The following is a 144,179-nucleotide window of genomic DNA, read 5'->3' on the forward strand; positions in this document are numbered from 1 at the left end:
GGTTTAAGTGAAGGCTCACTGCTTACTTGCTTTGCGTACAGACGTTTTCCAGCCAAGTAGTGTGTACAAAAATGCATATACTAGGGCAAAGTGTGCATAAAAATGCATATATTTGTGGAAATATATAGAAGTATATAGAAATGTGTTATATTAGGGAAAACGTAAATATTAGGGGAAACATGCTTTGCAAAAAATGTGTATATTAGGCAGAATTGCATAGAAAAATGTGTATATTCACACTAAAATGCTGGTGAATTTTCATGAGTTTTTTTAAAAAAATCTCAAACTGATGTGGGAATGTGGAGAACTGACTTTAAGACTGGAAAAATAAGAAAGTGAAATGGACACATTAGCCCATCCCTGGTGGCAGTGACTTCCCAATGTTTCAGGCAGGGAATCTTTCATGGCCCTACCTGGACATGTCAGAATTGAACTAGGGGCATTGAACTGGAGTGCACCAGATTGGGGAGGTTGGGTTAATTAATACCTAATTGTCAGAATCTCCCTTCTGGTGTGATGGCAAGGCTCTCGGCACATTTTGTGATGCCTAGCAACATACTATTAGTGTTGTGAGTTGGTCACCATATTGTTGTGAATAACTCGGGGAGCCGAAGAAACAGTGTTTTGAGCCAGAATTACTGGTTGATACTTCTTAATAGCTGAAGATCTCCCCTCAATAGCATTTAGTAGTGTGGTGTACAGCAATTGCCTGGAACGTCAGAGCTATTGTGGGAGAAGTGACCCCTGCACCGACTGAGGGGACAGGCTGATTGAACTGTCTCTCTATGTGAGGTAACAATAGAAAGGGGTGTGTGTGTGTTTGGACAGATAAAAAGAAACTGCGGTTTGAAACAGAAACACAAAGAGTTAGCTGTAGTCTCAAAGGTACGTTTGGGGGGTGCAGGCATCTTTCTCTGGGACTTCTATGTGACTTGCTTGAGGAAGGTCCACAGCTCAGTGGCAGAGCATCTTCTTTGCATGCAGAAGGTCCAAGGTTCAATCCATAGCATCTTCAGGTATGGTTGGAAGAAAACTCCTGCCTGAAACCCTGGCGAGCCGCTGCCAAACAGTATAGACAGTATTCAGCTAGATGGACCAATAGTCTGACCTGGTATAAGGCAGTTTCTTATGTTCCTATGAGTGCTTGAGTTGTTTGTCTCCACCCTATGCTTAACTTGTATACCTGTAAAATAAGCCAAACATAAAACACCATCATGTCTCTCCCAGTGAGCTCTCCTCCAAATGGACGCTAAACCCAGGTAACCTTAGCCCCTGGAATTTCAAAAACACTGTGATGTTTCAAAAGATCATAACACAAGAGAGGTTTTATATAACGCTGGATTTGTAATCTTTGCTGCCACTTTCCGAATCATAACGTTGTCAGGTTCCCCATCACTAGGGATAGACAGATCAGTCTATTTGTGGTCCGTGTCAGTTTTGCACATGTTTATTCATAAGCCCATTCCATTCTATTTTCTCACTAATCTGAGAATGTGATGGTTTTTTTAAAAAAAAAAGTCTGTATGAAAATTCATATTTAAACACACTTAAATACATATTTTATCTCAATGTCTGCATTTCTGAACATATTCTAAAATATGCCTTTTAATGCATATTGGTACTTTTTTGAAATGAAAACTATATTGCAAAATTGTGAGAGGTCCAAACCTCAAAGGACAATTACCTTCTGATCCATGTATTAGTCCAGGAGGTGTGATTTAGGTCAGCTCATTTAAGAATGTGGCCCAAACAAGATTCTCCTCCATCTCTACACATCACTAGAGAGAAATAATTTCTCCATCTCCCAGGAATGAATAAAATAGGAACTGAAGAACATTGTAACATTAAAAGTAACAATTGATTTTCAATCTATTTCTTCTGTCAGTAAAAAGATAAAAAATGAAATAAACTGTTGGAAACATCCAGCAGGAAAATAACTCTTCTACCTACCCTTTTAAAACTACTGTAATAGCAGTATTTTTCATCCAGTTTTTCATCAGGCACTTAGAAAATAGCTCAAACACACCTATAATGGAAGCCACAAAACACTTCTTTGCTATGCGCTACAGTTAGCAATGTCACAAAAACATGTAATTACAGGTTCAGTAGATGAATTTGTCCAGCTCACAATGTTTGGCTGTATTACAGATTGAGCACCAGTTCCCTGAAGTTCTTTCCCAGTTCACATTGGGTGGGGGGTGTCAAGCAATCGTCCCACACACACATTCAAAACATACACAAGGGGAGGAGGCTTCAGAGCTGTTTGGGCTAGTTCCACTCTTGCCATCTATATGCTTGGTGTATGTGAGAAGAGGCATGTGCATGTGTTTGTGTGTGTGCATGTATGTATGTGTGGGGGGCTTCTGAACCCCTGTACTGTTAAATGAGATTCTACACATGTACATTCAGCAGTCAGGTGCATTGGCACAGAAATTCTTTAATGTTAACTCCTTACTGTCAAGGGTTAAACTCTCACTACTTTCTGTGAATTGCGTTACCAGACCATTTGTCCAAGCAGCGTCTTTGTTTCTCTGTTTGGGACAATCCATTCTCTTGTTTCTTGCCAATATTTTCTATAATCATTGTCCCATATCCAGATCTATTCAAGTATTTATACCCTGCTTCTTGACTCCGAAGGGCCCCCAAGGAACCTGAAATTAGTATATCAACGTTCTAAATAGCAGAACAATAAAAAATAACCATCATTAAAACGATAAAAATTGATAGTCAGCAAACAACCAGCAACAGCCACATACACACACACACACACATGCACAAAAGAGGGAGAAAAATAAAACCAAGCCCAAAGTATGGTGAAACTGAAAGGCTTAATAATATGCTGAAACACTAGTAAAGAGGAAGCTAGCTAGACCACATGTGGCAGGAACTTGAAAATCACTGTGGAAGAATGTTAACTGTGTTTTTAGAATATTTTAATTGTTTTTAGAATGTTTTAACTGTGTGCTAGAATGTTTTGAACTGTAATTGTATTTGAAATGTTTTGTGATTTTAGGCTGCTTTCAGACATGGAGCTTATTGCATTAGTTTAATGGATTAAAACGGTAGCGCTTCTGTTCCAATTTCTGACATTCCATTCATACGACAGTACCTGATATGTTAAGGAACTGTGGCTTTTGGGGCTGATATACTGGCATTTCGCACAACTGTCTTTCACATTGCTGCAATGAACAGCACCTTGTTTTCGTCCCTCACATGTGCACTGTAGTTCCCCACTGTGTAGGAGGTCTAAGATGCAATCCCTCTCCCTTTAGGATCTGTCTTTTTTCTTTTTAGTTGTATAGACCCAGGGGAGTGTGCGGGAAATGCTGCTGGTACCCACACCTGTGCAGAAATACCGGTACAATTTTCATCAGGCAAAAAACCACAAAAAAACATGAGCCTAAAGGGTGGGAACACAGTGCATGCTGGAATGCCTGTCACGTAAGCAGCTGCAGGTAATGAAAAACTCCCACAATTTTCCAGGTTCCCAAGCTTGCAAACAGATTATTTCTGGTATTACTTATCATGAAAATTAGCACTGAACTTGCACCGTATTCCACTAGAATGCCAGACTAGCCTGTACGTTGTGTGAAAGATAAAATATAATGCGCAAATTACCAGGTAAGAAATCATCAGAATAACGGAATAAAGCACAGTGTGAGAACAGCCTTAGAATGCTTTAAAATGCTTTTTCTTGTTCATTTATTTGGTTTTTGCTTGCTGCCCTGGGTTCCTTCAGGAGGAAGGGCAGGATGTAAATTCAATGCATAAAATAATAAATACATAAAAACAACTTGAGTGCCACAATGGAAAAGGCATGGTCTCACATCCCCACCAGCTGAACCTCTGATGGAATGGGATGTGGAGCAAACCCACTGATAAATGCAGTGGGTGAACATGATCTCTTGAAAAGCATGCTACTTTAACTATCTGGCCACCCTCTCTTGTCCCTGGGTTGTTGTTTTTTGGGGGGGCTTTTGTTGTTGAGAGGGTGGGTGAATTTCCAGGCAGCTGTCCACAGTTGCTACTGTGGGATAGGTGCAGGACAGATAGTCTATTTATTTATATACTGTACTTTCCACAAATACATCTGTGCTCAAAGTGATTCACAGAAAAAACAATCTAAATACATAATGTACATAATGATACATAATGAGTATGATATCACTTCAACACTGAGCCCTTTGGGGAGGAAGAGCAGCATATTTAATGAATGAATGAATGAATGAACAACGTAAGACCAGAAAGTCCCCTCAGAGTTCTTCTGGAAGCAGCTCCATTATGAAGGTTCCTCGGGCTGGAGGGTGGGGCAAGGCAGATAGAAACAGCCATCTCTTGATGACAAACCCAGAATCTCTCTTCCCTCACAGGATGACACGGCTACAATTCCCAAGGGGCAGTATGATAATACACCTGTGCTTGGGATCATATGAGTGCATGTACCAGCATTATGAGTCAGAAGGGAACTATCAGAAATGGATGCTCATTTTCTGAATGGACACCAAGGAAGTTAATAAATGCTGACCTAATGCTGAACGGAGCAGAGGGAAACTCACTTATCACTACTCACAGTGCCAGGGGCCAAGATTGCCCCTAGGCATTTTACTGCTTGATACATAGTGCCCCAAGGCCAGCCAAGTTTTTCTTGCACTTGAAGCAGAAGATTATACAAGTGCCTTACCCTGGGAAGAAAAATAAAGCAACAATAAATTAATGAACCAATAATATGCCACTTTTTCATGACACTCAAAATCAGTGGCTTCAATTGGCCACTTCACTCTGGCTAGCGGTAGGATGGGCCCTGCCTAGGATACATCATGTTATTATAACTGGAGTTGCTCTTCGTGGCATTTCTATAGCGCTTTCAGATATTTTCATCAGTGAGCTCCTGCTTATTTATGCATGTATTTAATTAATTAGAACAAATAGCACAGGAATCCCCCCTATGCAGATTGCATCAGAATATAAGAAGCTGCCTTATATAGAGTCAGACCACTGACCCATCTAGTGCAGTATTGTTGACACTAGCTGTGAATGGCTCTCTGGGATTTAAGACAGGAGTCTCTCCCAGTCCTACCTGAAGATGCCAGGGCTCTGAACTTGGGACCTTTGGCATGTGAAGCTTGTGCTCTACCCCAACCCTTCCCCTTTTCTAAGTCTGTTCAGTTGAGTTTTACCATCTCTTTCACTGAGATCAGGAATTAGTTTCTTAGGCTTAGCTTCCTGTTCTGTTAAAGTCTTCTCACATCCACCCCTTGATTTTGCACTGCGTCATGGCAGTGAGATTTTAGCCTCCAAGAAATTTGACACATCCGGGTCCAGTAAAACTGTGGCTTTGTTTCCCGCAGCAGCTTATTTTCAGTGGTAATGGCAAATCTAAGCAGCAAAATGAATATACAGAGGAGACCTAATTATTCAGGGAAGGGGGAAAGCACATTGAAGTTACCTCCTCTAACTGTAATTATTTGATGACACGATCAGAACAAAGTTGTTAAGCACACTTCGCCTTCTGTGTTCATCTGCTGATGCTTGATGCACCAATATCGTTCATGTAAAGATCATTAGCTTCCTTTCCTCTGGCAACAATACTGAAGCACTTGAAGGTGACCTCTCCAAGATTCTGATCCGCTTTGGGGTCTCCCATATACACACAAACTGTGAAGTTTTGAAGTGTTTTTTGAATTAAGAATCTGAACTGTGCTTTCAAAAACTTGCTGTGCTAGAAATAGAACTATAAAACGAAAACGAGGTCAGAACGAGAAAGAGTAGGAATAAAAAAGTAAGACTGCTAACAACAGCTGAAGAAGGAGAAACAGGAACATTGAGTTGCTATGAGATCTCTTCACAGAGCCTTTCATGATAGTTGTTAAGGGCCAGCTGTATGACATTAAAGCACATTCAGGAAGACCTGCTGAAACAGGAAGGATTTGCAAGTCTTCTCAGATGCCTGGAGGATTGCTGAATATGGATGAATAAAGAACCTGTTATATAGCACAAAGCCATCAACAAAAAGCCCACTTCTGATAAGCTACACATCTCACATCTCTCAGAGATGGAATATAAAATAGGGCTTTGCTCACCAGTCTTCATGAACTCAAGGAAACGCACAGGATCATAGAATGGTAGAGTTGGAAGGGGCCTATATGGCCATCAAGTCCATCGCCCTGCTCAATGCAGCAATACAAATTAAAGCATGCCTGACAGCTGGCTGTTCAGCTGCTTCTTGAATGCCACCAGTGTTGGAGAGCCCACCACCTCCCTAGGTAATTGGTTCCATTGTCGTACTGCTCTAACAGTTAGGAAGTTTTTCCTGATGTTCAGTCAAAATCTGGCTTTCTGTAACTTGAACCCATTATTCTTTGTCCTGCACCCTGAGACAATCAAGAAGAGATCCTGGCCCTCCTCTGTGTGACAACCTTTAAAGTACTTGAATAGTGCTATCATATCACCTATCAGCTTTCTCTTCTCAACGCTAGACATGCCAATTTTTGCCACTTTCTCCTCATAGGGCTTTGTTTCCAGTCCCTTAATCATCCATGTTGTCCTCCTCAGAACCTGTTCCAGTTTGACTGCATCCTTCTTAAAGTATAGTGCCCAGAACTGGACATACTCAAGATGAGGCTTAATCAGTGCCAAATAGAGGGGATCTAGTACTTCGCAGATGCTCTTGGAGATCACTGATTCATAGGGTCTCCACAAGTCGTAATCGACTTGAAGGCACATAACAAGAAGAAGAAGTACTTCACAAGATTTGGAAACTATACTTCTGTTAATGCAGCCTGAAAGAGCGTTACCTCCCCCCCCCAGTTTGAGAAGGAACCATTAATAAGCATTCTTTGAGTACGATTCTGTAGCCAACTGTGAATCCACCTGATAGTTGTTCCATCTAGCCCATATTTAGCTAGCTTGCTGATCGGAATATCATGGGGCACTTTGTCAAAAGCTTTGCTGAAGTCAAGATATATTATGTCCACAGCATTTCCACAGTCCACCAGGAAGGTTACCCAATCAAACATGGGAAAATGTGTTTTCTGAACTGACCTAATGATTCCAATCTTAACATCTTAAATAATGCCTGGAAGCCAAGGCAATCCATGAAGTTGGCCCAAACACTGAATGTTTATACCTCATCACATCTGCATGAAAGCTCACCAGAGCATTCTTGATCAGCTGTAAGTTTCAAACAAGGCAGCTGGATACAAGGTGCATTGCAGAAAGTGATGCTTCAAGTTAAGGCATGAATTATGGGAGCCAGGAAGGGGTGAAGCCAATGCATCAGGTGAAACGGCAAAACATCCATTAGTACATCAGGACCTGAGGGCCTTGGGAGAGCCAGTATTGTATAGCACAGGGATAGGGAACCTGTGACCCTCCATAGGTTGTTGGACTCCAGCTCCCATCATTCTTGACCTTTGGCCATGGTGATTGGGGCTGATTGGAGTCCAACAACATCTAATTGGCCACAGGTTTCCCATCTCTGGTGTAATGGATAGAGTCTTGGATGAGGGAGGCCTGGTTTCAGATCCAACACTTGACCATAAAGGTCATAGGGTGACCATGGGTCAGTTAAAGCACCTCCAGACTGCCCCTCTTTTGCAGGAGGCATGCAAGTGCCCTAGTGCAACAAATCTACTTTTAAAAAAAACTTTCTGTAGTTTAGGAAAGTGGTAAGAAAATGCATTGAAAAGTATGGAATGAACAGATGGTTAACAGGAAGACATGTAAATACCCCACAAACAAGTCAGGATTAATGAAGGATGAATGCTCATTGTGGTATAACTTTCCCTCAAGAAAATCAGGATGAATGCTCAATAAAGAGGCTGTATAATCTAGTTTCTGTGTAAACTTTGTGCAAGGAAATCAGGATGAATGCTAAATAAATAGGTCATTTGGAAAAGCCTTTAGTATTTGTCAGCCTAGCCCACATTACAGTAGGGATGTGCTAGAATTCAACCCAATTTGGATTTGGTTCCAAATTTTTTATTAATTTGCTTATTTGCTATCATTTCAGATCAGATTTTTATGTAGTAATTTTCTGAAGCTATTTCTGGAAACAGATTTTTTTTAAAAAATCTAAAATATTAATATCTATATTTTATTAATATTTCCTTCATCAATATTTCCTTTAATTTATGAATATTTCAATTTAAAGTATTGATATTTCCCTTTAAAATATCAATAATATATTGATGAATGAATGAATAATATCAATATTTTTTCTGAGGGAGAAAAACAGATTGGTAAAAGCAACAGCTTGCAGACAAAGAATAAACTTGAATTGATACCAGCCTGTTATTTTGATAGATTATTTTCAAACCAGCACTGACCAATGGTTCCCATCGCTACATTACAGGTACGTACAAGGACAAGAGCCCATTTATGCTGCTGTGAGCTCTTTTGTGGGATGTGCCACACAATAAATAGGATTGGACTGCATATTGAGAATACTGAGCTAGTGTGGCACAATCCAAACCCAAGATCTGCCAGGATGAGAGAGTTTGAATTAGGCGGAGCTTTCATGGGGCTCCTCCAGTGTGAGACCCTGACCTTAACTCAGTGGGTTCAGCTGGGGCTCAGCTGGCACAACTTAAGCTGGCATAACTTACACCAGCCTTGGAACATAGAAAGCTGCCTTCTACTGAGTCAGACCATTGGTACATCTAGCTCAGTATTGTCTACACTGTCTAGCAATAGCTCTCCAGGATTTCAGGCCCGGGACTTTTCCAGCCCTACGTGGAGTTACCAGGGATTCAAACTGGGGCCTTTTGAATGCAAAGCAGATGTTCTACCAATGAGCTACATCTCTTCTCCTAAAATAAGTTCTCCAAAAGGGGCATTTTGAAGGCATATCAGAGACAATCTCGCTTCAGTTGTGCATGCTCTGGTAACCTCTAAATTAGATTACTATAATGCGCTCTACGTGGGGCTGCCTTTGAAGACGGTTCAGAAACTGCAGCTCGTGCAAAATGCAGCGGCCAGATTGTTAACAGGGACCAGGTGGTCCGAACATATAACACCGATTCTGGCCTGCTTGCACTGGCTGCCTGTATGTTTCCAGGCTCGATTCAAGGTGCTGGTTTTAATCTATAAAGCCTTACACGGCCTAGGACTGCAATACCTGATGGAACGCCTCTCCCGATACGAACCTACCCGTAGACTTCGTTCAACATCGAAGGTCCTCCTCCGGGTACCTACACAGAGGGAAGCTCGGAGGATGGTAATAAGAAAAAGGGCTTTCTCAGTGGTGGCCCCCGAATTATGGAACGATCTCTCTGCTGAGGCACGCCTGGCGCCAACATTATTATCTTTCCGGCGCCAGGTTAAAACATTCCTCTTCTCCCAGGCATTTTAAGCATTTTAAGCATTTTAAGCATTTTAACATTTAACATCCTATTACATTTTACTATTTAGTATGCTAGTATATTGGTGTTTTTAATGTGTTTCAATTGTTTAATATTGGTTTTAATTGTATTTTGATGTTTTGCTTGCTTGTTGTGAACTGCCCAGAGAGCTTCGGCTATGGGGCGGTATAGAAATTTAATAAATAAATAAATAAGGAGAGACTTACACCTAGCCCAAACCCCTTTTTGCTCAGTCATGTAGCCTAGCAACCCAGCAGAACTTATACTGGCAAAAGGGTGGTCAAATTCCTCCTGAGCATAGTGTGGAACAGGGAGAATTTACACCGGCATAAGTATGCCAACTTTCTATGGATAGGCATTTAGGATTGCTCTGTGAGTCTTGGAATACAACTGCAGAGACCTAAATCAATAACCTGATTTGACAGAGGAATTTAAACACCATCAATAATAAGAAAATTCATTGCTTCTGGATCCCTCATCAATCTAATCTCCAACTTGCTTGGATCCAATTTCAGTCTGTTTATCATCATCCAAAATGATCCCTGCTGTCATGCCCACCTCAGAGGACTCATCCGAGGAGGAAGAGGAATGGGAGACAACAGACCCAGGAGGGGGGCCAAGCAAGGAGACAGCTCAGGATCCTTCACCAGACCAGGGGCAAGCCCCTGAGGGAGCCCGCCTGCCAGAATCAGGAAGCAACCAGGAGGCTGCCCTTTCCCCAGCAGAGAGAAGATGCCAACAGGTGTTGCAGCAACAAAGGCAATCAGTGCGATTAAGGAGCAGGAGAGCTCGCAAGAACACAGGCTGATTGGAAGCACCTGGGCCAGCATGCAGAATAAAAAAGGCTGGAAGGAAAGGGAGACTCCTTGCTAGAGTCAATGTCAAGCCTTGCTGCAGACGTTGCTCCGGCTCCCCTGTTGACCCGTGCCTCGGAGCCTGCCCTGCCTGATCAGATCTCTTGGTTTCTGGACGTTTGGACTACTGTAAGGACTCAACTCTCCTGCATCCTCCTTTGGCGCTTCCCAAACGGTAAACACACTGGCTGGCCCCTGGTTCCTCCTGCCTAGCAGATTTATGGTCTGGCCAGCATCTGGTATCTGTTAATTAGGTCCTAGCGCACCATGTTTGACACCTGCCTTCATACACTGTGTCAGCAATGAGATTGTTGTTTCTGGAATAATAGGTAACAAAACATAGAGCGGTGTGCCAATAGAAAATCTGTAATACGCTTAGGACTCTCGAACCAGGTAGGGCCTATGGATCTTACTCCCTGTGACACTAGGGCAGCACTTATAGCAGAGAAAACTACTGGACTGGACCAGGTGATCTGGGGAGGCAACAGGAGCCAGGCTAGCCATATATAACCCGTGCTTCAAGCTTGGTTCCTTAGTCTGAGCTACTCATCAGGTAGCTGTAGACCTCCTGTGCCCCACCATCTGGCAGCCTCCAGATATTTTGGACTACAACTCCCATCATTTCTGACCACTGACCATGCTGGTAGGGACTGTGGTCCAGAACATCAGGAGGGCACCAGGTTGGGAAAGGTAGCTCTAGACTTTTCTTCCTTGCTTCCCTCACCCAGAGCAGGGATCAGTTCACATTTAAAGTCAAATTTATCCAATTTGCACTATGCAAAACAACATGGGAAGCAACATTTGGCTTTCTTTTGAAATTCACACTTATACAAATATTGTGATCCAGTTCTCCAACTAAGTAATGTTTACAGAAATGCATATATTAGGGGAAAGTGTGCATAAAAATGAATATATTAATGAAAATAACATACAAAATTCATTACACTAGGAGAAATTGCTTGCAAAAATGTGTGCATTACTCTAAACTGCATACAAAATGTTTTTAGTAGGAGAAAGGATTTTTTTAAAAAAATGGCAAATTGCTGCAGAAATGTGGAGAACTGAATTTAAAATTGGAAAAATGAGAAACTGAGAATTGAAATTGGCAGATCCTATCCTGGACTGCCACTTTTGGTAACCTGTCTCATTTGCCTGATGATGAACCCATCTCTGGCCTCTTTCGCTTAGTGCCCTGAACTTGATTTTTGCCTGACCAGGCCAGCATGAGTATATTGCCTCCTGACCCTTCCAAATGACAATTGTTAGGTTAGACTCTAAAATACAGATGTGGCTAAGCTGTGACCTTCTAGTTGTTGCTGTACTCCATCTCCCATTTTCCTTCAGCATTGGCCACATTGGCCAGCGCTGATGGGAGATGGATTCCAACCACATCTGGAGACTCACAGGTTAGCCACCGCTGCTGTAGGGCCCCAATAGTATCAATGACACTGGCTTTGAAAGATTTGGACAATCTCTACCTTATAGATATTTTAAAACATTTGTGAGAAAATGAATCTCTGCAATATCCTTGCTCTAGCTCAGTGGTAAAGCATCTGCCTTGCATGTAGAAGGTTCAAAGTTCAATCCCAGGCATCTCAAGGTAGTGCTGGGAGAGATTCCTCCCTGAAAGCCCTAGAGAGATTCTGACAGTCAGTGTAGACCTTACTAAGCTAGATGGACCAATGTTCTGACTCAGTATAAGGCAGCTTCCTATGTTCCATACGTTCATGCTGCTTTGCTGACAGAAATCCTGTTTACATCAATGGGGCTTAAGGAATGGAGTGACTGTTGTTTAGCTTAGTAAATACAGACTATGCTGCTCATCAGGGAATAGAAATGGAGTGGTTTCCATGACAATCCTGAGGGAAAGCCAAGTACATGGTTTGCCTGTAGAGTGTTGACTTTTTAAGTGAGGTTTGGTATGTAAATGTTAACTGCTGTTTGTTAAACTGTTGTGAAATGCTCCAGCGAAGGAAGTCTTAATTAGATTTATCAGTCCTTGCTGCAAAATGCCTGTATGAAAAACAGTTTTTGAAGCCTGATTCCCTATGCATGTTTACTAGAAATACATTTCAGAGTTTAGCTGGACTTATTTCCAAGTAAGCGTGTGCAGGATGCAGCCTCACTCAGTTTAAGGACATGAGGAGAGCTCTGCTGGGTCAGAGCAAGGGTTCATCAGGTCCAGCATCCTGTTTCCCACAGTGAGGAAGCCCACAAGCAGGGTGTGAAGGCAACCATCTCACCACCATTGCCTACTCCTACCCCACAACTAGGGAGGTCAGAGAATGCCAACAGAAATGAAAACAGGAGCTGACACTGCCAATGTTCACTTAATCTTCCAGTGTCCAGAAGGGACATCAATCCAGTGAATACTATTGGGATTCACTGTTGTTGTTGCTTTCAGTCCACAAATGATACGTAATTGACTGTGTCCCTTCCCCACCTTTTGCATTGTGTTTCCTTTGCATTGAAATGAATGGTGTGGAATAATGTAATAATAACGTAATTAATTACATAAAATTCTGCCATAACAGACGGAAAGGCGAATTACATAAAATTCTGCCATAGCAAACAGCAAGACTTGTTGGAAGTCAAACTACAGCAGAATGGAAACAGTGCTGCATATGATTAATACAGATTGGAATGGGAATCTATGCCTTCTTACAACCCTCCCCTGAAACTGGAGTGCCCGCCTTTATGTTGCTACAATGGCACAAAAGAGAAGTATCAGCAGGCTTGTAGGAACCTCAAGTCTTGCAGAAGTACAACAGTTTTAGAAAGAAAACCCTAACTAGGGATGGGGGGGGGAACAGCCCAATGAGGAATTAGCATGCTAATGGCCACAAAATGCTGGGTGTTTGTTGCAGGGGAAGATGGGAAAATGGAAACGGGAATATAATGGAATATCCAGGAAAATGGCATGACTGGCTAGCTAGAATCCTGAGTAGGAGCACTCCTTTTCTTGCAGGTCCCACTTAAGAACATAAGAACATAAGAAGAGCCTGCTGGATCAGGCCAGTGGCCCATCTAGTCCAGCATCCTGTTCTCACAGTGGCCAACCAGGTGCCTGGGGGAAGTGTGTGTGTGTGTGTTGTACATACTTTGCAAGGAAAAGGGTTAGATAGGGTGGAAAGACCCAACAGGCATCCATTTTTCCCCTCCACTGGTTCCCCTCAGAGAGCTACAGTCCCAGAGTTCCCTGGGAAGAGGGATTGATTGTTAAACCACTCTGGGAATCGCAGTTCTGTGAGGGGAGTAGGAGTGTCCAAACATAAGAACATAAGAACATAAGAAGAGCCTGCTGGATCAGGCCAGTGGCTCATCTAGTCCAGCATCCTGTTCTCACAGTGGCCAACCAGGGGCGTGGGGGAAGCCTGCAAGCAGGACCCGAGGATCCTTACAACAACCCTGTGAGGTAGGCTAGGCTGAGAGAGAGTGAATGGCCCAACTTCATGGTTGACTTAGGATTTGGACTCTGGTCTCCCAGCTCCCAGTCTGACACTAACCACTACACCAGACTGGCTCTCAATTGGCTGTCATGTAGGGCAAGGATGAGAAACCCATAGCTCTCCAGATGTTGTTCGACTACAGTTCCCATCAGCCTCAGCCACTATGGTCAATGGTCAGGATGATGGGAATGGTAGTTCAACAACTTGTGGTGGCTGACAGGTTTCCCATCCCTGATGTAGGGCTATAAAAAATGGAAACTGCTGAAATCTTCTCTAAAACAACATTACTGGGGCCTTGTTCTCCTTTGAACCTAGCCACCCTATGCAAGTATAACAAACATAAGGGAAATCCCAGTTTAATTAGAGCAGGAGAACTTCTGAAATTATTTTGGTTTTAACTGGTGCTTAAGGTCTTGGCTCATTCGATCTCCTGCTGTTTATTTGTAATTGTTTTATATTGGATTTTAGTTTATTAGAATTGTATGGCTTATTTGTATTATGTTTTTAGACATTATGTTGGAAACTGCCCTGTAGTTATTTTGTAATGCTGACGGGTGGTCTATGCATTTTGCTCTTAAATAAGTTCTTGAAAAGTAGGCCCATCAGATGAACAAGAAAACAAGACCAACACGCTAATAACCGGCCACAAAACTGGGAAGATTCAGATAGATACAATTTCTCAGTTTATGTGACACAATGACCCTGCCAAAATTTATCCTTTCTACAAAATTCTGAAAGTTGCTATCTTCTTTGGTGTCTAATCTTCTTCCAGAACAAGGAGCTGAAGAACTCAGAAGAGAAGCGCAGGCCAGAGAGCACATGTCATCAGCTTCTGCAGCAATCATCAGTGGGCCTGAGAGAGGTGTTGGTGACAGCCACTCCCCTACCTTTCCTGGGGCTTAAGAAAGACCTGTGTGCCCTGAGAGAGGGCAGAAGAGGACAGGCCCAGGTCAGGGAGCACATAACCATCAGCTCCCGATCCACGTGGCAGGTCAGCCTGTAAGAAGTCTGTTCTATAATATAGAACAGCCGGTCAACACTTACAGGACCCCCATTTTTGGGAGGCAGTGGCTGATCGTAGGCAGCTTGCTGTAAGCGGTGATCAGCCCTGACAGCAAGCCTCCCTTTTCAAGGATCAATGCCCCATATGCTGACCTTCATCTTCTGCAGTTTAAAAGTTAAAAAAATGCCTGGCTGAGTTTTAATTAATTTAATAAATGTTGGCTTGAACTCAATGATAAAGTCGGGCATGCTCAGTAAGAACCAACTGTCAGTGTTCTAAAAGCCAGACTCCCAGCTGCTGGGCTTGGCTAATCAGCAGACCACACCCACACCAGACTTTGATTTCAAGTGAGACAGTCATGGCTTCCCTCAGAGAATCATGGGAAGTGTAGTTTGTGAAGGGTGCTGAGAGGAGACTCCTATTCCCTGACAGAGCTCCAGCGGCCAGACTGGTTTAACAGTTAGCTGCTCTGACTGAAGGTCTGTGAGGGGAACAGGGTGTCTCCTAGCAACTCTCAGCACCCTTCACTAACTACACTTCCCAGGATTCTTTGAGAGAAGCCAAGGCTCTCCAAAGTGAAATAAGTCTGGTGTGGATGTGGCCAGGGACAGCTTTGGTTTAAATTTGGGTGGGAGGCTACATGTACGTGTTGTGCCTGGGGGAAGCCCACAAGCAGGACCTGAGTGCAAGAACACTCTCCCCTTCTGAGGCTTCCGGCCAGTGGCGTCACAAGGGTTGGTGTCACCTGGTGCGGTAACTCATGGTGTCACCCCCATGGACCTCCTCCCATACCAGACCATACAGAATCCTTAGTAATGTTTTTTGTACTAATGTTACTCGTAAATCATAATTCCCGTATATCACTGAATGTAATAGCAATAGTAGTGACATAAACAACTAGCAAAATTAAAATTACACCTTTAAATTACAATATCATATGCACAGCCCAAATTCTTGCTGTTATCACTAATGGGAGTTAATTATCTTGCATATGCCCATAGTAAATTTTCAGATACTTTCAGACCCTCAGCAATTTCAAGTGGTCTATGTAGAAGAAAGGTTTGGGAACCCCTGGAGTAAGACACCTGCTTAGTCCCTATGCTGCTCTCACCCCTCATTTAGGTGCCTGGGATGCATGCGTGTGGACACACCTCCTTACAATTATGGAAAGTGATTCTTAATAATAAGTCTCCAGACACAAAGTTACATAGGTATTTATCAGTTGTTTAGTAGAAAATTCAGAGCTGCAGGGTCCCTTCATGATAGTTACAGCCACGTACACCCTTTTTTGCTCCTGGATTAAGAATGAGATATTTGTTAATGCATTCTCTCACAACAACAAACATCTCTAGGAGCCAATCAGCATGAAAGTGGAGAGCGTTAGCAACTGAGAAGAGTCTTCTCAGTGGCTGATTCACCTCCTTTCACTCTGATTGGCTCCAATCAGCAGAAAAGGCAAGGAAGCCTATTAGAAGACTCTTCTCAGTGACTAACACACTCCCTTTTCATGCTGACTGTAGGATGCTTGGAGACATAGGGAACCTGCTCCCAAAAAAGCAGAGGGACTAAGATCCCCTGGGCGACTACCCAGAGCTTGGAAGTAACTAGTTACAGGTAACAAATTACTTGTAATTCATTACTTTTTTGAGTAACGAGTGGGTAATTCCTTTACATTTTGATTGTAATAGAACTAGGAGTAATTTTACTACTTTTATGGAGTAATTGTAACATTTCCAGAATTACTTTTGGGCATTACTTGGGGGGGGGAGCAAGGGAAGTCTTCTGCTCCTCTGATTTGTGGATGAAAATCATGTGCCTCAAACTGGGCTTCTGTGCAGTGTTGCTTTTTCCTCATGCTCTGTGGATGGGTAGGAGGCGACGAGGGAGGAGGCGGAGAGTGAGACAGGGTGGAGTAGAGAAAACAATTATTTAAAAAAACAGATAGTGGTGGTGAAGGGAAAAAGGATCCGGAGGTCAAGAACATGGATAAAGGACGAGAAGGAGGCAGCAGCAGAATGGAGATAAAGAACTGTGGAGGTGAAAGATGACAACATGTTTGTGTGTGAGACAGAGAGACAGAGAGAGAACACTGTGTTTCCACTTGGCACACAAAGTGGCCTCCACCACCCTCTCTGGCTACTGTGCTGCATTTGCAGTATTTTAACTTTTTTGCATCTCAGGGGAAAATGTTTGCTTGAGTGAGTATCCCTTAGTTGGTGGCAGGGCAGGGTCCGGGAGGTGGTTAAGTGAGAGAGATTATGCTTGCTGGCTGAGGGGTGTGTGTGCACTTGGTTTGACGGGCAAAGATCTGAGTAGTGGCCTCTGCCTCCCTCCCCACCACCCTTACCAGCGGAGAGACCACCATTGCTATCTTATGAATAAAAATAATTATTCTACTACCTCTGTATGTGTTTGTTTATTTTTTTAATGTTGTTTTAGGCTACTTAGATGTGCAGCATTCAAGGTCAGCACCCTGTAGGCTTTTTTTAAAAAGTAATTGAAATGTAATTGTAGTGATTACTTTGGAGGGAAAGTAAAGTAATCAGTTACTTTCAGAGCAATTGTAATTGTAACGGTAATTACTACTTTTTGGGGCCATGTAACTGTAACTGTAATTTATTACTTTTTAAAAGTAATCTTCCAAGCTCTGCGACTACCCTCCTGGTGCTTATGGACATGACCGTAATATATTTTGTGACGTGGAAGTTCGACATTATTTATTAAGTGTGTTTAGGATTACACTGATGGCATTCCCAAATATGTACTTTCACACAGACTTTGGTTTTCCATAACACGATGTTTGTCCAAGCCTCCACACTTGGGGGGGCACTGCTTGCACACCCCTTCCATAAGCACATCAAAGTTGGATACACACCTGAACCAAGACCCAGACAAAAGGGCACTCAAAACGAAAAGGTAATTACAGTGGCTGAATAGATCTTGTACAGTGGTTATACTGACTGGGCAGCCACTGTCCTTCACATTTTACAAAATACTTTTTCCTATACAAAGATTAAATTTCCGTTTATGAAAAAGTAATATATGAAGTGGTCTCAATAGTGAGAAAAGTAAACAAGTGAATGGTGATCCAAATGTTTTTCATTCTCACGTTATAAAGCTAGCTGCCAGATGATGTATCACCTTCGCTACGCATGCAGCGTAGACTGAAAAAACAGCACCCAAGCCACCATTCAATACGTGCATGTGTTTTTTCCAACATGAATCTATAGGTCTCAAAAAGTAATGTGTGACAAAGTCCTCAAACACTTATAACATGCCTCAAACATGGTCTCTTGTTCTACCAGCATGCCTTCACACCATCACTTTGCCAAACCTTAAGGATAGGTAAATTGCTTTTAGGGAGGTTCACAATTATGATTTCCTATTTATTTAATCTAACAATATTTAAAATATATAAAAACAGCCAGGGGAAGATATTGGAGAAATATAAAATAAATACAAATAAAAAAGGGGGTGGTGGTGAAAAGACCTTAAATGTGCTACTCACCATCTCTCAGCCTAGCCTCCCCTCAGGATGAAAACAACAGAGAACCATGACCACCCCCAGGAAGAAGGGCACACTTAAAATGTAGAGGAAAAAATCATCTACAACCACAGTGTGAAATCAAATACTTATTGGGACACAGTATGAAGAAATATTTATATAAACATGACTATCAAATATGTTTATGAATTACACAATCTTTAAATATATTTATAGTGCAATCCGATGTTTGTTTACACAGAAGCAAGTCCCAATGTATTCAACGGGGCTTACTCAAACTGGGAAGTGTGCAGAGAACTACAGCCTCAAGTGATAAGGAACTTGTTCTTTCAACTTGTTCTTTTAAGTTGAGACCTTATCCCAGTCTGAGTCTGTGTTGGAATTGCTTTTTAATATGTTTTTAAGCCTTTTCTTTTTTTAAAAAAATGTTTTTTTAAAGCTTTTAAAAATATTTTCTATATTTTAAAGTCCGTTTTTATGATGTTTTAAAGTGCTTTTAGTGCTTTTGTTTGCCGCCCTGGGCTCCTACTGGGAGGAAGGGCGGGATATAAATCAAATAATAAATAAATAAACTTCATTCACCTCTTTAGGCTGTTTTCCAACTGTTTATTCTTGCTTTATGGTTATTGGATTTTAAATGGCTTTATTTCTTGTTGTGAGCTGCCTTGGTTTCCAACCCTACCTCACAGGGTTGTTGGAAAGACTACACACACACACTGCAGATGTATAAATACATACAGCCCATATGATAGTTTATTGTCAAACCAGTTGGTCATTGCAGAAAAATCAATATTAGTTTTTAAAAAATCAGTATTCGTTTCCTACAGAATAAAAACTGTAATACCTAAGTAAGCCCTGCCTACTTGCTTTAAAATAGGACTGGAGGAGGGGGGGACAGAAAGAGAACACAAACACAATTCTTTTTTACATTCACTCCAAAGTCTCATTGATTTTCAACACATTCATAACCATGTCTACTCAAAAGTAAATCCTATTGAATTCAATGGGATTTACTCTGGAGATATGGGATTAGCAATGCTTTTACTCCCACAAAAGCAAGTATTGGGAAGGTTTTGAAAACACTGCCCAGGATCTGACTCCTGCACACAAGAGGGGAAAAAACTGAAATATATATACTTACCCAATTTATGAGATTTTCAGATAAATGGGGGGGGGGAAACCACTATTTTCTGGCCTTGCAATGAGGTTTACTAGACACTGCCACAGGTCAAACAAACACTTCACTGATTGGCTGCAATCCTGAACAGGTGGGGTTAAAGCTACGAAGTGCTATACAGTAGTTTAAAAAAAGATTTAACAGGGGTGGCTGACGTTTTTATGTATATCTCGAGAACCGGACCACCTAGAAACTTTTTTTTAAAATTAAAACTGAGAATCACCCCCCTCTGATGGCGTCACCTGGTGCGGTCCGGACCCCCTGTACCCCCCTAGTGATGCCACTGCTTCCAGCAACTGGTTTTCAGAAGCATGCTGCCTCTGACTAGGGTGGCACAGCACAGCCATCATGGCTAGTAGCCATTGATAGCCCTGTCCTCCATGAATTTGTCTAATCTTCTTTTAAAGCCATCCAAGCTGGTGGCCATTACTGCATCTTGTGGGAGCAAATTCCATAGTTTCACTATGCGCTGAGTAAAGAAGTACTTCCTTTTGTCTGTCCTGAATCTTCCAACATTCAGCTTCTTTGAATGTCCACGAGTTCTAGTATTATGAGAGAGGGAGAAGAAATTTTCTCTGTCCACTTTCTCAATGCCATGCATAATTTTATAAACTTCTATCATGTCTCCTCTGACCCGCCTTTTCTCTAAACTAAAAAGCCCCAAATGCTGCAACCTTTCCTCGTAAGGGAGTCGCTCCATCCCCTTGATCATTCTGGTTGCCCTCTTCTGAACCTTTTCCAACTCTATAATATCCTTTTTGAGATGAGGCGACCAGAACTGTACACAGTATTCCAAATGCGGCCACACCATAGATTTATACAACGGCATTATGATATCGGCTGTTTTATTTTCAATACCTTTCCTAATTATCGCTAGCATGGAATTTGCCTTTTTCACAGCTGCCGCACACTGGGTCAACATTTTCATCGTGCTGTCCACTACAACCCCGAGGTCTCTCTCCTGGTCAGTCACCGCCAGTTCAGACCCCATGAACGTATATGTGAAATTCAGTTTTTTTGCTCCAATATGCATAATTTTACATTTGTTTATATTGAATTGCATTTGCCATTTTTCTGCCCATTCACTCAGTTTGGAGAGGTCTTTTTGGAGCTCTTCGCAATCCCTTTTTGTTTTAACAACCCTGAACAATTTAGTGTCGTCAGCAAACTTGGCCACTTCACTGCTCACTCCTAATTCTAGGTCATTAATGAACAAGTTGAAAAGTACATGTCCCAATACCGATCCTTGAGGGACTCCACTTTCTACAGCCCTCTATTGGGAGAACTGTCCGTTTATTCCTACTCTCTGCTTTCTGCTTCTTAACCAATTCCTTATCCACAAGAGGACCTCTCCTCTTATTCCATGACTGCTAATCTTCCTCAGAAGTCTTTGGCGAGGTACCTTGTCAAACGCTTTTTGAAAGTCTAAGTACACTATGTCCACTGGATCACCTCTATCTATATGCTTGTTGACACTCTCAAAGAATTCTAATAGGTTACTGAGACAGGACTTTCCCTTGCAGAAGCCATGCTGGCTCTGCTTCAGCAAAGCTTGTTCTTCTATGTGCTTAGTTAATCTAGCTTTAATAATACTTTCTACTAGTTTTCCAGGGACAGAAGTTAAGCTAACTGGCCTGTAATTTCCGGGATCCCCTCTGGATCCCTTTTTGAATATTGGCGTTACATTTGCCACTTTCCAGTCCTCAGGCACGGAGGAGGACCTGAGGGACAAGTTACATATTTTAGTTAGCAGATCAGCAATTTCACATTTGAGTTCTTTATAATAATAATAAAATAAAATTTTATTTATCAGACGCCCATCTGTCCAACTGAACGGACACTCTGGGCGACGTACAATATAAAATACAATCTCAACATATACATAATCATCACAGTATTAATATCATAACATCTCGTCTAACAGAACCATCCTACACTAATATAGTATAAAACCTAACCCACCCCAGAGATCCCATAGGCCTGCCTGAAGAGCCAGGTCTTCAAGGCTCGGCGAAAAGTCAACAGGGAGGGGGCATGCCGAAGGTCAAAGGGAAGTAAGTTCCAGAGGGTGGGGGCCACGATCGAAAAAGCCCTCTCCCTGGTCCGCACCAGCCTAGCTGTCTTCGCCGGTGGGACCGAGAGAAGGTCCTGTGAGGCTGATCTTGTTTGGCGGCATATTTGGTGATACTGGAGGCGTTCCTTCAGATACACTGGGCCGGAACCGTATAGGGTTTTAAAGGTTAATACCAACACCTTGAATTGGGCCTGGTATACAACTGGCAACCAGTGTAATTCAATCACTCTCGGGTGGATGCCATCCGGGCCCAGTGATTTGTCAGTTTTTATATTGTCCATTAAGCCTAGAACTTCCTCTCTCGTTACCACTATTTGTCTCAGTTCCTCAGAATCCCTTAGTTCAGGTTCAGGGATCTGCCCTATATCTTCCACTGTGAAGACAGATGCAAAGAATTCATTTAGCTTCTCTGCAATCTCCTTATCGTTCTTTAGTACACCTTCGACTCCCTTATCATCCAAGGGTCCTATCGCCTCCCTAGATGGTCTCCTGCTTCGAATGTATTTATAGATTTTTTTGTTGTTGGTTTTTATGTTCTTAGCAATGTGCTCCTCAAATTCTTTTTTAGCATCCCTTATTGTCTTCTTGCATTTCTTTTGCCAGAGTTTGTGTTCTTTTTTATTTTCTTCATTCGGACAAGACTTCCATTTTCTGAAGGAAGACTTTTTGCCTCTAAGAGCTTTCTTGACTTTGCTCGTTAACCATGCTGGCATCTTCTTGGCCCTGGCGGTATCTTTTCTGATCTGCAGTATGCACTCCAGTTGTGCTTCTAATATAGTGTTTTTAAACAACTTCCAAGCATTTTCGAGTGATGTGGCCCTCTGGACTTTGTTTTTCAGCTTTCTTTTTACCAATCCCCTCATTTTTGTGAAGTTTCCTCTTTTGAAGTCAAATGTGACCGTGTTGGATTTTCTTGGCAATTGGCCATTTACATGTATGTTTAATTTAATAGCACTATGGTCACTGCTCCCAATCGGTTCGACAACACTATCATCTCGCACCAGGTCCCAGTCTCCACTGAGGATTAAGTCCAGGGTTGCCGTCCCTCTGGTCAGTTCCATGACCAACTGGTCTAGGGAATAATCATTTAGAATATCTAGAAATTCTAACCCTAAAGGAGAGAGAAACTCCAAAACTTCTCAGGGAGGACCAAGCATGTTCAGTTGGTGTATAATGCTGACCAACTGTTGGGAAATGTAAAACCAGAAAGGAGAAGGAAATGGAGTATCCTGAACAAGAGCACTCTACACTGCAACATTTTGTTGCAGATCCTACTTACCATACCTTATAGCAAGATTTCCAAATCTGGTGCCCTCCAGATGTTTTGGAATGATGGGAGTTGTAGTCTAAAACATCTGGAGGGCACCAGGTCTGCAAAGACTGCCTTATAGCCCTTTCATAGATTTTTTCTTTTTCTAAAATTTATTTTATATTAACAATAACAAAAATTTTAAAAAACCAAATACAGGAAAATAAAAAAAAGCAATCAATGAAATAAGCTACAAATATAATCCTTTAACATTTAGAATCACAGTGACATTTCATTAGCAGCAAAGAAGAAACTGAGCTGGTTCATACCGCAGATGTTCTATTACAAGATTTAAAGAAATATCTAAAGTAACACCACAATGAAAGAAAAAACCCTAGGATAGTCATATAGTTCTAGTAACAACTGGAAAGTAATTGTGGAGGCTGTGTACAGATGTATAGTCCATAAAGTTCCACCATATAGAAGTGAATTCAGGTTTTGCAATACCATGAAGAGGATGGATGTTATGCATGATTTTGTCCAGTATAGCCACATTTCAAGTATTTTTGTACCATGTCGAAATGTCCAGTTCCTCTAGTAGTTTCCAGTGTTGCAAGATTGTCTGATGAGCCGCCATCAACAGCTTTGAATTTTCAGTTGTAAATCCATATTATCATTGATAAATAAAGATAATAAAAATAACTCTGGGGTCTGACATATTTCTTTAGTGATATTCACAAGTTCCCTATGAACTGCCTTTCAAAAAGGTGTCAGTTTTGAACATGTCCACAATTAGTGGAGGGGTGTGCCTTGTTCTGGGCACTCTTGCCAACATTGAGGGCTAGAGGAGGAGGAGATATGTGACAGGCAGACTGGTGTAAGATGCCACCTATGTAATATTTTCAAGTTCATCTCTTTAACGTTTGCTGAGGTCATTTTGTTAAATTCAAAAGAAAGAAGCGTCAGCCAATCCTGTGTATCTAAATCCAAACTGAGGTCCTATTCCCATTGATTTTTAAGCCCTGTGAGTTGTTCCATCCATTTGTCCAATAGGTTTCGATAAAAAGCCGAAACAATGCCTTTATCTCCCTGACCCCTGTCTAAGAGGCTTTTTTCAAAACTGGTGAGTGGTCTGCAGGCATGGGATATGAACATCCTGTAGGATACATTTTAATTGATGAGTGTGGAGGCATCCCCTCTCTGAATTAGGTATAATGATTCTGAGTTGATCCATGGGGATCGGGCAACCTTGGTTATAAAAATTCCTCTTTCCAAAAAGGCCACGTTTTTTCCACCTAGCTATGGTTCGTTGTAGTGTTGCATCCTCTAGCTTGGAAAAGTTACTTTTTTGAACTACAACTCCCATCAGCCCAATCCAGTAGCTATGCTGGCTGGGGCTGATGGGAGTTGTAGTTCAAAAAAGTAACATTTCCAAGCTCTGCTCTATTCTAGGATACATTTGCAAGGGAATAAGTGGGGAGTATATTGGGGAGATTTTATCCTGCCATATTTTCCAAATTCTAAAGGTAGTCTTGGTAAATGGGTTTCCTGTGGATCCTCAAAAAGGTATTGTTATAGGTTTAAATGGAAGCATCCATAATGGACCATAGAGGATCCATTCCTTGAGTGCAATCCAACATTTATTTGTCTTCATAATCATAAAACTAAGTTGATGAAGTTGGAATACATCATAATATAATTGTAAATTATATAGTCCCCAGACCCCTCCAGCTGTATGAGTGTAATATGATTTGATGCTGAGACAAGGTTTTTTTATGTTGAAAGACAAATGAGTTTAAGAGAGCCTGCCATTTCTTTATGCTAAGTGGCTGGAGGGGGAGGGGGAGAACCTGAAAAAGATATAAAATCCTCAGGATTATCTTCATACAAATAGAAGCGATACACCCTAAGGTTGTAAGATTGAGTTTGGACCAGCGATTTATGTCTTTTCTGAGGGGGTTAATGAACGGAAGATAATTAACTCTGAACAAAGTGAAGATTGGGGGGGGATTTGAATTCCCAAATATCTAAATGAATTAGCACTGATAGTAACTCTCAATTGTTTACTCATCATTAATTGATGATTCGGGGGAATATGAAAGAACATTATGGTTGATTTACTAAAATTGACCTGCAGATCACCAACTTGGGCAAAGGTGTTCAACTCTTCCTTAAGTGGACCAGCTGCCATCAACATGAGAACCATATCACCAGCACACATATTCATTAAATGCTCTTTGCCCTCTCCCTAGGATCGTGATACAAGGGCATTCCCGCATAGCTTGGATGCTAACGGTTCTAGGGAAAGAGCGAAGAGCAGTGGGGACAGCTGGCATCCTTGCTTTGTTCCTTTTTCAGTAATAATCGGAAGAGAATCTAGATTATTTGATCTCACTAGAGCTTCAGTGCAGGTATATAAGCGGGAAACTATTGAAATAAAGTTATCACCTACGTTAAAACATAATTCAAATAATCCCAGTTCAAACAATCAAAAGCATTAAAAATATCTAATGAAAGAATACCTAGGGGTTGTTTGGTCATTTGAGCATGATGGATGATTTTCTATAACCATTGAACTGGATCAGAAATGTGTCTGCCTGGTGTGAATCCTGTTTGGTCCAAATGGAGAATATCAGGAATCATCTGATTGAAGTGGGCAGCAAGTATAGAGGTAAATATTTCTGATCCTGATTTAATAGATTTATGCGTCGATAGGAATCTGTCTTTTTTTTTTATCTTTAACTGGTGTAGGTAGTAGTATGATCCAGATGTTCCATGTATCAGGGATGGGACATTCTGTCCAAATATGATTAAAAAGGCAAACTAAATGAGTGAGTATATCTTTAACTTTTTTATAAAATTAACTGCCAAATCCATCTGGTCCTGGGGCTTTATTTTGTTTTAATCTCTGGATTGCTGCTATCACTTCTTCCATGGTAATGGGTAATTTGAGAGAATGTTTTTGAGTCTTGGATAATTTGGGGGGTTCAAAACTTCAGAGATAGTTAAGAATATTAGTCTTCTCTAGACTCCTGGAAGAATATAATTCCTGGTAGAATTTAGCAAAAATTGACTTAATTTCTTTTGGGTCATATGCTAGTTCTCCATCTTTTTTATAAAGAGACATTACTTGCATTGATTGGAATTGTGAGCAGAGGGCATGCGCTAATTTGAAGCATTTTTTACTAGATTCATAATATTGTTGTTTGACATACCACAAACATTTGGCTATTTTTGCTGAATCTAATTCTATTCAGTTCTTTAAAAGTTTGCTATACACCATTTTTGAACCCATGTTTTTATGCTGAGTTTTTAGTATGGAGTTGTCAGATAGCAAACGGGAGCGGACAGGATCTATCAGTTTCCTGTGCTTTATGGTTTCTGCTATACAGTGCCCCTTATGGTTGCTTTCATTGTGTTCCATATTGTAGGATGTGATGTTAAGTGTAAAATATTCTGAGTACAGTGGATAAGTTTTGAGTAGCCAATTGGTCGGTTAAGAGAACTGGGTCAATATGTCATATGGGGTCAAATAGGATATTGTCCAGCCCAAAGTCAGAGAAACCAGACTGAGGCGAGGTTTGTTTTAATTCTCGTTTTATTAGTGTGATGGTTACATCCAAAGCAGTGCACTTCATAAACCTGTCTACTCTGACTTACTACTTTCCCTAACTAGCTGACCTAAACAGTCTCTGCAGTGCGTGGGTAGAGTTAACTCAGCACTAGAGTCTGGGAGGGCACCTGCTTAAGTAGGGGAGGTATTTGCACGTAAACGTTCCATCCTCTGAAAGTCCCTCTTCTCTCACCTTCTCATGCATGGTGAGGGGGGGCAAGCCTGTGACTGCCCATCCGACAGTGGGACTTTGCTAGGTGACGGCGTGACCTCAGGAGGCGGGAAGCAGGTTGGTGGGTAAGCGTTTGAAGTGCCAGGTGGGGATTCCAGCGCGGGTGGGGTTGGCGCATGCAAAGGGTCACTTCCCAATGGCTCAGGTGGGGACCCCATGCCTCAATGGGGGTGCAGGTCAAAGAAGTCTGCGGGCTGACAGAGTCCCCCCTCCTCCAACACCCCCAAGGACATCATCCTCGTCTGACTCCTCTCCCTGATCTAGCTCCCCGTGCACCTGGGGCGCAACAGATATGTTGCAAAAATGTACTAGTAACTTCAGCTGCTGCATGACCTGAAAGTATTTTGGGAAGAATTGATGCTCTGATTATATCTGATACCATAGGGGCTGTGAGGTGAATATAATCTAAACAGGAAAAAGACTGGAAATGGAGAGAGTAGTAAGAAAATCCTTAACCCCTTGATTGGCCTGTCTCCATGCATCTACTAGTTGGTGGCACTCCAAAAGATCTGCAATATGTCTTCTTCCTTGGAAGTGATCTGAAGGGTGTGTGGTACATCTGTCCATAGATAAATCACAAACAAGTCAGTTGCAAGGATGACCTCCCCAGATGCAAAGTTGGAAAGTTTCTTCAATGTATTGGTGTATGCACCTTATGTTGGGTCAGCAGGACAGACTGGGGATTCTGTTGGTGTACCACCCACCCTGCTGCCCAACAGACTCCCTAGCTGAGCTGACGGAGGTGGTCTCGGGTGTACTGTTGAGATCCCCCAGACTGTTGGTTCTGGGGGATGTCAACATCCATGCCAAGGCCACCTTATCCGGGGCAGCTCAAGATTTCATGGTCTCCATGACAACTATGGGACTGTCCCAGTATGCCATTGGCCCAACACATGTAGCAGGGCATACTCTGGATTTGTTTTTTGCATCTGGACATGGAGTTGGTGATCTGAATGTTGGGGGCCTTACATCAGTCCCTCTGTCATGGACAGATCACTGCTTGCTGAAGTTTAGACTTACAGCGGCTTTTCCCCTCTGCAAGGGTGGGGGACCTATTAAGTTGGTCCACCCCCAGAGACTAATGGATCCGGATGGTTTCCAATGGGCTCTGGGGATTTTTCCGGCTGATAGGGCTGGCGCTCCTGTCGAAACCATGGTTGAACTGTGGAATACAGAAATGACCCGGGCAATTGACATGATTGCTCCTGAGCGCCCTCTCCTGTGTAGAGCTCGTACGGCTCCATGGTATACCCCAGAGCTGAGAGCGATGAAACAATATCGGAGATGGCTTGAGTGCAGATGGAGGCGAACTCCTAGTGGATGCAATTACACACTGGTAAGTGCCTATGGTAAGCTATATTTAGGGGCAGTGAGGGCAGCAAAAAAACAATATTTTGCTGCCACTATCGAATCATCACTCTGCTGCCCAGCGGAGCTCTTCAGAATTGTCCAGGGGCTATTACACTCTGGCCCCAGGGACATGGTAGAACCATCTGAGGCCCGTTGTAATGAATTTGCTAGGCACTTCCAGGATAAAATCTTTAGCATCCGCCAGGACTTAGACTCCAGTGTTATAGCAGGTGAATGAAGCGAGGTATCCAGAGCACAGCTTTGTCCCGATTTCTTGGATGAGTTTCAGTTGGTACAGTTTGAGGACGTTGACAAGGTGCTTGGACAGGTTCGTGCAACCACTTCTGTGCTGGATCCTTGCCCTTCTTGGCTAATAAAAGCTAGCAGGGATGGAACAGCCAGCTGGGCCACGGAGGTGATTAATGTCTCTCTGCGAGAGGGGGTGGTCCCTGGCTGCCTGAAAGAGGCAGTAGTGAGACCACTCCTGAAGAGGCCCTCCCTGGACCCAGAAAATCTTAATATCTATAGGCCAGTAGCAAATGTTCCATTCCTGGGCAAGGTCCTTGAACGAGTGGTGGCAGGCCAGCTCCAGACACTCTTGGATGAGACCGATTATCTGGATCCATTTCAGTTGGGTTTCAGGCCTGGTTTTGGCACAGAAACTGCCTTGGTCGCCCTGTATGATGACCTTTGTCGGGAGAGAGACAGGGGGAGTGTGACTCTGTTGATTTTCCTTGATCTCTCAGTGGCTTTCGATACCACCAACCATGGTATCCTTCTGGGGAGACTGGCTGAGTTGGGAGTGGGAGGTACTGCATTGCGGTGGTTCCACTCCTACTTGGCAGGTCACCTCCAGATGGTGGTGCTTGGGGAACATTGGTTGGCACCCTGGACTCTCCAGTATGGGGTTCCACAGGGGTCAGTTCTGTCCCCCATGCTGTTCAACATCTACATGAAACTGTTGGGTGCGGTCATCCGGAGCTTTGGAGTGCGTTGCCGTCAGTATACTGATGACACGCAGCTCTATTTCTCCTTTTCATCTTCTTCAGGTGAGACTGTCAATGTGCTGAACCAGTGCCTGGCTGCGACAATGGACTGGATGAGGGCTAATAAACTGAGGCTCAATCCAGACAAGACTGAGATGCTGCTAGTGGGTGGTTCTTCTGACCAGATGGTGGATGTCCAACCTGTTCTGGATGCGGTTGTACTCCCCCTGAAGGAGCAGGTTCGTAGCTTGGGGGTCCTCCTAGAACCATCTCTGTCACTTGAGGCTCAGGTAGCCTTGGTGGCACAGAGTGCCTTCCACCAACTTCGGTTGGTGGCCCAACTACGTCCCTTTCTGGACAGGGATAACCTGGCTTCAGTTGTCCATGCTCTGGTAACCTCCAAATTAGATTACTGCAATGCGCTCTACGTGGGGCTGCCTTTGAAGATGGTTCAGAAACTGCAGCTTGTGCAAAATGCAGCAGCCAGATTGGTAACAGGGACCAGACGGTCCGAACATATAAAACCGATTCTGGCCTGCTTGCATTGGCTGCCTGTATGTTTCTGAGCTCAATTCAGTGTGCTGGTTTTAACCTATAAAGCCTTACATGGCTTGGGACCACAATACCTGATGGAATGCCTCTCCCGATACGAACCCACCCGTACACTACAGTCAGGATCAAAGGCCCTCCTCCGGGTGCCTACTCCGAGGGAAGCTCGGACGGTGGCAACAAGGGAGAGGGCCTTCTCAGTGGTGGCCCCCAAATTATGGAATGATCTGCCTAATGAGGTGCACCTGGTGCCAACACTGTTATCTTTTCGGCACCAGGTCAAGACTTTCCTCTTTTCCCAGGCATTTTAGCATGTGTTTTATATTGTTTTTATATTGTTTTAGATTTTAATATTGTGTTTAAATTGTTTTAAAAATATGTGTTTTAAATTGTATATTTATTTTAATGTTTTTGATTGCTGCAAACTGCCCAGAGAGCTTCGGCTATGGGGTGGTATACAAGTGCAATAAATAAATAAATAAATAAATAAATAAATAAATAAATAAATAAATAAAAAGGTATATTGTTTTGAATTAAGCAAATAAATAGAGGCCAACATCACGTCATGATTATTCAATAAGCCATTGACAAAAATGAACCTTCCATTCTTATCTATTTTTTTCCTCTGAAAATCTAAAGATTGGGCAATCACCACTCTTACTCTCCTCAAATGCGTTGAGCCGGGGGTCAACAATTGAGAACCAAATCAAGATGAGTAAGTAGATATTTTGTGGTGTCTACTTTATAGCAGAGTGGTAAAGCGGCGGTAACGCAGCCGAAACTCTGCTCACGGCCGGAGTTCGATTCCAACGGAAGGAGGAAGTCAAATCTCCGGTAAAAGGGGTCGAGGTCCACTCAGCCTTCCATCCGTCCGTGGTCGGTAAAATGAGTACCCGGCATATGCTGGGGGGTAAAGAAAGGCCGGGGAAAGAACTGGCAATCCCACCCCATATATACGGTCTGCCTAGTAAACGTTGCAAGACGTCACCCTAAGAGTCGGAAACTACTCGCACTATAAGTGCGGGGACACCTTTACCTTTAACTTTATATATCTCTTGAAGAAAAACAATAGTCTCTGGGCCCGCAAAACGTTGGAGACCCTCTTTTTAATCACATCTCCTAATTGTTTGACACTAAAAGTTATAATTTTAAGCTCCGACATTTAGACGAGTATAAACACATAACAAACTGATATATATGATTTGAAAACAGAACCCAACTTGTACTTTGTGATTCCAATTACACCAACCTCTCACCCCTCCCCTTCAATCCACCCCCAACGAGCCCAACTATGTTAAGCCAGGAACCTTTCCCATCCTTGTGGTATAGGCTAATAGCCTCCCGTGACCAGAAGGGCCAATTTAGTAGGGGGTTCAACTTCACACCACTAATTTAAAAAGTTATCACATTGGTAGATCCCCGATTACTTCCTCTCCCCTCCCCCCTGCACACAAAAAATCACTGATAAAATATTATTAAATATTATAAAGAACAATTCTATATTGAGAAAAGGAAGAAATATAGGAGAGAAAAAGAAAAGGGACACTCCACCCATATAATTCAATTAAAGTGCTATTTTTAGAAGTACTACTCATTATAAGCTGTCTTGAGTAAAGCAAATCATTTTTTTTTTTGTAATGGTAGTTCTCCTCTGCAGAAGAGGCATCATGGAAACAGAGTCAGTTTGTGGACAGCTGTGACCTTTCGATGCCTGAGGGAATGACTTCCAATCTTCTCCTGCCCGTACCATGCTGATTCTAAGTCATCTTCTTCCCATGGCAACAATAAAGAAAACAAGGCCAGTAGTCTAGTCACTACTTTCTTATTAGTGGCTCTATGTTGTACCCCATCCATCTCAGCAATAAGGGCAAGTGGGAACCCCCACCTGTAGGGGACTTTAGGTTCTCTCATTAAGTCTGTTGCTGGTTTAAAGGCTTTACATCATCTTAGTATCTCAGCATTGAGATCTTGTAAAAATAAGACCAACAAATCCTCATATATTATTGGGCCCTTAGTACATAGAACTTTCGTGAATGCTTTTTTTTCTGTGCAAAATTATAAAAAGCCACTTCTATGTCCTGTGGAGGGGCATTGTTCTTGGGTTTGGGGCCGAAACTGTGGTGAACCCTCTCATTATCTACTCTTTCTAGTTCTACCTTGGAAACCAAGGTCTTTCACCACTCTAGCAGAAATTGAGTCAAGTCTACCTGTTCTGTCCATTCTTTTATTTCACGTATGTGAAGGTTCCATCTATGCGCTCTGTTCTCCTGGTTGTCCAGACATGTTTGTAAATCCCTTTGGCTTTGTATAATGTATTTAAGTGTATCCGTGTGTTGTAAACCAATATCTAGGGCTTTGCTCATAGTTTTGGCTGTGTCTTCCACCTGGTTCGTAAGCATTGTAATCCTTTCTTCTAGTGGTTTAAAACTGTTGTCCCACCTTTTTATAAGGGTTTCTTGTAGGGTGGCAAATTATATGGACACAGGATCATCAGTTGTGTCTGGTTGTGCAGTTGACCCATCTTTATTGGCTTTAGTAGTCCTTGCCATCATATTGGATGCCTCCAGCATTAGACCCCTTCCAAAAGAATGATCCGAGACGGGTTTAAAGGATGCAGTTATCATCTCTTCTTTGCCTCTGAAAGAGCCAGGGAGCATAGCACGGCAACCTTAAATGCTCAAAATGAAATAAAAAAAATAATTTAAAAGTGCAGAAAAAGGTTTTAATGGAAGGGAGAGAGCAGAGCCTCAGGATTACCTTGTTGCTCTTTCCCATGCGCACATGCACACCCATAGCCATTTCATAGATGATGTGAAGATGGCTTGGTGAAGATGGTTTCACACATGTGTTTGGGACTCTGTGTGATGCACAGAGGCACATTGTAAAGAGGGATACCACATCTGTTTTTAGTATATAAATCTGATAAATAAATAGTAACATATCTCTGTTCACAATGCCAGTGAGGCCACATTTTACTAGCATAAAAATGCAAAAGTGTATGCCCTGTATCACCATCTATTCTGCTTGACCTCCAGCCAGAGTGATGATGCGTCCATCAGGAGATTTAAAGTGAGCTCTATTTCTCTGTAACATCTGAATTGGGAGTGGGTGTGCAGGTCCTGGACTGGTGTCTGGATGCAATTGGGGTGGAATGAGCGCTCATAAACTGAGTCTAAATCCTTGCAAGATGAAGGCTCTCAGGATGAATTGTTTTCAGGTTCAGGAAGTCAGTCATCTGGCTGCCCTGGATGGGGACTCAGTTTACCTGAAGGAGCTGGGATGTAGTTTGGGAGTGCTCCTAGATCCAGCTCTGTCAGCAGAGATGCAGAGGTCCTCGGTGGCTAGGAGTGCCTCTTACCAGCTTGGCTGCTAAGGCAGAAACTACCATTCCTGAACTGAGATACCTTGACCACAGTCTTCTATGCTGTGGTAACATTAAGGTTGGATTACTGCAATGGTCTCTATGTGGGGCTTTGCTTGAGATTGGTCTGGAGGCTGCAGCAAGTGCAGAATGTGGCAGTAGATTGCTTGTGGGATTTGCACTGGCTGTCAACCTGTTTCCAGGCCAAGTTCAGTGTTTTAGTAATAACATATAAGGTCCTGTGCAGCTCAGGACCAGGTTACTTGAGATGCTTCCTTGTCCTTTATATATCAAGTAGTCCACTGTGCTCTGCAGAAGCCCACTCCACAGTAACTCAGAACAGGGCTTTCAGTGTGGCTGCCTCTGTTCTGTGGAACAGCATTTTTGTCAAGATATAAAAGGCACCCACTATCTGTACTCTCTGGAAACAGTTGAATACATTTTTGTTTCAATAAGCTTTACCAGATGGATGAAAAGCTCTCTGCCTTAGGTATTCATTTTGTATTGTTTTCAAATCTGTCTTCAGTTGTTTTTTGTATGGTTTAAAAACTATTATAGCTCTTTTGAAGTATGACTCTAAATCACTTTGAGGTATACATAAAAAGTGATTCATAAAACAACAACACATTATTTCCTTAGTGCATCATGTACCATGTATTATCCTGTTGCTCTTTCATGAGAAAGTTCTGAAACTGTGGTTGTCTTCTAATATGGGAGTGTCTCAGTGAATTGCAATAATTTAATGCAGCTTATTTCTTTAATTAGGTATTGCACCAAATATGTAATATTCCCCTTTAACAAGCCAGTGTTATTTATAGTTAATGTCATAGAGAAAATATGCCTCAAATCTATTTGTGAAACTGCATGGAAATGGGAATGGCTGGCAATACAGCCTATAGAAATCAGTTTATTATGATTATGATTATTACTTGTGATATTACATGAAAATTTACCCTCCCTGGACTTCTACTGGGAGGAAGGGCGGGATATAAATTTAATAAATAAATAATAAATAAATCTGCAATTTCTATGCCTTGAAACATATGTTCTTAAATATTTATATGAAACAAATGTTTGGTTTTTTGTCTTTGCTCTCCTTTATGCTGCTTCACTTTTAGTATTTCATTCATGAATGATAACAGTATATTTTGAAAAGGAGTGAGATGTTTTGCATGTAGAAACCCAGTAATTATTATATTTCTCATAATACTGTAATAATTATTGGGTTGCTACATGCAAAATCCCCCCTCCCCAAAAAAACCCTCTAGCAATTTTTTTTAAGGCAAGGAAGAAATCACTCTTGTTCATATACAAACCCTACAAGCTACATTTATAGTTTGGGGCTTTAAAAGTGAAAGCATCCCCATCTTTTATATGATCTTTGAATTGTTTCCATCTCTGTGGTCCTCTTGGCTTGCAGTATACAAAACATATCCTCTTCCAAGAGGGAATGTCTAAAGCTTTAATCTCACCCTTAAGCCAAGAATCTTTAAAAAATTTAAGATGTTTGTAATTTGCAAAACAAGATACTTATGCCAAAGCAGACTACATCAATTTATTGCTGTAACCTTTGTACTTCCTTCTGCCACCTCAGTATGAGTCAGAATACTTTTAACAACTTCTCCAAATAGTCCAATACTGCAATTCGATCCCTGAAGGCAGGGATTAATACACCCACATGGTTCCCTATTATTCACTGCAACTGGACTCTGCCCATCCATAATGGTTCCCTTATGCAGGTCATGTTGCAGTTACTGGGGAGATATGTTCTTTGCTGTAATTATACTTTGTTGTTGTTGTTTAAAAAATCTATACTTGTAGTGCTATCTAAAACATGGATCCACAAAACCTTAGACCTTGTTACCCAATTTAGAAAATACTTTGGTATGAGCAGAGGTTGCGGTACTATACAGTCCTTTCCCTTACAATAATCCTGTAAAAAATAAGTTTGTATTATTCCCATCTTTCAGCCTTCCTCAACCTGGTGCCCTCCAGGGGTTTTGTGCTACATCCTTCATCAGCCCCAACCAGCATGGCAAATGGCATGGAACGATGATGGGAGTTGTTCAACCACATCGGGAGGGTCACTGATTACCCTGGGCAAGGTCCTGGAATGTGTGGTTGCAGGCCAGTTCCAGACACTCTTGGATGAGACCAATTATCTGGATCCATTTCAGTCAGGATTCAGGCCTGGTTTTGGCACAGAAACAGCCTTGGTCGCCCTGTATGATGACCTCTGTTGGGAGAGAGACAGGGGGAGTGTGAATCTGTTGATTCTCCTTGATCTCTCAGCTGCTTTTGATACCATCAACCATGGTATCCTTCTGGGAAGACTGGCTGAGTTGGGAGTGGGAGGGACTGCATGGCGGTGGTTCTGCTCCTACTTGGCGGGTGGGCTCCAGATGGTGGTGCTTGGGGAAGATTGCTCGGTACCCTGGACTCTCCAGTATGGGGTTCTGCAGGGGTCAGTTCTGTCCCCCATGCTGTTCAACATCTACATGAAACTGTTGGGTGCGGTCATCCGGAGCTTTGGAGTGCGTTGCCGTCAGTATGCTGATGACACGCAGCTCTATTTCTCCTTTTCATCTTCTTCAGGTGAGACTGTCAATGTGCTGAACCGGTGCCTGGCTCCAACAAAGGACTGGATGAGGGCTAATAAACTGAGGCTCAATCCAGACAAGACTGAGATGCTGTTAGTGGGTGGTTCTTCTGACCAGATGGTAGATGTCCAACCTGTCCTGGATGGGGTTGCACTCCCTCTGAAGGAGCAGGTTTGTAGCTTTGGGGGTCCTCCTAGAACCATCTCTGTCACTTGAGGCTCAGGTAGCCTCAGTGGCACGGAGTGCTTTCTACCAAGAGTGGCCCAGCTACATCCCTATCTGGACAGGGATAACCTGGTTTCAGTTGTCCACGCTCTGGTAGCCTCCAAGTTAATTATTGCAATGCGCTCTACGTGGGGCTGCCTTTGAAGATGGTTCGGAAACTGCAGCTTGTGCAAAATGCAGTGGCCAGATTGGTAACAGGACCAGATGGTTCGAACATATAAAACCGATTCTGGCCTGCTTGCATTGGCTGCCTGTATGTTTCCGAGCTCGATTCAAGGTGCTGGTTTTAACCTATAAAGCCTTACACGACCTGGGACCACAATACCCGATGAAACACCTCTCCCGATATGAACCCACCTGTACATTCTGCTCCACATCAAAGGCGCTCCTCCTGGTGCCTACTGTGAGGGAAGCTGGGAGTCTGGCAACAAGGAAGAGGGCCTTCTCAGTAGTGGCCCCCAAAGTAAGGAATGATCTTTCTGACAAGGTGTGCCTGGCGCCAACACTGTTATATCTTCAGTGCCAGGTCAAAGCTTTCCTCTTCTCCCAGGCATTTTTAGCATATGTTTTTTTTAATTGCTTTTTAAAAATGTGTTTTTAAATTTGTATATTTGTTTTTAATGTTTTAATTGTTGTTTAGAGAGAGATCTTCGGCTATGGGACAGTATATAAATGCAATCAATCAATAAATAAATGTGAAGGTTGTGTTGGAGGGGGTTCATAGGAGTTACAGTACAAATCATCCGGAGGGCACCAGAGTTTCCTCTGTCCTCCATCCAGACAAGAAAGAGGCACTATCAGACATTCCAGCCAAGCAAAAAGACTCAGAGTGAAAAGCAGGGCCAGTGAAGGTTGAGGCCTGGGGAAAATTCCAAGGGCCAGAGAGCAGCAGCAGCTGGCAGCTCCATGTCAGTGAGGCAGTGAAATCCGCTCTGGGATTTAGTCTGAACTTTGAAGGAACTGACCAAGGTGCTTCAAGTGAGTAAAGGTGAGTAAGAGGTGACATAATAGTTTATAAAATTATGCATAGCATGGAGAGAGTGGATACAGAGTTTTTCTCCTCTCATAACATAAAAATCATGGACATCCAATGAAGCTGAATGTTGGAAGATTCAGGACAGATAAAAGAAGGTACTTTTTCATGGAGCACATAGTAAAGCTATGGAACTCGCTCCCAGAGGAGGCAGTGATGGCTACCAACTTGGGCGGCTTCAAAAGAGATGTATTTATTTAAAATATTTCTATCCCGCCCTTCTACCCCACAGTAGGCACTCAGGGAGGCTTACAATAAAATCACACACATACATAATAAAATTATACAGAATAAAAACACAAGACACAACAGTAAGTTAAAATGCATAAAATAAAATTATTTAAAATACATAAAATTGTGCGTGTGTGTGTGTGTGTGTGTATATATATATATATATATATATATATATATATATATATATATATATATATATATATGAGTACATATATGGGAAACAATAATAAAAACCTCTCAAAGGCTCTCTGGAACAAGATAGTTTTTACAAGTTTCTGGAAAACCATCAGGGAGGGAGCAGAATGGGCTTCTTGAGGAAGTGAATTCCAAAGCCTGGTAGCCACAACTGAAAGACTGTCTCACGTGTGCCTGTTAGTCTGACATCTTTAATTCCAGGCACGCAGAGGAAACCAGAGGCAGATGATCTTAAATCCAGGGCAGGAGCATATGGGCGCAAGCGGTCCTTTAGATCAGAGCTTGGAAAAGTTACTTTTTTGAACTATAACTCCAATCAGCCCCAGCCTGCATGGCCACTGGATTGGGCTGATGGAAGTTGTAGTTCAAAAAAGTAACTTTTCCAAGCTCTGCTTCAGATACACCAGTCCAAGGCTGTTTAGGGCTTTAAAGGCCAAAACCAGCACTTTGAATTGGGCCCAGAAACAAATTGGGAGCCAGTGGAGCCAGTAAGCACAGGGGTAATATGCTCCCTGTGCCGTGCTCCAGTTAACATTCTGGCTGCAGCATTTTGAACCAATTGTAGTTTCCGAACCGAATTAGACAAATTCATGGAGGATAAGCCTATCAATGGCTACTAGCCATGGTGGCTATGCTTTGCCTCCATGGCTGGAAGCAGTATATTTCTGAATACCAGTTGCTGGAAACTGCGGTGGGGGGGAGTGTTCTTGTGCTCAGATCCTGCTAGTGGGCTTCCCATGGGCATCTGGTTGGCCACTGGCCTGATCCAACAGGCTCTTCTTATATTCTCAACCCAGAGTGGATTCCACTGCCATGAAGCCATCAACCACCACTGCCAGATGGAGAAGTTCTCCATGCCTGAGGTTCCTTATCCCTGATTTAAAGTATTTTTATCCTACTTTTCAGTGAAAAAAGGCTCCTAGAGTGGCTTGCAAATGTCAGCGACAAGACAGTCCCTGCCCCCAGGCTTGTAAAGAGAGATGGCACAAAAGGTAAAAGGGTTCAGAGTGACAACAATTAAACTCGGGCTGCAGTGCTAACCCTACTTGCCTGGGGGTAAGCCTCATGGAATTCAATAGGATTTACTTCTGAACAGACATGATTAAAATTGTGCGGTCATCGTACACCATTTCTTAGTTACAGAGTTCCTGTAGGGACCAGCTGAAACACAAATAGTGCAAGGGGAGGAGGAGCAAAAGCTGCATGTCTTCTGGCAGAGATGACAGAAGCCTCTGCAGATCGATCCCATTCCCTGTTCTACAGCCTGGTGACACGGTTGCTGGTGCTAGGCCCAGGCAGAACTTCTTTGGAGGGCTTTCGCATTGCCTTAATGGTTATACCTTCCCCTCTTTTTTCCATGCTACTAAATGGTTTTATAGGATGTGTTAAAATGTGTTATGCCCCATTTTGTTTTATATTGCTTTTAATGTTTGCTGAGACTTTTAGATGAAAAGCAGGTTGCAAATATTGGAATGAATAAAATTCATAATGTGAAAAAGGGAAATGCAGCGTTCAAAGGACTAACTGCCAGGAACACCCCTGAGTCCTCCACTGTAACAAAAGGGTCACTCCCAATGTCAGCTCCTTGGTGTCATAGTCATGCATGTGTTTTAAGGGTCCAGACGGGGAGTATACAGAAATATACATTTTAAAAACTGTTAGGAAATAATGCTGCATAGTTACAATTCAGTCCAAAGATTAGCTGTGCCAGAAAATTCAGTGCTTTAAATAGACAGATAGATAGGATGTACCAGTCACTGCTGTGCCATTGCAAATATAACTTGAGTACTAGCCAGCGTATGAGTGTTAATGCCCTTGGAGCAGCTTGCTCAGCCCTGAAGGAACAGGTTGACATTGCCAATGTTACTGGGTCAAGAGTGAACAGCTTGAAGGAGGGATGCTATGAAACTTGCTGTGGGCATGCAGATACTTGTCAGTAAGTTACACAGTGAAAGAGAAGCACTGTCCCTTTTCTTTTGTAAAACCATTTTCGTGCCCTGAATAGTCCATTATACACTGGATTATGACATACGTTTACTTTTTGTGTGGTACTGCTTTCTAGTACACTACCATAAAGGTTAACTAAATAACAGCGGTGGGGAATCTGTTGCCCTCCAGATGTTACTGGACTACAACTACCATCTTCCCTGACCATTGCCCATGCTGGCTGAGGCTGATGGGCATTGGAGTCCAGCAACATCTGGAGGCCTACAGGTTCCGTATCCCTAGTAGAGAATCTATACCATATGATAAACATGTCTGAAGTGTTTTTTCCAAAACTCCAGTGACATCCTCATGATACCTCTCCTTCAGGATTGGGGAACCTTTTTCAGATGGAGGGCAGCTTTCCCGGGGCTGCACACCTGTGATAGGCAAGGTCAGAGGCAAAAGTGTACAGAGCAATGGATGTGACTTCACTTTCTTGTATGGTTGGGTGCATTCCAGCCACACAAACGACAGAGGTTTCTACACCCCTCCACCTCTCTCTCTCCAGGCAAGTAAGTGGCATTACCACCATTCAAGGGCACACTGAAGCCAGGGCAAAAGCACCTGAGAAGAGCACAGAGGTGGGGAGTGTGGCCTGGGGGAGAATCTCAAGGGCCAAATAGAAAGGCTTGGAGGGCCACAAGGCCTGAAGTTCCCCACCTGTGCTCTGATGATAAACAGGAACCCACAGAGCACAATTAATACTTTAGAGTAGATTACTCAGGGAGTTGCAAAGGGGTGGTGTTACAGGACCTTGGATAGCACCAAGCAGACCAATTGCCCCAATAAGGTCTGAAGCTCAACTGAGGCCTTTTCTCCCTGTTGGGCCAGACATTCCAAGCTGCATCCCCATCCTGAAGAGTGAAGAGTCTTTCAAAGTGGTCGTCCTCTGGCCTAGAGTCTAACACTCTGTTTTTCAGTCAGCTCCTGCCCTGTGTGTTGCTTGCAATGGTGAGCAGCACTGTTGAGTATGAGACCTCAGGTGTGAAAGGGACCAGTTCCTCAGGGGAATGTGACTCTCGAGGTCCTGACCCTAGCAGGTTTTTGGGGTGTGTGGGTTCTGGCTCAAGGGGTTTGGGTTCACCACCTCCATGGCTTATATCACTGATCTTCCCAATCCAGCTGGTCCTTCCACCACTATCTCAGCAGCCTGGTTGCTGTTGCTCAGGATCATGACAAATTTGTTGCATGGGTTGTTGCTTGTTACAATGTGGCCATGTTTATACCCCTTTGATACCTATGTTGCATGGCGTGGTTGTTGATGCCTCCTTGGTTGCTCACATGTCAGTCAGGGAATGCAAAAAGATTTCAGGCTCCTTCAGGGAACCTCTTTATTGACCATCCATCTTTATTTACTTGCACACAGCTTATGCAGTGGTTAGACTAAGGCTGCATTCACATGTGGGGTTTATTGTGTTATTTTTCCTGATTATTTTTATTTATTTATTTGATTTATTATTTGATTTATATCCTGCCCTTCCTCCCAGCAGGAGCCCAGGGCAGCAAACAAAAGCGCTAAAAGCACATCAAAACATCATAAAAACTGACATTAAAATACATGAAAACAAAACTTTAAAAACATTTTTTTAAAAGCTTTCAAAAATCTTTTAAAAAGGGTTTAAAAACATTGTTTTTTAAAAAGACATATTAAAAGCAATTCCAACACAGATGCAGACTGGGATAGGTCTCAACTTAAAAGGCTTGTTGAAAAAGTCTTCAAAAGGCACTGAAAAGGTAACAGAGATGGTGCCTGCCTAATATTTAAGAAGAGGGAATTCCACAGAGTAGTTGCTGCCACACTAAAGGTCCATTTCCTATGTTGTGCAGAATGGACCTCCTGATAAGATGGTATCAGCAAGAGGCCCTCACCTGCAGAGCACAGTGATTGACTGGGTATATAAGAGGTCTTCTGTATCTTTAAAAGTTGTGCAGGGGGAAGGGAGAATTCCACCTTGTGGTTGTTCCCATTACAGTGTTATAAGAACACCTGCACTTGGCTGACTTTCTCTTCTCCTAAAGATACAGGATCAGTCTCAGGCCCTGAACCTGGCAACCCTAGATAAGACAGTCTTTCAGATATCCTGGCCCCAAGCTGTATAGGGCTTTGTACACCAAAACTAGAACTTGGCCCGGTAGCTAATGGGCAGCCAGTGCAATTCTTTCAGCAGCAGGGTGGCATGTTGGTGATACCCTGCCTCAGTGAGCAGTCTTGCCACCGCATTTTGCACCAGCTGCAAATTCCGGATGCTAGTGCGTCTATCCTGATTTCTGATGTTCCTTCAACACAACTGTACCTGTTGCATTATAGAATGGTGGCTTTTTCATCAATATACTGCCATGTCTTGCTAAATTTCATTCACACCAGTGGCCATGGTGTGATACAACAACAACAGATGTCATCAGATGTGTTACCTGCTCCACCCTTTATATATGATTCTGTATGATGGAATAGCTCCCAAATTTCATTGTGTGAGTGGTGGTGGCGTGATCCCAAGAAAACTGTAGGAAAAACAAAATGCCAAACTCCCATGATTTTCTGCATTGATGGGGAAAATTTGGAAAAAAATCTGGAAGCAATTAACACAAAAATGAGTGCTGAACTTCCACTTGATTCCACTAAATTTCGAGAAGTGGCTTTATGTCTTGTGAGAGATCACATAAACTGTGAAAATTAACAGATAAGGAAATGTTGGGCAAATGGAACAAAATGCTGTCTGAATGCAGCTTCTGTCCAGTCTTTATTGAGCATTCATTCCGATTTGCTTTTGTGGATGTTAAACAACAATAAGCATTGACCCTGAATTCATCCGGATTTGCTTGTGTGGTGTTTGTCTTCCCATTAATCGTCCTACACTTTCCCCACCACTTTCTTAATGACACAAAAAAATCAATCCATCTTTTTTAAAGTGGATTTGTTGTGCTAGTGTGACAGCCAACAGAGTGCTTTGATCCACTTTAATTCCAGAAACCTAAATATATGGTATGCTATTGAATCGCTCCCACAAAATAGTGATAGTCTGTAGGCACCCTTCCACCCACATTATTCAGCTTCCGGGTGTGCTTATTAGACATACAAGTTAAAGACATCTCATGGTGGTGGGAGTCACTTGTGCGGTTTCTAAACATGCCAGAAAACCAGACAATGCAGATGGAAGCTGTTTCATTCCCCTGGTTTGGTGCAGAAATCATAGTGGAGGCAGCAGTAACCACACCAGTTAAGGTACACATAAGAGGGGCATAGCTATTACTAAATATTTGGAAGAATTGGATATGTTCATGCCAGATCCAGGAAAGTTATTCATCACCATGTTCATGATGTACAAAACACATTGAACTAATTATCATAGGAGCAGATGGACACTTGTTTGTTATGTGGGTGATTATGTTCTAGCAAGGTTCGGTTAATTTGAAGTGAAGAACAGCTTCAGCTGTAGCTCCCCAGAAAATGCTTCACTGAGAATCAATATTGATAATATTGCTGAAGTGAGGGAGAAAAACAAATGTTCATCGAGAGAGAACAGCATCTCATGCAGAATGATTAATTGCAAGGAAAATGCTTATAATGTCAATGCTATTAGGAAAGACAGGAGAAAGCCATGTAGAAGAAAATGAGAAAATGACTGTGCAGTCCTATGTATATATCACTGGTCTTCCAGTTCAGTTGGTTCCTTTTGGCCACAGTAGTTCAGGGCATTGGTGACTTCAAGACTGGATTACTGCAGTGCATGTTCTGTGGGGTTTCCTTTGTACTTGATCCAGAAACTGCAATTAGGGTAGAATGCTGCAGCCAGATTGGTGACAGCAGTGACACCCTGTCAGCATATAACACCTAGGCTCAGAGATCTGCACTGGTTGCCAGTTTGTTACCGGGCCAAGTTCAAGAGGTTACTACTGGTATATAAAGCCCTTAACAGTTCGGGACGAGATTACTTGCGAGATTGCGTTACTCCATAAATGCCCACTCCAGCACTTCCTCTATGGAACAGGCCCTGCTACAGGTGCCACATAATCCTCATTCCACACTTTTAAGAAGTTGTTCTTTTTAGTGTGGCAGCACCTACTCTTTGGAACTCCCTGCCTATTGACATCAAGCAGGCGCCTTTGCTGTATTCCTTTCAGCACCTGCTTAACACCTTTTTGTTTAGGCAAGCCTATCCAGACACATAGATGCTTGATGTGGGTTTTTTTTAAGTTAGTAACTGAATTGTTTTAAATATGTTTTTAATTACTTATTTTTAACTGTTTTATTGATAATTTTCATTGTTTTTGTATACCGCTTAGAGGTCTTTACATTCAAGCACTATATAAATGTTGTTAAATAAATAAATGCTTACTTACAATTAAGTCCCATTGTGTTCAATAGGGCTTACTCTCCAATAAGTGTACATAACCTAAACCACGGTAGCCAGCCTATGGCCCTCCAGATGTTGCTGGACTCCAACAGCCCCAGCTAGCATGTCCAATAGTCAGGGATGATGATGGGAGTTGGAGTCCAACCCCCATCTAGAGGATCACAGGTTTAGCCACCCTGGCTTAAATGATTTAAGTTTAATTCTGTCACAGTAATAAATTCAGTTTCTTTATTGGATATTAATCTCTTATTGGATGTTAATTTCTCCATTAGTTTGCTGTAAAGTAGTCATTATCAGCTTAAGCATGATCATTGATGCCAAAAGATAAAAGCGGCATACTATGCTAAGCACCTGCTCTAGATATTCTGAGCAGCATAGAAGATTGTGAGCCTAATGCACTGATGGAGCTTCCTCCTCATCCCTCTGGGGCTGGCTCTGTATTTGATTGCCAGTTACTTGCTAAAACAAGCAGGAGGAGAGGATGCCTGAACCTGTGTCTTACCAGCAGTGGAGAGAGTGTGTGTGTAAGAGAGAGAGAATTCTAGGGTGGGATTCAATCACATATTGGCAAATTCAAGTTATGCAATTAAAGTTGATTTGGAGGACTTATGCAACAAAGCAGCTTCCCCTGCAAAACCAAGAGTTTTTGCAACAAGGAAAGTGATAGGGAAATGCACTGGGTTAACCCTTGCTTTGGTGCAACATCATCTAATCTCCCCACAAACAAATCGGAATGAATACTCAATAAACAAATGGTTTGGAAGTGACCAGAGAGAAAAGCAAGGGAGACAAAATCCCCTATGAGTTACAATCCTAAACTCCTCTGAGACGGAACTATTGACCTGTCTTCTCTGCGGTCTGTTTTTGCCTCCTAGACTAAGCTAAGCTCATCTCTGCTGTTTGCCATTCCAAATAGTGCAGGAAGTGATGCAGTTAGGTAATGTTAATGGACTTAATTTGTTGGGGAGGGGGGCTCTTGAGGTGGTAACGTGTATTACTTCAAAATGTGGTAAGCCAGGCCTGCTGTGTTTGGGGCCCTCCTGCTCATTCTGCTGAGTGAGGCCCTGGACGTCTGCCCCAAAGTCCTCCCCAGACAGCACCACTGTGGTACCTTCAGAGTTAACCGATTTAATGCATCATAATTTTTCACAGAAAACCACAAAGTCAATAGGACCTGCAAATAGGTAACAATATAATATATTACAGCAATAGTACATTAGAACGTATGTGAAAAATGGACTCATATCATAACATATGCAAAATAAATTCACATTTCAGCAAAACAACAACTGAAAAGACCAAAAAATACTTTGAAAACTTAATCTTAGAAGAAAGTTTTGTAGAGCTATTGATGAGATTTACGGATTATATCTTGTTACATTGCTTCATCAAAACCAACTTAGAAACGAGGAATTTATCATGGTTGGCAGCTGAAAATAACCCTACAGCCTTTTATGAGTCTCTTCCAAAAAACACATTATCTGATGCAAATCATCCAAAAGTAACTTAGCCTAATCCAACTTGCATTTACACTGGGCTGAGAGGAGTTGGATGTGGCAGATCTCCAGCTGAGCCGGCTGGGTCCCAGCTCAGCTGGACTATGCTGGCATAAATCCCTCAGCCTGGCTCAGCCAGGGCTCAACCATCCCTTCCTGGGTCAGCTGGGGCTCAGCGGAGACCAGCTTAAATCCTGAAAAAAAAGGCGTTATGGGGACATGTCAGGGGAGGAGCCAAGGTGAGGTGACTTAGGCACCATCTGACTTGTGTTCAGAGTGCTCCTGCAGGTCCCAATTCAGGCAAAAGTAAAACCGGGAAAAGGTTAGTCTTAGAAAATAAATATAATAGAAGTCAATGGAGAGGGTTTACTCCCCAGTAGGGGTATTTGGGAGAGCAGGTTTTTACTTTCTGGTCCCTGAACGCAGCTCCCAGCTGAGCTGGCATTCAGCCAACCTAGCAGTTCCTCAACAACAATTGGATGTGGTGGAACTTTATGCTGGCTTCTCTTGCTCCAGCACAACTTGTGTGGCTTCTCCTGAGGTGAATTGCTTTGCCTACCAGCAGAACTTCCCCAGATGAAGTTCGGTGTTCCATGAAAACTTCAACAGTTAAATAAACTCCAGAATTAGAAAATGGGACAGTGCCCATTGACCTTGTCTGCGGTTTTTGTGCTATTTGGGAACCCTCTCCTTTGTGTTTGTACATAATACTGCATGGGCCAGAGCCTACCATCAGATGCACAAAGTGGTCATCTAACTGGAAAGATATCCTAAGTACAGAGAGAACAAGCAAGCAAATAGACAAATCCTCACCTTTCAGCTGAAGTTGCTCAGCTCATCTTCTACTTGGTCTGCATAGGGTTTTGCCAGATATTTTGAAATTTATCTTCCATACTTCTTTTTATATACACTTTGGCCTTCTGGATGTGGCTGAACTAAAACTCCCATCAGCCCTTGCAACCATGGCCAATGGCTAGGGCTGATGGGGGTTGTAATTCAGAAACATCTGGAAGACCAAAGGTCCCCCACACCTGATCTCAGAGGTCTTTCATCCACTGATCCACTTCTGCAGTGGGATACATTTTAAAAATAATCCTGCTAATGCAACTTCCAAGTTTATTGTCCATATTGCTATCAGAAAGGGCTGTGGCTGGGAGACAATGGCTTATGACAGCCCTGCAGTACAGTTAGACTGAACACAGGCCCGGCTCTAAGTGGTGTGTAATCACCTTGCAGTGTTATCCAACAGTAGTGGACCCTATTGCAAATTGGGATGTAGCTGAACGAGTACAACAATCCTGCAATGTTATCCACTGACGCCCTCCAATATTGTAAGATAAGCTGGCAGAGTAGTGTACAACAATCCTGTCATGTAGTTCACAATTATACTCCTATTGCAGGTTGGAGGGCTGTGCTGAGAGAGTTAGCAGTTTGCAGCAGTGCTGCAATATAGTTCACTGCTAATATTGCTGATCAGAGGTAAAGCTGAGGCTGGTTTGGATTCCTAGTCAAAACTCCATCCCTACTGCCCAGGTTGCTGCAAAGGTCCTGTAATACAGCCTTGTTGAAGATCTGCTGGGTTTATTTTGCTCTTTTCGTACTCATGGTATTGAAATCATAGAAAGAAAAAACTTGACTTTTTCATTTATTTATTTTTAAGTCAGTGCTAATAGTTTTCCAACCAACTTTCAACAACATTTGTTATATTAAATATTTAATTTCAGATGGTTTGGAAGCTCATCAAAACCATTGGAAAATCAAAGGAAGGCACCCATCTGAACCATAGCAGTCATGGACATTTCAGCAAAGGCTTATTTTCCATTGGACTTGTGTTATCTTCATTCCACATGCTGAATTCTCATTTATATATGTAAATCAGAATGCAGTTTATAAATACTCTAAGCCATTTTTATAGAAGATATTCCCAGCCCCCTCCCACAAGAGTAGGGAAACCATTCATAGAAACAAACCTATTAACTTCCACACTTAAATATAGAAAAAAGTTACTACTATGCTTTTTAACCTAAAGCATTTGTGCAAAAGCCAAACAAGCTTGTTTGTCAAGGTATCTCTGTATCTATCCAGCCTGTCATTTCTTTAGGCCAGCCTTGTCTGGGACTGATGGAAGCTGTAGTCCAAACATCTGGAGGGCACCAGGTTGGTGAAGGCTGCCATATGCCTAACTGCAGCCATACACCTTACTTGACAAAGTCAATCCAGACTCTTTTGGGAGTTACACTCAGTTTGGGATTTTCCTCAAGGCTATCACCAGTGGTAATCCTATTAATGGATCTTCCTCCCACTCACACCTTCAGCTGGTGGAACAGGGAGCTCTACACTCCCTGTGGGTGGAGGTCGGTAGAGCTGCTTTGGGCTGTGGGAGGGAGATCTCTGCCCCACCCCCCACCCTGCACAGACCCCAAGTACAGTGGATTGCAGCCTAAGCCACTGTAAATGCCTAGGCAACCAGGTAAATCTTTATATGTTGCCAAAATGGCAAAAATGTTGGCACCTAGCATGCTGCTAAGGGGAAAGCTTTCCACAGACAGTCTGGCTGTTCTGAAAGCAACCCAGCCCATATGTTTTAATTAATGTTTTGATAGCAATCAGTAAGGGAAAAGAGAGAGAGAGAAGCTGCATGGAGAAATAAAGTAAAGGAGGGAGGGAAGGACAATGAACATTTGAATAAACAGTTGGAGCAGGCTTCTGCCATCAGAATACAAAGCAGGAGGAAAAGGAGAAATGCTTTTGTGAAAGTTGAGTGAAGAGTTTTGAAAGCTTCTCGCCCTACTTGTTTTCTTCTCTAAAATACATTTGTATTTGGAGAAATGCCAGAGTTTGATTTATCATAATTTTGGACTGCTCCCACATGCAACTCAACTGCCAAGAACGATCATTGTTCAAATATGGAAATGGGTATTCCAAAGTCAAAATTTCAAATGGGAATTTTTAAGTATTCATCAGTGCTCTTTGAAATGCCATTCTATACTTGGAAAATGGAAATGGACTGCTTTCAAGTCAATCCCGACTTATGGCGACCCCATGAATAGGGTTTTCATGGTAAACAGTATTCAGAGGTGGTTTACCATTGCCTTCCTCTGAGGCTGAGAGGCAGTGACTGGCCCAAGGTCACCCAGTGAGCTTCATGGCTGTGTGGGGATTTGAACTCTGGTCTCCCAGGTCGTAGTCCAGCACCTTACACTTGGAAGAGACTGAAAAATAAATTTTGAATGTGGAGCTATTTTGTTGGTAGACTACAGCTCCTCTTATTCCAGACAATGGGCCATGCAGGCTGTGGGACAAACCAGAGATGGAGGCCAACAGCATCTGGAGCAGAACTGGTGCCAGAGGGTGGCCAGGTAGGGCCCTGGCTGATGGTCCCTGCCACCCAGAGAGGCCCCTGAAAGGTAGCACTCCCATTCTATTATCTGTGGCAGCGTTGAGTCCTGACCCTGCCGCAGATGGCAGAGAGGGAACTCCCAGGCACCACTCCCAGGCACCCCATACAAACTGTGGGCTTCAATAAGCCAGATGCACACCCTCTACCTCTCCTGTGCATGCACGCTTGCCATCAACTATGATGGTGGCAGGGGCTTTCCTAAGGGGCTAATGCCCCCACTATCTTGGTTGGTGACAGGCATGTGCACTATGCGCACACATCATTGACATGACACAATGCAAGATGAAGTGATGAAACATGTGGGTGGGCACTGTGGGCCTGGGTCAGGCTGGTGCCCAAGGGCCCAGTCATGCCTGGCACCAGTCCTGATCTGGAGGGCACCAGGTTTCCCATTCTTTCCTTATACTAAGGAACATGGGAAGCTGTCTTATGCTGAGTCAGACCATTAGTCCATCTAGCTCAGGTGTGGGGGACTTTTGGCCCTCCAGATGTTGCTGAACTATAACTCCCATCAGCCCTAGCCATTGACCATGCTTGCTAGGGCTGATGGGAGTTGTGGTTCAGCAACATCTGGAGGGCTAATGGTTCCCTACTCCTGACCTAGCTCAATATTATCTTCACTGTCTGGCAGCAGCTCTCCAGGATTTCAGAGAGGGGACATTCCCAGCCCTATCTGGAGATGCCAGGGATTGAACCTCAGACCTTCTGCATGTGAAGCAAATGTTTTTCCAGAACTTCTCATATGACCCCCTCTCTTTTTCTGTTTGGCCCTGGGGAAAGAGACATTCCTGGTTCTGGTGAGAAACCATTGTGGAAATGCCAATCCAAAGCATGTCCAGCTTTGGGAAGAGGGGTGAGGGGGTACAACTAGCTGATTTTAAATCTTTTGGGGCTTGTCTTCTTCCTATTGGGAGGAAGGGCAACAACAGATAACATGGTGAAGGCTTTCTACCCAATATCCTCCCATAAACGAATCTGTTCAAAATCCCCTCCCTCCACTGGAAATGTGCAATTTAGAAAGCTGCCCTATCTCATGAGAACGTCAAAAAGGGAAACAAAGAGAACTGACACTAACTCATTCTTACTACTTTACTGTAGAATAAGGATAGGGAACCTGTGGCCTTCCAGGTATTGTTGGACTCCCTCCCATCAGCCCCAGCCAGCATGGCAATGGTCAGGGATGATGGAAGCTGAAATCCAACAACATCTGGAGAGCCACAGGTTCCCTACTCCTGCTATAGAAGGATTTTGTGCACAGGAGTGGTGTTGTCCTAATATAGCTTCTGATAGTCTATGAAGAAATATAACTTGAATGCATCTGATCCTGCAAGAGGGTTGGACTCAGTGGCCTTATAGGACCCTTCCAATTCTATGATTTATGATCCCTGAAATGGTATCAGCACTCAAATGGCCCCTATAATTTCACTATTTAGTTTGTAGTGCAACTAAAGATGAAGACACATATTATGACAAGCAAGGAGGTGTGGCTAACAATGCCTGGCTTATTTGATTTCCTGCTACAGTTCAGATGCCATCTCTCCATGCATTTCTTCACACACCCCTCCCACATCATTGGATACAATGGATAGGGAGGTACCATAATTCTGTGCTGGAAAACATGGTTTGAGGGCAGCTCAGTCCTTGGCACCTCCAGTTCAAAGAGAATAGGTAGCAGGTGATTATAGGAAAGGCCTTTGCCTAGGACAGTGTTCTTCAACCTTGGGCCCCCAGATATTGTTGGGCTACAACTCCCATGAACTCTAGCCAGCTTACTCAATGGCCAATAATGATGGGAGCTGTAGTCCAACATCATCTGAGGACCTAAGGTTGAAGAACAGTGGTCTAGGAGAGCTAATGCCAGTCTGAGTAGACAATACTCATATACTGATGGCAGCAACAGAGAAAATACACAGGATGGATGTCAACCATGGATACATGGTTTTACTACCAGGGAGCCAGGAGGAGAGTTTGTCATTTGGCAAATGGAAATGGACTGCCTTCAAGTTGATCCTGACTTATGGCGACCGTATGAATAGGGTTTTCATGGTAAGCGGTATCCAGAGAGGGTTTACCATTGCCACCCTCTGAGGCTAGTCCTCCCCAGCTGGCTAGGGCCTGCTCAGCTTGCCACAGCTGCACAAGCCAGCCCCTTCCTTGTCCACAACTGCCAGCTAGGAGGCAACTGGGCTCCTTGGGACTATGCAGCTTGCCCATGGCTGTACAGGTGGTAGGGCACATAACCCCTGAGCCACTCCCTGTGGGGGTGATATTTAGCTGACACCCAGGAGACGCGAGTGGGGATTTAAACTCACAGACTCTGGACTCTCAGACAAGCTTTCTTCCCCACTGTGCTATACAACAGCCCTATATATCTCTTAACGTGCAGTTCTGCCATAAAGGTGGCTTCACAAATGCAGTCCTTTGGTTTTGGAAATACTTGCCCAAGGAGCACAGCAATGCAAATGGTTTATCGCAGTAGGGATGTAGTTTGAAATAATGTTATCTAGTTACTGATAAAAACTTACTCTCTGTGATTTACGTAATGAGATCCCCTGAGAGATGCAAAACTGTGACCAGATTCCAACCATCTTCTAATCTGCTTTTATTCATCCACAAAATGGAACTCTTTGGTGTGTGTGTGCCTCTAAATGATGCTAATCTCAAAGAGTTTAGAATGGAGACCCTTCAGATTTAAACAGAATTCTTTCCTCTCTTGGTTTGCTTTGCTTTGCTTAGCCTTAAGTAACTTCTGAGGCAGGAGTTAAGATCAATAGGAAAAGGTGAGGAGGTACATTAGCCCTTTTGTTGTTGTTATGTGCCTTCAAGTCGATTACGACTTATGGCGACCCTATGAATCAGCGACCTCCAAGAGCATCTGTCATGAACCACCCTTTGTAATAGTAAGCATCCAACTTTGGCTGCGTTTTGCTGGCCTGCACATATGCCACTGCAACAACATTACATAGTTGATATTGAAAGCACAATAACATATACTGGGGGAAAATATGATACTGGTTTATAATGAATCAAGTCAGAGGGTGTAATCTGAAGGCAGATAAGGCTCCCATGTAGTTGAAGGTAAGCAGGGCTGGGTCTGGTCAGTGCCTGAATAAGTGATCTCCTCAAGGCAGGCCCAAGGCGTTTTGCTGCCTGAGACAAAGTCACAACGGCCCCCCTCCCCATTTGGGGGGCAGACACCAACTGGGCTGAACAGGATGGCAGTGCCAGCATATGTGGTGGGACAAAGCCACACTTCTGACATCAGCATCACTGCTGCTTACCTGGAGAGGGCAGGGACAAGGCAGGGGTCGTGTGGCAGCAGCACCAGATTGGTCCCACTGGTGACTTCCGGGAAGGGTGACTTAGCCTGTGCCTGCTTTTGAGACGGGCTCCTGCCTCAAAAGAAGCTTATTCAGATATATCAGTCAGTTTTTTCTTTTTTTTTTGACTGATTAAACTTCTCCCGGGTAGGGAGAAACGAAGAGATTAACCTCAAAGCCTATTTTTGTTGGGACGACCAGATCTCATTAATTTATGGGACGAGGTCCAGCCGACGAAGGTGGGACGGATTTTCAACAGCAAGCTCTATCTGTTAAAGCGAACGTTCATCTTATCTTCTAAGAGAGAACGCACTAACAGGCAAGCACCCTTCTTTCTATATTTTTCTTTTACTTGACTTAAATTGTTGCTGTTTAAAAGAGATTTGCCAGATTGATCGGTTTTTGACATCTCACTGGGGAGCCGTAACTTCTCTCTGCTACGCACTAATTAATAGCTTATCTCTGTTTTTGTTGCAAAAAGCTGTCCTGGATTTGCATTCTAAAGATACACACAGAAGAGGGATTTCTATTCCAGATTTTTATTTTGAAAAATATTATACTGTTTTGAGACTACTCTCTTTTTGGTCTATTTTATTTTGACGAATCTGTTTCTTGACGATTGCCATTAATTGTTTCGATCCTGGGAACTGCATTTTGTTTACTTAACTATTGGAGAGATAAGGCTGTCTGCTCTGTTTATACTGTGATGTCACCAAGTTTGGAGTATTAACCCAATTGTTGCTGAAATAAGAAGTGGTTTTCCTATATTTTTCTTTTAAAATGGCAATTAAGAAAGTGGCTGAGAATCTGGAAATAACTATGTTTCAGAAAATAATGGATGAGATTGAGATAACGAAAATTGAATTGAGTAAAATGAAGCAGGAGATTAAAGATATAAGGGTCCCTGTGAGAGAGGTGACCCTGGAAGGGGTCCCTGTGAGAGAGGAGACCCCGGAGATTGGAACAGGGGTCCCTGTGAGAGAGGAGACCCTGGAGACTGGAATAGGGGTCCCTGTGAGAGAGGAGATCCCGGAGATTGGAACAAACGTGGAACAGGAACAAGATTTGGAGTCTATGGACTTTAGAAATAAAATCTATTGTTTGGAACTCAATGTTATCTCTGAAGAAATTAATGAAGATTCTAGAGATAAAGTTATCAATGGCATGGATTATCTTCTGGACTGGAATGATGTGATGGAGCCCAATATAGAGAAAATCTATGGAATTAACTGCAGCCATGTGACAATGGAAAAACTTTTAAGAGATGACCCAGTGTATTTTGAAAAAAAGAACAGAGATATGATTTTACAGCAGTATTTCAGCAACCTATTCAGAATGGATGGCAAGAAAATATTTGGGATAGAGGTAATTCCCATCAGACTCTTACTATATGACTATGGCTTTGACAGCAAGATTATTATGGAATACTGATAATGGAAGATTGGATATTGAAATTACTGGACTTAACAAGACTACTGAAGATGGAAGATGGAAAATGGAACTAATAGAGATAATAGAACAATGGCTACTGAAATTACTGAACCTAACAGATTCTGATGTGATGGATTAATTGAAATGTTTATTTTGACTATGGTTATGACAATAAGATTATCATAATTAGTAATGAGATGGATTAATCGATATGCTTATCTGGAAAAAAAAAATTGATAGATATATTTCTTAAAGAATTGAAACCTCTCTTTGACTTTTTGTGGAAAGAATAAAGTAATGTTTATGAGATTTGATGATTAAGTAAGATAACTACTGGAGGAAAGTGATTTTATAATATGACTTAAGAGACAGGATTGCTATATATTATAGACTTATAACTGATTTGATCTTTGACAAATGGGAAGTCAATATTTTACTCTTTATTTTTTATTTTTGTTTTTTTTTTTTTTTTTCTTTTTTTCTTTTTGTTTAACTATTTTTGATTTTGTTTTTTGTCTTTGAATGTTCTATGATTTTGTCTTGTATGTTTTATGAAAATCTGAATAAAAATTATTGAAAAAAAAAAAAATAACCCCTGAGCCACTCCCTGTGGGGGTGATATTTAGCTGACACCCAGGAGACGCGAGTGGGGATTTAAACTCACAGACTCTGGACTCTCAGACAAGCTTTCTTCCCCACTGTGCTATACAACAGCCCTATATATCTCTTAACGTGCAGTTCTGCCATAAAGGTGGCTTCACAAATGCAGTCCTTTGGTTTTGGAAATACTTGCCCAAGGAGCACAGCAATGCAAATGGTTTATCGCAGTAGGGATGTAGTTTGAAATAATGTTATCTAGTTACTGATAAAAACTTACTCTCTGTGATTTACGTAATGAGATCCCCTGAGAGATGCAAAACTGTGACCAGATTCCAACCATCTTCTAATCTGCTTTTATTCATCCACAAAATGGAACTCTTTGGTGTGTGTGTGCCTCTAAATGATGCTAATCTCAAAGAGTTTAGAATGGAGACCCTTCAGATTTAAACAGAATTCTTTCCTCTCTTGGTTTGCTTTGCTTTGCTTAGCCTTAAGTAACTTCTGAGGCAGGAGTTAAGATCAATAGGAAAAGGTGAGGAGGTACATTAGCCCTTTTGTTGTTGTTATGTGCCTTCAAGTCGATTACGACTTATGGCGACCCTATGAATCAGCGACCTCCAAGAGCATCTGTCATGAACCACCCTTTGTAATAGTAAGCATCCAACTTTGGCTGCGTTTTGCTGGCCTGCACATATGCCACTGCAACAACATTACATAGTTGATATTGAAAGCACAATAACATATACTGGGGGAAAATATGATACTGGTTTATAATGAATCAAGTCAGAGGGTGTAATCTGAAGGCAGATAAGGCTCCCATGTAGTTGAAGGTAAGCAGGGCTGGGTCTGGTCAGTGCCTGAATAAGTGATCTCCTCAAGGCAGGCCCAAGGCGTTTTGCTGCCTGAGACAAAGTCACAACGGCCCCCCTCCCCATTTGGGGGGCAGACACCAACTGGGCTGAACAGGATGGCAGTGCCAGCATATGTGGTGGGACAAAGCCACACTTCTGACATCAGCATCACTGCTGCTTACCTGGAGAGGGCAGGGACAAGGCAGGGGTCGTGTGGCAGCAGCACCAGATTGGTCCCACTGGTGACTTCCGGGAAGGGTGACTTAGCCTGTGCCTGCTTTTGAGACGGGCTCCTGCCTCAAAAGAAGCTTATTCAGATATATCAGTCAGTTTTTTCTTTTTTTTTGACTGATTAAACTTCTCCCGGGTAGGGAGAAACGAAGAGATTAACCTCAAAGCCTATTTTTGTTGGGACGACCAGATCTCATTAATTTATGGGACGAGGTCCAGCCGACGAAGGTGGGACGGATTTTCAACAGCAAGCTCTATCTGTTAAAGCGAACGTTCATCTTATCTTCTAAGAGAGAACGCACTAACAGGCAAGCACCCTTCTTTCTATATTTTTCTTTTACTTGACTTAAATTGTTGCTGTTTAAAAGAGATTTGCCAGATTGATCGGTTTTTGACATCTCACTGGGGAGCCGTAACTTCTCTCTGCTACGCACTAATTAATAGCTTATCTCTGTTTTTGTTGCAAAAAGCTGTCCTGGATTTGCATTCTAAAGATACACACAGAAGAGGGATTTCTATTCCAGATTTTTATTTTGAAAAATATTATACTGTTTTGAGACTACTCTCTTTTTGGTCTATTTTATTTTGACGAATCTGTTTCTTGACGATTGCCATTAATTGTTTCGATCCTGGGAACTGCATTTTGTTTACTTAACTATTGGAGAGATAAGGCTGTCTGCTCTGTTTATACTGTGATGTCACCAAGTTTGGAGTATTAACCCAATTGTTGCTGAAATAAGAAGTGGTTTTCCTATATTTTTCTTTTAAAATGGCAATTAAGAAAGTGGCTGAGAATCTGGAAATAACTATGTTTCAGAAAATAATGGATGAGATTGAGATAACGAAAATTGAATTGAGTAAAATGAAGCAGGAGATTAAAGATATAAGGGTCCCTGTGAGAGAGGTGACCCTGGAAGGGGTCCCTGTGAGAGAGGAGACCCCGGAGATTGGAACAGGGGTCCCTGTGAGAGAGGAGACCCTGGAGACTGGAATAGGGGTCCCTGTGAGAGAGGAGATCCCGGAGATTGGAACAAACGTGGAACAGGAACAAGATTTGGAGTCTATGGACTTTAGAAATAAAATCTATTGTTTGGAACTCAATGTTATCTCTGAAGAAATTAATGAAGATTCTAGAGATAAAGTTATCAATGGCATGGATTATCTTCTGGACTGGAATGATGTGATGGAGCCCAATATAGAGAAAATCTATGGAATTAACTGCAGCCATGTGACAATGGAAAAACTTTTAAGAGATGACCCAGTGTATTTTGAAAAAAAGAACAGAGATATGATTTTACAGCAGTATTTCAGCAACCTATTCAGAATGGATGGCAAGAAAATATTTGGGATAGAGGTAATTCCCATCAGACTCTTACTATATGACTATGGCTTTGACAGCAAGATTATTATGGAATACTGATAATGGAAGATTGGATATTGAAATTACTGGACTTAACAAGACTACTGAAGATGGAAGATGGAAAATGGAACTAATAGAGATAATAGAACAATGGCTACTGAAATTACTGAACCTAACAGATTCTGATGTGATGGATTAATTGAAATGTTTATTTTGACTATGGTTATGACAATAAGATTATCATAATTAGTAATGAGATGGATTAATCGATATGCTTATCTGGAAAAAAAAAATTGATAGATATATTTCTTAAAGAATTGAAACCTCTCTTTGACTTTTTGTGGAAAGAATAAAGTAATGTTTATGAGATTTGATGATTAAGTAAGATAACTACTGGAGGAAAGTGATTTTATAATATGACTTAAGAGACAGGATTGCTATATATTATAGACTTATAACTGATTTGATCTTTGACAAATGGGAAGTCAATATTTTACTCTTTATTTTTTATTTTTGTTTTTTTTTTTTCTTTTTTTCTTTTTTCTTTTTGTTTAACTATTTTTGATTTTGTTTTTTGTCTTTGAATGTTCTATGATTTTGTCTTGTATGTTTTATGAAAATCTGAATAAAAATTATTGAAAAAAAAAAAAATAACCCCTGAGCCACTCCCTGTGGGGGTGATATTTAGCTGACACCCAGGAGACGCGAGTGGGGATTTAAACTCACAGACTCTGGACTCTCAGACAAGCTTTCTTCCCCACTGTGCTATACAACAGCCCTATATATCTCTTAACGTGCAGTTCTGCCATAAAGGTGGCTTCACAAATGCAGTCCTTTGGTTTTGGAAATACTTGCCCAAGGAGCACAGCAATGCAAATGGTTTATCGCAGTAGGGATGTAGTTTGAAATAATGTTATCTAGTTACTGATAAAAACTTACTCTCTGTGATTTACGTAATGAGATCCCCTGAGAGATGCAAAACTGTGACCAGATTCCAACCATCTTCTAATCTGCTTTTATTCATCCACAAAATGGAACTCTTTGGTGTGTGTGTGCCTCTAAATGATGCTAATCTCAAAGAGTTTAGAATGGAGACCCTTCAGATTTAAACAGAATTCTTTCCTCTCTTGGTTTGCTTTGCTTTGCTTAGCCTTAAGTAACTTCTGAGGCAGGAGTTAAGATCAATAGGAAAAGGTGAGGAGGTACATTAGCCCTTTTGTTGTTGTTATGTGCCTTCAAGTCGATTACGACTTATGGCGACCCTATGAATCAGCGACCTCCAAGAGCATCTGTCATGAACCACCCTTTGTAATAGTAAGCATCCAACTTTGGCTGCGTTTTGCTGGCCTGCACATATGCCACTGCAACAACATTACATAGTTGATATTGAAAGCACAATAACATATACTGGGGGAAAATATGATACTGGTTTATAATGAATCAAGTCAGAGGGTGTAATCTGAAGGCAGATAAGGCTCCCATGTAGTTGAAGGTAAGCAGGGCTGGGTCTGGTCAGTGCCTGAATAAGTGATCTCCTCAAGGCAGGCCCAAGGCGTTTTGCTGCCTGAGACAAAGTCACAACGGCCCCCCTCCCCATTTGGGGGGCAGACACCAACTGGGCTGAACAGGATGGCAGTGCCAGCATATGTGGTGGGACAAAGCCACACTTCTGACATCAGCATCACTGCTGCTTACCTGGAGAGGGCAGGGACAAGGCAGGGGTCGTGTGGCAGCAGCACCAGATTGGTCCCACTGGTGACTTCCGGGAAGGGTGACTTAGCCTGTGCCTGCTTTTGAGACGGGCTCCTGCCTCAAAAGAAGCTTATTCAGATATATCAGTCAGTTTTTTCTTTTTTTTTGACTGATTAAACTTCTCCCGGGTAGGGAGAAACGAAGAGATTAACCTCAAAGCCTATTTTTGTTGGGACGACCAGATCTCATTAATTTATGGGACGAGGTCCAGCCGACGAAGGTGGGACGGATTTTCAACAGCAAGCTCTATCTGTTAAAGCGAACGTTCATCTTATCTTCTAAGAGAGAACGCACTAACAGGCAAGCACCCTTCTTTCTATATTTTTCTTTTACTTGACTTAAATTGTTGCTGTTTAAAAGAGATTTGCCAGATTGATCGGTTTTTGACATCTCACTGGGGAGCCGTAACTTCTCTCTGCTACGCACTAATTAATAGCTTATCTCTGTTTTTGTTGCAAAAAGCTGTCCTGGATTTGCATTCTAAAGATACACACAGAAGAGGGATTTCTATTCCAGATTTTTATTTTGAAAAATATTATACTGTTTTGAGACTACTCTCTTTTTGGTCTATTTTATTTTGACGAATCTGTTTCTTGACGATTGCCATTAATTGTTTCGATCCTGGGAACTGCATTTTGTTTACTTAACTATTGGAGAGATAAGGCTGTCTGCTCTGTTTATACTGTGATGTCACCAAGTTTGGAGTATTAACCCAATTGTTGCTGAAATAAGAAGTGGTTTTCCTATATTTTTCTTTTAAAATGGCAATTAAGAAAGTGGCTGAGAATCTGGAAATAACTATGTTTCAGAAAATAATGGATGAGATTGAGATAACGAAAATTGAATTGAGTAAAATGAAGCAGGAGATTAAAGATATAAGGGTCCCTGTGAGAGAGGTGACCCTGGAAGGGGTCCCTGTGAGAGAGGAGACCCCGGAGATTGGAACAGGGGTCCCTGTGAGAGAGGAGACCCTGGAGACTGGAATAGGGGTCCCTGTGAGAGAGGAGATCCCGGAGATTGGAACAAACGTGGAACAGGAACAAGATTTGGAGTCTATGGACTTTAGAAATAAAATCTATTGTTTGGAACTCAATGTTATCTCTGAAGAAATTAATGAAGATTCTAGAGATAAAGTTATCAATGGCATGGATTATCTTCTGGACTGGAATGATGTGATGGAGCCCAATATAGAGAAAATCTATGGAATTAACTGCAGCCATGTGACAATGGAAAAACTTTTAAGAGATGACCCAGTGTATTTTGAAAAAAAGAACAGAGATATGATTTTACAGCAGTATTTCAGCAACCTATTCAGAATGGATGGCAAGAAAATATTTGGGATAGAGGTAATTCCCATCAGACTCTTACTATATGACTATGGCTTTGACAGCAAGATTATTATGGAATACTGATAATGGAAGATTGGATATTGAAATTACTGGACTTAACAAGACTACTGAAGATGGAAGATGGAAAATGGAACTAATAGAGATAATAGAACAATGGCTACTGAAATTACTGAACCTAACAGATTCTGATGTGATGGATTAATTGAAATGTTTATTTTGACTATGGTTATGACAATAAGATTATCATAATTAGTAATGAGATGGATTAATCGATATGCTTATCTGGAAAAAAAAAATTGATAGATATATTTCTTAAAGAATTGAAACCTCTCTTTGACTTTTTGTGGAAAGAATAAAGTAATGTTTATGAGATTTGATGATTAAGTAAGATAACTACTGGAGGAAAGTGATTTTATAATATGACTTAAGAGACAGGATTGCTATATATTATAGACTTATAACTGATTTGATCTTTGACAAATGGGAAGTCAATATTTTACTCTTTATTTTTTATTTTTGTTTTTTTTTTTTCTCTTTTTTTCTTTTTGTTTAACTATTTTTGATTTTGTTTTTTGTCTTTGAATGTTTTATGATTTTGTCTTGTATGTTTTATGAAAATTTGAATAAAAATTATTGAAAAAAAAAAAAAAAAAGATTGGTCCCACTGGTGCATCCACATGGCTCCGAACTTGATGCCGCCCTGCCCCATCACAACCGACTCAAGGTAAGCAGCAACAACGTCATGCTGAGAGAGTGGTTCCACAGCTCCATGCGATCACATGCACCACTATTGCAGGACAGTGTTCTTCATTGCACTTGAGGCATTAGCTCAAACTCAGGGGCTCAGGACAGTCTATGTGGCAACAGAGTAATAGCTAGGTGGCTCTGGAGAAACAATTGGGGGCTCGCTGCTATTGTACCTTGAGCATCTGCTGCCTGAGGCAGTTGTCTCACCCTGCCCAATGGATGGACTGGCCCTGATGTCCTGGAAACCACATGTATGCTACCTTGAATTTCATGATGGAAGAAAGGTTGGATATGCTATAAATGTAATAACAAACAAATAAAACAAAGTAGTTCTGTTTGTGGACACAAGCTAGGCAGTGCACATATTTAGTTGTGTAAATGGGTTCATAGTCTTACTGCCCCCCTCCCTCAAGGCCTTTCTGTTAGCAGTGTTATCGTATTTCATTTAAAAAGCTAATGCAGCTGCAACAAACACACAGTATTAAGAGACAGTACAATGGCCCTTGAACCGTTCTGCAAAGTTGTCTGTTCTAAAATGTTTTTAGTGAACAATTTGTAGCAGAAAAATATTCAGTTAGGGTTCAAATGGAGGCAGATGCAAGCTTCTGGCACCTCTGATAAGATGAAGAAAGAGCATAAATCAGCATAACTCTCAAGCTCTATTTTTAAGGAATGATGCAAATCCACGGCTGCAAATGCTTTCCTTTTTTTTTATCTCAGAACTATTTGCATGAAAATGTTTTGTGTGAATGCTTTAGACAGATGGTTATAACCACATTTAGCTGGCACTTAATAGAAACCATTGACAGTTATAATATCTTATTTGCTAAAACAGATACTTAAAATCTGTGAGTGAACTGGAAAGTGGGGTGACCCTCCAGGTCTTCCACTGTTGAGGCTGCATCTTCTTGGTCTTTCATTCCACATTACATGAATGAGGCTCAGGACAGGGCCTTTTCATGTGGTAAACCTGGGCCTACCTCTTCAAGGCCATGCTGGCTGGGGCTGATGCGAACTGTAATCTAAAACTGGAAAGTACCAGGATGAAGTATGCTGTTCTAGGCCTTTCCCTTCATATTATGAGTACAAGGATCAACTCTTTTTCACATAGTGAAGTTGGTAATCATTAAAGTGAGCTCCCAATTGTTCCTTTGCAAGCGGGCTCACTGACAGTGCTGATCGATGCTGTCAGCAAGCCCTTTGGGGATCAGCAGCACTAGAGTTCCCCATCAGGGCTTTGCAAGTGCTGACAATCAGCTGATCATCTTGTGAGCACCATCAATCAGCTGACTGTCAGTGCTTGCAAAGTGTTGGCCTTTGTCAATATCAACAATCAAGGGAGCATTAGCAAGAGTACCAGGCATTGCAAACACCAACAATCAGCTGATCATTCATGCTTGCAAAGCACTGCACAAAGTGCTGTGCGAAGCCTGAATGGATTTTAATCCATATGAGCAATTAAAAACATGTTACCTGATGTCATTGTGACATCAGGTGATTGATTGATTTATAGGTGGCCCTACTCACCTTTCAAAGCTGGGCCCATGGGGGTGGGGGATAAATATTTGGCCTGCTGGTCAGATCCACTTCCCCGACCCTGATCTAGGTGCATCTATGATTTTAGCAGAGGACTACTATTTAGGGAATGCAATTACATGTGTACATATATGATATGTGTTTCAGTCTATTCCTTAGAATTACCTATATTTCTAGATATATTTCTGGCTGTACTCATAGAGTGACTATTGTTATAAACATGCCAACGATAAAAATTGCTTGTTTGTTTTTAAGGGAAAGAAATGTTTGGTGTTGATAACACTGCTATATGAATTTTAAAATACATTTTAAAAAGTGAGAAAATAACACATCTCTTAAAATAACCTACTTCTTTTTCTAATTTAACACTGAATGTACAAGCCTCAGCATGTTTACTCAGAGTTCACTGGGGTCTTGCTCCCTTGTAAGTATGATTAGGACTGCAGCCAGAATGTATCAGAGGGAACCTTTCAAGCTCAGAACATAAGAAGAACCCTGCTGGATCAGATCAAAAGCCTATCAAGTCCTGCATCCTGTTTCCCACAGTAGATGCTGGGAAGCCCACAAGTAGGACAGGAGTACAATAGCATCTCCCACGTGTGTTTGCCAGTAACAGAGCATACTGCCTCTAATACTGGAGGTAGTCTATAACCATCATTCAGAAATGGCTCACAGGGCAGGGCAGAGCCACAACTCTAGCTTCCTGGCATCTGGGTCACTGTTGTCTCACCCCTCTCCCTTCCGGGAAGCAGCAGTGACCCTCCTGCCAGGAAGATAGTGCAACGGCTCCACTCCACCTGGTGAGGTGTTCCTGCCATCGTCTCCAGAAACTATTGACAACTGTTCAAGCTTGTGGAATCTCACTCCTCTTTTCTTAAAATCTGTTATTTGTTTATTGAACAGAATTTGGATGAATTGTAAAAACCTCTAAGCAGTTTACATACAATAAACATTCAAACTACCAATAAAAGCCAGGATTAAAAAACAAGTTAGTCTAAAACATTTTTTTAGAAATAGAAATAAAATCAGCATATACTAATATACATTATAAAAGAAAATGACATTAAAATACACGCCACCTTTACAGATCTGTAGACCCTTAATCAATGACATATTACTTCTTATCCATTAAGTTTATGGCAACGGTAATTGTTTAACAAATAATGGTGTTCATTCAGCAATATACTTGACTAAATTGACTAAACAGCTGCCCATGATGAGTGACTATATCTCATCTTCTAGTGGACTTGCAGCCAACAGTTTCCAATGGAACCACAAGATCCTCATTTGATTGACTTTGTCACAGTTCAATAAAGTAGGGATGGGGAGGAGAACACCTGTCACTCTCCAGATGTTTTTGAACTCCTCTCAGCTTCATCCAGCATGGCCAATAGTTAGGGAAGATGGGAGTTGTTGTCCACAGAGGGCCATGCATTCCCCTGCTCTGCTGTAAAGGAAAAGAACATAAAAGCCAAGGCCAAAAGAAACTGTAGCTATACCATTGATTGTGTTCTCTCAGTGTGAATTCTGACTCCATTTGATTCACTCCACAGACTTCTGAATGAATGTTCCTTGTCTGTGGCCTCCTAAAATGTTGCCATTCTGCCCTTCACACATGCTTAGCAAAGGGTATTAGACAGAGGAAAGCAGCATAAGATACACATGATTAAAAATCCAGACCTCCACTGTTGGAGGCAGAATGCTTCTGAATAACAGTTGCTTGGAATCACAAGTGGGAGAGTGCTGTTGCACTTAGGTCTTGCTCATAGACTTTCCACTAGAATCTGGTTGGCCACCATAAGAACAGGATGCTGAGCTAGATGGGCCTTTGACCTGATCCAGCATATATTCCATAGAATCTCTCCAGCTATCTAGTGTGAAGGACCACTAAGGTTTGCCCAGTTGCACCCTATGTTTTCTACCTACCTGGATGCGGGAGCAGGATCTCATTCCAGAGGGGTTGCTGGTAGGGATTCTGATAGACAGCAGCTGGAGTTAGATGCAGCTGCAGGGAATTACCTTGAAAATGCCTGAGAGCCTTCTATGAAAGGAGCTCTAGCAGCACAGAGAGGGTTAATGCTAGAGGAACAGGTTGGGGTTTCTATTAAGGCAAATACTGATGGAAAGCAAGCTCTTGGAGGAGGAATCTGGGTGCCTAGTGAGCTGTGGATATCATGTGAAGAAAGGAACTCCTGAAGGGAGTAAGTGTAGACAAGAAAATAGACCTCATTCAGTGGACCTCTTTATCTCAGTGTTTGCTTGCTTGGAAATGGGAGGAGGACCTGGAAGGGAACTGCAAGAGGGTTTTCCCCTTCTTTATACCTTTTCTAGCAAAAGGCTATGTCAGAGCATCTGGGGAAGGAACTGCCTTTCTTAAACAAATAAAATAAGGACTGCACTTACTGCTTGCAGGAGAGTTCTTGAGGGGGATCACTAGCATGGTCTTTAGAGTGTGCTGTAATGCTTAATGCCTAATAAAAATGGTTGAGTTCTCTGTGACTGTGTCCATTTGTATACAGAAGAGAAGGGTATTGGGAGTAGAAGCAGGTCTCTTTGATGGGCCCCTGTCCATGGATGCCCAGTATCTAGTTGCTTAAAACTCTTCCATTGCTGCCTTGGGTTCCTGCTGGGAGGAAGGGCGGGATATAAATCAAATCATAAATAAATGATGTTGCTTTTGTTTTATAGCATAAAACAATAGGGAAGGGACAAAATTGCTCACCACACCTTTAGGACCGGTGTATTTTATGTTTGTTGGGCCATTTCTTTGCATGTACATTTGCATTATTCCCACTGTGTACATATGATCACCAGTTGTGAATTCATGTATTGAATGTATTACATCCTGTCTTTTTGTACCCAAAGATTCCCCAAAGGCTGCTCACAAGTTAACAAAAGCAACTTAGGACAGCCAGTGACAGTTTAAAACCCAAAGTCTTAAACCTAGAGGACAAGAGCTAAAAGCCAGAAAATAGTAAAAGCAAGAAAGCTTATTTTTTATTTATTGTGGTTAAGTTTATTTCCTTCCTTTTCTCCAAAAAGAAGCCCAGGGTAGGAAACAAGTGATAAAAACATCTTTACAACATTCTAAAAATCCAACTCTAATCCAGATACCTTGCTGTGAATATCAACCATGCTTTTGAAAAACCAAATGCTTGATACTGGGAATAGAAAGATCTGTCACTTTTGGTTCTCTCAGTTTCTCATTTTTTCAATCTTAAATTGAGTTCTCCGCATCTCTGCAGCAATTTGTTATTTTTATTTTAAAACCTCATGAAAATTCTCCAGCATTTTAATGTGAATTTTTCCAAATAAACACATTTTTGTAGGCGGTTTTGACTAATATACATATTTTTGCAAACAACTGCTCATCACGAAATACACTTATGCATGTTATTTTCACTTATATATTTTATGAGAGCCAGTGTGGTGTAGTGGTTAAGGTGTTGGACTACAACCTGGGAGGCCAGGGTTCGAATCACCACGCAGCCATGAAGCTCACTGGGTGACCTTGGGCCAGTCACTGCCTCTCAGCCTCAGAGGAAGGCAATGGTAAACCCCCTCTGAATACCGCTCACCAGGAAAACCCTGTTCATAGGGTCGCCATAAGTCAGGATTGACTTGAAGGCAGTCCATTTCCATTTTTCATTTATTTTATACAATTTCCCCAATATATGTATTTTTGTAAACATTTTTTAGATTTATATCCCACCCTACCTCCCAGTAGGAGCTCAGGGCGATTGCTAAACTCCATTGAAAAGCTTAAATAAATGGGAATTTTGGAGGATGGGTTTGTTTCAGCTCTCATATTGTTTTGGAAAGTGAGAATTTGGTGGATTCAGCTTGAAATGTGAATGGAATTGAATTTCTCGCCCATCCCTACCTGATACCATGTCATGATGTGGCACAAATACATTGTATTACATTACTTTAGTCCACCCATCACAGCAACTCATCTATGGCTTACTGGGACCATACAAAACTTGCTGGCTGCCAGAGAGGAACTTACACCTGCTTTGCTCCTCCTTGGTTTTTTTAGCACAATGCTGCACAGCTGTTAAGCCAAGGTTTGGCTTAGTATGTCATCCAAACCTAGGATCATGGTTAAGGTCTCAGCTCTGTTATCACAAGCTGAAGCCTATTGTGGGAGCCCTCTGTAAGAGCTTCTTCCCATGTCATCATCTGGCAGCAGCCTTCTAAAATCTGTCCACTGAGAAGTAGGAGGTGAGAAGAACAAAGGGGGGGGAGTACAAAAATTAAGCTGGATATTGTAAATATGAGGTCAGTTGGTAGATTCAGTTACAAGATGGAAACTGCAGGCTGAATAAGTCCCCCCTCGGCAGTAGGAGCCAGCAGGCTACATGGGTAGGTTTGAGTTATTCTCCTGGCTTCCCATCACCATGTGTCACTCCCAGTTACTGTGGGGGAGGCTCAGTGTGGTGCATGTGCAGGGGTGGGAGCATTGGATTGGCTATGCTACATCCAGTTCTTCACTGCCTTGTCCCCTTCCTGATCAATAACCAGCAGCAATATGTGGTATTGAAAAGCTGGGAGAGCGACACAGCCTCACCTGTTCAGCCCTGCCAGCCACTACTGTTACCAGGTACCACAGATATCAGGTTTTACACCTAGGATTCTTGAATAAAGAAGCCATGGCTGCTTTGCCCCATTGCTGCCCTGGACTCCTACCGTGAGGAAGGGCGGGATATAAATTGAATTAATAATAATAATAATTGAGAAATGAAAGGGTGGCTGGTAACCAACCTTAAACAGAAGCATGCAATTTTCTGAGGTAGGCAGGGGTCAGAAGTGAAGAGAAACATGGCAGACCTTAGCAAAACCAGGGATTGGTTTTGGATGGTGTACTGAGTAAAAAGAGTCAATTGAAGCCAAATTGTAAAGGTTGAAGGGGAAAATGAACACGAACATGCTGGCGGTATCTCTGCTGCAACCCATTATAGATTGGTCTAGAATCCAGTCTTGGGTTTGGATCCACTAGCTGAACACTAATGGAGAAAACATGACAAGGCTCAACTGTAGTATGACTTTGTCTGTGGCAGTTTCATATGTATGCTCATATTGTTGCCTATATGGGGTAGTAGAGATATGAAAGAAAAAGGCAAAGATACCATATGACAAATGAAAGTTTTCACCATGTTGAAGGTGAAGATATTCTCCTGTTCTGGGATTAGGAAGACTTTGTTGTAATGTGGAATACACAGAAAGAGCCTGTCATCACCTGAATGCACCCACTGTCAGAGATGTTCCACTAAAAACAGCTCATTTCCCAGAATCTACTTATGCTTAATAACATAATGGGTGTGGTAAAGTGCTGTGGCACCTTAAATCGGTGACTTCACTTCCAAATGAGCCAGTGGGCAGAGAGTGTATGAAGAGAAAGACTGTAAGTTTATTTGAAAAGAGCATCTTGGAAAAACATTTTGTGAAGCAATTCTGTGGGGTGGTGGTGGAGACAGGGCAGCTTGTTTGTCTCAATGTTCTGATGTTTCCGTAAGATCCTTCCCCCCCCCCAGCAGCACTCCTAGTTAACAAAACACTTTGACTGCAATGAGAACACTTTCCTTTGCTGGGTTTTATTTAGGAGATTATGTCACCATGTTTATTCTCAAAATCGGATGTAGCTCTACAGGATGACCTTCACAGAGGAACGCAACCAAAATTAAAAGGACTCTTTTGATGGGAAGTCTATGATGATGCCCAGAGCATATCTTAGAATTAACACAAGCAAATCTCCAGTTTGCTACTTGGGACAGACATTACTGCTCTCTCTCATCTTTTTTTTTTTTTTACTGTGGTTCTTTAAATACGGCATTCCCTCCCCGCCTCCTCTCTAAAATGGCTCAGCAAACAGGAATGGAATCATAGTACATAAAGGGACCTCAACAATAATCTAGTCTAATCCCAAGAAGGCAAGTTTCTAACCTTAACACTGACTCAGCAAATGGGGCCAAATAATAAATCTATTCTGCACCAGTGCTCTTGGAATATTTAATTTTGTTTCTCTTCCCTTGCTGTCCAGATCTCATGTATGATACGAGATTTTTGTTTTATTTAAAAATAACTAAACATAACAGGTTACCTGCAAAACTTGATGCTACATATTCACCAATAGGCAAAAAACCTTGCGGTTTAAGAACGTACCTATAGCCCATAGATATTTCTATCAAACTTGAAAAAGCTGAAAATTGGGCAGCTATAGTGAATGCACCAGGGGAGCAGGAGACCTGACCTTCTCTCTGAGACACTGGACTGCCCTACAAAGTTGTCAAAATACAAACACCATTTGGGTTGGTCTTTCAGTTCAATCCACTTTCTGTGTAGCTTGGAAGAATTTGGTAACATGTGCCTCTGAGCATATGGTGAGTGGTGGCAACACCTGCCATCTCCAAAGATGGAGAATTATATTTTTGTGGGTTGGTGTTCTTCTTACTTTGCTTCTTTCCTGTGTTACTACTGTTTCTACAGAGCATCTAATCTAGAAAATTTCATTTCCCTCATTATACATCCTAGCAAACTGTCAAATTTATTTTTATTAATTTTAAAGCCTTTTTATTGTTCAGTGTCATATGATGGTGAAGACAGCCTTTTATGTTTCAAATTGGAGGTTATGTTCTATTTCTATTTTGGGTGCATTAACAGTTGAATCTGAAACTGTAGTTTGATGTAAAATCAGACTGATTACAATATGTTGCCACTTCAGCAATAACTCTAGCTGTTGGAAAAACGAGGATGCATGTTTTGAGCCTGCTATGTTTAAACCACTTTATTTAAGGCAAGGTGGGCATGGTCAATTAAAAACATAGAGCACATCTAGAATTTTGCTAGAATATATTTCACCTCCCACCGTTTCATCTTGTGCAAATTGAGACACTCCTGAGGTCCACTGGAGACTATTCTGCAGTAGTCAGTGCCATTATTCCACAATTACTTGTGGAGTTTTTTTAGTGTAAATTTTGCAAAGCATTGCTGTACTTCATAAATTCACAGACATAGAAACAAAAGAATATGATTTCCTATAGGAAACTTCACTAAAATTGCAAAGTAAATCAGACATATTTAAAGTGATCATCTGAACTATATCAACTGTCTTAATAATGTTGGTTCCTCCCTGCTAAAACAAGATCAGCACAGCATATGTCTTCTTTCTATTATCTGGGCTGATTGCAGGTGTTGCAGGAGTGGGAGGAGGAGGAAGAAGGAAGAGGGGAGGGGGGAGGAAGGGAGAGGAGAGGGAAAGGAGGGGAAAAGCAGGTCTGATCATTTGCATGCTTATTCAGTTCAATGGGATTTACTCCTCTGCAATCATGGTTAGGATAGAAAAACTGACCATGGGGGAGGAGAAGGGGCAGGGGAAAAGGAAGGAGCATATTGGAGGGGGGCAAAGGGAGGGGGAGGGGAGGGCAGGTTTAATCATTTGCATGCTTATAGAGTTCAATGGTATTGTTATGAGCATGGGGGGGCTGGAATGGATGATTTCTGTGGGTCACCTTTCCAGCCTCTGATTTGGAATCCTATGCCTAGGAGGCTAGCTCTGCTAGCCAGATGAATCTCCTTTGTTAATCAAATAGAGTGGCCAGGTAGTTAATGGGCCTGTTTAATTGCCCTGGCAACTGGTGAAAGGGCTAGGAAGATCCTTTTGTCATTTTAAACTCTACTGGAGGAGAGTCTCTCCCCCCCACTCCTGGGCGGGCAGAAGTGTGTTTGTAGTTGGTAGTGTGTGTTCGGGACAGAACTAGGGCTGCAGGCATGCGGAGAGGCTGGCTCCGTGCATCGTGGCGATAGGATGCCCCTGCACCTAGATGGAAAAGCTGGATATTAGACTGCTGATGCCTTGAACCCCTCCATCCTAAGCTCAGGTTGGAATGTGTGTAAATAAATAAACCATATTTCATAAAGACACCGCAGTCTCCGCTGACCTTCTTCCCAAAGGAAACCAAACCCTGGATGGGCGCAGGGACCCTCTGAAATCTCACAGCTCGGAGGTTGGGGGAGGCGCGCAACACTGGTGTTAGCAGTGGGATTGAGTTTCCTATGTTCACCGCCCAGAGAGCTATTGCTAGTCGGGCGGTATATAAATTTAATAAATAAATAAATAAAAATAAGCCTTGGGAGCAAGGTGTGCCTGAGTCAAGATGGAGGGGAGAACAGCATTTCTCCTGGAACAGATGAAATTGATGTTCCAGCTGGACCAGCAGCAAAGGCAGAAAGAACGCCAGGAGGACCAGCAGCAAAGGCAACAGGAGCGGCAGGAGCATTGGAAACGAATGGGAGAGATATATGAAAGCATCTTTGGAGAGAAAAAGGAGACCCCATGTGAGGAGGTGAGAGCCCTGCCTGATCAGCCACTACAAGGGGACGAGGGTGACCCAGGAGTCCAGCTGCAGAGCACCCAGATGGAGGTGGCTAAAGAGATCCAGAAAGTGGATGAGCAGCTGGAGGGAGTGGGCTGTAAGGAGTTGCAGTCAGTGGTGGAGGAAGAAGAAGTTTTGATTGTCCAGGAGCCTGCCAGGGGGGGAAACAGCAGAGAGCTGGAAGTGAAGCCCCAAGATTTGAAGGAGGACAGGCTGGAAAAAGAAGAGGAAGATGCCTTCGAAGAAAGTAAAATAGAGGCTGGAGAAGAGATGCTGCTGATAAATTTCTCTGCTCCCTGTGTGCCAGCTGTGGAAGAGAAAGTGCAGGAGGAAGAAAAAGCTTCAGACAAAGGTGAACTAGAGGCTGGAGAGGAGCTGCCAGCGCCTGGAGAAATGGCTGTGAAAGAAAAGGTGCATCAGGAGAAACCTGAGAAGGGAGTTCAAGTCCAAGAGAAGCTCCCAGCGCCTGGAGAGATGGGTGAGATAAAATCCACAAGTGACTTTGTCCCCTGGGTGCCCCATAATGGTCTTGTGGGGTGGGATGCAGCTCCTATGATGGGTGCAGTCCTTGGGCGAATTCCAGCAGTGAGAGGCACCCAGTACCCAGTGAGTTTGGAGGGTAAGAGACACTGGGAGGGTTTCCTGCCTCTGTTTGGGCCCATGTTTCATACTGGAGATTGTGAGGGAGGACAGAGAAGATTTCTTTCTGCCAGCCTGGGTGGACTAGGCCAGCTAATCTTTAAGAAGATCCCCCCGGATAAAGACTTGTGGCAGAATTTTGATTTGGCGTTTGGGGCAGGAGACCAAGTGGACTGGCTTGAAGACTTTTCCCAGAGCAGAGAGTGGCAAGAACATGGCTACAGCCTGCCATGTGCTGGGGAGGAAACAAATCTGTTCCTGGAAAGGAGTCCCAACCCCCTGCAGGCAGCAGCAGGGATCAGCTTGGACTGGGAACGCCATGAAGCCCCAAGACAAAGGGCCATGTTGGCAACCGCATGGCTTCGGGGTGGGGGTTGTGCTTATGGGACTGTGTGATGCTGTTGATTTGTGCCTTTCTGCATGCCGGTGGGGATATGAGCTGTTTAATGTTTTTTTAGGAATCATGCTGATAGGTTTTTTTTTTTGTAATAAGATTTTAATGTTTAGGATTTGTTATTCTGTGACTTGGATTGTGGGTGTATGTACAACTGTTTGGGGGAGCAAGGAGTAAATGTACATGTGGTTGAGGGCATGCTTAAACATGTCAGGAACTCAGGCAACTGCCAAGTTATGAGGACTGGGTAAGCTGTTGGATGCAGAACTGTGACTGGGAGCTCCAAAAAAAAGAAGAGGAAGCCCAAAGAGAGAGTAATTAATTGAAAAAGGTGCTGTAAGGGAATGGACTGTTTTTGTACTTGTATGGAAATGAGACTGTAATATGACTATGCTTTTAATGATGTATATTGCAATGTCTTGCTAACCTGTATCTGTTATTTCTTTGTAGGAAAAGTTGTTATTCTGTTGTTGTTTTTGCAGGTCTGCCTCTTTCAGAGAAGGGTGTAGTGTTATGAGCATGGGGGGGGCTGAAATGGATGATTTCTGTGGGTCACCTTTCCAGCCTCTGATTTGGAATCCTATGCCTGGGGGCTGGCTCTGCTAGCCAGATGAATCTCCTTTGTTAATCAAATAGAGTGGCCAGGTAGTTAATGGGCCTGTTTAATTGCCCTGGCAACTGGTGAAAGGGCTAGGAAGATCCTTTTGTCATTTTAAACTCTACTGGAGGAGAGTCTCTCCCCCCCACTCCTGGGCGGGCAGAAGTGTGTTTGTAGTTGGTAGTGTGTGTTCGGGACAGAACTAGGGCTGCAGGCATGCGAAGAGGCTGGCTCCCTGCATCGTGGCGATAGGATGCCCCTGCACCTAGATGGAAAAGCTGGATATTAGACTGCTGATGCCTTGAACCCCTCCATCCTAAGCTCAGGTTGGAATGTGTGTAAATAAATAAACCATATTTCATAAAGACACTGCAGTCTCCGCTGACCTTCTTCCCAAAGGAAACCAAACCCTGGATGGGCGCAGGGACCCCCTGAAATCTCACCGCTTGGAGATTGGGGGAGGCGCGCAACAGTATTTACTTCCGTGCAATCATCCTTAAGATAGGTAAAACTGACCATGGGGAGGGGGAGGGGGAGCGGAAAGGAGGGGATTGGAAGGTGATGGGGATGGGTAGGGAAGGGCAAAGGAAGGGGGAGGGAAGGGGCAAGAGGGAGGGGATAGGAGGAAGGAGAAGGGAGGGTGGGTTTGATTATTTGTATACTTTTTTAGTTCAATGGGATTTATTTCTGTGCAATCATGTTTGAAAATGGAAATGGACTGCCTTCAAGTCAGCTGGACATATGGCAACCTTTGAATAGGGTTTTCATAGTAAATGGTATTCAGAGGTGGTTTTACCATTGCCTTCGTCTGAGGCTGAGAGGCAGTGACTGGCCCCAGGTTATCCAGTGAGCTTTATGGCTGTGTGCGGATTTGAACCCTGGTCTCCCAGGTTGTAATCCAACACTGACCCAGGAGAGGGCAGGGAAGGGAGGAGGAGGGTGAGGGGAGGAGATTGGGTGGGTGGGCACTGGGTAGAAGGGAAGACCCTTTCTGTTCAAAAAGGAAAACATTGTGAACAGTATCATTGCTTTTCAGCGTTTCCCCCACCTTTTTATTCTACAGCAGACACATGTAGCCTCCCACGCAAATTTAAACCAAAGCTGACCCTGGTCACATCCACACCAGGCCTTTAGTTCACTTTGGATAGTCATGGTTTCTCTCAAAGAATCCTGGGAAGTGTAGTTAGTGAAGGGTGCTGAGAGTTGCTAGGAGATGCCCTGTTCTCCTCACAGACCTTCAATCAGAGTCGCTGACTGTTAAACCACTCTGGCCACTGGAGCTCTCTCAGTGGAATAGGAGTCTCCTCTCAGCACCCTTCACAAACTACACTTCCCAGGATTCTCTGAGGGAAGCCATGACTGTCTCACCTGAAATCAAAGTCTGGTGTGGGTGTGGCCCTCTGATTAGGCAAGCCCAGCAGCTGTAAGTCTGGCTTTTAGAACACTGACAGTTGGTTCTTACTGAGCATGCCTGACGTTATAATTGGGTTCCAGCCAAAATTTCTTAAATTGATTAAAAATCAGACAGGCTTTTTTTAACTTTTAAACTGCAGAAGATGAAGGGCAGAGTATGGGGCAAGATCATTAACAGGATTACAGGTCCTCTGTAAACATGGCTGATTTTTAATGAATTTCAACAGATTATGAGAACTCTGACAGAAAAAAGTCCAAAAGGGCTCTGGGTTTCCCCCCCTCTTTTTACACTTTGAACTCTCTGTTCTCTTTGACTGTTTTGTGTATCATCATGAAAATTGAGACGGTTGTTCAGCAAGCGTTTCTGAGTTCAGGACTATAAGTTTTCGAAGGTTTTTTTTAAAATGAGCTTATGGGAAGCATCAGAATGGCATGGTGGGTATTTTCAATTTAACATTGCGGCATGTGAAAAATCCACACTGGCTATAGTATACAGCCACTCTCGTGGCTGTATAATAAAATGAGCCCTTGCCCTCATGTTTACAATTCAAATACCCATTTTGGGTGTTCTATTCATGTGACTGGTGAATGCACAAAGTGGGGAGGCAGCAGGCTAAATGCTTGCGGCAATATAAAGGAGAAGTGGTAGAACTATTTTATGGATGGTTGCTCAAAAGCAGGAAGGGGGGCTTATTTTGCCAATTACACAACATGTATCCTGTTGGGGTGTGGGGTTCACAGGAGAAGTGGTAGAAATGACAGGAGCCTCGTCCAGCCAAGTTGGCTCCATGCCAAGGAGATCAGGACCATGGGCAGTTCCCAGTAGGCCATGCTGGCTGAGGTATGGAAGGTATGGCTGAGGTACATTTATTATTTGGCTGCCTGAAAGAGGCGGTAGTGAGACCACTCCTGAAGAGGCCCTCCCTGGACCCAGAAAATCTTAATAATTATAGGCCGGTGGCAAATGTTCCATTCCTGGGCAAGGTCCTTGAATGAATGGTGGCAGGCCAGCTCCAGATACTCTTGGATGAAACCGATTATCTGGATCCATTTCAGTCGGGTTTCAGGCCTGGTTTTGGCACAGAAACATTCTTGGTCGCCCTGTATGATGACCTCTGTTGGGAGAGACAGGGGGAGTGTGACTCTGTTGATTCTCCTTGATCTCTCAGCAACTTTCGATACCATTGACCATGGTATCCTTCTGGGAAGACTGGCTGAGTGGGAGGGACTGCATGGTGATGGTTCTGCTCCTACTTGGCGGGTCGGCTCCAGAAGGTGGTGCTTGGGGAACATTGCTTGGCACCCTGGACTCTCCAGTATGGGGTTCTGCAGGGGTCAGTTCTGTCCCCCATGCTGTTCAACATCTACATGAAACTGTTGGGTGTTGTCATCCGGAGCTTTGGAGTGCATTGCCATCAGTATGCTGATGACACACAGCTTTATTTCTCCTTTTCATCTTCAGGTGAGACTGTCAATGTGCTGAACTGGTGCCTGGCTGCGACAATGGACTGGATGAGGGCTAATAAACTGAGGCTCCATCCAGACAAGACTGAGATGCTGCTAGTGGGTGGTTCTTCTGACCAGATGGTGGATGTCCAACCTGTCCTGGATGGGGTTACACTCCCTCTGAAGGAGCAGGTTCATAGCTTAGGGGTTCTTTTAGAACCATCTATCACTTGAGGCTCAGGTAGTCTCAGTGGCATGGAGTGCCTTCTACCAGCTTCAGTTGGTGGCCCAGTTATGCCCCTATCTGGACACGGATAACCTGGCTTCAGTTGTCCATGCTCTGTTAACCTCCAAGTTGTATTACTGCAATGCACTCTACATGGGGCTGCCTTTGAAGATGGTTCGGAAACTGCAGCTTGTGCAAAATGCAGTGGCCAGATTGGTAACAGGACCACAGTTCAAACATATAAAACCAATTCTGGCCTGCTTGCATTGGCTGCCTGTATGTTTCCGAGCTCAATTGAAAGTGCTGATTTTAACCTATAAAGCCTTACACAGCTTGGGACCACAATACCTGATGAAACGCCTCTCCTGACACGAACCCACCCATACACTGCGCTCAACATCAAAGGCCCTCCTCAGGGTGCCTACTCCAAGGGAAGCTCGGAGGATGGCAACAAGGGAGAGGGCTTTCTCAGTGGTGGCCCCCAAACTATGGAATGATACTTATGACAAGGTGCACCTGACGCCAACACTTATCTTTTTGGTGCCAGGTCAAGAATTTCCTCTTCTCCCAAGCATTTTAGCTTGTGTTTTTAAATTGTTTTTTTTAAGTGTTTTTAAATTTGTATATTTGTTTTTAATGGGGTGGTATGCAAATGTAATAATAAATAAATAAAAATAAATAATAATAATAATGATAAAAATAATAATGTAAGATCACAGTGAAGGACTAGAGTAATCTGAAAGCTTAAGAAGGTTGACAAGGGTTTTCCTTCCAGTGACTCATCTGGAAGAGCTTCCTCTGATATATAAGAGATCCATAGGGCTCCTCACCCCAAGTGGAATGATCTGTGAGTTGTCTAAATCAGAGTCATCCTCTGGGCAGCTCTAGGACCTGTGGTCATGACACCGTGCAACTGTGATCTGAACTCAATTCATCTGGTAAAGTATATGTGGGGGGGGGGAAGCACATAACAAAGACTCCTCCAGTGCTTGAGCAAGCAACCTTGCTAGATGGGATTTCAGACAGTGAACATCCTACAGTTGTGAACAGACAAAGGGAAACGAGGCAAAGTGCATTTAACAATGGCCAATGTGATGATCATATACATATTGACTTTCCAGAGCAGGAAGGTGATTTATTATGTAATTCATATATTTTAAAAACTCCTGAAATCTGAATTCCATCCCTGGTAATTCTACTGAAGTTTGAGTCTTGTGACATGGCAACACTGAGGAGACTTATATAAGGCAAGACATACGCATAAAAAGGAGAATGAAAGAAAAAACTAGATGTGCGAGAACAGTTAAATGCAAGAACAAGAGACAAGTTTTCTTTTAAAAAATCAGGCATTTAAATAAACCAAAGGGAGGAGCCAGGAAGTGTTAAGAGTTTCCAGTGATAGGGAGTTATGGAGGACAAGGGTTACAGAGGAGCAAAGAGTGCAAAGGAGCATGGAAAGAGATGAGCAGAAAGGTATGTGGATAAATAAAATGAACATTGCTTGTCTATTGGCTACTATGTAAGGAGACACAATTGGATTGGAGTCTAGCTATACAATAGTAGTACTAATGTTAAATTTATTACCTGCCCTTCACCAGAAGGTCCCAGGGCAGGTCATAACAATATAAAATGCAATTCTCTGTGATTTTATAAATCTGTAACATGGCAGGTGACTTGGCACAGTGACTCTGGGATTTATTTTTACCAGCAAAATCTAAGCATGCTTGCAGTTCCAAGATGATGAAAAGGCCACAGGCACGTAATTCACACTCTTTCAATTGCAGGGAAGTAATTTTGTGCTTGCCACCCTAGATAGTTGGTTTTGGATGCTACTCTATATTTTTCTTCTCTCTGAACCAAACACATTTTCCCCAACACATCACAACCTGACCTTTTAAGGAGAGGAGGATTCAGTCATGGAAGCATTCAGGCAGTTCATGATGAAGGGTTTATGCAGTTACAGAAAGGAGATGTTCATCAAGGTCCAGCTGCAAGAAGCAATGAAGAAAGAAAATCAGGGGAAGCAGTAGGAGAGGATAAAATCTAATTGGAGCCAATCCGCATGAAAGGTGAGTGTGCTAGGCTTTAAAAAAAACCTAACAAAAGTTCTTTTTTTTATATATATAATTTTTATTCAAATTTTTCCAAAAACAAACAAAACAAAGTCAAAAAAACATAACAATACAACAACAAAAAATGAAAATAAAATAGTTGACTTCCGATTTGTCACAGATCAGCTATAAGTATATAATATACATCAAACCTGTCCCTTAATATATACATACAGAATCCCTTTTCTCCATAGGCTGTCTTAATTAATCGTCAAATCCCAGTATCATCATTTTATTTTGATCTTTCAACAAAAAGTCCAAGAGAGGCTTCCATTCCTTAAGAAATGTATCCGTCGATTTTTCTCTAAGTAAACATGTCAATTTATCCATTTCTACTAAGTCCATTAATTTCAATAGCCATTCTTCCATTGTTGGTGTTGATTCCATTTTCCACTTTTGTGCATATAATAATCTTGCTGCCGTAATCATATATAATATTATTCTTCCATATTTCTTTTCTATTTGTTTATCCATAAAACCCAATAAAAAAAATTCTGGTTTTGACTGAATATTTATCTTTAGAATTTTTTGCATCTTCCTACCTAACTGTGCCCAAAATGATTTTGCCTTTTTACATAACCACCACATATGATAAAATGATCCTTCTTGTTGTTTACATTTCCAACAAACATTAGAAACACTACTATACATTTTTGACAACTTTTCTGGAGTCATGTACCAACGGTACATCATTTTATAAAAATTTTCTTTAAGATTATAGCATAGTGTAAATTTCAAACCTTTTTTCCACATATTTTCCCATTGATCCATTTGTATATTATAACCAAAAATTTTTGCCCACTTTACCATACACTCTTTTACTTGTTCTTCCTCCGTATCCATTTTCAATAAGAGTTTATACATTTTCGCAATTATATTTTCATCATTTGTACACAGTCCTATTTCAAAATCAGATTTACTTATTTCAAACCCATACATTTTCTTGTCCATTTTATATCTTTCTAACAATTGTAAATAGGCAAACCATTGAAAACTATATCCTTCCTTTGTCAGTTGTTCTCTCTCTTTCATTGTATATTCTCCATGTACATTTTCTAATAGTTCTTGATAAGTTAACCATTTCTCTTTTCCAGCCATTTCTCTTCTATAAAACGCTTCTTGACTTGAGACACATAATGGTATTTTCGAATAAAACCTTGGTTTATATCTATTCCATATTTTCAACAGAGGACGTCTTATAAAATGATTGTTAAAGTCTACATTTACTTTTACTTTGTCATACCATAGATATCCATGCCATCCCCACTTCAAATTATGGCCCTCCAAATCCAATAGTCTTTTATTCCTCAATAAGATCCATTCCTTTATCCAGACTAGACAGCAGGCAGCAAAATAAAGTCTCAGATTTGGTAATCCCAGTCCTCCTCTTTCTTTGGCATCTTGTAGTAATTTAAATTTGACTCTTGGTTTTTTTCCTTGCCATACAAATTTAGAGATATCTTTTTGCCATTGTTTAAAAGGTAAATCAGAGGATATTACAGGTATTGTTTGAAACAAAAACATCATTCTCGGTAATACATTCATTTTTATCACAGATATTCTACCCATTAATGACAGTTGTAGTTTATCCCATCTTAGCAAGTCTTTCTTTATCTCTGTCCATAATTTTTCATAATTATTATGAAACAACTTTGAATTTTTATTTGTCATAATGATACCTAAATATTTCAGCTTTTTCTCTATTGTAAAATCTGTCTTGTCCATTAACTCTTTCTGTTCCCTTAGAGTTAAATTTTTCACCAACATCTTTGTTTTTTGATTGTTGATCTTAAATCCTGCTAACGGTCCAAATTCTTTTAATTTGTCCATCAATACATTAATTCCTTCCAAAGGATTTTCTAGTACAATTATCAAATCATCAGCAAATGCTCTCAATTTATATTCTTCTTTTTTTATCTTTAATCCCGAAATTCTTTTATCTTGCCTTATATCTCTAAGCAGCACTTCTAAGACCAGAATAAATAAAAGAGGAGATAAAGGACATCCCTGTCTTGTACCCTTTTGTATTTCACATGAATCCGTTAAATCTTCGTTAACAATTATCTGAGCCTTCTGAGATGTATAAATCGATCTAATCCATTTTATAAAATTGTCTCCAAAATCCATTTGCTCCAAAACCTGAAACATAAATTTCCAATTCAAATTATCAAATGCTTTTTCAGCATCTAAAAAAATCAAAGCTGCTTGTTTATCATTTCGTTGTTCTAAATATTCCAAGACATTCAAGACATTTCTGACGTTGTCACGTAATTGTCTTTTAGGTAAAAACCCTGATTGATCTTCCTGAATAAATTGTTGCAATATTATTTTCAATCTTTCTGCCAAGATCATTGTAAAAATTTTATAGTCATTATTCAATAGAGATATTGGTCGATAATTTTTTGTTTTAGTTAAATCTTGCTCCTCTTTAGGTATTAATGTTATATTAGCATTTTTCCAACTATCCGGTATCTTTCCCTCTTGCAGAATAAGATTCGTTGTAGACTGTAAAGGTAGTAAGAGTTCTTCCTCCAAACATTTATAATACATTGCAGATAACCCATCTGGTCCTGGTGCCTTTCCTAATTTAATTTTGTTTATAGCTTCAGATATCTCTCTTAACGTAATAGGGCCATTAATAGCTTGTCTCTGAAAGTCTGTAATTTTAGGCAAATTCTGTTTAGATATATACTCTTCTATTTTTTCAGATGGAATTTCCTGACATTTGTACAATGTTGAATAATATTGATGAAAAATCTTTTTAATTTTTACATTATCTGTCAACGTCTCATCTCCTTCTTGTATCTTTAAAATGATATTTTTTTGACGTTCTTTTCTTAATTTATATGCTAACCATTTCCCAGGTTTATTTGCAAATTCAAAAGTCCTTTGTTTAGCAAAATTTAGTTTTCTTTCAATTTCTCTAACTGTCAGCATTGATACTTGCTTCTGTAACATTTTGATTTGATTTACAATAGAAACTTTAGTTGGATTCTTTTTCAATTCTTCCTCTTTTTGTTTTATTTCTTCCAAAATTAATTGCATTTTCTGTTGTTTCTTTTTTTTTAATTCAGAGTTACATTTAATAAGATATCCCCTCATAAATGCCTTACTTGTATCCCAAACGATATTTTCACTTGTTCCTTTATGTAAATTATGTTCAAAAAACTCTTTTAATTTTTTCTTACATTCTTGTACTACTTTGTCATTCTGTAATAAAGATTCATTTAGTCTCCATCTAAATCCAAGAATTTTCTTTTTTAAAGTTAATATCACAGGGTTATGATCCGAAAAAGTTTTTGGTAATATATCCATTTTAAAAGTGTCCTTCGCTAAAATTTTAGACATCCAGATCATATCAATCCTCGAGAATGTTTTGTGTCTTTCTGAAAAATAAGTAAATTCCTTTGCATTATCATTTATATATCTCCAGGTATCCACCAATGCTAAATGTTCCATCAGTTCAAAGCAAATCTTCAGTAATTTACCCTGTGTCTCTTTGATATTTTTTTCAGAAAGCCTATCAATTTTTGGTGAGATTACCCCATTCCAATCACCCATAACGCACCAATGGTCATATGAAAACTCTGACAATTTTTCCATAAGTCCTGTGTAAAACCTTGTTTTATCTTCATTGGGGGCATAGATACCCACTATCAAAATGTTTGTACCCTGTAGAGTAATTTCAACCCCCACAAATCTACCACTATCATCCAGTAATACCAATTTAGGAAGCAATTGTGGGTTAATGTAGAGAACAACTCCATTTTTTTTTTTTGGTCCAGCCGAAATAAATTCTTCACCCAAATTTTTACAAATCAAATATTTGGAATCTTTCTTCTTAATATGAGTTTCTTGTAAACAAATTATATCCAATTTTAATTTTTTCAAATAGTGAAACACTTTCTTTCTCTTCTGCGCCGTATTAGCTCCATTTATATTCCAAGTTAGATATTTGTAATCCATCTTTAAGCGTGTATTTTAAAATGTGCCTGATGCTCCTTTTAATCCATCATCTTCCTTTCCTTCCTCTGCATATCTTTGTTGACTTTGTTCCCCAGGAATTATATCCATATCTTTGAGTTTATCTTCATCCATATCTTTTGAAGCTTTTCTCAAGAAGTCCCTTGCTTTTTGAACAGTATTCAATCTATATTTCTGTTGTCTGAATGTAAAGATCACTCCTTCTGGAACATCCCATCTAAATTGAATTTTGCATTGCTTAAGTTTCTCTGTAAGGAAAGCATATTCTTTTCTCTTACGTAAAAGTCTAATAGGAATTTCTTTCATCACCAGTATTTCCTTACCATCAATTTTAAAGGTATTTTTAAAGTGTTGCTGTAATACCATATCTCTGGTCGTCTTCTTTATAAAATGAACAAGCACATCTCTTGGAATTTTATTCATTGTTGCATATCTGGAATTAATTCTATACACTTTATCTATTTCAAATTCCATCCGATCTTCATTCAAATCCAGAAATTTTACTAGAGCATTAACAATTTTATCTCTGATGTCTTCACCTGTTTCCTCAGGAATTGCACGGAATCTCAAACAATGTTCTTTATTTTTCATTTCAATCACAGCCATATAGTCCAAGTTTTTTTCTAATTCCAGATTTAATATATCTGTTCTATTCTCCAAGATTTGTACCTTTTCTTTAATGTTTTTTGCATCCTCCTTTATTTGCCCAATTGTCCCTTTAATCTCATCCACTTGTGTTTTAATATAGTCTTTTATATCTGTCAATTCAGTTTTCATTTCCTGTTTTATATCATTAATCCCTTCCATTATTTTTTGAAACATATCTGGGGGTATAACCCCTTCCTGTGGATCAGTAGAACTTCTTCTTCGCTCCTGGGTCTTAGTTGCTTTTTTAGTTGTCATTTTCAAGAAAAGCCTTTAATTTCTGATATTAATCACTGTTCCAAAACCTAGAGGCTTCCCGGAAGGAGTGCTGGCTGGTGGTTGTCTCTGAGGGAGCTCTGCCTCAGAGGAAGCTTTTTTCAGGTTAAAAGCCAGCCAAGAGGAATCTTGGACTGGCTTAAATGTTCTCCAAGGTATAGGAGAACCGATCAGATTTTCCACAAGACTTCGTTGAGCTGTCGGCGGCTGGAATTGATCAGGAAATCCCTGAGATAAGAAGGCATGCCGATCGGCTGAAGACGGAGTCAGGATTTCCACGCAAGCTGTACTGGAAAAAAGCAAAGCGTTTTTTTTCTTCTTCTTAAAAAAAAACGTTCTTAACCAGCGAGCCTACTTCTGTCTAAATCTTATCATTTGGCTTAAATTACTACAATAAAAGGGATTTGTTTACGAATCAGCAACTGAGAAACCTGGGTGAGTCATACTTTTTCTCTTTTAAATATAATTAAGGAAGAAAGAAAATGTAAACAACTTATATACTTTTTTTACGACAAAAAGCTGGCCTGAATTTGGAGTTTTAAAGTTTAAAAACGGATGAGAGGTAATTATTATATTTTGGACTATTTTTCTCTTTGGACTATTTCTTTTTGGACGAATCTGCTGCTCGTATATGTTACTAATTGTTTGGTGTTGGCAACCAGAATTGTTTTGCATTCTTGGATGTAGATAAGAACTGTGCTGTGCTGGCTGGACTTCAATAACAGGCCTGGAATATTAACTTTTTTGTTGGTGGAGGAAAAAAAAAGAAATAGACTGCCTCTAGGTTTTGGAACAAAAGTTCTGAAGCTGTTCCTTTTCTGAAAAGAGATCTGAAATGGCAGGAAGGAGTTTCATGAGTGTCTCAGCAATTTCTAGGTCAGATTTGTATGGGAGCCATTTGGAAAGAAATGCATTGCAATGTCTGAAAGCACAGCAGTGTCTTTTTTTTCCAGCTCACCTAAAAGCACCACTAATAATCACAATCCAGAAAGTAGCTAGCATTCATTTATGTTCATGATCTATTTGCTCACTTCATCCCTCCTTTCTCTTGCTTTTGTTTCTCGCTCTCTCTCTATTGAAATGTAGATGCAGAAATTTGCAAGCACCTTAGGGCAGAGCAGAGTGTAATGGCAAATCAGAAGTGCAGGGTCCCTTCATGATAGTCACAGCTTGTCTCCCTTGCTCTCTGTGTCACCTTGCAGGTCCATGCTCCATTACAACAGAAGCCTCTAGGAGCCAATCAATATGAAAGGGGAAGCTCTGTGTTAGCTACTAAGAAGAGTCTTCTCAGTGGCTGACTCACTTCCTTTCACTCTGGCTGGCTCCAATCAACACAAAAGAATAAGGACTCTTCTCAGTACCTAGCACACTCACCTTTCATGCTGATTGGCTCATGCATAGGGACTTGGCTGAGACCCTGCTCCCAAAAAAGTAATAGGTCTATGACCCCTCTCCCCATGACTCCAGGTGACTACACTCCTGGGGCAGCAATCTATATCTTTTTGGCTTATGTTGCTTTATAAAGCACCATGTACATTCATTGTATCATGGCGTTGGTGGTGATGAAGATGAATGGACACCCAGGTTGAGCAATCAATTTGCCCTAATGAATTATCCTGCTGCAACACCAGGGTCATGTATGCTAGACCTAAGTAAAAAGTTACTGTTTTCTTTGTTGCAAATCTTTAAGAATACAGTTGAGACAAACATAGATAGAATTGTAGGAAGTGTGACATTGCACCATGTAAATGTGCAATGGTAGTTCTCACTTGATAGGATTAACATTCAAATTAGTCTGGTTAACTGGAGACAGGAAGGGATTTCATATTTGTTGGTGATCATGGGAGGAGGAAAGGAGCATACCTTCCTGTATAGCTTAATAGCAGGGGTGGCTAACCTTTTGGGTAGGAGCGCTGATAGACATATTTAACCTTGACCAAGCCTCCAAGGGGTGCATGCCACACTCTCATACAATGCCTCAAACGCACACATACCTGTACTTTTGATGTTTTTTTAATGTAAATTTATAAGATTAAAAACTTCTCTCCTGTAAAGGACCTTACCACCTTTAGAGAATGACTTGAATACAGCAGTATATGATAGAGGCATCATCACACAGGGAGATAACCCCGCTTAGAGATTATAGTAATTAAGAGGTATTGTCTAAATAAATTGTCTAAATAAATAAACTGTGTGACTTTTTAATGACCAAAGTGTCAGGGATTTAGAAGGCTTTAGACTGTGAAACTATGGTGACACCTTTTTCAAAATGCCATATTAACATAAACTGAAGATTTTGGGGTGGTTTTTTTGGGTGCTCTGCACTTTATGTCCTTGAAAGGTGACTTGTCAAAATTCTTATTTTAAAAGGTTGCTCTAAGACGTGTTGGTGCAAGGGTTCTTTGAAACAATCTAATATTTTTAAAAGAATGTGATGAGCAGTCTCTGGTTCAACCAGGCTGTTGCACAATCAGTTGCATCTCAAGATCTTGGAAGTTGAGATGTGTCAAGCAGCCCTCACTAGGAAACACAAAACAGCAATTAGTCTATTTCAGTCACCAGACAGCTCAGTTTTGCAGAAAATCAGGTGGACTTTCATCTTCACAAATATGTCTTTGAATTTCTGGCTGGGGATGCGGTGGCGGACCTTGCACTTGGGGATGATATTTGGATGTGCCTGCAGGTATTAACACATTTACACAAGTGTAACATACTAATTTTCTGGCTGACCTATTTCCTAGCAGGCTTGGCATTACAGAACCTTTTACAAAAAGACAAAATGTTCCCAACACAACCAGCAAAACCCTATTTGCAAAGGAGTGCAAAAACAGGGATGGAGGCAATAATTCCAGAAAAATAAAATACAACAGCCAGAAAAGACAAATCAAACCACTTCGCTACAACAAAGCAGTCCCACTGAAGTGGAAAGGACCTTTTACACAGGAAATCCTTGAAAGAATCACTTGACCAGTCTAGAAAGTTGCTAATACCTCTCAGGTTGGCGATGCTTCAAACTTTTATTGACATTACAAACTGCTTGATCCTAGTTCACTGTCTGGAGATATGCCTATAGTTTTCAGGACCTGAAAGCAATTTAATTAAAAAAGCTGCCATTACTTCCAGAAATCAACTTCCACAAAGGTAGCCACAATACTTTTACAATAAAAACAATCCTGTTGTGGTTTTATTAAACTTATTACCTGTCCTTCACGAGCAGGACCCAGGGTCGGTTATACCAATTTAACATTCAGTATTAAAAACAGTTGAAACAAATTACAGTCACAGGAATAGGGTGGGTCCTGACAACACATGTCTCATGTGTCGAAGGGCAGCATAAAGAGGTGTGTCTTTAGTATTTGCCAAAAACTGTACAGTGAAGGTGCCCGGTGTACCTCTGTGGGGAAGTAATTCCACAACAGGGCTGCCACAGAGAATGCCCTCTCATGGGCCACTGCACCCACCCTGGAACTTCTGAGGGTAACAAAACTACCAAGAGGGCCGCCTCTGCTGATCTTAACACCCAATAAGGTCTGTAATTAAAGAATTATTGTATGTGGTGTAAGCTTTCATGAACTTGAGCATGCTTGAGGAGAGAAAGTAAATTCACTCACTGAAATTTAAGAACTCTTTCTTCAGCTATATAGCTGATAACATTTTAGTAAGTTCCTCTAATGCTTCACGAAGGGAGGATATATTTTGATATGGAGGAGAAAACAGGCACACTAATCAAGGAAATCTTTTGTATTTGTAGGAAGATTTGGCCATATACCAGTGGTAGAGAACATACTTTGTATGTATGCAGAAAGTCCCAGGTTCATTCCTAATCTTCTCCAGGAAGGACTAGGAAAGACCTCTATCTGAAATTCTGGAGACCCACCGCTAGTTAGTGTAGACAATACTGAACTAGATGGGCCATTGGTTTGATTCAGTATAAGGCAGATTCCAATGCAGTAGCGTAGTGGCAAATTCAGAAGTGCAGGGCCCCTTCATGATAGTCACAGCCCTCCCCCCCCCTTTTTTTTTGGCTGCTGGGTTGAGAATGAGATCCTTGTTAACATCTTCTCCCACAACGACAGACTTCCCTAGGAGTCAATAAGCATGGAAGGGTAGAGTGTTAGCTACTGGCAAGAGTCTTTTCAGCGGCTGATTCACCTCCTTTCACTCCGATTGGCTCAAATCAGTAGGAAAAGACACAGAAGCTGGTTAGAAGACTTCCCAGTGGCTAACACTCTCCCCTTTCATGCCGATTGGCTTCTAGGATGCTGGAGACTTATGGACCCTGTTGGGACCCTGCTCCCAAAAAAAGGGGTCCAAGACCCCTATGACCCTGGATGACTACACCACTGTTCCTATGTTAAGTAGAGGACAGGTCTTGCATCTATAAGCCTGAGGCCTCATGTTGATTTATTTACCATTGTAAATTATCATTTGGTATACCACTATAGTAGTTAAGTCATTCCCAAGTGACACCTCTACCCACACTAATCAACATGATGCACAAACCGTCAGGAAGGTCTCTGTGCAAGCCCCATGGAGATGAACTGAAGCTATATGGCAGTGATATTTTTGGGCAGCTCCTGTTCATTTTGCAATGGAACTTTTTTCCCGGTCTGTCTCCCATTCTGCTGCCTCAAACCTGCCACCAGAATAAACAATTTCATTATTTCTTTATAGACGGGTGGCATACAGTAACTAGTAGCTGTTAGCAGGACACATAACTGATGTTCAGAAGTGTTTGTATCTGTAGTTAAGAGTTGTTAAGATTGGGAGTCTGGACAAAATGGAGCCAGAAGGACTGCTGCAGAGTTTAGTAGTCCATGGCAAAGTTGTAAGGCACATCTTTCAGGCAGAGCTTGGAAAAGTTACTTTTTTGAACTACAACTCCCATCAGCCCAATCCAGTGGCCATGTTGGTTGTGGCTGATTGGAGTTGTAGTTCAAAAAAATAACTTTTCCAAGCTCTGCTTTCAGGTAAATGGCCCCAAGAGGCTAGAAGATGGTTGTAAAAGATGAGTCACAGCATTCCCTGTCCCTCCAGCCAGAGGTATGGGGTGGGTTAGATATGGATTGGGGGGGGGGACAAATCATTTTTGAGAGACACGGTTATTCTTGAGACAGCAGGGTTATTTTTAGTGGAACATAGTGAAAGAGTCAAGGAGAAAGCAAGATCTGGAAATGCTGTGTTTGTTTTTGAGGGCTGCCTCTCCATGGAGATCTGATGGAGGGCAGTGGATTTGGATATCTGTTGGAGATTTAAGCTTTACCTCCATCTGTGCTCAACCTGTGTATTTGTAAATAAACTCGGATGCTGCAAAATGACACCAGTGACCAGTGATAAGCTGGGAAAAAACAACTGTTGCATTTGCAACAATGACCTCCAGAGGTAATGGTCATGTCCATTTCCCCTGTCCTTTGAAGTCCACTTGCAATCAAAATCACTTCCTGTAGGCTTACACCTCTTCTGATTCCTGAGGAATGTTTCACAAGAAAGCCTGTGGCTGTATGAGAATGTTAGAAGAGTATCATTCCAATTAATAATCTTTTATCCTCCATGTTATGCTGGCTGCAGAAGTTCAATATTGCCGGGAACAATGAGAAGTCGGTTGCAACATGTATAATCTATATCTGTTTGGGTTGTGGGATTTTTTTTATTATTGTTTTTCTGCTTTGGTATTTTATTGTCAAAGAAGAAGCCATGAGGTTATAATTACAGGCAATAAGCTATCCATGGAGCAAAGTAGTAAATCAGCACATCTGACAGCCTTGGCAAATGTTTGAGGCCACAGCAATTCTTAACATTCTGCAGAACCAAGCCCAAGTCATCTAGCTAAGTGGACTCAGTTTAGCTCTCCATACTTGCCCCATCTTCCTCCTGAGCTCCGGCTCCAGCAAAAGAGCAACACGTGCTGTTTTTAAAAAATATATTGAGTCTACTGTTAGCCTTGGCATTCATTAAAAGAAACCTAACAACTAGAATTGAGAATAGTGAAAGCATTCAGTGTGGCATGAAGGAATTCCTTGTCTTTCAGTTCACAGTAGCTCTCACAGAATGACCCTTTCAGAACGCTCAGAAAGTCCCTCATTATAGGCCTTGGGTAGCAGTTCTATAGTTAAGCCATGAGGCATTCTCTAGTAAAACCATGAATATTCTGCCCCCTATAAAATTGAGTTGATTTGTCTTACTAATATGAGATTTGATAGTGTCATTTCTGCAAGGGGTATGAGCTGTCCCAATTTTAGAAAGGTTTGAACTGCTGTGAGTCAAACTATACATAATGCTAAATTCATCATTAGAAAGCATGTCAGATTTTTTCTTCATATAATCATAAAGTGAGGGGAGCATATTTATTAGAACCACAGCATGTGAGAAGGTATGCTTGACCTTCTCCCCCACCCGATCCTGATGAGAATCCCTCCCTAGTATTGCTATTAGTCTTAAGGGGGGAAAGGTTATTCACTTTCTAGTGATCCATTTACAGCAGGGATGGGAAACCTTTTTTTTTTGTGCCATGGGTCTGATCCTTATCTGAATAGGCTTCATGGACCAGACTGGACGGGTGAGCAAAACCACCCCCTTGTCAGTCACCTGACATCACAATGAAGTTGGTGACTTGGTGCTTTGAAGTGCCGAAGTCAGGACTTAACTTCTCAACATGGAATTGAACCCCAACCCTGCCTATCATCTGTCATGTGTCCATTGGAGTGCTGTCATCTGATTGCTAGGTGGGTGTGGTTTTGAAAAAATGGCCTAATGGGCCAAAATGGAACCCCTGGCAGGCCAAGATTGGCCTGCAAGCCAGAGGCTGCCCACCCCTGATGTCCAGTTTGGCTCTGAGGTGCAGCAGTTCTAACATGTGGAGGCAGGAGGATTTTTTTCTGGCTGTAAGTAAGAGAAAAAGGCACAAATAAGTTATGACACTAGAGAGAAGGTAAGTAGAAGGGGATATGATAGATGTGTAAAACTATGCATGGTATGGAGAAAGTGGTTAGAAAGAAGTTCCTTCTTTCATAATACTAGAACCTGGGGACATTGAATGAAGCTGAATGCTGGCAGATTCAGGACAGGCAAAACGAAGTACTTCTTCACACTGCATAATTATGTGGGATTCGCTCCCACATGATGCACTGATGGCTGCCAACTTGGATATCTTTAAAAGAGGATTAGACAAATTCATGGAAGATAAAGTATCAATAGCTATCAGGCTAGTAGCCATGTTCTACCTCCACTGCCAGGAATTGCAAATGGGGATAACATTGTTGCACTCAGGCCCTGCTTGCAGGCTTCCAGTGGGCATCTGGTTGGCCACTGTGAGAACAGGATGCTGGACTAGATTCACTAATAGGCAAAAACCCTTGCGGTTTAAGAACGTACCTATAGCCAACAGATATTTCTATCAAACTTTAAAAAGCACAGAAATTGGGCAGCTATAGTGAACGCACCAGGGGAGCAGGAGACCTGACCACCTCTCTGAGATATTGTACGGCCCTACAAATTTGTCAAAATGCAAACACAATTTGGGTTGGTCTTTCACAGTTGAATCCATTTCCTGTGCAGCTTGGAAGAATTTCATAACGTGACTCTGAGCATATGGTGAGTCGTAGCAACACCTGCAATCAGCCCAAATAACAGAAACAAGACGTGCTGTGCTGATCTTGTTTTAGCAGGGAGGCAGCAACAATATTAAGACAGTTGATATAGTGCAGATAATTCACTTTAAATATATTTGATTTACTTTGCAATTTTAGCGAGGTTTCCTATAGTAAATTATTTGCTTCTGTTTCTGTGAATATGTGAAGTACAGCAACACTTTGCATAATTTACACTAAAAAAACCTTCAAAACAATTGTGGATTATTGGCACTGACTATTCTGCGGAATAGTCTCCAGTGGACATGAGGAGTGTCTCAGTTTACACAAGATAAAACACTGGAAGGTGAAATATATTCTAGCAAATGTTTTTAATTGACCATGTCCACCTTTCCTTAAGTGGAATGGTTGAAGCAAAGCAGGCTGAATACATGCATCTTGGGCAGGCCAAGTTATTTTTTCCAACAGTTAGAGCCATTGCTTAAGCAGCAATATATTGTAATCAGTCTGATTTTACATCAAACTGCAGTTTCAGATTCTACTGTTAATGTGCCCGAAATAGAATATAACCTCCAGTTTGAAACACAAAAGGCTGCCTTCACCATATGACATGGACCAGTAAAAAGGCTTTGAAATTAATAAAAATAAATTTGACACAAATTTCAAGGATGAATAGACATTTCTAGGTTAGATTCTCTGTAGAAATAGTAGTAATACAGGAAAGAAGCAAAATAAGAACACCAACAAAAAATATAGTTCTCCATCTTTGGAGATGCAGTCCTGATTGCAGATGTTGCCACCACTCACCATATGCTGAGAAACACATGTTACCAAATTCTTCCAAGGTATGCAGGAAGTGGATTTGACTGTGAAAGACTAACCCAAATTGTGTTTGCATTTAACAAATTTGACAAATTTGTGGAGCAGTACAATAACTCAGAGAGGGTCAGATCTCCTGCTCCCCTGGTGCATTCACTATAGCGGCCTAATTTCCCTGCTTTTTAACGCTTGATAGAAATATCTGTTGGCTATAGCCACGTTCTTAAATGGCAAGGGTTTTTTGCCTGTTGGTGAATTTCTCTGCTTTTCAATCCAGGAGGATAAAAAATGGGATCCTGTGCAACTTTGTTGAGAATGGATTGATCATTTGCATGCTTATTGAGTTGAATGGGATTTACTTCCCCGCAATCATGCTTAGGATAGGTGAAACTGACCATAAGGTAGGGGGAGGGGAGGAGGAGGGCAGGTTTGCATGCTTCTTGAGTTCAATGGGATTCACTCTCATGCAATCATGCTTAGGATAGGTGAAACTAACCACGGGGAGGAAGGAGGGGAGGGAGCGGAGAGGGAAGGAGGAAGGAAGGGAGAGGGAGGACGGAGGGGCAGGAGGGGAGGAATAGGAGGGTGGAGAAGGGGAGGGTACATTTATTTATTTATTTATTATGATATTTGTTAGTCGCCCATCTGGCTGGTTGGCCAGCCACTCTGGGCAACGTACACAATAAAACAGTATATAAAACAGTTAAAAGTTTAAAACACAGTAAACCTAGCCCGTTCCAAAAGCCTGCCTAAAAAACCAGGTCTTCAGGGTCCGGCAGAAGCTCATTATAGACGGGGCATGGCGTAGATCATTTGGGAGAGAATTCCATAGGGTGGGGACCACAATTGAGAAGGCCCTCTCTCGAGTCCTCACCAGTCTAGCTGTTTTAACAGGTGGGATCCAGAGAAGGTCTTCTGAGGCTGATCTTGTTGAGCGGCATCCCTGTCGATGCTGGAGGCGCTCCTTCAGGTAAGCTGGGCCACAACCGTATAGGGTTTTAAAGGTTAAGACCAACACCTTGAATTGGGCTCGGTACACAACCGGTAACCAATGCAACTCCTTCAACACAGGAGTGATGTGATCTCTACGGCGGCCGCCTGCAATCAGACGTGCCGCTGCATTCTGTACCAGCTGTAACTTCCGAACCGTTTTCAAGGGTAACCCCATGTAGAGCGCATTACAGTAGTCTAGGCGAGTGGTGATCAGGGCATGTACCACCGGTGGGAGCAGATGATTGGGAAGGTAGGGGCACAGCCTCCGTATCAGATGGAGTTGATACAGAGCTGCCCGGCTCACAGCCGAAACTTGAGCCTCCATGGACAGCTGGGAGTCAATAATGACCCCCAGGCTACGGACCTGGTCTTTCAGGGGCAGTCGTACCCCGTTAAGCACCAGATCTATATCTCCCAGCCTTCCCTTGTCTCCCACAAACAGCACCTCGGTTTTGTCAGGATTCAGCTTCAGCTTATTCCTTCCCATCCAGCCACTCACCGACTCCAGACACTTGGACAGGGTTTCCACAGCCAACCTTGGTGAAGATTTAAATGAGAGATAGAGCTGCGCGTACTGATGACACTGCAGCCCAAATCTCCTGATTGCTCCCAGCGGCTTTATATAGATGTTAAAAAGCATTGGAGAAATGATAGAACCCTGTGGTACCCCACAAGTGAGGGGCCAGGGATCTGAAACCTCCTCCTCCAGTGCTACTCTTTGGTACAGTGCCCCCAATACCTAACCTCTGCAGGCGGTCCAAGAGGATACTGTGGTCAACGGTATCAAAAGCCGCTGAGAGATCGAGAAGGACAAGGAAGGTGCATTCGCCTCTAACCCACGCCCTTCTCATATCATCTACCAAGGCGACCAAGGCTGTTTCAGTCCCATGTCCCGGTCTGAAGCCCAATTGAAATGGATCTAGATAATCCGTTTCTTCCAAGTGTGCTTGCAGCTGTTTAGCCACCACCCGCTCAACTGCCTTGCCTAAGAATGGCACATTTGAGACTGGGCGAAAGTTGTTCAGATCTTGAGGGTTCAAGGAGGGCTTTTTTAAGATTGGTTTTATTATCGCCTCCTTGAGCACTGATGGCATAACTCCCTCTTCAAGCGATGCATTTACCATCAGCTTGATTCTCCCAGTCTATCTTTGCAGCTCATGATGAGCCACGAAGGGCAAGGATCAAGTAGGCAGGTGGTCGGCTTTAAAGTTGAAAGCACCTTGTCCACTTCCTCAGAGGGAAGAAGCTGGAACCTATCCCACGCCACCGAAGCAACACTGATCACCTCTGGCTCACTCCCTGTATCCACAGTGTATGGAATATCGCTTTTAATACAATCGATTTTATCCGCAAAGTGTTTAGCAAACTCGTCACAGGAGACCTTATCATGTTCCAGCAGTTCCAGAGCAACTGGACCAACCAGGCTCCGGACCACTTGGAACAGTCTCCTGGGACAGCACTCTGCAGATGCAATAGAGGCAGCATAAAAATCCTTTTTTGTTGCCCTTATTGCCACATGATAGGCTGCAACAGCAGCTCTAACCAGTGTTCGATTGTCCTCAGAGCAAGACTTTTGCCACCGGCGCTCTAGACGTCTCACCTCCTGCCTCAGAGTTCGCAACTGTGGGGTAAACCACGGTGCCGTCTGAGTTCTATTCAGGGGGAGAGGGCGTTTTGGAGCCACTCGGTTCAGTGCCCCGGTGATTGCGGCATTCCAGCCCTCCACCAGGGCCTCAGCCGAGTGGTTGTGTGCTTGCTCCAAAGTATCCCCAAGCGCATTCAAGAATCCATCTGGCTCCATCAGACGCCTGGGGCGGACCATCTTAATGGGCCCTTCAACCCCGCAGAGGGTTTGCGGCAGTGAAAGGTCCATCCTCACCGGGTAGTGATTTGACCATGACAAGGGGGTGATGGATGTATCCCCAATTTTCAGACCACTCCCCTCCTCTCTGGAGACAAACACAAGGTCGAGTGCATGACCGGCTACATGGGTGGGGCCCATTGAAATAAGGTGCAGCTCCCAGGAAGCCATGGTTTCCAAGAAGTCCCGAGGTGCTCCAGTGAGACTGGCCTCCGAGTGCACGTTGAAGTCCCCCAATACCAAAAGGTTTGGGGACTGCACCTGTACATCCGAGACCAGCCCCAGCACCTCGGCTAGGGAGACCGTCGTGCAGCGGGGTGGGCGGTACACGAGCAGAATCCCTAGACTGTCCTTTGGTCCCAACCTCCAGTACATGCAATCTGCCACCTTGGTCTCATAGAGTGGGGGTCTGGTGAGAACCAAGGACCTTCGATAGATAACCGCCACTCCCCCTCCCCTACTACCGACCCTCAGCTGCTGTGCATACGAAAACCCAGCTGGGCACATGCCAGCCAGAGTAGGAGCAGAAGCTTCATCCAGCCAGGTTTCCGTAATACATGCCAGGTCCGCACCCTCATCCAGTATCATATCATGGATGAGGGATGTTTTTTGGGCGACAGACCTGGCATTGCACAGCAGCACTCGAAGGCCGGAGCATGGAGCCAAGCACGCCCCAGCAATCTGTTGGTTCCGGGCAGGCCTGGAACGAGGGACAGATATTACGCATCTCTCTCTGGTTCCTCTTACCTGACATGACCTGCCCCTAGCTCCCCACCAGCATCTGCCGCTCAGCCTCTGTATACATTGGCCTCCCACCCTTTCCCCCTCTCTCCCCTGTGAGTAGCACATGCCCCAATGTTAGCTTCCGCCGCCGTTAAACCACCCTCCCAAAAAGTGGCAGAGTTGAGTGGCGCCACAAGGTCTCTTCAAAAGGCCCTCCAACAAAAGGGAGGAAATGCTGTTCCACACAAAGTAAACCCACTGGATTAAGGCCAGTGCCACGGGCGGCCGCCATGTAGATCCGCCGCCAATCTCCTCCTCCTCCTCCGACTTGATGAGGGCCCGGCGGCAGCAGCGACAAAAGTTCTCCCTCTTTGGCTGGCTAAGGTGGACAGAGGGGCCGGCAACCGTATGGTAGGCATTGTAGGCTAGTTGGGGCTCCATTTGATAATTTGCATGCTTATTGAGTTCATTCAGATTTACCCTTGTGCAATCATGCTTAGGATAGGTGAAATGGACCTCGAGGAGTGGCAGGGAAGGGAAAGGGAGGGGGTGGGGAGGAGAGGGGAGGAGATTATGTGGGTGAGCACTGGGCAGAGGAAAAGTCCCTTTTCAAAAGGAAAACATTGTTAAAATCATTTTGGGGGGTTTCTCTCCCACTTTCTATTCTACAGCAGGCACATGTAGCCTCCCACTCAAATTTAAACTAAAGCTGTTCCTGGCCACATCCACACCAGACATTTATTCCAATTTAAACAGTCGTGGCTTCCTCCAAAGAATCCTGGAAAATGTAGTTTGTGAAGGGTGCTGAGGGTTGTTAGATGCTCTGTTCCCCTCACAAAGCCACAATCCCCAGAAGAGGGGCTGACTGTTAAACCACTTTGGCCACTGGAGCACAGTCATGGGAACTGGAGTAAAGCTTAGTTTGGGGCAGACAGGAGGGAGATTGTGAGTAGGAAGAGAGCAGGAAAGTAAAAGTGAGTAGGAAAGTAAAAACTATGTGTGTATGTGTTTGTGTGCGTGAGAGAGAGAGAACTGGAGGGATGGGACTTAGTTGGATCTTTTGAGAAGAAAAGGAGATGGTTTGGACTGGGAGTTTTGAGATCGGGAGATCTATCAATCTCTTAATTATTCTTGCAGATATTTGAAGATACCCCGCCCCAGGAGCTTACAATATGTTAGCTGGACCTTGAGTTGTGGAGACCTGAACTATGGCCTCACAACAACAATGCTGATGTTGTTCTATTGTGAATGGAATTTCCTGTGTGTTGTTTATTAATACTCTTCAGTGAAATACCTTATTCTCATTATTGGCTGAACTGATGTTGCAGTTGTAAAAGTCAATGAAAAACTCATCCCATCTCTTAATAGGGATGAAATAATTCTGAGCACACATTCTCTTGAATGCTGAACATATTCACTTAAGTACTAAGCCCTATTGAGTTTCCATAGAAGTGACTAACTTTTAAGTAGGCATATTGAGCATCACATTTTTCAAACAGGAGAGCACTGTAGCTCAGTGGCAGAAAGCATGTGTTGCATGCCAAATGTCCCAGGCTTAATTCTCAACTTCTTCAGGTAAGACTGGGAAGGATTCTTGTTTGGACAGCTGCTGATAGACAGTGTGGTTAATACTGAGCTAAATTAACCAATGGCCTGACTCAGAATAAAGCAGCTTTTTATGATCTGGTTACCCATAATAAGATTCTTTTTTTTCTTTTTAACAAAGCCACTTTTTAAAAATGAACTGGACCCGACTGTATGTGCTATAGTCTACTAGTACAACACTCTTGGGAAGATTCCCATAATTACTTAGTGTTAAAGAACATCCTTGTTCTCTCCAGCTATGAGGATTAGGAAGCATGTGATGATAAAACCCTTTTCCTGAGTCCCTGGAGGGTCTCTGACAGTCAGAGCATAGACAATTTGAGGCTAGATAGGCAAACTGTTCAACTTCTAACAAGGCAGCTTCCAAAAATTGGGCCCCTGAAGATGCTATTTGCACTGGAAAGGGAGCCTCTGTTGGTACCAGTGGAGTCTTCCCTGCCAGAGCAAATAGCAGTTGTGGGAGGGCAATTTTCATCGAGACCTCAGAAGGAGGAGAAAGGATTAAACTCTCTTCTCAAATGCTGTAGTTCTGAGGCTGCCATTTCTATTAAAACAACAGCACATGAACATTGATTGATTGACTGATTGATTGCATTTGTATACCGTCCCATAGCCGAAGTGCTCTGGGTGGTTTACAACAATTAAAAACATTAAAAACAAATATACAAATTTAAAAACACATTTTTAAAAAGCAATTTTTAAATTGCATTCATACACTTAACATCATGTCTTGTTTGATTCATAAATGAGCCCCACCCACCCAAAATGCAGGTTTTGATCCTGAAATTACACTCTTGGGCTGTGAGCACACTAGTTGCTGACAGCAAAATGTTTCCATTGGCCATACCTGGAAGGGGAACCGGTTGATCTGCCAATCAGTTATGAAATCTCTTTGAAGCAATTTAAAAAAAAATGCACTCAAGCTGCTCCCACCAAATTTACAGTAAAAAGGGATGGGGTTTGACTAGCTTTGTGTGCCCGTTTTCAGAAATGAGAAGTGGAGACACACTGGAACCAGCCGAACAATGAGTGTGTGTCTACCCCCTTTGTGAGACAAGAGGATTAGCATTGGCTGACCTGGTTTACATTTTAAAAGCAAAATGCACAACAAAACCTGAACAGAAATCTAGCTGGGAAAAGCAGATGCAGTGCTTCCTGTTTGCTCAGTGTCTAGGCAAGGAAACCTTTAGGCTTATGTTGGGAATCTTGCTACCAACTATTGCACAGTAGCTCATTCTGAGTGGTGTGTGGCTCATGGTATAATCACAGGAAAGTAGAGAGGATAAATAAACAGAGGCAGGAGTGAGAGAAAAGAGACATGAGAAAAGTGATTGTGCAACTGGACTATCCCTCGAAATTGACATAATGGCAAGATACACAGTGTTGTGGCTAAAAGTCTGGAAAGCAAGAGGTGATATGCCTTTCTAAATTCATCATGGGATTCTCTTGTGCTATGTAGGACAATTCTCTGTCCTTCAGGCTGTACCTCTTCTAAAGGGTAACTCATTTCTGTAAGATGTAGTGTGGGTGCAAGGGATGGGCAGAAGGTAGGTCTGAGTTTACTAGTGGATCTCTGGGTGATTTGCAACAGGCAGTGGAGGCTGATCCATTATAGCAGATGGGACTCTGTCCCCCAACCTTAGTCTGTCCACCTGCTTTCTTACTTACAGCCAGTCCAAAGGGTAGCACTGCCTATCACCTTCACCTTCCTTTGTCTCAGTGCTGCACCTTGTAGAACTCAGCAGAGAGGAGGATGGGGACAAAACAAGAATTAGTTGCCTCCACCTGTCATTGGCTGCACTTACTGTTGGGGTCCCAAGAGTGGATTTTTGTTTGTAAGGCTTGTGGGCTCTGCTCAGTTCTGGCACTCAGAGCAGATGCCTGGGCTCAACATACTTTAATTCTAATAGTCCAATAGAAACATCAATCAGTCAGTCAGTCAATCAGTCAATCAAGCCCTTTTCAATACTTGGCAAAAAAGAGAGAGAGAGAGAGAAAGATAACAAACAGGCTAGCATAAAAAGCATAGTAAAAGTTGGAAAATCCATCTTGATGCAAAATGGGGGTTTTCACCTCCAATTTTCAGGCTGGTCTTACTACAGGGCTAATAGGGGCAACCACTCTGGGACCTGCAGGCCACCTCACTGTGGCATCTTCAAAGATCTAGTGTGATTGCTGAGGTCTCTCCCCAGGCTCTAAGAAGGAAAGGGGCTATGCTCCAACCAATCAGGAAGTGACCCACTGGCAATACAAGACACTACTGTCAAGTATGGTATCTCCACATCAGTAACAGCCAATGTATTGTTGTGCACCACCCCAATCTCTGAGTGGTGAGATTTCCAGGGGTCCCTGCACTCTCCCAGGGTTTGGTTTCCTTGGGAAGAAGGTCAGTGGAGACTGTGGTGTCTTTATGAAATATGGTTTATTTATTTACACACATTCCAACCTGATCTTAGGATGGAGGGGGTTCAAGGCATCAGCAGTCCAATATCCAGCTTTTCCATCAGGGTTACAGGAGGCATCCTAAAGCCATGGTGCAGAGAGCCAGTCTCTTTCTGCCTGCCTCCAGTTCCTGGTCTTTCTTTGACACAACTCAACACACAAACCTCTCCGAGGCACCAGGAGGGGGCCGGAGGCTCTCCTGAAGAGTTTCAATGACAAAAGGATATCCCTGGCCCATTCACCAGTTGCTGGGTACCTGATAGACCCATTAACCCACCTGGCCACTCTATTAGATTAACAAAAGAAACTCATCTGACCAGCAGAGCATTTCTCACCCCCAGGCGCAAGTCTCCAAATCAGAGGCTGGAAGGGAACTCATAGGAATTATCCATCTCAAACCCCAAACTCACAACAGTATATAAAATGTATATAAAAAAGAAAAAGAAAAGGGGATGTGCACCCCATGGAGACAGCATAACATTGCATTCAGCTTAATGCTTGTTTTAAGGGGCAAGAAAACATTGTCTAGTGTGGTGCCCCCTTGGCAGTAATAGTCAAAATTGTAGACCTGAATAACAAACTGGAGGTGTGCACCATACAATATGCTTTGGACTACCCAAAATCAGACACCCATATACCTCCAAGAGCATGTCTTCTACATGATGGAATAGAATTGCATTCAGCTCAATACTTGTTTTGGGCTCCAGCTTCCATCAAGAATTTGGGTGGCCCAAAGCTTATTGTGAAGTGTTATACCCTCAGTTACAGTACCTTAATCATTTCTATCTCCAGTGGTTGTTATAGGTATGGGGACACAATGCATAACTATGTTGTGCGCCTAAACAATGCAATAGGCTGTATGCTGCTCCATTTGGGACAGTGGCTTTTAAGATCAATAGGTGTTTAATGCTGATGTTGCTAGGGCTGTGCTCTGTATTTGGCTGGGGCCTGAAGAGGCCTCTTTGGAGGCATTTGGGCCTCAACTAAGTTGGGCTGAGATGTACCAAACCTGTAGTGATCAGGGGCTAATTGCTCAGAGTGATCTGGGGCTATCTGAGGGAAGGGTGTAGGACAGGAAGAAGAGGCAGGTGTGGTCAGAAAGGAGAAGATTGGACAGGAAAGTCAGCTCTTCATGGGAAAATGCCTTTTCCGCCCAATCTCTCCTCTCTGCATGCAGAGAAGCCTCTCGCAAAGGAGCAGCATTCCACAGAAGGGAATCTTCTTGCTTACCAGCTGATAAGCAGGAAGATTCATTCTGCGTGGTGCCAGTTGCTGCTCTTTCTTGGGTGGCTTTCCTGAATGCAGAGAAGTTGCTTGTGATGCAGCAGCAACTGGCAATGCTCAGGATGGAACTGTACTGCTTACCAGCTGATAAGCAAAGCAATTCCATCCTGTGCTGGTTGCACCCTCCTGCTCTCGATCCCTCCTAACCATATTTTTAATTTTAAAACATCTTAACCCTGTCCCCAAATAACTTTGAGGATCGGACTGGGGTGGAGTGGGTGGTCCCATCTTCAGGACAGGGCAGATTGGCCCTCCTTGAGGCTCAGAGATTGGAGCCACAAGACAGGTAGGGAGGGCTGTGCACAGCCCTAGATATTGCAAAGGAAATTTAAAGTGTTAAGGGCTTTCTTCATGAAAGTTGTGCTGACAGTAAAGAGACACAAAAAGGTAAAGGTGTCCCCACACTTGTAGTGCGAGTTGTTTCCGACTCTTAGGGTGACGTCTTGCGACGTTTACTAGGCAGACCGTATATATGGGGTGGGATTGCCAGTTCCTTCCCCGGCCTTTCTTTACCCCCCAGCATATGCCGGGTACTCATTTTACTGACCACGGATGGATGGAAGGCTGAGAGGACCTGGACCCCTTTTACCAGAGATTCGACTTCCTCCTTCCGTTGGAATCGAACTCCGGCCGTGAGCAGAGCTTCGGCTGCGTTATCGCCGCTTACCACTCTGCACCACGGAGGATCTTAAAGAGACACAAACAGACCTATATTAAATGTCTGAATGTTTAAATGTATGAAAAGCTAATTTTCAGGGGGGGAAGTGGGACATTTGATTTCATAGAAACAGTGATAATACAATGTCCAGTGACCAGTAGTGGACAGCACAGTGGAGCAGCAGAGCTCACCTGACCTCCATGTGCACTTGTCACTGCTACATACTAAGTTGGAAAGGGGGAGGCAGCAGTGAGGTCATCATGGTGCAAACGCACAGTGGGAGAGCTGGATTGGCCTGGCCACTGCCTTTGCACCATGCTGATCTTCTCACTGAGAAGTACTAAAACTGGTAACATTCTCAATATTGAGGAACAAAGTCTTGATATGAAGCAACCTCCAGTGTGGGCTTTTTGGTCTACTTATGTATGTTGGCCTAGAAGAACTTAAGGAATTTCCAACTCCAGCAAAATGAAAGAGAACACTGAAGCCATATGAACTTGTGCCAGATTTGGCCCAATAGAACTGATTTCTCTGGTTGACAAAAATAATCTCTATTGCATGCACACATAAGGTACACATACACAGAGATCCACAGACACTCCAGACATGCTTAGGCTGGACTCCTGCTGGGAGGAAGGGTGGGATATAAATTTAATAAATAAATAAAATAAGAGAGCAATCCTATGGAGGCTGGGGAAGGGAGAATCCGAAGTGAAGGAACTACCACTTCTGAAGTCCTGCAGAGAGAGCGAGAGCGAGAGCGAGAGCGAGAGAGATGTTACCTTTCCCTTTTGTTTTACCTTACTAGGCTTTCTCTTTTCAAAAAAACAAACAAACCCCTGACCCACTGGTTTCAATGGGGGGGGAATAACTATAAAAGCACCAAGGCTAGCACAGTTTAGTTTCCCACCTGTTCTGGGACAGATGTCTGAGGAATTTATTTCATTATTGCATTTATATCCCACCTTAAAGTAGCATACATGGCTCTCCCCCTCTAACAACCCTGTGAGGTAGGTTAGGCTGAGAGTTGGTGACTGGCTGAAGATCACCCAGTGAGCTTCATGGCCAAGTGGGAATGTAAACCCTGGTCTTCCAATCCAACACTTTAACCATTACACCACACTGGCTCTTCATGAGGGTTTTTTTGTTTCAAAGCCTCCCCTGATCCATCTGGCACAACCCAGGAATGCCCCCCTTCCTCACCTTGGAACACCAAGGCTGGTTTAGCAAGCAACAGCAGTGGAGGTCTCTGCCAGAACACTGGGGAGACCTCCAACCATGGACCCCTCCCCTGGCTGTAGACCTCCCTCTCTAACCACAGAGAAGGAGGTCCACTGTATTCAGGGGCATCCTAGATACCCTTTCTGGGAGTTAAGGATTGTTCCCTAAATATACATTTATTTATAACAAATGAAAAGGCGGGGGGGAGCAGCTCAAAAGACAGGAGACATTTTTATTTTGTCCTTTGTTTGGTTTCACTTCCTGTACACATAATCCATCTTCTCCTGAAAACAAACCAGAGTTTCAAAGAGAACCTGAACTATAGGTAACTATAGACCGGTGTGGTAATTCATCTCTCCCCTCCCACCAATTTATTTTTATTTTCCCATAAGAAGCAGCTTAGTCTAAGACAGCCTTCCCCAACCTGGTGCCCTCCAGTTATTTTGGACAACTCCCACCAGCCCCAGCCGAGACATTTGATAGGAAGGTGCCAGGTTGGTGAAGGCTGGTCTAAGTGATGGCATCAGCTGAGCAAATTGCCTCCATTTAAAAGAAAGTGCCTGGAATAATCATTCTAAAATTGAACATTTCTGGGAAAATGGCAACTAACAAAGCACTTTTAGCTTCACTTAAAGACTTCTGCACAGGTGACAATCATCTTTCTGAAGTTGAAATTCTGATCACTGCAGGGACTTTCATGTGTGTGTGTTGCAGTTAGATGGGGCTGTGTACGAATAAACAGGCATTTTTGCCTCTCAGGATTTCAGATGCTGTCAAAAATGGTAAAATTTTCAACCTGCTCCTGCTTTAAACTAATTGCAGGAGTCAGGGAGTCAGTTTCAGAGAAGAGTGAAGATGATATTTTGACAGACTGGGACTGTATTTTGTGAAATAGTGACACAGCGTGGACTCTGGAAAAGAGACAGAGATGCCAACTGGCATGAACTAAAGCCTTTCATCATGCCAAAGAGCACAGAAACTTCAACTGAAAAGCAAGCAAACGCCTACACGGCATGCACAATATTCTAAAAGCAACACATTTATTGGGAGATCTTTCTCATTCTCCCACATTCATAAAGGTGTGATTTATTAAAATGCTATCAAAGATGCCAGTAATTATGATGGGTGGAATGTTTACAGAGAGAGGACTTGGAATACTGCTATAGTCCTTAGGCCCTGAGGCTTAGGGGATGCAACATATATCTGTATGCTCTGTGTGCAGAGACTATAAATTCCTGCAGGATCCCTATCAACAAGGACAAGCTATCTAGAGCACAGGATAAAAGGCAAGCTTTGTCCCCACCACAACAGTGTCCTGAAGCACAGTGTTTTAGTGAAAAAGGAGTCCAACCATTGGTCCACCAGCTCAGTTTTGTCTATGCTGACTGGCTTCAGGAGTCTTTCTGAAGATGCCTGGGATCGAACGTAGGACCTTCTGTATGCAAAGCAAATGCTTTCCCACTGAGCCACAGCCTTTCTACTTCTTCTCCCTAGAGGAATAAATGGCAGCCATTTATTTATATAGAAGTGACTGTGGGTTGGTAATAAACTTGCTCCTTGTCCCTGGGTGCCATTAGAACCTTCTCTTGTGTATATTGTACCACCCTGGGTTCTGTTTCCTGGTCACACAAGTGCGTGACACACTGTTGTAAGAGTGAGATGGATTATTGAGAAGTGGCTTTTAAAATATATAGATAAGGACCTGAGGACCAGTTGAGACATGTTTTCCCTACATGGTCATCAGCCCAGAGAAAGGGTGAAAATGTATCTACTATATATTTTGGAAAGTTGTTTTTCTCTTTGTCTGTTCTCTGTGCATGTGGAAACCTCTTAAGATATCATAACCAAATTTTGCACAATGGTTCCTGAGACTGAGGAGAGGAAAAAATACCTTTCTGATTGGATACAACTGGGTGCCATTTTGAATCAAGATGATGGACTGAACCTTTCGAAACTGCACTTATTTTAACCACTGCTGTAAAAACTGCAGTATTTTTTTGTTTGTTAGAATTCCTGAGCAAACTGGGCACTTCCACCAGTATAAAATATTTGCTGCATCATCATCATGAAGATGGTGTTCTTGTTTTGCCTTAGCACTAAAGCTTTGTCCTATTCATGGATCACTTCTGAAGACTGAAAAGACACATTGCTGATATTCAGTCTGGAGAAGATTGCATAGGGACATAGAAAGCTATATCAAATCAGACCATTGGTCCATCTACACTGGCAGCAGCTCTCCAGAGTTTCAGGCAGGGTTCTTTTCCAGCAAGACAGATGCTCTACCGCTGAGCTAGGGCCCCTCTCCAATAATGAAAAATGGTTTAAAATTAATATTTTACTTGGCTGAAATTCTGGAGGGGGGTGGTTAAAGGAAACCTGACTGCCATCAAATCATTTTAATGTTCAGAAGGGAAAAGGTAATTTTCGTTTTTGGATTGTTAATTCTGCCACTTTAGTGTGTGTGAAGTTCCCACCGTAATTAATGGGATGATAGAAACATATATATAAACATTTCCAAAACAGTACTCAAACACTTAGCACATTAATTAGTTGAAGATAAACTTTTCATGATGCAGAAAAAATGGCAGCTTGTGTTTTTGTAGGATAAATTCAAGACCCTAAAGACTCTTGTGATCTTGTTAAAAATGTGTACACCTTAAACCAAATCCATTGAGAAAGGAATTGATGGCCTGCATACAACCTGGATATACAATAACATTAAGTCTGATCCTACAACATCAGAGGTGGCTCAATTATTCCTATGTGTGCCGAAAATACCAAATAAGGATGCTCCAAGGAGGTAGTATGTGTTTGGTATTTTAAAATATGTGTGAAATAGTTTCGTGGTCCTATTTCTTAGCAGAGATATAAATGCAAGCAGCGGGATGAGAATCAACCAGTCCACCCTTTCCCTCAGACACAAATAATTACAGACACAATCTTCTTAAGCAAAAGATAAAGAATGTTTATTCACGACCTTTCATATGTTCAGGAAACATAGGCTCTAGCTTAGATAGAAAAGTAGAAGTCTCAGTCCATGATAATGGTCATCTTGGAGAGGTGCATGTTGTGATGCGTCCTTCCCTGGCTCTCCCTGTCAGGTTCCTACCTGCTCGTGGTTACTGCCTGTCTCTAGGCACCACCAGGGACTCCACCAGTCCAGACCGCTCTCTCTTATGATTTCTCTCCCCGCTCTAGCACAGATCTCAACAGATCCCCCTGCTAGGCAACCACCAGTAACGTCCCAATACTAGTATTCCCAGAGACTCTGAATACTGGTATTGTTATTCTCTTCACCGCTGCCACCATTTGTTACAGTTCCCCTTCAGCCTTGGTCATTACCTTACCCTCCCTTCTGGTCTGTGAAACCCCAGCCAAGGATCAGGCCTTTGGTAAACCAAATTAAGTATTTATTACAGATAACAAAGCTAACAAGATTAACAAGATTTCTTCTTAAGGCACATAAGCATATGGTTTTACTCAATACTAATCCGAACTCCACCTCCCTCCTTCTCCACTCTCTCCTGGCAAACAACTCTCTCAAACCCCACCAAGCAATCCACTCTTTCTCTTCTTCCCCCAGATTCCACAATTCACCACCTCACATCCACCCAGATTTACCTGTCATCCTTTCATTTATACTGTCAGCCATTTTAAACATTCAGCCAATCATCAAGCATTCTATTGCCCATTCACTCCCCCTCCTCTTTCACTACTTACCATGTATACTCTAAACAACCAGCACTTACCATATATACACTAATATATAGGAACATCACACATGTGCATGCTTCACTCTCCTCAGGCTTAATGGAGAATATGCAAGAATCCCAGACAAACGAGGAGGAAGAGAAAGCCAGGTAACCCCACCCTTTAGGAAGCTACATCACTGGTAAACAGGTACAAGGGATATTTTCAAAATATCCCTTGAAGGAAACATGCAAGTTTGCTTATTCTAACAGTATGTAGGCCACATCCATGCCATACATTTAAAGCACATGGTTTCCCCCAAAGAATCCTAGGAACTGTAATTCATCCCCTCACAGAGCTGCAGTTCCTAGGATTCTTTGGGGGAAGACATGTGCTTTAAATGCACATTAAACACATGGCTGTAGTTCAGTAGAAGGCAATATACTGCATGCAAAAAATCCCAGGTTCAATTCCTGGTATCTCCAAACAGGGCTGTGAACGGCATTGGCCTGAAACCCTGTGGCGCATCTGTCAGCCATTTTAGACAATACTGACCTAGATGTGCCAATGGTCACTATAAGGCAGCTTCCAGTTCCTCTATTCTTAATTGTCTGGCTTGGCCTATATGGAGCCAGCACTCCAAAAACTGGGATGAAGAATGATCCACTATGGTTCCATTCTCAAAATATCAGCAGAGAGCAGCTAACCTATCTCATACAGCCCTGGTATGTTTGTTTACAAAATAATCTATAATAATGCCACACTAGTACGGCTGCTTGCCTTCTCCTCCTGATCTGCTTTGCCAGTCTGTAAGGTACAAGTATCAGTTCTTTCATATTGTCCAAAACCACCCAGCTGCCCCAAAAGATGCAGAATGCAAATGATCTAGAACTCAAACCAATACCATCTGTATCCTTCCAAAATGCCATCAATCATTGTGAAATATAAAACGCCAACACTCCCCCCCCAATGCAATCAAACCCAGGTCATCATAGTTGACACAGCTGTATTAGAGGATGTGCCACTAAGAACTTAAGGCATGTGAAATACTCAGTATTTTTGAAGCCCAAGTCTAGCTGCAAACCATGAGCTGCTCCTCTTGTGTTGCAATGTACTTTTAAGCAAGCTGGAGATGCAGATAAATTATTTTAGAGGCAAATCACTCAGTGGTGACAGAATTCTTTAACCTGTTTAATTACGATAATATGACTAGTTCAAATCTCATCAGTTTTGATGGACAAAGAAGGAAGGATCAGCATCCTCCCCAGCTCCCATACCACATATCATTTATTCTCCAAGCGGAGAAACGGCCCTGACCCTGATCTTTTCTCTCACAGCTATAAAGCCTCAGGGCCAAACTAAACGGAATGCTAATTGAGCAAATGCAATGGAAGTCAATGGAGGAATCTTTTCAAATGCAAATAGCGGTTTTCAAAAAGGCTTTTTGGGGAGGGGGGGTCTGGCCAGTGGAAGAGAGAGAAAGAATAAAACTTCCCCACCCCACCCCACCCCACCCCATTGTCTCAGAGTCCCAAGATTGCTCAGGATTCCCTGTGGATGCTATTTGCACAACAAAAGTGCACAGGTTAATTGCATTCACACAACTAATGTCATGTCTAGTTTGGTCCTTAGTAATGTTTGGAATGACAAAGAGTTGCAGGTAGAAAGTTTTTAATTATTTATTATTTGAAATACTTTTAGCCCACGCCCCATTACCAAAAAGGCATCCCAGAGCAGGTAACAACATTAAAGCCTTAAAACACAAATATAATAAATCCAGAAAGTAAATGGCCATAAAAATTGTAAAATTTCATCACGGCAAATTAGCAACACCAGCTCATCCAAAGGTCTGTGTGAATAGGTGGGTTTTTAACTGGTGCCAAAAGCACATAATGGTCAGTGCCAGTCTTATTTTGGAAGGGAGGGAATACCATAATTGGGAATCTTGCACTGAGAATGCCCTCTCACACCAAATTCTAGGACAGTGCAAACTCACCAGTAGATTTTGTGCTGACAGGCCTATGCCTATTTTTTTTGGGGGGGGGGGAGGGTAGTCAATCATTGCTTTTAATTTTATGGTGCTATACAATGCCCTGATGTTTTGCAAGAGGGCAGTATATAATATATATATATATATATATATATATATATATATATATATATATATATATATATATATATATATATATTATTGTATAGGCATGTCTATATAGGAGGAGGTGCTCTGCCAAAGATCAAGATCTCAAGTTCTTTGGGGCTTTGCATGCTAATACAAGCATCTTGAACCAAGTTTGGTAGGACATAGGCAGCTAGTGCATTGCTATATGTATCTCTTTATGTTCTGGTTACTTTAGGAAATGAGGAGTGTATAATATATAATAATGTGAACATTAAATGAGTACTTTTCATTAAATTGTTTTAAAAAAATAACTCACCTTGTCTCGATCAAGGAGCAAGATAGGAATTGGGGGAATAAAATCTGTGCAGATAAACTCAGCATCAAGATTTTCAGAAAATGCCATCCCTAAGCTGAACAGACACACAAGGGCATCATTACATCCTAGGGCTGGGCATCATTGAGGAAGGTTCAATTGAGTGAAAAATTGTCTGGAATAGTCTCCATTAACTTGTCTACCCCTTTGTTGCACTACATATTAAGCTCTCACTCAAGAAGTTGAGACTAATGAGGATGTGAAAGTCGTCTCTTGTACTCACTGTCATTTTGCTTGTCTCCCAAAACTTGGCTGCACCTGTGTGCAATTTGAAGCATGCAGGTAGGTATATCAGTGAGTAAAGCAAAAGCCCATGCAGGTACAGTTGTCACAGCTTGAAGAAAATGATTTGACAAGCTTTTTCCCCCCCATCCATTATTAGGGCTTTCTATTGTGCCTAAGGACCTACTAATTACATTGCCAAAAAAGAATACAGCACACTTTGGAAGCAGATTAGAAACAGGAAGCAGCTGAGTTGTGGAGCAAAGGTTAATTTGGAGCGGAAATGTGATGTTTTTAAGCTAAACATCTGGTCATTGTCAATGTCAACAGCAGTCTGCTCTTATGAGCTTTTATGATAGAAATCTATAGCAATTGTTGTTGCTTATGCAGCAGGGTGACTGACTGTTCATTTCATTCAAATCTCTTCACAGCCTTGTTTACTGCTTCCATCTGTTTCTATATATCCCTACAAATACAGCAAATAACAGGCAACTGATCTTTTCAGCAGCTTCCCATGGAAGCAATAACACTGTCAATTTGTCCAGTTGGCATCCCATTCTTAAAATTTGCTTTACCATCTCTCTCTGTCTGCAACACTGGACTAACAGCTCTAAAGCATTTGAATAATGCCAAGTCATTGAACCTCTCCCTATACCAGCCCTGAGATCTGTAGAGAGGCCCTTCTGGATATCTCATTGCTGGTAACTTTGGTACAAGAGGCAAAGACTTGAATCAGGGCCTTTTCTCTGGTGGCACCCCAGATGTGGAACTCCCGTAAGAAATACTGCTAGTGATTATGTTATAGACCTTTCTCTTCACTAAGGCATTTGGGGATAGTTGATCAGTGTTTCCCACTTGTAAGTATGGACTGTTTTCTGCTGTTGGCTTGAAATAGATTTTAGTACTGGCTTTAATATGTTTTTGTGTTTTATAGTTTTTATATCTTTAAACTGTCCTGATGTTATTTATGATGAAGGGCAGTAAAGAAATGTATTAAATAAATAAATAATAGACCAGGATGGGAACATGTGGACCTCCAGATATTGTTGAACTACAACTCCCATCATCCCTGATCCTTGGTCATGCTGGATGGGACTGATGGGAGTTGGAGTCATAGACAGTACTAGGCCACATAGAACAATGGTCTAACTCGGTATAAGGCAGCTTGCTATGTTCACTACCTGTTATTGGTGGTTAAAAATCATGTGAAGTATCAAAAAGATACCCATCATTAGGGCAGAAATAGCCAATGTAGTGTAGTGGTTTTAGAATGTTGAACTAGGATTGAGAACCCTGATTCAAACCATGTACTCAGCCCCAAAGTTCACTGAGTAACAATGGGTAAGTCCAGGGCTGGTTCCAGCAATGGGCCAAGAGGGGGCCCTGGCTGAGAGCCCAGGAGCTCAGAGGGGGCCCTCACTGGCCCCATGTCAACAAACCCACTGACATCCAGCTTATGGATGTTGCTATATTAAACATGATTTATTTACATACACTGCCTATACAAAAATGTAACATTTTTATCTCCAGAAAAGGAAGTATGAAATGAGATTATAAGAGAGAGACTCAAGGGTTAATTTTAGATGTGTGGGAGTGGTGTATCCATTCAATGATGAAGAAATAGCACTCATCATTTCAAAAGTTCAAAATGTTGTTTTGTTTTTCTTTGGAATGGGGTTCCCATATCAGTCAAGTTTTGTTTAACTTTAATTGGATGGGGCCAAGAGGGAGGAGGAGTGTGATTTGAGGGAAAAAACACGGGGACAAGGTGCCCACTAATAGCCTATGCCCAAGGGTGTAAGTCATAAATTGTGTGGGGTGGGGTGGAGTGGAGGGGGAGTGAGGGGAGATAACCTATTCTGTCTTGAGCTCTTTAGAGGAAAGATGGGATATGCATTTAATAATCACAGAACTACATCTTTTTGAAGGCATAGGGCTACTGTCAAAAATGGCATCCTGTTTCCAGTCCACCCACTTCTCCCCCTGTTGTTACATCCAGGCATTATGCATTTCTCCCTACAAATGCCTGTACACAAAGGGCTCCTGCTGGGGGGAAGGGTGGGATATAAATCTAATAAATAAATAAACACCACGCATCATTGGTTGCTGCTGGTGAGGGAAGGAAACTGTCCAACCTTATGACATTGTCTCCAACATAGAAACATAGGAAGAAGCCTTATGTCATGTCAGACCATTGGTCCATCAAGTTTAGTATTATGTACACTGTCTGGCAGCTGCTCTCTGGGGGTTCAACAAGGGGACATCCCCATTCCTACTTGGAGATGCTGAGAACACTGAACCTGGGCCATGCCGGAATATCTTTACTGTGGGTTTCCCCCCCCCCATTATTGAGAGCAATGGTTAACTATTGAACAATGGCTGACTACTGAACAAATCTAAGATTTGCTTGCCTTGTACAAATGTTTCAGCTTCCTTATAGGCTTCACATGGATGGCTGTGTCATTTAACATTACCAACACGTGTTTTTAATTAAAAGTCAGATGGCTGACATTTTCCCAGCTATGCTAACTGTCAACAAGTCTAGTGGGACAGGCCACTTGAGATTGTGTGGTTTTCTAGCAACTGAAGGGAAGGATCATGCTGTTTTTAATGAAAAGTTTTGAAATATATTAGGGAACCCATCCATGCTGTTGAATTTCAACAAGGAGCAGAAGACATGAATCGATTCCGACTTATGGCAACCCTATGAATAGGGTTTTCATGAGGCTGAGAGGCAGTGACTGGTCCAAGGTCACCCAGTGAGCTTCATGTCTAGAGGAAGGCCTAGTAGCTGTTTGGAGCAACCACCTGAGCCAAAGTGAAAAACAGCCATTGCCCATACGTCAGTTTACAGTCTTTTCTGAGGCCATTATTCAATCTCAGAGCACTCATTTTGTATGCAGAAACTCTCAGGTTTTCCTCCAGTTAAAAGACTCTTATGTGGCAAGCCTGTGAAAGAAAGACCTGCTGATTGAAGGCTTTAAAGAGTTACTGCTTTTGGGCTTTCCATAAGCATCTGGTTGGCCACTGGATGCTGGACTAGATGGACCATCGGCCTGATCTAGTAGATGGGACCTTAATGTCTTTCGCATGCCACTGATGTGAACCATCCACAGATCTGTAGACTACACATGTATGAAAAAAGTATCTCAACAATTAAACACTGACAGATTAAAACATGTGCAGGAAAATCAACAGGGGGACAGGGAGAGCCTCCCATCCACTGACTGAGAGATGATGAGAAATTTCAGCCCACTGAGAAGTTTTCTCAAGATGCAGGAAGCCTCCAAAGGCAAGGGCAGAGAATGAAAGTGTTTCTTCAACCATAACACTGCAGCAATTACTACTCTGGTGCCGTAGTCAAGTTTGTACAGTTTACATGGCATGCCAAAATCTCTTGTATCCCTGGTATATTGCTATGCAACACCACAAGATCAGATGTTCTGTCTTTGAACTACCACCCCCACACACGCTCTAGGTTTTAAGAGATTGCATTTCTCTAGCACAACTGAAATCTCTTTTCCCACATAATCAAGGCTGAACCTATTGTTGCTTTGGGTTAAGACTGTGTGTTGCATTCTCTGAAAAGCAAGATGAGAAGACTTTAGAATTCAACAGCAGGAGAAAGAATGAGTTGACTTGTTTCTCAGGAGAGGCCCAAATCATAGCAGCAAAGTCAAATTGGTGAGGAATGGCAGTTCATATGCAGATACCTCTTTATATACAAGCCATAAACATGTTTTATATTTTCACCCTTCCTTACGGTGAAGAATGGGAGTCATAGTGAAATGTGATGGAACAGTCACACTACTTTATTTACATGTCTGCTCTGCTCACATAAAGGTACACAGGAAAATGTGCACAAAAAAGAATATATTAGTGAAAATAATATACAAGAATGTACTATGTTAGGAGAAGGCTTGCAAAAATGTGTACATTAGTCAAAACTATACAAAAATTGTTTGTTAGGATAAATTAGCACTAAAATGCTAAAGAATTTTCTTGAGAATTTTTTTGAAACAATCACACACACACACACAAATGCAAATTGCTGCAGAAATATGGAGAAATGGATTTAAACTGAGAGAAATGAACCTGACAGATCCTTACATCCTGGCCCTAAGCCTAACAAGTGAAGCCAACTATATTTGGTATTTAAGGGTACAATCCAACTGCTATTTGTGCCGGCCTGAGGGAAGTTGGATATGGTAGACTCCAACTGAGCTAGCTAGGTCCTGGCTTAGCTGAGCTCTGCCAGGTTCTGCCAACTGAAGCCCCTCATCCTGACTTAGCTGCGGTGGAGCCAGGACCCAGACAGCTCAGCTGGGGGTCCGCTGGGGAAGCCTAGCCTGGCAGAAGGACAGCTGGTGGAAGGCCCAAAAAAGGGGCCTTCTGGGGGTGGAGGAGGGGGCAGAGGGGTGACTTAGGCCACATCCAACTCATGTTCAGAGTGCTCCTGCAGATCCTGATCCAGGCAAAAGTTATGCCAGGGGAAAAGTTGGTCTAAGAAAATAATTGCAATGGAAGTCAATGGAGAGTACTTACACCTCAGTAGGGGTATTTGTGAGAGATGGCTTTTACTTTCTGGTCCTTGTGCGCAGCTCCCAGCTATGCTGACATTCAGCCAGCCTGGAGGCTTTCAAATGGCAATTGGATGCCATAGACCTTCCTGTTGGCTTACCCTAAGTTGGATTGCTCCGTAAATATTAAACATACCAAACAAAAAATGAAAAAGTATAAAAAGTGGAGTGTCACAATTAGCCCCTCAAGCAATAGAATAAATAAAAAACATTCCTTCCCTCTCACCCAGTGCCCCCCTCACAATACAAACATCACCACACGTAATACTCTTTCCATCTCTCTTCTAGTAAAACATCCACTGCTGTGGATAAGTCCATTTCTGTCTCTCTCTCCACCCACCCTTACAACAAAAGGCAGAGGCTGAGACCACATTTACATCATACACTTATTCCACCGTTATTCCACTTTTAACAGTCATGGCTTCCCCCCTAAAACATCCTAGGGAGTGTAGTTTGAGTGCTGAGAGTTGTTTGGACACTCCTATTCCCCTCATAGAACTGCGATTCCCAGAGTGGTTTAACAATCAATCCCTCTTCCCAGAGAACTCTTGGACTGTAGCTCTGAGGGGAACCAGTGGAGGAGAAAAATGGATGCCTGTTGGGTCTTTCCACCCTATCTAACCCTTTTCCTTGCAAAGTATGTACAACACACACACACACAAAGAAAAGGTGCGAGCAAGAGAAATGGCACACCCGTGCTCTTCTCATGCTGGCAGTGTGGCTTTTCTTCTCTCAAGCCATAGGAGATCCCTCAGAGAGCTACAATTCCCAGAGTTCCCTGGGAAGAAGGATTGATTGTTAAACCGCTCTGGGAATCGCAGTTCTGTGAGGGGAATTGGAGTCTTCAAACAACTCTCAGCACTCTTAACAAACTACACTCCCTAGGATTCTTTGGGGAAAAGCCATGACTTTTTAAAGTTGAACAATGGTGTGAATGTGGCCTGAGAGAAGGAAAGCCATGCTGCCAGTATGAGAAGAGCACAGGTGTGCCATTTCTCTTGTTCCAAACAGTGGAGAGGAAAAAATGGATGCCTGTTGGGTATGCCAACCATACCTAACCCTTTTCTTGAGAGAGTGTTTTCATGTTTTCTTTTGTTTTTCTATTTCCCTCCCTGGAGACAAGGGTGGATACTTTCTGGTAGTAATTATTATGATTGACTAAGCAGAGAGGCAGAAGCATCCAGGAAGCCTCTCAGTCAGTGGGAATGTATTAATATGACTGTGGGTGACGGGAGAAAGACTGGGCTGCAGCTTTGGGGGGATTCAGAATCTTGGAAGGGCTACACCCCACTTTGCCCAGGAGAGGAGCCTCCACTGGTGCAGATGAGGCTTTAAGTGTAGTATTGTTTTTCCTGCATCCACCCATCCACAGAAGGAACATTTCTGGGACATTCACTTTGGGGATTTATTCAGAGCCTGTGCAAAGACATCATGGGAGAGAGGAACTTCAAGTTCTATATTTCCAATGGCATAATACTTACATGCCTGCCTCTCCTATAAAGGCTGGTTTGTTTCCTTTCAAATTATTAATATCAATATTTTTGGGATGAAAAATTGATTGGTAAAAACAGTGTATAGCTTTTTGTAAACCACTTAGAGGTCTTTACATTCAAAATGGAAATGGACTGCCTTCAAGTCAATCCCGACGTATGGTGACCCTATGAATAGGGATTTCATGGTAAGCAGTATTCAGAGGGGGTTTACCATTGCCTCCCTCTGAGATGAGTCCTCCCCAGCTGGCTAGGGCCTGCTCAGCTTGCCACAGCTGCACAAGCCAGCCCCTTCCTTGTCTGCAACTGGCAGCTGGGGGGCAACTGGGCTCCTTGGGACTCTGCAGCTTGCCCACAGCTGCACAGGTGGCAGGGCACGTAACCCCTGAGCCACTCACTGTGGGTGTGATCTTTAGCTGGCCCTTTACACCCAAGAGACACAAGTGGGGATTTGAACTCACAGACTCTGGACTCCCAGCCAGGCTGTCCTCCCCATTGTGCTGTACCAGCTTGGTCTTTACATTCAAGCAGTATATAAATTTTGTTAAATAAAAAAAAAATAGTGGACAAAGAACAGATTCGAATCAATACCAGCCTGTTAGGTCAATGGATTGGGGGAACCCCAAAGTTTGTATAAGTACAAAAAGAGTTTTAGAAAGAAAAACCTACCAGAAAGAACCCAATGAGGAAAGAGCATACTCAATGGCCACAGAATGCTGAGTGTCTGTTGGGGGGGTGGTAGAATGGAGTATCCTGCTGGCTGGCTGGAATCCTGAGTACTCTACACTGCATTTTGTTGCAGATTCCCTCATTCCATCTTTTTGAAATTCTCACAGATCTCCAGTATTTAAAGGGATATTATCACATGTATGGAGGGAATGTACATGTCATTAGCCCTATTGGGAATTCTTGGCAAAGTGAGCAGGAGGAGGAGGAAGAGTGGGATCCGGGGAAGGGCCCAGTAGTCTTCAAAGGGAGGGAGTTGAAACTGGAGAAGACTTCAGTAGTGTGGCAAGCAACAGCCCCGCCCCAGAGGCAGCAGCTGCAATACATGGGACGGCGTTGGACAGTGAACCTCCCATCTCCATGCCTTCAGATTCTGTTTTGTCTCCAGAGCTGCCTCTTGCTCTGCCCCCGGGCAGGAGGAATAGAAGTCGCAAGCATAATAGGAGACTGGAGAAGAACTGGTCAAAGTGTCTCCTCCTCCATCTCCAAGGACATGCTGGTGGCTGCACAGGCATGAACAGACTGAGCCCACTTACCAGCCTGTCCATATGAGTGCCCATTTGCTGGCCTAGTCCAGATCTGGGAAACGGTTCCTGCAAAAGTAGTAAGCCAACCCCATATCTATTTAAATGGTCTCAAGGGGCATGTGTAATTGTTGCAACAACGTTTTCACTTGAGCAAAAATGCCTTGCAGTGTCTCAGAGACTTGTGTAATCTCTAGTCTGATCCATGTACTTTAAGTTTGTGTTAAAAATAACAAAAAGCATGCCAGTGCTCCCAAATCTGATTCTGATGGGGTTGGGCAGGACTATATAAAGTATTGTATACAGTGGGATAGAGGCCTATTAACAATGGTTTTCATGTGGCCCAATATTTATCTCAAAGGAGCAGGAATAATTAGACAAGCAGATTGCCCTCTAAGGATTGCTAAAATGTGTATCTATGAATCTACCAGGAAAAGCAACCCTTTGGAGAGGAATGCATTTGGAGGTCATATGTAAAGAGAAAGCTAATTTCAAATGACAGGACTCTGGAATAGTTATTGTTTCATCAGCCACTTGTCAGTGTGAGGCCACAAACAAACATGTTACCTATACAGAGCACAGCTGGCCACTGATATAAGTCTGATACTCTCAGAAGACTTGATGCATGCTCCTCTCTGCATTAGCTGCTGCTACCTCAAATATTTTTCAAGAGCAATCCCCAGGGCACTTAGCACAGCTGCCTGTTCTAAGGGTGAAGAGAGTGCCAGTCACTGCCATGAGGTGATTTCAGTTGGAATCATAGTCTCACATTAGGAGTCTGCTGCCAATGCAGAACACGCATGTAGGCCATAGTACACCCATGTGTCATGGTCTGCTCTGCTTCATATATACAGATGGGGCAGGGAATTCAATTTAGATTGCATTTAAAGGTACAAATCCGCTCTTTCTAGAACAATATACATACTCAGACCTGCTTAGTTCCAGCTAGGTAGTGGACTCATGGACTTATGTGCTTTTAGATGGTACCTTGGGGCCCATTTTAGCGCTGCAAGTGTTAAGTTGGAAATGTAGATTGTGATGGTCATTGTTATTTAACTCTTGTAAATTGTGTTTTGTAAATCATATTGCTTTATTGTATTGCTTTATTGTTTTATTGACGTATTCTTATATTGTATTTTGATATTTGTGTCTTCTGTAAGCTGCCTTGAGGGCCTTGGCCCAAAGGCGGGGAATGAATGAATAAATAAATAAATAATAACAACAATAACAATATGGGTATCCTTTGAAATTTGCACTAAGCTGAATTTTGCAATGCAGTTCTCTAACCAATGTTTACAAAGTACATATAGTAGGGGGAAATGTGCATAAAAGTGAATGTATTAGTGAAATTAAAAAATGTAAATGCACTGCCTTCAAGTCGATTTTATATTAGGAGAAATTGCTTGCCGTGTATGATAGTCAAAATTGCATACAAAAATGTTTATTAGAAGAAATTTACACTGCAGTGCTGAAGAACTTTTATGAAGATTTTTTTTAAAAATCACAAATTGCTACAAAAAAGTGGAGAAGTGAATTTAAGATTGGAAAAATGAGAAACGGAGAGAACCTAAATGGACAGATCCTTCCACCCTTACTTCTATACAAAGGGCCAAACTACATGCATGGACACATTTAATGCAGCCATGAGGATGTACATACCATTAAGCATCAGAACCACAGTATATGGAGGGAGGGGTTAAACCCTTCCCCTTGTGACACTGTCTCAACAAAAAGTGCCTCCTAGAAGCTACTATTTGCCTTGGGAGGGAAGCTACTCTTGGTGTTGATAGAAGCTTTCCTTACAGCTAAAGGAAGTGAAAAAAGCGGATAAGAGAAAAATCAACTCATTTGAAATGTGGTGTTGGAGGAGAGCTTTGCGCATACCATGGACTGCGAAAAAGGCCAATATTTGGGTGTTAGAACAAATTAAACCAGAACTGTCACTAGAAGCTAAAACGATGAAACTGAGGTTATCATACTTTGGACACATAATGAGAAGACATGGTTCACTAGAAAAGACAATCATGCTGGGAAAAAGAGAAGGGAGTAGAAAAAGAGGAAGGCCAAACAAGAGATGGATTGATTCCATAAAGGAAGCCACAGACCTGAATGTACAAGATCTGAACAGGGTGGTTCACGACAGATGCTCTTGGAGGTCGCTGATTCATAGGGTCGCCATAAGTCATAATCGACTTGAAGGCACATAACAACCAACAGCTAAAGGGCATATTTCCTCATGGGTAATGTTCTAGGAGCTGCATGCCAGTGATGGGTGGGGGTCAGTGAAAAGTGGAGGCTTTCTTATAATGGTCCATCTAGCTCAGTATTGTCTACATTGATAGGCAGCGGCTCTCCAGAGTTTCAGACAGGGAACATCCCCAGACTTACCTGGAAATACTGCGAAATTGAACATGACAGTACTGAGCTATGGCCCTTCCTTCAAGTGAATGGAGCAATAGCTGTGACATAAGAAATAAGAAAATCCTGCTGGATCAGGCCAGTGGCCCATCTAGCCCAACATCCTGTACTCACTTTGGCCAACCAATTGCACATGGGAAACCCGTAAGCAGGACATGTGTGCAAAGAGCACTCTTCCCTCCTGCAGTTTCCAGCAACTGGTGTTTGGAAGCATACAGCCTCTGCCTATAGAGGCAGAGCATAGGCATCATGACTAGTAGCCACTGATAGCCTTTTCCTCCATGGATTTGTCTAATCCTCTTTGAAGTCCATCCAAGTTGGTGGCCATCACTGCCTCTTCTTGGAGCAAATTTCATAGTATAACTAGGTGCTGTGTAAAAAAGTACTTCTTTCATCTGTCCTAAATCTTCCAACGTTCAGCCTAATTGGATGTCCACAAGTTCTTGTGTTATAAGAGATGGAGAAAGGCTTTTCTCTATCCACTTTCTCCATGTCAAGCATAATTTTATACACTTCTATCATGTCACCTCTTACTTGCCTTTTCTCTAAACTAAAAGCCCAAATGCTGCAACCATTCCTCATAGGGGGCACGCTCCATCCCCTTGATCATTTTGGGTGCTCTTTTCTCAGTCTTTCCAGCTCTACAACATTCTTTTTGAGGTGAAGTGACCAGAACTGTATACAGTATTCCAAATGCAGCTACACCATAGATTTATATAATGGCATTATAATATCCGCAATTTTATGTTCAATATTTTTCCTAATGAACCCTAGCATGGAATTTGTCTTTTTCACGGCTGCTGCACACTGGATCGACATCTTCAAGCTATTCACTACAACCCGAGGTCTCATTTCTGGCCAGTCATCATCAGTTCAGACTCCATGAGCATATATGTGAAATTAAGATTTTTTGCTTCAATATCCATAACTTTACACTTGTTTACATTGAATTGCATTTGCCATTTTACTGGCCATTCACTCAGTTTGGAGAGGTCTTTTTGGAGTTCCTCCTAATTACTTTTAGTTTTAACAACCCTGAACAATTTAGCACCATCAGGAAACTTGCTCACTCCTAATTCTAGATCACTTATGAACTGGTTAAAAAGCACAGGTCCCAATACAGAATCCTTCATTTTCTACAGCCCTTTCTACAGCAGGAAGAGGTGTGGCCTGGGGATAGGGGATGTAGCCTGGGATGTGGCCTAGGGAAAGTCCCAAAGGCCAGATATGCAGGCCTGGAGGGCCACATTTGCCCTTTGAACCTTAAGCTCCCCACCCCAGATAATAAGCATGTTCAAGGGGGCTTTTTCAGGATGTTATGGGGAAATGGATTACGCTGCCCCTTCTCTGCTCACTGCTGTCTTGATCCCCCACCCCTGCTTCCAAAGTTGCTTTTTTAAAATAAAAAAATCAATACATTCCATGTGACCACATACTTAACACAATGTGTAGTTTAGGCCTTAGAGCATCACAATATCATTTGGCCAGGAGCTAGAAAGAGACCACAGCCAACTTCCCCATCAGAAACAGCCCCATTGCTGTTTCTCCATCCCTAACAGGCTTGATATCCCGTTGCCCCACAGGTGTCCCATGCCAAAAGGGCCCTATTTGGGATCATCCAAGAAGGAAGTAGGGATGGACAAATCACTCAGTTTCAGTTTATCATTTTTCCAGTCTTAAGTTCAGTTCACGACATTTCGGCATTAGGTTTCCATTTAAATTTTTTTAAAACTTACGAAATTTCAGCAGTGTTTTTGTGTACATTGCTCCTCATGTACATATTCTTACATGCAAGTCTGGCTGCTATACTCATTTTTGCAAGCAATTTCCTCTAATATAATGCATGTTTGTATGTTATTTTCACGAATATTTATTTATTTATCAGGTGTTATATACTACACTTTAAAAAGTGTCTGCACTTCTAATTTGGCATTCTTGTACAAAATTTTTTGGTTGGAGAACTGCTTTGCAAAATTTGGAGAAGGGAGAATTTTGAAGGACAGCTGTGTTTCAGTACACAGAGCATTTTGATAAATGCTAATTAGGTAGGTTCTCATTAAAATGTGGACTGAACTGAATTTCTCCTCTCAAATGGGATTCCTGCTCTATACACATGTAAACGCCCTGTGTGATTTACAACACTCCTAGACCAGGCTCCCCCATTTCAGACCTTACCCCACATAGGGCCAGTAAACCTGTGTGTACAAATGCCCAAATAAGATTTAAGACAGGGGTGGTGAAGCCTTTTCAATCTGAGGGTTGTAATTCCCTTCTAGAAAGACTTCTAGGAGCCACAGGCCAATGGTAGGAAGGGCCAGAAGCCAAAGTGGGTTGAGTCACAAATATTAATTTTCTCACACATCACTCTTTATTCACCGCTCAGGCAAGCAAGAAATGTTATCAGACTTCGAGGATGTATTTCAGCCAGGCAAAAACACTCAAGGAGGATTCCAAAGAGGGCCAGTGAGGGGTGTGATCTGCGGAGAAGGGATGTGACTGGGCCAGAGAGAGAGAGGCGTGGAGGGCCACTTTTGGTCCCTGGGCCTGAGGTTGCACTTCCTTGGCTTACGAGAAGAGGAAATTAAGTTTTAGCAAGTGGGTGATGGCAGGAGGAAGAACAGCATTGTTCACTTCTCTGTTGTTGAATGCATTTGGGTTTAAATTGCAAACAAAACAAGTGTACTTTAACAGCCCCCTCGCTGGATTGCCACCTTGTAGTGGTGAGTGGGTTTGTGTGTTCCAATGAACCCTGTGAGCAATGCTGTTGGGAGTCATGTACTCCCAGCAGGGTCACCCATGGCAGTAAGGTCCAGGGAGAGGAACCAGACAAAGAACGATCCAAGAAAGTCCTCAACGGCAGAACAGGCGGAGGATAACAATGTGTACATTACAACGGCTGTGAAGGCGGATCAAGGCTGCAGCAGATAAAAGACTTCCCATCGTCGTGGTATCCATGCCATTGGATCAAAGCTTTTTTCTGTCAAGATTGTGTGTTGATTGTCGTGTGCCGATCTCCCCACATAAAACAAATTCACACACAGGCGTCTTCCAAGCAAATACCTTGGTGGTGTTTACGTTTTGGTTTCCATTAAACATTTCTCCAGTGTGGTGTAGTGGTTAAAGTGTTGGGCTATGACCTGGGAGACCAGGGTTCAAATCCCCACATAGCCATGAAGCTCACTGGGTGACCTTGGGCCAGTCACTGCTTCTCAGCCTCATGAAAACCCTAGTCATAGGGTTGCCAAAAGTCAGAATCGACTTGAAGGCAGTACATTTACATTTTAAACATTTCTCCAGCACTCTGCAGACTTTTCAGTCACCTACACTTCCTGCTCCGAAAAAGCCCTTGGGAGAATTTACCAGATGATGTCTTCCCCGAGCTTTATTTGAAGCATCAGAATCCAGAGAGAATGGCTACCAAGCACCTGAGATTGGTACGGTCACTGCTCTTTGTTTTAATTTTCAAGGGAAGCCCAGACCATGGGAGAGATGATTTGTAGACTGAAAGAAATGACATATACACCCATTGACCACCTTGACAGTACAATAAGCACAACAAAAGCCCTGCAATTACCATCCATGAGGTTTCTTCTGATATGTTCCTCTCCCCTTTTGTAATTAATGCAAATTCTTTTCTCAGAAATTGGTGGGGAATGGTTAAGACAATGCAAGAGAAATTTTCAGTACAGCACTAGTTGTCAGATCACAACTCCCATCCTTCCTGACCATTGGCCAGCCAGGCTGGCGGGGGCTGATGAGAGCTGGAGTTAAACAACATGTGGAAGGCCACAAGTTCCCCATCCCCTGCTCTAGAATGATTAGTACAATGGAGATAGTGTAAATGACACTATATGAACAAATATCTGTACAAGGGCTTGCTCACACATCATGCCCTACCTTTTGACTGCTGCAAATCTGTCAGCCACAGCAACTGGATACTGCAGAAATGGAGTATATGTGAATAATCTGAGTTGAAAATACTTGATATCTGGGCCAAGCAGAATTCTTGGTCAGAAGTCTTACTTGCCAAGATGTAACAAAGTGGACCAAGGATAGAGTTTCAACCTCAATTCAAAGAATTTCCTTGCTTTAATGATTGTGAAGAATGCAGCATAAGGATTGCCCAACCACAAATGCTAAATGCATGAATCAGATGTGCAGTATGTAAGGGCTTAGAATGTTAAATTGTTTTAGGAAGGGTCTGTTCAATATAATAAAAGGAGGTGCATGTTTTTCATGCTTTTTTCATGGATGGAACACTGATATCTGTCTCAAGTTCAAGATATTCTCATGCAAGGTACCTCTATTTGCTTACTCTCCATCTTTTCAGATATTATCATACACATTGTCATTCTTTCACAAACAAACCCCTTAGTTTTATCTATGACTTCTTCCTTCTCCATCTTTGAAATGCAGCTCAGTTGCCAAGCCTTGATGTTTCTCCCTGTACGCATTGCAAACATGCACATCTTGCCCCTGCTTTAGTCATCTCTTGCTTTAATTGCTACATACCTCTCTTCTCTCCGAGCTTTAGTTATGAGACCTCCATTCATATGCACCTACTGTTCTTATATTCCACTGGTTGTTCCTGGTAAACCTCCCCACTCCCCAGTTCCGCCTTCTGGGAAGATTTTGAAAATATTTTTAAAAAAATGATTAGTGAGACACATGCATAACAATTGTTTCCCTTGAGCTTTCAGCAATTCCCCAAGTCTATCTAGAAGTTAAATCTCTGAGCAGAGCTAGATTGAAAATCTCTACCTTGAGTTACTGCACATTCGTATAAATGGATGCACATGAATACTAACGGCCAAAATACATTACATAATGCACATGTTTTGAAAAGATGTTTACATTTAGCCACTCTTCCCATAGCTAAAACAGACCCCAGGCCCATAGAGTGGCCATGCGTCCTACTTTGCAGAAGACAGTCTTTGTTTGCAGGTATTCTCTACTTGAAGGGTAATCTGATCCAAGTCTTATTTAAAGATATAGAACCATAAGGTGGGAAATCGGGGGCTTGAAGTTGTTCGGTATTATAAAAATACCAGAGAGAAATAGGAACTAATTTGGTTGGTCCTCTTTCTTAGCAGAGATATAAAAACACAAGCAGCAGAGTGAGAATGTAATCAGCCCCACCTTTCTGTATATAAATAACAACAGACACAATCTTCTTAGGTAAAAGATGAAAAACATTTACTCACGACCTCCTCATATGTTAGAAACATAGGCTGTAGCTTAGATGAAAGAAAATAGAAGTCTCAGTCCATTTTTGGTGTTTGGTATTGATGCTCTCAGCAGAGAGCATCATTTGCCATGCGGCCTCTCTCAATGGTAGATTGATCAGCAATGGAGAATATGCAAGAAATTCCCCAGGGCAAAGGAGGAGGAAACCAGGTAACTAACCCCACCCACTAGGAAGTTACATCATGGTAAAACAGGTACATGGGATATTCCCCAAATATCCCTTAAAGGGAACATGCAACATTTGCCTATTCCAACAGAAGTTGCCCATCAACAGGTAGCACCTGCATAGCAGGCTGAGCAGGCAAACAGGTCATCTGGTTACAGTTTTTCCCACTATGGTGAAATGTATTAGATATCTCCGTAAATTATAGTAATTATTTCTAAATTTGCGCCTATACATATGAACTAGCATATACAAATTTTGTGCAAATCAGCATCTTTTGCTTTCTTTTTTGGAGATGCATTCTTTTTTTCTTTTCTTGACAATGTGGAAAAGCTAAGCAGAGTGAGGCAGTCAATTTAAGGTGTGTGTGAGGGAGGCAAAAGTAGTCAATCCCTCTGTTGAAGGACAGAATTGTCTGTGTCACAAAACCTACGCTGTACCCCTTAAACTAGCCTGGTGTCTTCAATTGCCAGTATGTTCAGCTCAGAGCTTGGAAAAGTTACTTTTTTGAACTACAACTCCCATCAGCCCAATCCAGTGGCCATGCTGGCTGGGGATGATGGGAGTTGTAGTTCAAAAAAAGTAACTTTTCCAAGCTCTGGTTCAGCTTCTGTATGTTTCCATCTTTCCTTTGCTTTAGGCAGTAAAATGTTTTGGGCTGGACCTGAGCAATTGTTGGAGGGTGGGATTGCAATCTAGATTAGGACTATACATATACTGGGAGAGGGGTTATCCCCTCTGTGCCTTCTCCACCACAAATCCTCCCAAAGTTTCAATTTGCCTCCAAAGTGTGTTTGTGGGGGGGGGAGATTTTTGGCAGGAAAATGATGTAGGAAAAAAGGGTGAGCCCCTCCCTCCCATCCATGAAGTTCTAATCTGCTTACATACCCTCCCTCCAAGGCTGTTTTTTTGCTAAGAGACTTCTAATAATGGTAACATAGAGACTGGTCCTCAGGGGCCACCTGGCACACAGCCATCTCGCATGCTAACAGATGTGACTAAAATGACCAGTGACCTGCCAAATCAGTGAGGGTATGACCAATTCCTGACAAGAAGCAGCAACTGGTGATGACTACATATAGCAAGACTAAGATTGCAGTCCAATACATGTCTACTCAGAAGTAAGCTCCACTGGGTTCAATGGGACTTACTCCCATGTTGTGTGTATTGGATTGCAGTCTAAGAGTGTAAATAAAGACCAAAAGAGGGATATTTACTTTCTGTAATATGGGCTTTGCTGACATCAAATCCCATTGTTTCTCTGAAGTATCACTCACACTGATGATTCCAAGTGTATTAGGAATGATTAACTTCTCAGAGCTATAGATATGGAACTACTCTGAGGCAAGAGGGTCCTTCACACACTGACAATAATGTCATCTTGACCACCTCTCAAGCAGCTTGTGCCTGCAGTGATCAAATTACCTGGGGAGGGAGGCTCTCCTAGCTAATAATTTGGCAAAAATTGCAGTCAGTCAGGGGGTGAAAATTGTAAACATCATTAAAGACTCCCCCAACACCCATTTTATCCCACAATTTGAGCTGTATGCCTAGAGAGAGTGCTTTACCACAGGCTTAAGAAGGTGGTGAGCTACTTTTCAACCAATTTTCAACCAATTACTTTTCAACACACCAACAGGAAATAGGAACTGCCACAGAGATCTCTTCATCATTGTCAAGTCCTGATATACATAATATATAATACATACCCCTTACTTATCAAGTAGGCCACTGCATCCTGCAGGACAGTATTTATTTATTTATTATTTAATTTGTATCCTGCCCATCCTCCCAGCAGGAGCCCAGGGCAGCAAACAAAGCGCTAAAAACACTTTAAAACATCATAAAAACAGAACTTAAAATGCATTAAAACAAAACAGCATTAAAAACATTTTTTTAAAAAAACAACTTTAAAAAATGGTTGAAACATTATTAAAAAACATATTAAGCAATTCTAACACAGACGCAGACTGGGATAGGTCTCAACCTAAAAGGCTTGTTGAAAGAGGAAAGTCTTCAAAAGACGCCAAAAAGATAGCAGAGATGGTATCTTCAAGGATAGTATCTCCAAGTCCCTAAAATATCAGTATCCCACTCCAAAGCATCTAAAAAAATGGCTTCAGTGTGGCTGCCTCTCTTTTGTAGAATAGCATCCCTGTTGAGATATGACAGGTGCCCACTATGTGTACTTTTTGGAAACAAACTGAATATATTCTTGTTTCAACAAGCTTTTTCAACTGGAAGAAATATATATGTTTTTACATTTGGTATTGCTTTTAAACCTATTTTTAGTTTTTAGTTTTGTTTTTTGAATTGCTTGAAAACCTTTTTTTTAAAGCTGTTTTTATTGTACGGTTGTAAACCGCCTGGACATTTATATGATAGCAGATTCATAATGTAATAAAATTATAAATAAATAAATGCAATCCATCTTCTACACTGTTCACTAAAAGGGGTGTGCTCACTGGAGAACCAGAATATCAGTTGCGTAAAGCATCCATGATGGCTGTGTACTATCTCCAGACGGCACAAGTGGAGGGAATGCTCATGTTCTGCTTGTTTATTTATTTATTATTTGATTTATATCCCGTCCTTCCTCCCAGCAGCAGCCCAGGGCGGCATGTTTATGGGCTTCTCATAGGCATCTGATTGGCCACTGTGAAATCAGGTTTCTGGACCAGATGTGCCTTTGCCCTGACCCAGCAGGGCTCTCCTTACCTCCTTGCCTTCTTACCTCGTCTTTTCTCTCTCTTGACGCAGTGAAAAAATAGAAGGATCACCTGACAGCAGGACACCTACAAAATGACTTTGATAAAGATTCATGGATAAAGCTTACAGTTAAAAGTGGCTGGTACATTTACAGACTGGAAAAGAATACATTCTGGAAAGGGAATATAATGGCAGAAAATGGTTACTATAGCAGCAAAAAGCCTTTGTGGCTTGTAAGGCTTTATAATAACAGCATGCTTGGGTGTTTACATGATCAACAATGTACCGGAAGTATTCCACCTCCTATCAATCCTCTCTTCATGTGCATGAGAGTGCCTAGTTGACCTAAAAGGGGCAGCGGGGGGTGGGGTGGGGGGTGGAGATATCACAGCATTAGTCTTTGTCTAGACAACCAAAGCTATGGCTTTTTCAGTGACACCTCCTCAGTGGAATTTTCTCACTGCTTATCTGAGTCAGAGAGATCCTGGCAGTGAGCTAAGTTGCTCCCACCCTGAAATATGATCTCATAGACTTGTTAATTGTTCACAGCTACCATATGCTGTATCTTGGTATAAAAGTTCACTTTGACTAACTTTGTTTATAGTTTATCCCTACGTCTGGAATCTATCCAGACAAGTTGTGCTAGCCAGCTTCGCTGACAGGAGAAGTGAAAGGAAGAGTCGCTAATGGCACCAGCACAGGCTACAGGACCAAACTGGCCCCAGATCTGGATTGCATTTATAAGGAGGATTTTGGTGTGTGTGTGTGTGTTGAACTTTGTTGAATTCAGGTTGCGTACAAGCATAGGTAACTTATTAATTTACAAGGCTTTATCTGCCTCCCTGACAGGACTGCTAACACAGCTCAACTGTTTCTTCTAGTCTGCACTACAGTTAATTCACTGTGGCTAAAAACAACACAGTTTTCCACCCTGGAATTATTCATCCTCAAATTAATACATCTTAAATTATTTTCACAAAACCCACACAGTTTTCAGCACTGGGCCTGTTTTGAAGGAGGCCCAAAACACAGACAGCTGTGTTGATCCATTATATTTTCTACACGCACACACACACGAGCAACAGTAATAGCATAATACCCAATTTATTAGTATAAGCATGTACCTGAAAGTACTCAGTAGCCCTGACTTCAGGGTGCATAGGTTTGACCTGTACAACACATTAAGATCTTCAGCCAACAGAAATGCAACATTTAGCTTTTAATTAGAAATGCAAAGAAATGGTATCATTTAAATGGCTATTGGGATATAGGAAGCCCCTATTAAAGGAAAGCAGTATTCGGCCTATGGTTTTCCTCATCCTCTATGCTAACCTTTCACAAACCAGTTTGAAGGCCTCATTATTACTTGGTCAACTTGTCAAAGAAAGGAGAGTCTGTCAATTAGTCTGGTGCTTCAGCAGATGATGTCATCTCTCCTGTCCTGCAAAAAAGTTCTGGAATTGTACTCGCCTCTATCATTGAAAGAGAACAAGGTATTCATAAAGACAACATGCACAAATGAATATTTACTAGTTATCTGATTTGGGTAGTGTGTTCATTTTACATTATCAAAAATAAAAGTGAAGAAAAAAGTCTGAGATTTTGCATTTAAGTAATTGTGGAATTTTCAGTGCAATAATAGCAATACATAAAACAGCCATGTAGTGATGATTTACAGTGCAATGCTATACATGTCTAGACAGAAGCAAGTCCCATTGAGTTCAGTGGGGCTTACTCCTATGTAGATGTGCACAGGACTGCAAATGGGCAGAGCAATTCTACAGATGGGTTGCATGAGGACTAAAGATGTATGGATTCCCTTTTACTGTGCCTTGCCAAGCTCACATTAGCAGGGTAGAACTGAGAATGGAGTAGGCCTTCCTCCATTTCCAAGGTTTTTAATGTTTAATTATCTTCCTCCCATCCGAAACAGTGAGACGCAGAATACATACAGCAGGCCCAGACCTGACACATATTTCCCCACATTTGGAGGGCATGGGAAGGTGATGGCTATGTTCTACCTCCATTGTCAGCTCACTATGCCTTTGAATGATGATGGCTGGAAATCACAGGTGGAGAGAATGCTGGTGCACTGAAGTCCTGCTTGCGGGCTTCCCATAGGCATCTGGCTGGTCACTGTGAAAGCAGGATGCTAAACTAGATGGGCCTTTGGCCAGAACCAGAGGATTCTTCTTATGTTCTTATGGATCTAGCATCCACAGCACTGGAAGCTGATCCATTCAGAATGGGGTACTGCCTCCCCCACTTCAGTCTGCCTTCAAGCAGCCACCACCTGCCTGCCTTCTTATTTACAACTAGTGCAGGGGGTCGCACTGTCTGTGGCAGCTTCCTCCTCCTTCCTCCTAGCATTGCTCTTGTAGAACACTGCAGGAAAAGGATGGGACAAAACTAGAATTAGTTGGCTGTGCCGGTCATTGGCTCCGGCTCCACCTACTGTTGGTCACCCTGTCTTCCATCCTCCTAGTCACTGGTGATGCTGCACCTTCCCCTGATCTGCCCTCCAGCATGCTTCTTTTTTGCCTATACCAATGTTGGAGTTCTGACATTAGTAAGGTAAAGGCCTCAGCAATTTCCACAGCAGTGAAAAGCAATCCAAAATCCATTTATCAGATTAGATTTCCCTCTGTGGTCCCCGAAAGCCAGTGTGGTGAAGTGGTTAAGGTGCTGGACTATGACCTGGGAGACCAGAGTTTGAATCCCCACACAGCCATTAAGCTCACTGGGTGACCTTGGGCCAGTCACTGCCTCTCAGCCTCAGAGGGAGGCAATGGTAAACCCCCTCTGAATACCGCTTACCATGAAAACCCTATTTCATAGGGTCGCCATAAGTTGGAATCGACTTTAAGGCAGTCCATTTCCATTTCTGTGCTCCCTGAGGGTAGTTCTTTCTCTCTGCCCTCAAAGAGGAAAATCCGAGATATCATATGGTCCCTGAGATACCCTCCCAGAGACCCAAGAACTGCAGCCTCCATCTGTTTTCTTCCTTGTAAAGAACAGAATGTAAAATAAAATCCCTTTCGAAAAGAATACAGTTCTTGGAAATGGAGAAAAGGGCTGAGAGTGCCAAGGGGATAAGGGGTGGGAGGACAGAGAATGAAGGCTGGAACAGGAAACAAGTTATTTCCATTTCTTTGACACGTTGTAAAGATGATAAAATGTTCTCAGTGCTCTTACTAGGCTGTAAGCCATTCTGCCCACTCCTTTGTGATGAAGTTCAGTAGACAATGATGCCAGTTGCGTTGGTCCTGGATTGGTCCATAGCCGTGGCAAGACATCTCAGCATAGTTTCACGTTGTGAAATTATATGATGCAAGACGCTGATTCAGAGCTGCGTGTAACCACAGCCTGGAACCTTTGCCCTTTCCTGCCTGGATTGGCCTCACAGGACAAAAGTGTATAGGCTAATTGCAGATGGGCTTAAGAAACAGACTTCAAACAGAGGAAAGGGAGGCTGTTTGTAATAACGACAGAAGAGCAACCATACTCTAGTAGATGTACAAAAGAGAGGGGGGGAGGGAGGGATAAAACTTGTTTTATTCCTCTCCGAGGATTAAACAAGGGGCTATGCAGACTAGGGGTGTGCATTCACTTCCGACTAATCTGAAATCCAGAACCAAAGTGTGCCACTTTAGAAAGATTCAGGATTTGCCCAAACCAAAGCAGGTGTCTTCTGAATCAGCCTGAGGCCAATTAGTATGCTCCTGAAATTTTGGTACCAATGCAGTTGACACAGACACAGACAGGGAGTCTGTAAAAACGTCTTACCTCAAGCTCTCCATAAAAAGAAAAGAAAAGGAGAGGAAGGGGGCATAGTTCTGTAACATATAGCTCTAGCTTCCGGACAGGGAATATCTCTACCGTGTCTCTCCTTTTTGCTTCAAATCATAGTTCTTTTAGGAAGGATGTAGAAGAAATTTGTGAAGCAGTTATGATGAATAAAAAATAGCTGTTAAAAACTGGCTTAACCCTATCTTTCTGAAAGTTTAAAGGTTGCTTACAGTGTTACTTACCTCAAAGTGTTTCTACGTGCTTTGTCCTACTAGATGAGATTATTTATTCTGAATTATTTTTCTGGAACATAGCCATTTCAGAAACAAAATGGCAAGCTTTATTTTATTATTAAGAATATGACTTTCTGGAACGGAATGGGGCCTGAGTCGTGAGTTTGTCCAGATCAACCAACTATGGCTTGGAGCCTGCTCTCTTTTTCTCTTCCTTCTTTCTTTTTTGATGTAAACTGATGTGACGGTACACCAACACTCACAGAAGAGGCATCAGACCATCCTACTTCATGCTGGGAGCACAGTCATCTTAATGGAACATTGGAAGGGCTGATATGTTATACAACTGGTGCCTGGAATGGTTTTGTCCACTAGGAGATAGAAGTTAAGGACACAGCACCCTCTGCTGGCCAGAGCTATGCCCTCATCATGGCAGGCTGAATTGACTACAATAACAGGAGAAATTCATTTTATTAAAAAAGCAGCTGTTGGAAATCTGGGGATATTTCCCCCTTCCTCCCAATATACATGGGATTTTCTTCAAATAAACTGCTGACAAGCCATTTGTAATCTTTTATACTGATATCTGAATAGGCACAGTTTAAAATTTTTGACTGAAGAGTGTTCTCCATTCATGCATAATCTCTCATTGATGTCAGGATCCACTTTATTCCCACACTTTCCATTTCACATCTGATATAAGGGGGATGAGAGGGAGCCACCAGCTGTATCAAAATACTTAAAGAAGCCACTTCACACCTCCTATTTCTGCCTAACATTCTAGTTGTTTCATTTTATGTTGATTATATTGTTTATTTTATGTATGTACACCACTTAGAAATGCCAATGATTGAGTGGTATATAAATGTGTTAAATAAAAAAATAAAAAATATGGCTTTACAATAATATACAACAATCCCCACCTATAGCCTTACAATCTCATAGATGACACAAACACCTAAAGGGAACATAGAAAACATCTAATCTCCCTCTCCAAGGATGGGGAGAAAGCTCCAACTTTGGAGAGGGAGACCCGATGTTGAATTCCCTGTCCCAATCACTGCAGAAACGTCTAAGGCCTTTAATACTAACATCCTGTGTTGGTTGCGATGAAAAGGAAGTCATGGTGGAGAGGGTTTATTTGGGGGGGAGCTGAGGGAAGAGCAGGGAAAGGCTTGGATCCAACACATTCAACAGCTTCCCAATTCCCCCCCCCACACACACACACACACCAAACTAGGAGGTACAGTACGCTACTCCCATTGTTTCCAGAAGGGAGAAAGTTGGGGGGAGAAAGTTGGAGGAGGGATCACAGTGAAAACAACAGAGGAGCATTAGTTTGCCCTCACTTTTGCCCTGATAGTGAGAGCCCAGGCAAGGTGTTGGATGACTGCATTGTGCCTAGGAATGGGGGAGAAATTAAGTTCAGCTCACATTTAAAGGTAAACATACCTAATTCACAGTTCCTGAAACAATACATGAATCGAAACACAACCAGCCTTTGAAATTCACATTTCTCTGTATTTTGCAGTACAGCTTTCCAGCCAAGTAATGTGGACAAAAAATCATATATTAATGAAAATAGCATACAAAAATGAATTATATTTGGGAAATTGCTTTGCAAAAATATATATATATTAGGCAAAACTGCATCCAAAAAAGTGTACATTAGAAGGGATGTGCTCTAAGATGCTGCTGAATTTTCATGACTTTTTAAATTAAAAAATAGCAAGCTGATGTGGAAATGTGCAGAACTGAACTTAAGATGGGAAAAAATGAGAAACAGAGAGAAACCAAAATTGACAGATTCACCCATCCCTCGTATCCAATTAAGGGTGCAATCTAATACATGTATACTCAGAAGTAAGCTCTATTGGGTTCAATGGGACTTACTCTCAGGTAAGTAAGCACTGTATTGCAGTCTAAGTTTTTTTTTAGTAGACCCACTGAAATGAATGGATCTAAGTTAATTAAAATTTGTGATGGGTCCGCTTTGAGTAAGAATAATGTTAAGTACAGCCCATTGTTTTTAAAGTCAATACTAAAAATAACCAATAACTGACCTCTGTTGTCGCTTCAGGATCTACCTGACACAGGGATGTCCTGCTGGATTGTACCCAGGTCCAGTGAGCGTATGTTCTTCTCCCACAGACACAAGAAACCTTTACTTTATATTAGGGAACTGTCTGTGATATCAGGTTTCTGACATCCTCACCTGAACACTTTTCCTGTTGTCCTTTTAGCCAGAAAGGATTTTCTGTGCCCTTTGTCTAATGAAGGATTGTGTCAGGGTAGGCCTGCACACTGGCAGCCATGACGGCTCTGGAACTATGAACAATTCTATGATCAAAACCCCTTTTATTTCAGAGGAGAGATAAGGCTATTATGAATTCTTTTATGCACCAAAGTGTGTGGAAACGGAAAGTCAAGGCTCCTTGACTTTTGCATGATGTAGGCAATATACACATTCTGACATTGATAATTAAAAGTATTATGGATAGCATCTATAAAATCCAAAGGATAGCATTACCATACTTTCCCATCAACTGTAAGAACAAACTATAAGAAGTGACTTGTGTATCATATAACATCTTTTCTGTTTGTCAGGCTAACCTCTAACTTCTTCCTAAGCTTTTAGGCAGCCACTGCAAATCTAGCGGCTCTTGTCTGGCACATATTTATCTTGGTTAGACAGTAAGAATCTGATTTTAACTTGATCATTAGCATTGAACATATCCCTGAACAGATTCAAAATGGATTTCTTCCTTGGTTCAGAGGATACAGAACCATGCCACAAATAATGACGCGTCTTCTCATGCGGACACCACACATCCAAGATACTGCTCTAATGTAATTTTATGATAATCTCCTTCCCAGAGCTGTCCCAAGACATTCTGCTGCCTGAGGCAAAGGACAAGATGGCTCGGTTTTAATTTAAAACAAAAACAAACCCTGATTTAAAGTCGTACGGAGCATTGGCGGCTGGTTTATTAGGGTGAATGGGGAATTGCCCCACCAAGCTCAGTCTGCCCGCCTTCTTACTTACAACCAGTCCAAGGGGTGACAGTGGCCGTCAGCTTCCTCCTCTTTTGTGTCTGTGTTGCAAAGAGGATGGGGATAAAACCAGAATTAGTTGGCTCCATCTATCACTGGCTCTGGCTCTGCCTATCTTTGGTTCTGGCTCCAGCTACTGTTGGCCTCCCTGCCTTCCGCCCTGCCAGTCCCAATGGGCATCACATGGCATTCCCAAGGCAACTGGGGGCATCTTTCAATCAGGTTGCTTTTTCTTGGTTTGCAGTGCAGAACAGATCATTTCCTGGAGCTGGAAGGGCACTCCCCCTTCTACTCTGATTGGTTTGAAAGGATGTTTGAGGGAAGGAAGCTGCGGGGACAACTTCCACACTTGCCTTATGGTCCGCCCCCTTTGTTCATTTGTTGCCTATCAGTTACGAGCTCTTCTGAGTGTCTGTGGGGGTGGCAGGAGGAAGAGCAAGGATTGCTTTGTTTGCTTAGATAGTAATTGCCTGCCAGCCGTAAGGAGCTGGGGGAGCAGTTGATTCACCCCATGGAGGGGCTTATGTGAATTGGAGAGGTCCCAAGCATATGGTGGGAGAAGTGCGTATGTATGTGTAGTTTTTGAGAGAGGGAGAGATGCACTTGAGCAGGGAGAGGGAGAGACGTGTGTGTGGCTGTGTATATGTGAAGCACGTGTGCAAAGACATGCATGTCAGTGGTCTGTATGTATTTGCCTGTGCTGAGTGTGGAGAGGCCACCTTGTTTATTTTTCCTGGTACTGAGGAATGCTCCTTGTAATTATTAGTAATTATTACAAATTAAGTTGTATACTTGTTTTTAATGTTTTTAATTGTTGTAAACCGCCCAGAGAGCTTCAGCTATGGGGTAGTATATAAATGCAATAAATAAATAAATATCTCTTGAAGGCATCTTCAAAGTCTGAGCAACAGCTAAAATAGGAATAATTCACAGTACAAGCAGGACTCATACCATATCCCACTGTATTCTGGAGAGTCCCCCTTCTCAACCGTTAGGAGCAATTGTGGCAGGAGGATTAAGTGGGTATTAAGAAAAATAATAAAATTAGTCAGCCTGACCTGTGTGAGTGCAAACGTTCTGCTAAGGCAAAGCCATCACTGGGTAAGAATTGCAGCCTTTAAAATAATCTGAAATGCCTTAAAAGTAGCTCTTAAGATAGACATCTTAAGAGGGTGTTCCCAGGTCCAGCTGAAGTGACAGGATCATTCCTTCTCACCTGTTTAGGGAGCCTGGGTAGGGAACATTTAATCTACCCTACTTGCTTCTGGCAAGAAGGGTTTAAGTGCCCTCAGGCCAGGCCAGTTACCAGAAGGCCATTGCAGGAAGAAAGAAGCCTAGTGTTGTGGAGGTGTTAGATGGGAGCACTCAGGAGTAAAGATGGATGTCTCTAAAGGCTGCAATTCTAAACACACTTACTAAGGCGCTAAGCCCCACAGAACTCAACAGGACTTACTTCTGAGTAAATATGGTTAGGATTGTGCTGTTGACAAGGCTTGACTAGGGATCCTCTACAAAGATATCCATATCAAAGCAGGGTTGGCAACCCCCTGCCTGGAATGCCCTGCCTATGCGTTTTAATGTGGCTGCTCCAAACTTCTTTACAGACTCGACCCTTCACTAAAGAGAGGTATGAGTACGAAGATTCTCTACCCTTTCCTGCCTACCCTGTGAGCTGCTATAAACTCACTTTGTCAGACAACCCAATTCCAGTGAATAATAATTGACATGACACAAAACACACACGGTTTGGTCTACCGTCACAGGCAGTAGCTTGGGAACAACAGCAATTGCAGCCACACTTACCAGTATGTGAATTCTTTTTTACCGCTATTGGGCAAGAAACAAACCGTCATGCAACCAACAAGGTGCTGATCATGGGGTAAAGGGGGTTGAACTGAATGCATGGAACCACTGTTCTTGCTTCTATGGATGTAAAGGAGTGAGGTCAGAGGCAATGAAATGCAAGTAGAAAAACAATAGACAGTGATGATTTCCTAAATGCAATACCATACCAACCACAAGATTCCTATGTGTAAGACAGAAAGCTCAGCATTGCACATCCAGTCAGGGTTTCTAATAAAAACCAAAACTAAAAGAATCCTGGCAACCAGTCAGCCAAGGTCACAGAAATCCTCATGCAGCACTATCTGATTCAGGGGCTGTAGTTAGTGCAAAATGCTTTGCCATGATTGCTGCCATGAGTGAGATTCTGTCTGCATACAACACCTCTCCTCTGAATGAAAATTGTACTGATATTCCAATGGAGATGCAGGTAGCAGTTTCTCCTTTCTCCTTTTCCCCCACATACCTCTGTGTCCAAACAATGGCTGCTTTCACACTGTACTTTATCCCGTTATTACGATGATTTATTACATGGTAATTTGTGCTTTATACTTGACCTTTCACATGATGTAAAAGCTAGTTCCAGAATTCTAGGCTGCTTTCACACATGGGGCTGAATGCATTAGTTTAACAGATTTAAAAAGGTAGCACTTCTGTCCTGATTTCTAAAACCCTTTCACACTGCAGTACCTGTTGCGTTAAGGAACAGCAGCTTTTTCAGCCAATATACCGGCATTTCTCATAACTGTCTTTCACACAGCTTGTTTTCATCCCTCACCCATGTGCACTGTTCCCCACTGTATAGGTCTAAGATCTCGTCCCATCACTATGCAAGCCCCCACCCTTTAGGATCTGACTTTTTAAATTGTTTTAGTTGTATCAACAGAGGTGTGTGGGGAAAATGCTGCTGCTATCTACACTGATGCCAGAATGCCAGTACAACATTCACTGGGCAAAAAAACCCAACACCCTCATGACTAAAGGGTGGGAAAGCACTGCACACTGTGATGCCAGTCACATGAGCGGCTGCAGCTAGTGAAAAACTCCTGTGATCTTCCAGGTTTCCAGCCTTGCTAACAGATTATTTCTGGTATCATTTATCACGGAAATTTGTGCTAAACTTCTACTACATTCCACTAGAATTCTGGAGCTAGCTTGTGTGTTGTGTGAAAGATGAAATATAATGCACAAATTACCAGGTAAGAAACCATCAGAACAACGGAATAAAGTGCAGTGTGAAAGCAGCCCCTATCAGCACATAATGCTTCTCCTCTGAAATATGCCTTGGTTGTCAATTTGCTACCAGGCCAAGTTAAAGGTGTGTTTTTCATGTTATGTGTGCCACATAGTATTTGTTCTGCTCTTGTAAGAAATGAATCCACCCTATTTTCTGTGATGTTTACATTGTTTTTAACTGTTTTTATTTATGTGTTTAGAACTGTTGTAACCCGCCCTGGGATTTTTGGATGAAGGGCAGAATTATTATTATTATTATTATTAGTAGTAGTAGTAGTAGTAGTAGTAGTGTGGCAGCACCTACACTTTGGAACTCCTTGCCTATTGACATTAGGCAGACACCTTCATTGTCCTCTTTTTGGCACCTGCTAAAAACATTTTTGTTTAGGCAAGCTTATCCAGGCATGTAGAAGCTATTATGTTTTTAACTCATTGTTGGTTTTATTATTTTGAATGTTTTAAAATACCTGTATAACTGTTTTGCCAATAATTTATTGTTTTAATTCCTTCTGTAAACCGCTTTGAAGTTTGTTTGTTTTACAATAAATCAGTATATAAATGTGAATAAAATACATAAATAAATTTCAGAGTCACTCTGGCCCTTGGGTCTCTTTCCTCTTTTAGGAACAAAGCACAGACCATTTGATACCACCTAGCTCAGTACTGCCAACAGACTAGCATTGGCTGTCCAGGATTCCAGGCAATAGTCTTTTCCAGAGATTGGATTTTGGACTTTTATGCAAAGTATGTGCCCTACCACTGAGCTACAGCCCTTCCCCGTTTAAAAAAGTATATTTTAAAATTGTTCTTTTCAATTCAATAAGGCATGTACAACATACCTAGGGCATATCCACACCATGCATTTAAAGCATATTCAACACACATTTGAACCACATGAATCTCACCACAGAATCATGGGAAATGTAAGTTTGTTAAGGGTGGTGGGAACTATAACTGTGAGGGGGAAACTACACTTCCCAGGATTCTTTGGGGGAAGTCATGTGCTTTAAATGCGGGTTCAATGTGCTTTAAATGTATTGTGTGGATCTGTATTACTTCATATACTTTGCCTGCATAAAAATCATTTTAATTAATTTTTTAAAATGGAAATCAGCGATAAATTTTCCTTGGTGACCATGGGCTACTCACTATCTCTCAACTTAATCTGCCCCTCAGAATGAGAACAACAGAGGGGGACCATGACCACCCCAAGGAAGAAGGGCACAATTAAAACGTAGAGGAAATAATAATGGACAATCACAGTCTGAAATCAGATACTTATTGAGACATAGTATGAAATATTTATATAAGCATGACTGTCAAATATGTTTCTTATTTGCACAACCCATAACAATATTTATAGTGCAATCCTATGCATGCTTACTCAGAAGCAAGTCCCAGTGTATTCAGTGGGGCTTACTCAAACAGGGAAATGCGCACAGGACTGTAGCCTCAAGTGATAAGGAATTTCACTCACCCAACCCAAAATTCATACCACTTTAAGCTGTTTTGCAACTGCTTTATACTTGTTTTATGGCTACTGGATTTTAAATGGATTTACTTGTTGTGAGCTGCACTGGTTTCCAATCAGCAACCCTACCTCACAGGGTTGTTGGAAAGTACTGATATACATACACTTGAGATGTAAAAATATGTACACCCCAAATAATAGTTTGTTGTCAAAATCAGCACAACTTTTTTTCTATGATGAGTTTCCGCCGGCCCTTGAAGACCTGGCTCTTCAGGCAGGCTTTTGGGGTGGGCTAAATTTTATCTTCATTGTTTTTAGATTTTCAATGTCTAGGTATTATATGCCTATGTTGTACGTTGCCCAGAGTGGCTGGACAGCCAGCCAGATGGGCGACTAATAAATTCTATAAATAATAATAATAATAATAATAATAATAATAAAAATCAGTACTAGTTGCCTACCAAATAAAAGTGACACTTAAGTAAGCCCTGCCTAATTGCTTAAAAATGGGAGGGGGAGAGAAAGATTTACAACACAATCCTTTGCTATGTTCACTCAGCAGTCCCATTGATTTGCAGCACAAGCTTAACCATGTCTACTCAAAAGTAAGTCCTATTGAATTCAATGGGGTTTTTGTTTGTTACATGCCTTCAGGTCAATTACGACTTATGGTGACCCTATGAATCAGCGACCTCCAATAGCAATATGATTAGCATTGCAGCTTTACCCCCAGAAAAGTGAGTATAGGATTAAAGCTTCACATTGGGAATGTTTTCAAAACAGGCTATGAATTAGAGAAATAAACTTCCCTCTTCAACAATCCAGGAAAATTTTAATTTGTTTGACTCTTTATAATTAGAAAAGTATAACACCTTGCTGGTTGCATGACATCCTAAGATGCATATACACTTATTTCAAATTTCTGTTCAAAAATTATTTGAAAGATAAAATGCATAATATGCTATTTTGTAAGTAATTAAAAAACCCTGCAGGTACACTTTTATTATAATCATAACTGAAATTGTTTACTGTGCATGTCTACCAAGATCCTGCTGCGATCTTATTCTAGATCTCCTGCTCAATTATTGTGCAGTATATACACACAGATAAAAGGGCACTGTTGTTGCTGCTGAAAGCTATAAAACTTATTCAACTCATTATGTGCAGATAAACCGGAAAAGGTAGCTATTTTCAGGACTTGAAATGAGTTCTAGCTATTGCCTGGAGGTCAACAAATCCCTCGTCAATCACAACCCTGACTTCACTTATTGGCTAAAAACCTTAAAGGACAGGGACTAGAGAAGCCGGCTACTAGCTCATTTAACAAGATGTTGGTGGGGGGCTGACATTTTGGTGTATATCCCCTGAATCAGACCACCTAGGAACTTAATTTTTAAAAAAATGAAAACTAAGAGTCCAGTGATTGGGGTGACTCACCCAGAGACCCAGAGAGTACCCCCCCAAAAAACAGAATCTCTAGATGAAAACTGGAGACCTGGAAACCCTAAGGGAGATCTATGGTGGGGAGATGTGGGCCAGTCATTTAAGAAGGATATGTATTTAAAAAAATACTTTTTAGCCTTTTCTGCATTGCTGAACAGAGGCTCTGCTGGGCAACAGGGTGAGCAATGCAACTTTACTAGGGAGTAAGCTCCATTTAACAGGGTGGTGGAAGGGCCGAACAACGAAAATGCTAATACCTCAGCCTTTTTATTTATTTATTCATTTATTAAATCTATTAGTCACCCATCTGGCTGGTTATCTGGGCGACGTACAACATAAAAACATACAATTTACATTAGAGCATTAAAAAATATCAGCCAATGATAATAAAACCTAACCCACCCCAAAAGCCTGCCTGAAGAGCCAGTTCTTCAAGGCCTAGCAGAAGCTCATCATAGAGGGAGCGTGGCGGAGATCATTTGAGAGGGAATTCCACAGAGAGGGGACCACAATTGAAAAAGCCCTCTCCCTAGTCCTCACCAGTCTAGCTGTTTTAACTGGTGGGGTGGAGAGAAGGTCTTTTGAGGCTAATCTTGTTGAGCTGCATCACTGCTGATGCTGGAGGCTCTCTTTCAGATAGACTAGGCCGAAACCATGCTGGGTTTTAAAGGTCAAAACCAACACCTTGAATTGGTCCCGGAAAGCAACTGGTAACCAGTGCAACTCCTTCAGCACTGGAGTAATGTGATCTCGCTGGCAGCCGCCCTTAATCAGGTGCGCCGCCGCATTCTGTACCAGTTGCAGCTTCCGGACCGTTTTCAAGGGTAACCTTGGTACCTACCAGAGAGGAAGGAACAGAACCACTGCAATACAGTGCCCTCTATACCCAACCTCTCCAGGCAGTCCAGAAGGATACTGTGGTCAATGGTATCAAAAGCTGCTGCGAGATCCAGGAGGACAAGGAAGGTACATTCGCCCCTATCCAGCACCCTCGTCGTATCATCCACCAAGGCGACCAAGGCAGTTTCAGTCCCATGTCCAGGCCTGAAGCCTGATTGAAATGGATCCAGATAATTCACTTCCTCCAAGTGCGCTTGCAACTGCTTCGCCACCACCCGCTCAATCGCCTTGCCCAGAAATGGTAGATTCAAGACTGGGCAAAAGTTTTTCAAATCTTGGGAATCCAAGGACGGCTTATTTAGAATTGGTTTTATTACTGCTTCCTTGAGGGCTGATGGCATTACTCCCTCTTCCAGGGATGTATTTACCACCGCCTTGATCCCCTCGCTCAGTCTATCCTCAGTCTAATGAGCCACGAGTAAGGGTCGAGTAAGCAAGTGGTTGGCTTTAAGGTTGAAAGCACCTTGTCCACTTCATCAGACGGAAGAAGCTGGAACCGATCCCAAACCGCCAAGGCGCCACTGGCCGACTCTGGCTCGCTCACTGTGTCCACAGCGCATGGAATAGCACTCTTTATACAATTGATTTTATCCGCAAAGTGCTTTGCAAATTTATCACAGGAGGTCTTAAAATGTTCCGTCGGCTCCAGGGCAACTGGACCAACCAGGTTCCGGACCACTTGGAACAGCCTCCTGAGACAGCACTCTGCAGACGCATTAGAGGCAGCATAAAAATCCTTTTTTGCTGCCCTCATCGCCACATGGTAGGATGCCGCAGCTGCTCTAACCTGTGTCTGATCATCCTCAGAGCAAGATTTCCACCACTGGTGTACTAGCTGTCTCACCTCCCGCCTCAGAGTTCGCAGCTGTGGAGTATACCACGGCGCCGTCTGAGCTCTATTCAGGGGGAAAGGGCGTTTCGGAGCCACCCAGTCTAACGCTCCGGTGATTGCAGCATTCCACCCCTCCACCAGGGTCTCAACCGAGTGCCCGTGTGCATGCGCCAAAGAATCCCCAAGCGCATTCAGGAATCCATCTGGATCCATCAGACGCCTGGGGCAGACCATCCTAATGGGTCCTCCACCCCCACAGAGGGTTTGTGGCACCAAGAAGTCCACCCTCACCAAGTAGTGATCTGACCATGACAAGGGGGTGATGGATGTATCCCCAATTTTCAGATCATGTCCCTCCTCTCTGGAGACAAACATAAGGTTGAGTGCATGACCAGCTACATGGGTGGGCCCTGTTGGAATAAGGTGCAGCTCCCAGGAAGCCATGGTTTCCATGAAGTCCCGAGGCGCCCCTGTGAGGATGGCCTCCAAATGTACATTGAAGTCCCCCAACACCACCAAGTTGGGGGACTGCACACGCACATCTGAGACCACCTCCAGCACCTCAGCCAGGGAGTCCATCGTGCAGCGGGGTGGACGGTACACAAGCAGAATCCCTAGACTGCCCTTCGGGCCCAACCTCCAGTACATGCAGTCGACAACCTTGGTCTCCCGGAGGGGCCCCCCGGTGAGAACCAGGGACCCTCGATAGATGCCACTCCCCCTACCCGACTACCGACCCTCGGCTGCTGTGCATACAGGAACCCAGCTGGACACATGGCCTTAAGAAAAGGAGCCGCGGCCTCATTCGCCAGGTTTCCATAATACATGCCAGGTCCGTACCCCCATCCAGTATCATATCATGGATGAGAGATGTCTTTTGGGCAACAGACCTGGCATTGCATCTACAGAGGGGTTTGCTTTTATATCTTGTATGTGTTCAGGACAGGAAGCATTTAGTGCATTCAACCCCCTTTATTCCATCCTCCATGATAGCAGACATTCCCATTGCATTCACCACTTAAGACTCATACTCTGGGACACAGAGACAATTGAGATTAAGGCTGTTTCTTCTTGCTGGCTCAACCAGAAAAAGAATTAGAGTTTCTGGATAAGGGGTGGAGCTGCATGAATCGATGAAGTAAGCATGTGTGGTTTTCTAAACTGCCTAGATTCTGCATATTCAGCAGGCAGGCAGGCAGGATAAAATTCTTGATTTTCCCAGGACAGCTGTGGTGTCCCTCCTTGGCTAAAATACCTGAAAAATCTTCTTACCCCTATATACCCAGTTGATCACTGTGCTCTGCAGGTGGGAGTCTCTGTCAGCTCTACACTGCATCAGCAGTGTCAGGGGGGGCTGGAAATTCCTGGGTCTCTGGCAGGGAAGGAAAGTCCTTAGCCAGCAGTCGGGTTGTAAATCTGCCAGGCCTATCCGCAGCGTACTTGCCGAGTCCAAAGTCCAGAAGCGAGGTCAGTGGAGGTCCGGGATCAATTGCCAAGGAGGTCAGTCAAAGAGATGCTGCAGGGAAACTAGGTCTACACAAAGCCACACCTGACGTTGCAGTCAGCAACAAGCTGCAGCCAAGGTGTGCCTTATAAAGAGCAGGATGGACAGCAGGTGTGAGCCCTCAGCATTTGGGCCTTAAGGAGACAGGCCTGCCTCTCTTCTGCCTGACTTTCTGCTGTCTACGTTCTGCAGGTGAGGGGGGAGTATCCTGTTCACTGTCTGTGTCTGGCTGCAGGGCCTCTGCTGTCCCTGGGGTGCTCTGCAGCTGAGGGGCAGAAGGAGCTGGATTCTCAGGAGGCTCCTCCGTGTCTCCTGCTGCTCCTGGGTCTGCTGCTGTTACTCCCGAGTCATCCTCATCTGAGGAGTCCTCTGACGGGGCCATGACAGTCTCCTGGATACCATCTTATCAGGAGGTCCATTCCACATAACACAGGAAGTGGACCTTTAGTATTGTGGCACCCACCCTTTTGAATTTTTTCCCCTTAAATATTAGACAGGTGCCACCTCTGTTATCTTTTCAGCGCCTAAGGCCTTCTTTCAACAAGCCTTTTTAAGTAGAGACCTTATCCCAGTCTGTGTCTATGTTGGAATTGGTTTTTAAGATATTTTTAAGGCTGCTTTTAAAAATAATTTTCAAGATATTTAGTTTTAATATGTTTTTCAAGATATTTAGTTTTAATATGTTTTTCAAGATATTTAGTTTTAATATGTTTTTCAAGATATTTTGTTTTAATATGTTTTTCAAGATATTTTGTTTTAATATGTTTTAAAGTCTGTTGTTTTTAAGATGTTTTAGTGCTTTTAGTGTTTTTGTTTGCCGCCCTGAGCTCCTTTTGGGAGCAAGGGTGAGATATACATTTAATAAACAAACAAACAACGGCAAGCAGGAGTAGGCTGATTTCTCACAAAATGATTAGGCAGAAAACTGCTTCCACATTTTGCCTTGTATCTCTGGATCTACAAGGGCTAGAGACTTGCTTTTTTAAAAAAATGAAAGCTGGGAATCCAGGCTACCTAACAGGCTAACTGGGCACCGGGTAACATGGCTAGAATCCAGGTAAAGCACAGTTAACTGGGCAGGCAATATGGCAACCCTAGCCTCACAGCCCCTACAAGATGCTTGCCCTCATGCACTTGGTTGAATGCCTGAAGACAGCCCTTGTATCTATAATGTTTTATGCCTGTGCTGTATTTTGTAAGTCATCTCAGCAGGGACCCCTCTGTACTGTGCCTAGTTCATAGCTAGTACTACACAAATGTTGAATAGTGGTAGCAAGCAACTGAACTGTGTGAATTAATTTTGAGAGCTATACAAAGATCCTGCAAGATACCAACAAAAACATTCAGGAGAAGCAGCTGTTTCTGACCACAAGATGGAGACGTTGCAGTGATCATATTAAGCTGAGTTGCAGCAACTATTTCAATAAAAACAGCCATTCCCTTCTCCTGTTCTGTACTTAATTTAATGTACTTTTTTTTCCACTGTGGCATTTTATACACATTTGTATATTCTAAATTCTTGAGTAATTTGTCCCTGGAGTCCCCAACAAAGTGCTCTCCGATAACCCACATGTGCCCACCAAGGCCCCCAAACCCTGCCATTTTTTAAATGGAGCCTTTTTTCTTTGCTTTTGCAGGATTTGGTTGAGAGATTGCCTTTTTTGTATGTGTTTTGTTTTGGGGAGTATATATGTTGTGCTGTAGCATCACCAGTTTTATTCTGTGAAATGGGTATTTTGTAGTGCCCACCACACTCTTAGATTTCCAAAAAGGTTGAGGAACCTCGACTTATCTCATGTTGGGCTCATCTACATGGGGGTTACTGTGTGTCTGGTGCTACTTACATCCCCTTTTAACTTGCATGGTTCACATGACGTTACAGGCAAACAGAAGCTATCTTGCAGTTTGCCTCTACAAATCCATACTAACCCAATCCTCTGATAATGCGAAAAAGGCAGGAAAAAAGTTTTCACTCCAAACCTCTAGTGCAGCCTTTCCCAACCAGCGTGCCTCCAGATGTTGTTGGACCACAATTCCCATATTTCCTGACCATTTGCAATGCTGGCTGAGACTGATGGGAATTGTGGTCCAACAACATCTGGAGGCACACTGGTTGGGAAAGGCTGCTCTAGTGCTTGCAGATGCTGCACTCCGATGCTTTTAGGTGGGTGTGTCAATCACTCCCCTCTCCACATCCACTCCCTCCTCCTCCCTTCTTCTTTCATTTCCTGAGGGCTGAAGAGTAACTTCTGGCTGCTCTCTCCTGTTCTGCTGGCATGCAAAAGGTGTCTTTCTTTTCTTTTCCCCCTAACTTGTCTGCAAAAGCATAACACTGCTCCAACAAAAGATTTCTATTTCAGCTCTATTGTACCAGTGAAAGGACAAATAATCGCACCTCCATTAAAAAAAAATGAAACTGGTAGAACAAATTGAGCATGCTTGGTTGCCAGGTAATGAGAGGGAGTGGAAAGTGTTAAATTAGAGGGCATGGTCATCAGGAAACTGCAAGCTTGATCCTTCCCCTCAGTTTGAATTGAAAACACCCTATTTGCAGCTGACATTGAGCCCGTACTGTAGACGGTGCACTAAGACTGGGAAGAATACAAATTGGCATTTTTTTTATTGTGATGTTTGGGATTTCCTAAGAATTAGAACATTTTGGCAAGGTCTCAGATGAAAAGGGTGAAGGTATTACAATGGCTGATTATGTTCTTATATGGAATTCACTACCACAAAATGCGGTAATGGGGTCAGCATCTTAGACAGCTTCAAAAAGGTAGTAGACACATTTGTGGAAGGTAAGGCAATTAAGTTAGGAAGGTAGTTACACAAGGAAGAGGAAATGCATCAAACACA

This window comes from Rhineura floridana, chromosome 7 (genome assembly GCF_030035675.1).
Source record: "Rhineura floridana isolate rRhiFlo1 chromosome 7, rRhiFlo1.hap2, whole genome shotgun sequence".
In the NCBI taxonomy this organism is placed as follows: Eukaryota; Metazoa; Chordata; class Lepidosauria; order Squamata; family Rhineuridae; genus Rhineura; species Rhineura floridana.